The sequence below is a fragment of the Oryzias latipes genome, chromosome 12 (assembly GCF_002234675.1).
Source record: "Oryzias latipes chromosome 12, ASM223467v1".
Taxonomy (NCBI): domain Eukaryota; kingdom Metazoa; phylum Chordata; class Actinopteri; order Beloniformes; family Adrianichthyidae; genus Oryzias; species Oryzias latipes.
In genome coordinates, this window is record NC_019870.2 from 4024036 (window position 1) to 4168214 (window position 144179).

Consider the following 144179-nt stretch of genomic DNA (forward strand, 5'->3'; position numbering starts at 1 on the left):
ATTCACAGTTCCCTCCCACATTTCTGCTGTCAGCCAGAGGATTAGCCTTTTCATCCTTCACATAATACATCTCTATTATCTGCTGCAGCCATTTAGAAAAAAACAAAAACAGATTTAGATCAAATGAAACCCAATGTGCATGGATGCGCTGCGGTAACGTTCTGAAAGTCCTCTGGTCTTGTCTGGTTGGTCTGAGTGAGTTCTGGTGAGGTTTGACAGCTGCCATGATTAATGATGACAGACTGTGGAGCTGCTCATTCATTCCATGACAAGCATTTAACCTCTTAATTAGCCCCAACCAGCGCAGAGGAAAAGGTTGAAAACGTTGTCCTCTTTAGCCTGAGCGTATCCGTTGTTGTTCCGTTTTGTCCCCAAGATTATTAAAATCATTGAGCTCACTCGTAAATTGCGACCATCTGCCCCAATATTTTCTCCGACTTGTATCTAAGTTACAGTTCGCAAGCTGCTTCCCAGAAACTGACTCCTCTGCTTTCATTTTGTCCGCTCTCCAACTTTATCACTTCATCCATCATCCTGCTATGAGTGCTTTTCAAGTACTCCAAAAATAAAGCGGACACAGATGTCAGCCACGCTATGTACTGATGTTTCTAAACCGCCATAAACCCATCACTTACATCCACCCACAGGCAGGGAGAAACCTTCAAAACACGCTTATCTCACCCACAGAAAAGCAGCCCGTTGACTCATTCCCATCCAAGCTTTAAACGATCAACCAGGTATTTTCTAACATTTTTGCACAGAATCGTTTGGACATTTTCTTGTATTGTGTTGTTCTCAAGACAGGACAACAAAGAAATCCTAGTGGCGTAGAAGAGGGCAAAGCAAATTATGGCTTCTCTGTAATGTGCGTGGCCTCAGCTGGTTTTGATCGGACTCACTTGTCAACCCTCATGCATCACACACCCGGTGCTTAACGGGGAAACGTGCTTTGGCGCTGACCAGCGGAGTCCTGGAGGCCAGCAGTGGCTGCCGGTGGGTTAACCACAAACAGGGGAGGTTCAGGGGGGGGGGCGGTTACACCATCCAGTGCTTTTCAGCATCTGGATCCTTGCAGCCACATTCCCCCATTCCTTTTGGTTTTTCACCCTCTTGACGAATCCAGACCGTCGTGACTTGCCGGCGTGACCCAGAGCAGACGCCACGCTGCAGACTTGGGAGGTCAAGGAAAAGCTTCCAAAGTACACACACATATGCTACAGAAATAAAAAAGAGAGGGCGAGCACAAAGCGGGCTGGAGAGGAGAAGCTTGCATGGAAATAAGCAGACATGATTACCAAAATACAGTCATTAAGGAGGAAATGTTGTTTTTGGAGTTGTCAGAATGATTAATGATCCAGAGCAAATCTGCTTAAACGCTGTTGTTTAGTCTAACTAGGAGACCTGATCTGTGCGGCTAACGTACACAGGCATGGTTTGAAAATGTGGCTTGTTGAAATAACGAGAAAATCATTTTAAGAAAGTAAAATGGAACTTTATCATGCTGCAAAATTAGAGCATCTTTTATTAGAATTTATTGTTTCAACATGATTTAAGAGTGGAAATCTATTTTAAATGTAAACATGGTATATCTAAGTACATAGGTTATTTTTGCATTATAATTAGAAAGGTTCAACATTTTCAAAAGATTAAATTTAGACATTAAATCACAAAGATGTGACTAAAGGTATCGCAAAAAAGTCCTTGATCTTTTGCTAATAAACGGTTCCCTTATGTAACGTGTTACGGGTTACATTTTCAAAGTAACCCGCTATAAACAAAATCGCCAAAGTAAACTTAAAGATGTTTTTATGGCTAACTCCTCACTGCACACTTTATATATTTTTCTCTGACAGACATTAGTATTTTTATACTTTTCTCTCTTGTTTAAACTCTCAAAGTTCAAACCTTCATTAAAAAAAACGAGTCCAGTTTTATGGAATGTAAACAAAGATCTGATCCTGATCGAAAATTTGTGTAAATGTGGCAAACTGAACGCATTCTGGACAAGAGACACGGCACAGGATTGATTGACAAGGTCAACAGTCAATCAGGTCGCAGGACCTAGTGCAAAGTTAAAATTAAAAAGTATACAAGATTGCATTGAAAACAAATTGCCAAAACAGTGAGACTGTGGAAGGTGAACCGCGATCCAGCGAGGGACCACTGTACATGACACATGTTAGCATCTTAAGCTAATAGCAAGTGTTTTAGTCGTTATAATGTGCTACTGTTTGTTTTTTCTTGATTCATCACAATTCACTTTACATATGAAAACAATTGTAAATAAAAAAATTCAAAATCTCCATTGGGAATTCTAAGGGGTGTCCAGTTTAAGTCAATGTACAGATGCGATCAGAGGTCCTGCGAAACGTTGGAGCGTTGGGCGCGACGCAGTTCTTTAACCCTGGGGCTATCCTAGGCACTTTAACATTGGGAGTTGGGTCATCTAGACCCACTAGACAGTCCTCTGAACCTTTTTTCTTCAATGATTTGTGATCTTCACTGGTGTCCATGGATTACATGAAATCTTTCCACCTTTATCCACCTTTGTCATGGTGGGGAGAACACCTCAATGGAAGGGGAGGGGGGGGGTCATCTAAGATAGCACAAGGGTTAAGTATGTTCTCCATGCCCACAAGACATACCTGACCCTTACAGACCAAAGTTAAGCCCAACTCCTAACCCTGTGCACCACGAATGGTGATACGTGATACGTGGGGAAAATTTCATCACACGGTGCAGTGTTTCCACTTTAAGTATCTGAACATTGTCAAAGCTTCACGTTGTGTCAACCAATCAGGAGCTCAGATTTGGTAGTGCAGTGTTCAGAGTCCAGAATGGAGGAGAATCCGATCCTAAGTCGTTAGTACTCCTTCCAAACTTTAAGCTTTTCTTATTTGCATCAAAACAATAATAAAAATGTTTCCCAATTTAATTTCTTTTACATTTTTCTTTCGTCTTCGCACTCCGAGTGTGGAACAGCATCTTGTCAAACTGAAGACACTTTTTAGACGACTGTCGAGCAGCGAAAATTGCTGATCATCAAAACAAAGGTGAAGGATTGGAATTTGCTGCGCTAATCGCGATCGGTGTAAGCATAGCATTGATCATGATATAATATTAGCCTTTAGGCTAACATTAGCATCTTCTATAAGCTAAAGAATAACTTGATTTTCAGGATTATAAAGAATTTCTTGGCTGGACAAATACCTTAACCTCCAAAAAATGACTAAATACTATTAGGCCATACAAAGTGACGAAGTGGATCAAAATAATTTGTATTTTCCTGTCTGGAAGCTATTATAATAACATTTACTATTAAGCTAACATTTTTTAAAGTTCTGATGCTTTGAAAGTTAGCCTCAAATTTATATCCTATGAAGGAAAAAAGTTTTTTTTATGTTTCAATGTTTCAAAATAAATGTGATTATTTAAACATTTTTGCATTAATTTTGATCGTCCCTGAATTTGTTTAGCTTCTCATCCCTAAAAACCCACGGGGTCAAATTTGGCCCAATGTTTTTTTTTCTTTTTTCTTTTTTCTTCTTTCTTTCAATTTTTCATTTCATATATTTTTTTGGCTGCTGTTAACTGCTGCCTCCCAAACAAACAAAGCCCAAATGTGTTTGATTAACTTTGTTGGGTTCTCCAGGGTTAAAAACAAAACTTTCAACAAAACTAGTTTAATTTAGTTACTTTTTTTTAGCATTTTAATATTTTTGGAACAACGATATTATTGTTTTTGCTTTTAAACAAATAGTAAACAAATCAAAATGTATTATTTTAAAAACATAAACGCATACAGCCTTTTTATAGAGATATAAAACAGAACTGATTCCCAAAATTGATTTATAAAAAAGGTAAAATACAAGACTACTTTTTATTAGAGAGAAAAAATCATTTTTTTAATCATCAGTGTTTGAAGTAAAGCAAATGTGAAAAATCACCTGCTGGTTTTCTTGATGCACCACATTCATTGAAGCTGCATGTTATTACTGCAATGGATCACCTATAGGATGTGTCAACACATTCAGGAAAATCTTGTGAGTCCGTCAGTCCGCACAGGCATGAAAGCCTTAGAAATTCCAGATGCTCTTGAAGTTTTATGAGGAGGATAAGAAATCCTGTGCCAGGACTTGGCGATTTAGAATCTGTGAATGCGGAGGTCGCGTCAGATTCTCATTTCCGCTGGCTTTTGTCAAATCACAAGCATCTGGAAAGCTGGATGACACCATGTCAGAGGATGGAGACAGAATGAAAGGCCATCTTAGCTCTTCCCTTCTGGGCCTTTTGAGTCTTAGCGGGTTTGACGTGAGGGAATCTTCTTTGCCTTGAGGATGACATACGATCGTGGGAAACTGTAGCTGAATTACCAGCAAAGGTGCTTACAACTGTTGTGAGCATGAATCATCGTCCGTGAAATAGCAGTTTGACAGTCTTCTTAACTCGAGGGCCATTGACATGCTTTTCTAGAGTTTCCAAAGCTTTAGTTCATAGATATCAAAGCTTTAGTTCATCTGCCAAATTTAAAGACCCGCTCCGATCATCTTTTGATCTATTGTCAAATCGTTCCCAGGGGCCTTTTAACTATGATTAAATCCAAAAACGTGTGTCGTTTTCTAGGGCATAGTTTCTGTAGAGCGGCAGTGGTTCATTAGAAATTCATTCGTAATCAGAAACAAACTTTGTAACACTGTAACAAACTTTTCTCAGAATCCTCCCGGTTGTCTCAAACCCGTCTCAAACCATTCTCAAGTATGTTTCGTTGAGTCAGAAAGTGCAGAAATGTGAGACGACTTTGTGAGTGGTTATTGACCTCCACAGAGCAAAATTTTAACTTAGTGCAAATAAAATGACAATCTAGAATTCATCCACACATTTCTTGGACGTAAGTGCAGAATTCACATACATTTTTGCTAAAAAATGTAGAAAAAGGACCAAGCCGGTCTGTAACATTTTTTGCAAAAACCACATCAAGGAAGTTTTAGAATTCCTTAACATACTTACGAATTCCTTCCCAAGCTCTAGGGTCACAAAAGGACAACAGCGCTCACAATGTTTGTTATTGCTGGTGTCTCTAGTCCCTTAAGACGAAGTCGAAGACACAAACAGCAATCATTCATTTCTCCTCTATGAATTAAAAAGCACACTGTCCATACAACACTACCGAATCAGAGTCCTTGACTGATCAAAGTTCAACCTGACTTAATTTTCAACGTGCATTCAATGGACCCGTAGCTTTTTATGTTAGAGCCCAAAAATGGTTTTAGAAATGTACATAGCTACATGTGAACGCAAGAGTTTTAAACGCAGAAGCATGAAACCATGAAACCCGCTCACGCGTGTTTATATAGATTTTTCATTGAAAGTAGTCTTTTGAACGCACGTTGCTGAGGGAGATGTGAATGTAACTTTATGCAAAATGCAAGCAAGGGTAAATAAGAATGAAGTTAGTGAGACGCAGGCGGGTCATACAGAGTTTCCAACTTTTCAGACCCCGGTAGTGCTTCTCGCCTCTGTATGCACTGCACTCTTCCTCACGACTTGACTGTGGCATAAGGCCAACTTAACAGCATCACCCTAATGTCAGTAGTGCTTGGGATCTTAACCTATGTCAACGTGATAATGGTACGTTCCATTTTCATGACGGTGAGGTGGCCGGAAAAGCCTCAAGGGAACTGTCAGGCACACCTTAAGACCCTTAAGAAGAACCTCTACGGGCCCGGACAACCCAACAACCCAAAAGCACCAGTACGCCCCCCCACCCCCCATACATCTTCATGAGACTAAGGCTTCACGCCCCACCAAGGGTGTTTTAGAAACACCAGGCTTTGTTGATAGGACCCAAAGATCTTCCAGAACCGATTTGTCTTGTTGACCAAACGAATGCTGCAGCTTTCAGGAGTTGAAGGCGGGTTCGAGACCGAACTGTTAGCAGACGGTCTCCATGGTTAAAGGAAGCTGTGTAAGGACTGTTGCGGAGGGGGGGTCTGACAAATGAGTGACACAAACAGTGAGGGAGTTGGACAGATGAGAGCCATAGGTGCTGGGAGTGTGGGAGTGGGGGCGTGTGGGGGTCAACACATCGGCCGTGCATTGAGTGTGGCCCAGCAGCTGTATGCATGGGGGAGCCTTGGCCTCCTGCTCTGCATGTCAGGGGCCGTGATTAATGACCTGCAGGCCCTGCTCTTACCCCCCCCCCCCCCCCCCCCCCCCCCCCCCCCCCTTCCGTCTGCCCCGCAGAAGTCACTGCAGCCACAGCTTGTTCAGATAATGGACAAGCCAAGGATGGGCAGGCGCAGAGCACTTATGCAGGCAGACGTGAGACGAGAGCAATTTTCCTCTTACAAAACACGCTTTTGCAGGGCTCTATGTAATTTCAGGACGAGAGCGATGATTTCTTAGATTACTGTGTGCCTGTGCAGTGTCAAGGCGGAGAGGGCGCCGTGCCTGCGTTCTGGTTCCCAGCTTGTCAGGCAGCTGTCGAGAATTGATTTATGACCACTAGACTCCAACCTGTCTTCACTGCCAGTTTGGTATTGTTGCAACTGACAGCTAATGAGGCCAGACATGCTTTCAAGCAGAGCACTTAACAGGACTTCAATCTTCCCCCGTCACAAGGACCATTTTTGCACACACTCCTTTGCACAGCAATCTCCTTTCTCTGTGCTTTCCTTGTTTTCTGTCTTTTTGCGGCAGCATATGTGACAAACTCTGGAAAAGCCTCTGCTGACAGAAGGAGACGTTTCGGAGAGAAAAAGGCAAAAGAAAGGGACGATCTGTCGCCCTAAAACATACAGGAACTTGCTTTATTTTGTTTATTCATCAGCTCTTTCCATTATGTTGTCAGTTCGCAAAATATGCCCCAAATGCTACGTTTATTTCACTAGTTTTCTAAATTTAACCAGTATAAACACGTTTGCCTGATTTAGAAAATGATTCGAGATCAAATTGTTAGCTTTGTGAAGATCTTTCTGCACGTCTCATGCATTTTGCTGTACATGTGTGGTCATCCACCTTTCGGCACATACCCTCAGGGGTCGCCACAGTGGTTTGGCAGAGATTTTTACGCCAGACTGTATTTTCTTTGGGCTGGGGACCGCCACAGGGAGATATAAAATCCAGCCTGTAATGTTTGAGAGAAAAAAGCCGTTTAATGATAAGATCAGCGGTGGTAGTATCATGGTTTGGGCATGTCCGACTTCAGTTTTGGCTCCAAAACGGACAGATGCTTTTTTGAAGGAAGGCATCTCCACACCAAACAGAATAATGTTTCTGCAACCAAAATGAGTTTGGTTCAAGAAACGAGTATATAGGAAGTGTTCTGGGAAAAAAGGTAGATTTTTCAAAGTAAAATACATCATAAAACTCTTCATATTTCAGTCCTAACTTTGCCTATGTGACCAGTTTATTATAGAGAATTTTGGTTAAGATAAAATTGACAAAGTTTATAAGAATTAAACCTGAAGGTGTGTTTAGCAGGCGACGCCTTCAGTAACTTGGATAACTCCACTTCTTCTTTTTGCTGAGTTTGTTGTGAAACGACATGCACAGGGGTAAAATGAAAACATTTAAACATTTGATTGATTGCTATGAGAGAAACTACCCACCGTTTATCACATTATGGTAAAGTTGTAAAACTTGGAACTTTTTTCACCCTAACTAAGGTGAAAAAAGTCACGCTCCAATTCAAACACACAGAACCGCCAATCATCAGGACTTGTGAAACCACCAGGAGTAATGTGGGTCTTGCCCAAGAAGTAGTTCCTGAATGCTGCAAATTTGTAAATATATCTGCACAACGAATGGCCTATGACATGTTGTATATTATAAATCGTACATTGTTTACTCGTTCATCTTTTGCAGTCTCGCTGTTGCTTTTTCTTTTTTTTTGTTTTGTTTTTACAAAGTTCTGCATCCTGATTGGCTGTTGACCTTGTCAACTAATTTCCTCCATGCCGTGTTGCTGGTGCAGAATGCGTTCAGTTTTTCACATTTACATAAATATTTGATCGCGAACTGATCTTCAAAGTAATTTTTCTGCAAAGGTTTGAACTCCGGGAAGTGTTTAAACCATTGACTATATTTAAGATCTGGACTTAGTCAGTGTTACGTCACCCACAGAAAACGACTTACTCATGGCTCCAACGACATGAAGTCAATTCAGTCGTGTTAAAAAAAGGTATCGGAGCAAGAAAGCTTATCTGACCAATAGAATGATGAGTAACAGATGTTTATTTCACTATAGAAGTCTATGGGATTTTGGCTTCTTGGAGCCAATGGGTACTTCCTGTTTGGAACGCCAAGGCGGAGGGAGTTGCTTAGTTCAGTTCTCATTTACAGTCAATGGGACAGAAAACAGGAAAAAAAAATTGTGAAAATGTTCGTGTCTGTCTGCGAAAAGTATATATATGTGTAGTGAGGAGTTTTAAAGCCTCAAAACATCTAGAATTACGAGTTCTTTTTAGAACGTAACACCTGCATCAAATGAACGAACACTGTAAAATCAAAGTATTTTTGTTGGTTAGAAAAAAAATAAAAGATTTTTGGTAGCATTTACTTCAAAAGTACTACAGTATTTTTTATTCTATAAGTCCCTCTGTAGTAAAAGTCGGAGATGCAAAAAAGAAAGTATAATGAAGAGGAAAACATAATAAGTTGCACTGGAGTATAAATAAAGAAATGTATTTATTAAAATACAGGAAACGAGAACAGACATTTTATTTTGGAAGGCAAATAACAACAAACAAGATAACATTATTAGACTGAATATTTGCACCTTTCACGATCATAACCTTATTTTCCTTCATGAAACATAGGAGGCATTGAACAAGTGTCCATTAGTGCAACATGTAAACAATTATTCAGATTACCATAGCATAAAGAACTCTTTATGTCCCGTCAAATCACTAAATCTGTTGAATTCTTCATCCTCTGTACCGCTTTGAAACAATTGTGCCAAGCTGGGGTAAACTGAGTGGCAGTTCTTCTTGTGCCAAGCAGTCAGTAGCAAATACTGATACTCACACCTACAGTGCCCTCTAGTGGTTGTTAGTGGGAAATTAGCAAAAATATAAGAAATTAGCAAAAATATGAACCTACCTACCTGTCTGTCTGTCTGTCTGTCTGTCTGTCTGTCTGTCTGTCTGTCTGTCTGTCTGTCTAGCTAGCTAGTTAGTTAGCCAGTTTGGCCAGCCGTTTTACTTTTTATGTTACAAAAAATAATCCAGAATTTTTATTAGTGTTTCTCTTTTTTAAGAAAAAATAGTTTCAAGCTTTTTTTTTGTTGTATTTAATTGGGATTTGAACTTCAATTCTTACTTGCAACACACTGAGAGTTCAAATAAGTTCCGTTTCATTTTAATTGAAATATTTGTCCTCTTGGGGATGGATGACCTCGGCATGTCATGGTTCCCATCAGACCTGAAAGAGAGAGGCAACACTTTCCCAAATGTCAAAGTTTATGAGGTGAGAAGACCCGTAGGGCTGATCTGAGCCTCACAGTTTCCAGCAGAAGCCAGGTGACAACGTTCCCTCACCGATTTCAGAACTTGCAGCGTGCCGTGCATCACTTTCAGGGCTCATAGTTATTGGAATGCTTGTTTTTGTGCAAAAGTCAATGAAGCTGACCTGATCAAATTAAGTAGACACACTCAATCCTGGCGTCTCCATCTCCTCTGTGGTATCTCATCACTCACAGAGCCTCTGGCAGCTCTCCCACCTTTAGGCCTCACTTCCCTGTCAGCCATGATTAATAGCGGCCATCCTTTTGTGTCCTTAATAACAGGGCTTGTGCTTTAGTTTAAATGACGCAGCAGCGCCTCCTGCAGGCAGAGGAGTATGGAGTGATATTTATGTCACCCATTGCACACAAAACTTTCCAAGTTGCAAATAAAACTACTAATTATTTGCTTTCAAATAATTTTTCTTTGCTTTCAATTTTTTATTTCATTTTTTTTTGCTTTCAATGTTTTTTGTTTTCATAAAATATTTTTTCTTTTGCAACACAAATTTTTTTCGCATGCCTTGTATCTCATCTTGCTTTTTTTTCTATCTTTGATTTTGCTCTCATAAGTCTCAGTTTAGCGTGATATAGCTGCCATCAAACAGCCTGCTGATTGGTCTAAACAATCAGCCGTCTCGTATTGTGGTTGGAGGCAGACATGGGTTGTGTCCGAATTCCTTCCCTACTCACTATATAGTGCATTTCCCATTTTGTAGTGCTGTCCAAAACTACAATTCCAAGATCAAATGCCCTGGAAATTTTCTTGTAGTCTCTGCGAAAAACCAGTGTGTATAGATGCCCACTAGATTGGCGAATGTAGACCACAATGCCTTGCATAGGAACAATTTTTACCACAAAATGTATTCAAATGTATTTTTTAAATAAATCATCAACGTTTTTATCTAAATAATCATCGCGAAACGCTTTTACTTTGGGAAATCAATGACATCATATCCACCGTTTAACCCTTGTGCTATCCTATGGGGTCAAGATGACCATTTATGTGTTATCCCTACCATGATAAAGGTGGAGAGGATTTCGTGTAATCAATGGATACCAGTGAAGATCACAAATCATTGAAGAAAAAAAGGTTCAGCGCACTGTCTAGTGGGGTCTAGATGACCCCACTACCAATATCAAAGTGCTTAGGATAGCACAAGGGTTAAAAAAAGAAATAAAAAGTAGTGAGCATGGTGTCTGAATTGCTTTTAACATTCAGGGCACTACATTGTGCCGTTCTATATAGTTTTTTTTACAGTTAGGGATTAGGGTGGAACACTGCCATGGACTTTGGATCAGTTCTGTTCAAACGGGATTCTGCCAGTTTCAACCATTCTGGCCCATTTCTCTAAGAATAAATCCCAGAAGGAGCAGCAAAGCCACTAAAATAAAACAGAGTTTTGCATTTACTTTGATAGTGTAGTGAACAGTGTGTTTAAAATGTCTGAAGCAGAATAAAAACATCTGAGCTCCGACTCCATCCAGCCGGAAGTTGTATTTAATTATGATTAAGATTTGTATCTGAACTGTTGTATTTTCATCAATAAATGTTGAAATATGAAGCTTTTTTTTTAGTTTGGGCAAAAGCATGTGCGTTCTTAAAAAAAAAAAAACTACTGTGAAAATTAAAATAAAAGTAAAAAATGCTTCCTCTGTTAAATACATTAAGTCCACTTTGGTGAGCCATAATTGTTTTTCTTATTACTGCTGTTATTCTATTCCAAAACATTTGTGCAGCATAAAATAATTCTCTCTCTCTCTTTTTTTTAAACAGATCTCAAAGAAAATCAAACTTTTTACCAATATTTTGCTCCGGAGGATTCACAGATTACACAGGGGCCTGTTGATTTAATGTCAGAAGATAAACTTTCGGTTTTAATTTACAGTTTCAGGAGATCCTCAGCCATAAATTCCCAAATCTGACTACGGTAAATAAAAAATAATCAATGCTGGTATGAATTATTTTTAAAATGATTAAATAGGAAATTTTCTTCAGCCAGAGAGACAAAATCGTGGGTAAAAAGAGTTGGTTTGGCCTCTGAGCCTCGGTAGCAGAAACCATGTTAGATAAATGTGGCGATTTGATTGGTTAGAATCTGGACCAATCTGCAGGCTGTTTGATGGCAGATATGTCACGCTAAACTGAAAGTTATGAGAGCAAAACCAAAGATAGAAAAAAAGCGAGATGAGACGCAAGGCATGCTAAACATTTGTGCTGCAAATGCACAAATATTATTAAAAGCAAAAAAAATTGAAGAAAACGTCTTTGAAAGCAAAAAAAAAAAAAGAAAGCAAAGAAAAAGTATATGAAAACAAATATTTTATTTGCAACATAAATATCACTCCATAAACTTTGACACAAAATCTGAGGTTTGCACTGAATGGTGGAGAAAGTGAAGTGTTGCGTCCCTTATATTTTAAATTAATAGTATTATAAATGAATAGTATAATTTTGCAGTTGCATATTTCATCGTTTTATCATTGAATATCCCTAACGAGGAAAAAATGCATAACCAAACTGCCACAGGGGCCCCCCATTGCCAGAGAGCAGGGGGTTACAGGAGCATGGAGAATGCAAGCTTCCCCACCACACCATTAAACATAAATCTGTAAAGTTATTGCTCAGAGTTTAGTGAATTCAGTTTAGAATCCTTCTATTGAATTGTGTGTGTTCATGATCCTTTTGATTTTATGTTTTACCCTATGTCTATCTGCACAAAGCCCATCGAGATGACTGTTGTTGTGATTTTGGGCTATACAAATAAAATTGAATTGAATAAAATTAAAATTATGCAAACACAAAAAATGCGCCTCAAGGGAAGAGGTTTTTGGGATGAGCAGCTTTAAAGAGATGCTTTCACACAAAAATATATAGATTACTGAATAATAACACTGTGAAAACATGTTTAAATAAGGAAATATAAGGTTACAAAAGTGAAAACTTTCGTTATTTGTGTTGAAATGGAAATGATTAAGTGGAAGCCCATTAGTTGGACTTTGTCGCCCCCTGTTGGACGTGTTCCGCAGGTGCATATGAGAAGTTTCTTCGTGTTGCAGAATTTCTCTCTCCTTAAAAAAGTTCGCGCCTTCACTCTTCCCTCTTCTGCGAGCGCGTGAGGGAACTTTCGGGATTCTCGTCGGCTCTGACCCGGCTGAAGACCAGCGGGAGGCCGCTCCTCTCTTCCCGGTTCCTCCTGACGTCGCTCCCGGCTGCTCCCTCCCCCCCATCCCGGCTCCTCCTCCGTCTGTCTCCTCGGTTCCCGGAGAAGAAGAAAAAAACTTTTCTAGACTTCCTGGAGGTTTTCCGTCCTGTCCAGGCTGGGAGACGGGTGGAGGGGGGGGCGGTGGTCTCCGTGGAAGCCCAGAGATGAACCGGTGACTGATGAGCGAGCAGGCGGACTCACCGGTGACCCCGTTACCCGGCCCGGAGCCGAGTGCCTGTCCGGACTCCTGGGGGAAGAGCGCGACGTGAGTTCGCTGGGGAAGGCCGCCCCGCGGGCCGGCGGGCGGGCGGCGTACATTTGCATCCGCATTTGATTGGGAGGGGGGGGGGGGGGGGGGGGCAGCGGGCGGACGTGGCTCCATCAGAAGCTGCTGGTTTGCGTGGAGAACCTCCACGTGACCTCCTCACGAGACGTGGAGGGGGCTCACCTACCCTGGGAGGGTCTACCCCATGACCCCATCAGTCATTCTTTGTCTTTGACCCACATGCTGAGCCCAAACCGCCGCTGATGGATTCACCTGGGTGTATAGACTCCATGCAAAGCGTAACCCAACACCTGGTTCCACCTCACCTGTCACCCTATGTCCAGGTCTGAAGTGGAGCATGGAGGTGAGAGGAGGCAGAGGAGGCGTGGACGGGCCCCTGCGGAGCTGCGGCTCCTGCTGGACCCAGAGCCAGAGCCTACAGAGGTCAGGAAGAAGCCGGCCAGCATGATGAGGTAACCCCAGCAGCCTTTTCCTCATCAGATGGGTACTAAAGGACTACCAAGGGGTTAGAAGGTCACGGTTGATCCTATATGCAGCTCCAGCTTCCCCAATGTTTACTGTAAACTTTACCTTTAGTTTTAGATTCTTGCAGTTTGTAGACAAAACTGTGTAGTTCGGCCATTTTTACCCACTTTTTGTGATATTTTTGTATTTTTTAAAGTGTCTTTTTTGTATATTAATAGAATGATCTCTCTATTTTCTACGTCTACCTGCTGCGTTTAACCTACTGTTCACCTGCATGACCGAAGTGCTGTTTACAGATTTCAATGTTGCTGTGTAAGCAACCTTTATCTGAGCTCAGGTGAGCTCCAATGAAGGACTGATGGCAGATGTCTTGACTCGTCTTATAGACCACCTCTGATGAAAAATCCTTTTTTTGGGGGTGTTTTTCACATGTTTTTGTGGTATTTTCCTGAGGATGGAGGGCAGAGATTAGAAAAATATTCAGCTTAAAATCGCGTTTCTGGGTATTTCTTTTTATAAAATCGACGTGAATCAGGAATGCTGTATGCTAGCAGGAGAGCATGTAAACAAATGGATGACGGGAAGTAGAGGTGGGCTTACTCTGCGCCAACAGTCTCGCCCACAACTCTGATGTGAATATCTAATGAGCTACTGCTGCTCTGCAGAAACTATGTTCTAGAAGTTTTTTTTGCTAAAAACAACACAATAATAATTAAACATAATTTAACATCTCCGTTTTCTTGAACAGGCCCAAACCCACAGAGCAGCTTTCGCCGATGTTAACTTTAAGCGACTTTGAAGCAAAGTTTGACAGAAAGAAACCACAACCCAACCAGGTAGAGAAACTCGATAGAGTGAAGATTTTTTTATCTCCATGCTCATCAATAAAGATGCACCTTTCTTTCAGTTATCAAAGGCAAACTCCCAATACCACAAGATCTTCAAGGAAGTCGGCAGGGAAGAGCCGCTCAAACAGAGTAAGTGTGAAGCGACGTTCACTCCGCCATCAGCAACGCGCGTTCAAGCGACCGCTTCTAAGACAGGGTCCATGGAAACGTGTGTTTCGGGCTTCTGCGTTCAAGACTCGCACTTTTTTAAGACTGTTTTCAGGCTCTAGATACAAAACCAAGTTAAACCAGGTCGAACTTTGACCGGTCAGGAACTCGGATTTGGTAGCGACGTATGGATGGCGTGGTACCTATGAAGGGATGTTTGTGCCACCACTTTGTCAACAAAAATCACAGCTTTGACATCAAAATGTCCTAAATTGCAAACACAATGTTCAGTTTTAAAAGCAAAACTTTTAAAGTTTGCATATGTGGCACCAAACAGCCAATCACAGACGAGAGGGTTCATGCTGATTGGTCTAGGTTCTGGAGGGATTTTTGTGCCTGTAATCTGATTGAACATTCTCTGTTTTGGGCGTAAAACGTAAAAAAAAATCTGTGTGCTCAAAAAAAAACAAAGATTTTCGCACTTGAGACAGAAAAACGCACCTGAAACTCAAAAATACCAAAACAATTTTCACTCGAAAGAAATTCTGTCTCCGGCGCTCGAAACAGAACAGGGCACAGTGTTACAAATGTGCCACGAAAGCCAGCCAATCGGAGACGTGGATATAACGGTTGATGCCGATTGGTCAGAAATTCTTCCAATCGCGCACAAACCTGACTCATCGGAAACATTTTTGACCAATCAGCATCAACCGTCATGTCCACGGCTGACCAAACGTCTCCCAGCTGTAGGTGGGGGGCATGCGCTAGTAAATAGTAGAAAAAGAAGAAGCCCCTCCCTGCATGTCCACCATTGGGATAAATGTGCTTTCAAAAACCCGCGTTTAGAGTGTTCTTTGAACGCACCACACACGTCCGGGGTGAATGTAGCTTTGCCGACGAATGCCGATGTCAGAGGTGGTGGTTCTGTCTGCAGGTTACACCTGCGCCCTGCAGAGAGACATCCTATACCAGGGGAAGATGTTCGTCTCTGATAACTGGATCTGCTTCCACTCCAAAGTTTTCGGCAGAGATACGAAGGTTTGCCGTTTCCCCAAAGCTGCTTTTTCGTTTGGGGGTGGATCTGTTCACCTGAGCGTTCTCATTTATAGATCTCCATCCCGGTGACGTCGGTGATGTTCATCAGGAAGACCAAAACGGCATTATTGGTGCCAAACGCTCTCGTGATCGGAACCGGCGGTACTCAAGTGAGGAAGCCGTGTGTATTTTTGCCAAAGACGAGAAGATCAAAGTGACCTTTGTGTCTTTTTTCAGCACGTCTTTGTGTCCTTCCTTTCCCGAAACACCACGTTCAAACTTCTAAAGTCCATCTGCCTGCACTTAGAGGTAACCAGAAACATTTTATTTGTATAGATATTTAATAACTGACTTCAACACTACTTATTTCTTTAAAAATAGTGGATCTAATGTAGATGATACCCTGTCCCAACTTTCTTTTTGCTGCCTCAAACTAAACTGAACTGTAGCTTTTTTTCTGACAGCTGCCAATTTTCTTGCCTTTGGCACATCGGTATCAGGATGACACATCCCTGCTGGTCTGTTGGATTCATGTCTTTGGACAATGCTGAACTTTTCCACTTTCCAAGAAAAAAGTTCATTGTTGTTTTGGCAATCTTCAGTGATAGACAGTTGGTTTGAGGGCCCCATTAACCTTTAACATGATTCCATTAACTACCAAAACACTTTTCCAATTCCCATTCAAAACTGAGAAAAAAAACACAAAAAAAAGAAAGACAAAACTGTCAAAAGAATGAAAAGGAGCCAAGCTTTTGTTTGCCATTTTTTGTTTCTCTTGGACTCGCCCCCGGCTACGCAGAATTACCTACTGTGGTAATATAACCTAAAATGCAATGTTCATGCGTGTGGATGGCAGGTCTTAAGAGGTTCAAGAAGAATCCAACCCTGGATTCAATAAATCAATTATCAGTCACTTTATATGGAAAACCCAACTCAATATTTTTGCTTAATTTGGAAAACTCAAGATATTTTTAAACAAAATATTGAAGTTCCTTTAATCTATTTGTTGTCAAAAGAAAAAAAATTCTTGGTAGTCCGCAAGGAAATGTCAAAGTTGTAGACGGCTCTGTTAGCCCGCAGAGTGAAAACGTTTTCTCTACGGTCATGCTGCAGGCGTAGAAGTAGCTGACATACAGGTGTGTTGTACAGATCTTTTCCTTTTTTTCAACCCTGCGGACTGCGTTCGTGAGTGCTGTTCACGCGATAAGTGCGTGCCCCTTACAGGTTTGCCCTTTTCTTTTTTTTTGCCCTGAAACAGCCCACATCTAGCCGTAAGGGCAGTTATGACTAAAGCTTTACTAACGGCTAAAGTGCGATGAAAGGCCACCCTATGGTAGCATCACTCGCACGTCATGCTTCAGCGATACCAATACTTCACAACACACTTACATCGTGGACGACAACGGTACGCTCCAATTTTTTTTAACAAACCTCCGTCCCTTAGGATTCGTCTGCTCCTCAGTTCTACCCTACGCGGGCCGAACCACTCAAGATCCGGGGGCATCCAGAAGCATGTTACCATACTATTTCGGCCCATGTGTTGGGGGTATTTTGGTTATTTAAAATCCAACAAAAAAACAGAGTAAAGTGCACTGCACACCTTTTTTATCATCTGAAGCAGAGCCAGCAAGCATGTTCAATCTCAGGCTGAAACAAAGGATGATTCTCCGGCAAAAACAACAACGTTCAGACCTGCACAGCAGCAAGAGTCCAAGAAATTCTGAGAATCTGCTTTTAGTAGCTAGCTTGTTCACAGGATGTTGACTAAGATCTCTGTCAGTTTTATGTTTGTTCTGTGAAACTTGAAAAGGTTTAGGATTTATTTGTAGAATTCAGGTTTTGTTTTTTAAATGAAATTGATCAGAAGGTTTAGCATTGTGTTTTTCTATTTATGTTGTCTTTTGAAACTCAATCATGTTCCTTCAGTGCAGCTGTTATTTAAAGTATGATAGGAAATAAATATTGAAATCTTAACAACCTGTTGATGATTCCACATTTGTCTAATGAGTAGAGTGTTCAAATTTGACATATAGTTAATTGGTTTATATCGTTATCGTCTGCTAGGATCAAAACTATATCATGATATCGAAAATTCTACATTTGACCCAGAAAGAAAGCGGATACCTTCAGTGCTTAAAGATGTCCTTTGTTGCTGCAGATGGATAAGACAGGCAGCAGCCCTGTGACTTCCTCCTGTGAAAACAGCTTCAGAGGCAGCTGCGTGTCGCCGCTTCCTCTGGTCAGTCGGGGGTTTGTCCGTGTATTTTCTGGGCTGTTTAGTTCAGGATGGGATCATTGTGGGTTTTTCCATTGTGAGCAAAGATCTGTAGAAGGAGCTGGCTCTCACGTCATGTGACGCGGGGTCCACTGAATGCCTTTTGGCGCTGCAGGACTTCTCGGACGACTTCCCTGACCTTGATGGAGTTCTGCAAAAACGACGGCAGAACCTGACGGAGAGCAGCAGCTCCGGATCCCAGACTCCAGATTATGAGAAAATGAGAGGTGTGTGACTTTTAGACGAATGGACAAATGACATCAAAAACCAGTCATGATCATTTTGAGCAGTGAAAGTCCCACTCCGATCATCTTTTGACCTACGTCTTTGTTTTCCTCGTCTGAGCTGGAATCTGGCTCAAAGCTGTACGGCTGGATAGATCTGGCTGGTTTTTTTTTTGGGGGGGGGGCTTGTGAGGGCCTATAAGCTAGCAGGAAAGAGTGTAAACAAAGGGTTGATGGGGAAATTAGCCTGTGCTAACTTCAGTGCCGACAGTTCCATTCACAATTTCTAATGACCTCCTGCAGAATATTCCTTCAGAATATTTCCTAAAAAACGATACAGGCTTTTTGATTTTGGCTAAAAGCTGTATAATCATAAGCAAAACAGCACTGGGAACAATTTTACAATAGATAAAATATAGTTAGAGTGGGACATTAAAGATAAATTCAAATGGTGGTGATGTTTTTTCTTTTTTTCTGAGTCTTACATGCAAATAACTTTCTTTTCATTTGCAAAGTTTCTTGTGATTGTGTTCATATTTGCTCAGGCTCTCTGGAAATTGGTTTCAGTTTGTCGCCTTGTGTTCGGCCAGACTTTACAGGCCTCCCGGAGCCGTTTCTGAACACAGAAGTTTCAGTTCACGCTGACATTCACCTCCAGACACCGAGCCAAAAGCACAGAGCCGCCCTCAAAAACGGTACTTCCGTGCTGAACCTCAACGCCTTTGCGGGTCGGTGAACTCGCAGAAAACAGTGTGGCGGGGCTCACTCCTCTTCGTTTTTCCCCCCAGGCTCTTCACATGGATCCACTCTGAAAGGAAAAGCCTCCCAGACAAAGTCCTTTCACATCCTCCTTGTCATCTACCTGTTTTTGTGAGTCCCGTGTTTGCGGACAAAGATGCCCTCAAACAGTCCGAACATTTGAAGAGGTTATTGATTGTAATCTGTGCCGAGGATTTGCATGTTTATGTGCTTCTGCATTTGTGCAACAGAGTCAGCGTCCTGTTCCTGTCCTCCTGCTATATGGGATTCAAAATTGTGGCTCTCGAGCAACGTCTGAACTCCCTGCTGTCGATGGACCACCACATTCACAGCGAGTAAAAAGGAGTTTCATTCAGTCTGTCAGTAGACATCCCAATGCCAAGATAGAGTTCACATGTCAAGATCACTGCTGTTGCAGAAATCCTGAGAGTCGAAAGTCCCAAGATGAAGTGAACGCTGAGATCTATGGGGAGCTCTCAACCAACCTTTTCAAGCTAGACAAGGTTTGTTGGTCGATTTACTGAAAACTCAATCATTTGACCCAACTTACACATGTGTTACACTGTAAAAAATGAATGCAAAACATGCTGAAGCCCTTCTGCTTTCACACTTCAGTGACAAAAAACAAGCTTCTGGGCCAGTTTTTATGGTCCAGGAGTTCTAAAAATGCGCGTGAACCTTGAGCGATACATTTTTATCGTATTGTCACAGAAGTGTCTTAAATTTGTGTCCTTTTAGTTTCCCGAAAAAAAACCCCCACTACACTTTAATAAATGTCAGAGTTTCAAGGCAGACTTAACATTAAAACGGATGCAAATTTGTTTTTAATTAATTAGTTTAACACCTTTTTACTGTTTCCTTGCTAAATGACAAGACTTATCATTTGTATTGTAATCTGAAGCAGTGTAGTACTTTGTCAATAAGTATTTGATATTGAGATCTGCATGTTGGAATTATATGACATTATAAATAAATGAATAGCTAAATTGTGTTCATGAAATACTTAATTTGTTGCTACAAATTAACAAAAATTCTGAAATCGGCTATCGTTTGTGATCTGTTGGGTAAGAACATTGATATTCTGTAAAGCCACATGTTGAGAGACGATATGATTACATTCTATATTAGGGAATGAGCTGCAATTTGATACTGAAAAGTCTTGCATTTCAACAAATCAACCGTTCATAAACATTTTAACAGGATATTGAGAGATGTGTTGCTTCACTGGTAAAGGTGAACGTGATTAATATACCTAGCTTTCTATAGGCAATATTATCACCATTACAGAGTTTTGTAGCCAAGAATTAGTATTTGGTTCATATAATTTAACTATTTTGTGGCTACAAATTAGTGTTTGATTCGTACGATCAACCTATATTGTAGCCTCAAATCATTATTTGCTTTGGAGGATTAAAGGATTTCGTGGCCACAAGTTACTTTGTGTGTACGATGTAAATATTTCATTTGAACGAGTAACCTATTTCGTAGCCACAAGTTGTTATTTATTTGTACAGTGTAACTGCTCTGGTCACGAGTATTTTATTATATCTTATTCGCACAATTTAACAATTTCATGGCCAGAATTTGTTTTGTTTTTTTAAATGTAACTTTTGTACGATTGAATTATTTCGTAGCCTAAAATTAGTATTTGGTTTGTGGGTTTTAACTATTTTGCGGCCACATATTGATATTTCATTTGTACGATAAAACCTTTTTGTAGTATTTTGTTTGTACAGTTTAACTATTTTATTTGCTCAATTCAACAATTTCATGGCAATTTAACTACTTTTTATGGTCCCAAATTGTTATTTGGTTTGTAGAACTTAACCATTTTGTGGTTACAAATAACTATTTCATTTGTACGATTAAACTATTTCGGGGCCACAAGTATTTTAATTGAATCAATCATTTATTTTTTTCGATCAATTGAACAAATTTGTGGCTATGTTGTTATTAATTTTGTAAGATCTAACAGTTTTATTCCTATTAGTGAACTATTTTGTGGCCACAAATGAATAATTTATTAATTAACTGAGTCATACAACCAAGTTTTACGGAAAAATCTCCTCCAAGTCTGTGTGATGTTTCCGCCTGAAGAGGCCCAGTTTTCGACATATTCTTTTCAATGTCCTCACGCTAATATTCATTTGGTTTTGAGTCGTCAAAAGGTTAAGAATTTCTTTGTTTTTTGAAACCTATACGTAAATAAAGCTTCACAAAACGCCCCATGTCTTTCATCTTAAACCACGGCTCCGATATACGACATGGTAGTCGGTCTGCTCTGCTGCTGCCCGGCGTTCACTTGCGGTGTAGGTACCGGATGTTCTCGGGTTGCCGGATGTTCTCGGGGTCCTTCAGGGTCCTTCCAATGAGTTATATCACTAGAGGAGACATCACGTGGTTCCTCATGGGAGGAGAGCACCGCCATCTTGGTGAGGTCAAGTTTTGAAGACCAAACCACTTTTATAACATTTAATAAAGAGCTCTGTTTTTGCTTTCAATCACTTCATTATATGAAAAAGAAGAATGGCTTGAAATTGCTTAGTTTTGTTCAGAAATACAAACTTCACCAGTACCCCTAACTTAACTAGTATTAGACTACTTAGATTTTTTCTATGTTCCTTTATTTTATTTTACTTATGTTTTTATTTATTTGTGTGTTATGTTCATTGTTTCTTTTTTTCCCCTCTATTCTTTATTTTCTATGTCAATATTTTATATTTGGCAATGGTGACTGATCTTCGAGGCAATATTGATTACATCGTTATTGTTCGTTGTTAACGTTAATGTCATTGTTAATGTATGATACCGCAATTGTCAATAAAGTTTTTTAAAAAACTTAGCGACGTTAACTCATTGGTCGTGGCAACTTACAGCCAATCAAATAGTGTGACGTCATCATTGGTCGAAGGACCCCGAAGGACCCCGAGAACATCCGGCAACCCGAGAACATCCGGTACCCACAGCGGCACTATATGCGTACTTCAACTTTAAATCTCGTAAATGTACGAGAAAAAAGTAGTAAAATTACGAGATTTAAAATCGTAAATTTACGACTTTAAATCTCGTAATTTTATCAAATTTTTTGGGGGGGGGTGAATAAAACAATAAAAAAATTTTTTTTTGGGGACGATGCTGTCAGACATATTCGTACATGAAGAAATTTACTTTAATCGCAAGAAAAGCCAAGATATGGAACATGTTTGTTTTATGCTTTTAAGCCTGCAGCAGATTTATTTATGGTTATGTTGGATGGAAAAAAGTTTCAAATATCTGTCATGTTTTACAATGGAAGAATTCATGTGGAAAAGAGGTGTCCGTGTTATGTGCGTCATAATGGAAACGTAGCTTAATCTTCTGTTATGACGTTTGATGTGGACTTTTTACAGTCCTTTATCTTTTTTATTTGTTTGAATTTTCCAGTCTCACCTCACGTTGGGTCCAGAAATCTTAGGAGGTTTTGTTTTTTTGAAACTTATGAAAATTATGAACATTTTCCAGTTGTTGCTAGTGTTTCCCAATAAAACGATGCCTCTAACTTGATTGCATAACTTTATAGAATTTGCTAACCATCAGTTACCTCTGTTTTTTTCCCCCCCATCACAGATTCAAAGAAACCTCCGGAAGCTCCTCGACGAGACTTAAAAAAAAACGGATATACCGGAGCAGCGAACTTGGTTGCCAAAAGTCTTTTTGCATAAATGCTTTGTAAATGCTTTTTTTAAAATCTGATTTCAAAACAAAACTAGATTAGACTACTAACTTGATTTTCGTCATCATCCAAAGCTTTAGAGTTTATTTTAAATGTTTTATTTTTAAAGAAGTGAAATAGATGTGTAGATCCCTCCTTTGGCCTTGTTTGCACAGCAGGCGAGGTTTTGCTTTTGTTGTGCAATCTGCTAATTTAAAATAATGTGCCTTTAGTAAATAAAGGTGCTCTAGTCCGAAAAGAAAGAAAGTTTTATATTTCTATATATGCTGTAAACATGTGTGCTAGAAAAGCATAGTAACCGTAAAAACACATTTCTGAAAATATTCATGGATTGACTATTATATATGTATTTAAATATGCCGTGTGTGAGACTGCTGTAGATTTGGATCGGGGCTGTTCGTACCTTCTGCTGTGATTGTTTTAGAGTTTATTAAGTAAATTACTCTTGTAATATCTGCTGAACTTTGCTTCCTCTGCATTCTTCTTTATCGAGGCAGCAGGTTATATAAGACCGAGCACTCAGTCTTGTGACACGGCAGCAGGCCACAAACAAATGAATGCAAAGAGAAGTGGTGTAAGACGATAGGAGGATTATTTGGATGAACACCTGCAGGTGGTTTGCTACCATTGACTGTGTGTAAGAAAAACCTATAATGATCACAAGGCTCAAAAAGATACAAAGACAACGTATTCAAACTCCAGTTCATACCCAATAAAACAACTTTAAAAATGTACTTTACATTATAAAACTCTAAAATTGATTTTAAAAACAGAATTTTTTTGTAAGTAAGTTAGAACTTTATTTTTAATGGTGTTTTCAGACAACGGACAATTATAAATTCAAATGAATTTGACCTTTTAGTTGAACAATTTGCATGTTTTTGTCAGTGTGCATCAGTTTTTCCTGCATACTCTTCCAAAACATGTTGGTTGATGTTTGTGGACATGTTCAGACTCAATTTCAGAACATGTTTTACATAAATACAAAACCTTTTTTTTTAAATGAAATATAACCTTAAATACAGTTAAGTACAAATGCAGTACAGTTTGGAGGTCTTGAGATGTTTCTTTGAGCAACAGGAAAGCAGTACCACAACTTCCCTTTGAACCATGACTTTAAACTTCTATTCCCTCTAGCCAGTCAACTGTCATGTTCTTTTGATGTTTTTTTTAGTATCATTTAAGTTTTTTGTTGTTTGTTGTCACTGGGAGAAAATGGAACTTGATTAATTTTAAGAACTTTTTTTTTCAAAAGCAGAAATAAAAGAGCAGTAAAATATAGAAGATAAACACAGATGACCCAAAAGTACACAAGGCTGATGTTAAATTTGACCCAAAAAAATCAATAAAAATATTAAATTTTATAAAATAAAATGTTTATACAAATATGGATTTATTAAAAAAACAACAATAGAAGAATTTTATTCTTTAAAAACACAACAGTTAAACATGGTGGTGGTAGTGTGATGATGTTAATCAATTGGCTAGAAGACATTCATAAGATAGAATCTAACTTTAAGCTAATGAACTCAAAAGTACTTTAAAACTGTTCTGTAAGGACAAATTAAAAAATATCTGTAAAACCTGATGGTATGTTTAATGTTACAGTTAAAATAAATACATTCTTATCATAATTTACTAGTTTTTCCAAGTTGTGACTTTTTGTATTTTTATGGTAAGCGCTTACCATTTTTTAAAATAGAGGTTTAGGTATCCTTATATTATAAATAATCAAGACTTAATTAAATCACAGAGGACTAAACTGAAATCAGATGCCAGATCATATAGTTTTCTTTGGTTAGTCTAATATATTTATTAAATATCTTCACACCAAAAGTTACTTTTAAAGATGCGCTCTGATGAAAATCATGTTGTTGTTGCATTGTTATGATGGTAAATTAAACAAATTTAAGCTCAAATTTGCACTTCTGGGTATTTCTTTATTCAAATCGTTGTATAAAAGATTGTATGTGTGACGAAGAAAATATCCTGGGTGGACCACAAGCTCCCAGGTGTGCTCCATTCTGATGCATCCAGTTGTAGACAAATACGTAGATCCATAAATGCCTTTGTTTTCCTCATCTAAGCTGGAATGCAACTGTATGGCTGGATAGCTCTGATGTTGGATGCCATTTTTGTTTCACATGTCATGGTAGTTTGTGAGTGGCTGTAAGCTAGTGGGAGAGCATGTAAACAAATGTAAATGGTGTATAAATGTCAAATTTGCAACAGTAAAAAAAAAAAAAACGTTTTTTTAAGCAACGCTCTAAAACAAATGTTTAGGGACCAACTTCACGCAGATCAGTGCAGCTCAGTACGGTTGATCCAATGACTCCTGTTGGGACTTCTAAACATCACAACAGACACTTCCTCTTTCGGCTTCTCCCATCAGGGGTCGCCACAGCGAACAAGTCGCATGGTATATTTGGCAATGTTTTACGCTGGATGCCCTTCCTGACGCAACCTTCTCAAACCGGGCTTGGAACCGGCACAAAGGTAGAGAAGGGAACAGGGAGCAGCCCGGAGTCGAACCCTGGTTTCACGGATGGAAGGCGCCGCAAACCAGCACGAGCTAAACCAGCTCCCCTAAACATCACAACAGACACAATTATCTTAAAATTTCCATACTGAACCAACCAGTTGTGTTGTATGTTGGTGTACTGCCCTCATGTGGCTCGCTTGATCTATCGCAGTCTGAGGTTTCCTGATAATTGTGGTTTAAAACATCGTGTGTAACCCTTGTGCTATCTTAGATGACCCCACCCTTACATTGACGTGTTCTCCCTACCATGACAAAGGTGGATAAAGGTGGAAAGATTTCATGTAATCCATGGACACCAGTGAGGATCATAAATCTTTGAAGAAAAAAGGTTCAGCGCACTGTCTAGTGGGTCTAGATGACCCAACTCCCAGTGTTAGAGTGCCTAGGATAGCACAAGGGTTAATCATGTTCAGAGCAGTGGAGAAACAGCAACAGTTTCCCATAGGGATGATTCATTTTAACAACAATTGAGTCATATATTTTGTGGTTGACAGTCTGATTCATAGTAACTATTGGTACATTTTGAACGATCCTATTCACTTTGACCTAAATTCGATCTTTAGCCAAAACTTCTACCAGTGTGACTTAGAGATAAATACTAAACAGCGCAGGTGAAGTTGTCCAGATTCCTCGTATTTCTTGAAAGCATGTGTACAGAAAAGATGGAAGGAGTATTTTGAGGAGCTGATGAACGAGGAAAATGACAGGGAAAGAAGGGAGGAAGATGTGGTTGTTGTGGAGCAGGAAGTAGCAGAGATTGGAAAGGATGAGGTTAGGAAGGCTCTGAAAAGGATGAAGAGCGGAAAGGCCGTTGGTCCTGATGACGTACCTGTGGAGGTATGGAAGTGCCTAGGAGAGACAGCAGTGGAATTTCTAACAAGGTTGTTCAATAGGATTTTAGAGAGTGAGAAGATGCCTGAGGAATGGAGGAGAAGCGTTCTGGTCCCAATCTTTAAGAACAAGGGTGACACGCAGAACTGCAGCAACTATAGAGGAATAAAGTTGATGAGCCACACAATGAAGCTGTGGGAAAGAGTAGTGGAAGCCAGGCTTAGGAAGAAGGTGGAGATTTGTGAGCAGCAGTATGGTTTCATGCCCCGTAAGAGCACCACTGATGCCATTTTTGCTTTGAGAATGTTGATGGAAAAGTACAGAGAAGGTCAGAAGGAGCTGCATTGTGTGTTCGTAGATTTAGAGAAGGCGTATGACAGGGTGCCGAGGGAGGAGCTGTGGTACTGTATGAGGTCGTCTGGAGTGGCAGAGAAGTATGTCAGAGTAGTTCAGGACATGTATGAGAGAAGTATGACGGTGGTGAGATGTGCTGTAGGTCAGACAGAGGAGTTCAAGGTGGAGGTGGGACTACACCAAGGATCAGCTTTGAGTCCTTTTTTGTTTGCTATGCTGATGGACAGGCTGACAGACGAGGTAAGACAGGAATCTCCCTGGACAATGATGTTTGCTGATGACATTGTAATTTGCAGTGAGAGTAGAGAGCAGGTGGAGGAACAGCTAGAGAGGTGGTTTGCTCTGGAAAGAAGAGGTATGAAGGTCAGTCGTAGTAAGACAGAATACATGTGTCTGAACGAGAGGGATCAAGGTAGAAGCGTTAGGTTACAGGGGACTGAGGTGAAGAAGGTGCAGGAGTTTAAGTACTTGGGGTCAACAGTTCAGTGTGATGGGGAGTGTGGAAAAGAGGTGAAGAGGCGAGTGCAGGCAGGTTGGAGCGGGTGGAGGAAAGTGTCAGGAGTGTTGTGTGACAGAAGAGTGTCAGCAAGACTCAAAGGAAAGGTGTACAAGACAGTGGTGAGACCAGCTCTGCTCTATGGGTTAGAGACGGTAGCAGTGAGACAGAGACAAGAGGCTGAGATGGAGGTAGCGGAGATGAAGATGTTGAGGTTCTCCTTAGGAGTGACCAGGTTAGACAGGATAAGGAACGAGTACATCAGAGGGACGGCTCATGTTGCCTGTGTTAGCGACAAAGTCAGAGAAGCCAGACTGAGATGGTTTGGACATGTTCAGAGGAGGGATAGTGGATATATTGGTAGAAGGATGTTGGAGATGGAGCTGCCTGGCAGGAGGGCAAGAGGACGGCCAAAGAGGAGATATATGGATGTCTTAACAGAGGACATGAAGTTGGCTAACGTTAGGGTAGAAGATGTTCATGATAGAGTGAGGTGGAAAAGGATGATTCGCTGTGGCGACCCCTGATGGGAAAAGCCGAAAGAGAAAGAAGATGTGTAACCCTTCTGCTATCCTAGACACTTTACCATTGGCAGTTGGGTCATCTAGACCCACTAGACAGTGCGCTGAACCTTTTTTCTTCAATGATTTGCGATCTTCACTGGTGGTAGTGCCCTGAATTTCAAAAGCAATCTGGACACCATGCTCAATACTTTTTTTTTTAAATGGCAGATATGTCGTCATCGATTTCACGAATTTAAAATTTAATTGATATGAGCGTTTTGCTAATTATTATTTATGAATCTGCTGTCTTCTGAAGATAAAAATATTTATGATTTATTAATCAAAAAAAACATTTAAATAAAAAAAAATTTGCAAAAATTGTTCAGACGCAATGCATTGTGGTCTATATTCACCGCTCTTGTGACCATCGATGCACACTGGTTTTTCGCAGAGACTTCTGGGACATTTCTAGGGCACTCGATTTTGGGATTGTGGATTCAAACAGCACTACAACATGGCCAAAGCTCTATGCACTATATAGAGGTTAGGGTGGGAATTCGGGCAAAGCATAAATGTGTGGGGCATTCAGGGGCCCAGAGCCCCCAAAAATCCTCAGACACCCCTGCAGCACTAAAACGTGGCAAGATCTTTTGGCAAGTTGCTGTGGGTCACCGATGCTACAGTCATTTAAATAGGTGTTGTTCATTGGATTCAATAAATAAATAAACAATTTAAATGTCTAAAAAATAAACTCCCTCAGCAGACTGAATTTTTAAATTCTTCTTCCTTCATTAAAAAGTTTTTCGGTTTTCTTTTGAGTAAGATTTTTTTTTCCCATTTAATTATTTTTTTAAATAAATAAAACGGATTAAAAAAATATACAAATTCGTGACATCAGTGACGTCGACGGTTACAGGCGCCTCGGGATTAAAGCCACGCCCATTCCCAGTTCTGGACCAATGGTTCGCGCGCTTCCACAGCTCGTCTGCCTGTCAACCCAAGTCCCTCCCACCGGATGACGTAAGGGCCAGTCTGCGAGTGAAATGGCGATGTTGGACAATAACAGCCGTCGCGTTTGCAGACCACATCTGTATTATGTGGCTAGCGCCGAAAAAGACGCCTCCAGCCGGCTGCGCCAACACATATAGTCACGGCTCCGGGCACGAGCGTCGACCTGCGACGAGGAGACGGGATTCCACGGCGTCCGCGCGCGATGACAGTTTAGCCTGAACCGCTGGTGAGTTCAAACCACCGGAGCGTCTGAAAAAGCCTTTTCCAGTAAATGTGTCTGACAGGCTTCAGCTTTGAAGGGGCGTGGCGGCGCGCGCGCGCCGGCCACCGGCGCCCACGCGGAGGGATGCTGATGGCGAGAGGAAGGTGGAGAGAGGAGACAATGGAGGGGTTCCGTTACCGGGTAGACTCTGAGAGCGGAGCCGCGAGAAGAGAGAAGAGGAAGAATGTAAACAAAGGGTGTGGGCCCCCCCCCCCCTCACCCACAGCTGGCCTCCGCCGCCCACACCAGTACCCCCCCCCCCCCCCCCCGCCCATTCCAGCAGGAGGAGGATCCACACTCATCATCTGGAGGCCCCTCATTACCTGACAGCAGAACTGCCGTCTTTGTTTAAGTGCTAAATGAACCCCCCCCCCCTTCCCCTGAGATCAACATGGCACATTCCAGACTCACCTGAAGAATATGTTTACCTGTTCTGCAATAATCCGATCCAGAAGTCTGATCATCAGAAACCCGGTTTACATGTGTTCATCTTTAATCCGGGACACGTTCAAACACTGAGACTATCATTTACTGTACTGTCATTTTATTTGACTGTTTTTTTGTTTTGTTTTGTTGCACATTCTGGAATAAACAAGCAATAAATCAATAATAAAATATGCATCATATTAAGATTCACTCAAGTCTGACAAACACCATCAGATTATACCGTTTACATGCAATCAATAATCAGATTACTGTAATTTTTGGAGTCTAAATCACACTTGTTTAGGGTTCAAATGCTAGTTTAACATGAGTTTGAGTTGGATTATCACATTTTAAATTTAAGAGTTTATATTGGGGGGTCATTCAGGGGCCCAGAGCCCCCCAAAATCCTTGGAGACACCCCTGCAGACATCAGTAAGACGTGCCAAGGTGTTTCAGCAAGTTGCTGTGGAGCTACAAAGAGGAGTTATGAAGAGGTGCTGTGCTTTGGCGTGTTTTTGTTGCCAGGTGTGACGTGCGAACAGACACCATGGCTGCGCTGGAACCGTCCCCGCCCTCATCCATGGAGAGCAACAAGCCCGGCTTCCCCAAGAAGATCCTGGGCAACAAGCTGGAGGACAAGCACCTGTGCAACTGCTGCCACAACATCCTCCGACGACCCATTCAGGCCCAGTGCGGACACCGCTTCTGTTCCTACTGCTTCAACAGGACTGTGAGGTGAGCGCCACCTTCTGGCCACTGAAGGATCAATAACACAGCAATGCCCCAAAACAAAAGATTGGGTTTCCAGAGAGCTTTAGGGCAAATTCATATAACTTTAGGGTTTTTCTCAAGCCTGAAAACTACTACTCATCACTCAATATTTGAATTTACCTTCATAATCATTTGATCGATTAGAAAAGCGTTCCCAGTGGTCTTTTGATTAGGATGATGCTGTTTTTAGCCAAAATCTTGGTTTTGTCTTGGACATAGTTTCTGCAGAGCGGCAGGAGTTCATTAGAAATTCATCTCTGAGGGAGGGGCGAGACTAAGCCCACCCTCTGCTCTCCTGCTGGCTTACAGCCCCTCACACCCCCAACCTAACATTAGCGGTACAACAAAAAAATGGCGAGCAATATTGGAGCTATCCAGCCGTACAGTTTTGATCAAGATACCAGCTCAGATAATTTAAATGAAGACGTACATCTATATTTTCTACGTCCCAAAATACGACCGCATTTTTTTTGTCTTCTCCTGATTAACAGCGACGTCCATAAAGAAATACCCAGAAATGCAATTTTGAGCTTAATATGTGTCCTCCATCATCAGAAAACGGGTTAAAAACAGAAACTGGACTAAACAATCATTTTGAAATGCGTTTGATTGACAGATCTCCCGAGCCCCCGCTTTCAGTGATAGGGGCGTGGCCTTCTAATGTGCTTACTGCTGATTGGAGAATAGAAATGTAGAAACGTAAATGGGCGAATCACTGCTTACTGAGGTCGTCTGGTTCCAATGTGGCGAAGGACATATCGTGGAAAAATGGCGACTGAATTAACTTCACTTGGTTGGAACCGGAAGCGAGGCGTTTTCTATGGAGGACGCGATTCGTCCAGTTATATGATACAGACAAGGATAAAAACACCATTTTCATCAGACTGGGTCTTTGCCTGCAGTCAAAGCTGTACTTGAGAAAAAAATTGGCGGTTGAAAAGTTATAAATGATTAAGTTAAATTAATTTGATTGAGAAAAAAAACCCACAAAATTAAATAGCTTCAACTATCTATAGGTAAAGGTGCATTCTGGGTAATAAATGTATCAAACAAATCTAAGTTTTGTTTACAACCTTTTTCTACTGCCATCAATTGGCAAAATCCAAAGACTTATGTTGAAAAAAACACTTTTAGTCATTTTATTTTTGTTTTGCTGCTGACTTTTTTAAAAATTCTATCAGTTTATTCATAAACTAAAGTTGTCTTTGGACAATAACGGTAAAAACAATGTGAGCTCAACTGATTATTATTCTCATAATCCCAACATTCCAGATTATTGTAATCCAACTCAATCCAGATGATCCCAACACGGTCTAAATTGTATTATAATAAGTGACCAACAGATGACATCAAAGGGTTTTAGGTCTAATCTCTTATTTTCTATTCTAAGCTATTTTGAGCTGCAGTGATGGATATCATGAGATTCAGGTTTTTCTGGTGAACAAAATAGTTACATAAAACTCAAATTTCCACTAAAACTGAAAAAAGCAGCAACAGAAAGAAAAAGTCAGGGGAAGCACTCTGTGTTGAAACAAAAAGCAGGAGTTTCTTAACGTGTTGCCTTGGCAACCACTAAGAACATACCAAGTCTGAGCTCCACGTTTCTTCAGGAATCTGTCGCCTTTTTCCCAACGCTTCCCAAACGCTCGCTCCTGTTTCGTTGCAGTAATGGACCTCAGAAATGCAACGCTTGCATTAAAGAGGAGATTTTTGAGGAACCTACATCCATTTTAAAGCAAGGATGCGTGAGTATAAAAGTATCAATACTTTGATTTCTCCTGTAAAGTGTTTTTTATTAACAGTTTTGGCTGTTTTTAACCATTTCTTTAGGCTTTTCCTGACAATGCGGTTCGCAGGGAAGTGGAAGGTTTGTCTGCCGACTGCATCAACGAAAACTGTCCCTGGAAAGGCACCATCAAAGAGTATGAGGTGATCCGCTTCTCCTTTTTCACGGGATCGGGTTTGACTGCTGGGAAAAAGTACTTTCCAGACTATAAGTCGCCCTTTTTTTCATACTTTGGCAAGGGGTGCAACTTATACTCCGCAGCGACTTATGTTAGAACTAAATTGAAATAAATACATTGTTAACCCTCCTGTTATGTTCATTTGTGAGGAACAGAGATGATGTTCCTGGGTCAATTTGATGTATGAGGCATGTTAAGTGTTAAGAGTATGTTAAGTGACTCAGAGAATCAGCAAACTTTTTTTTACAGTAAGATCTTGAAGGCTAACAACATAATATTCTATTTTCCAATGATTTCATAGATTCAGAAATGCAATAAAAATGACAACTGTTTCTACAAATACAGGATGAAAACTGAGTATTAGTTGGCCAATGATGCTTCATGAAAAGAATAAATAAATATGAGAAAGAATTACTGTGAAATTATGAGATAAACAGTCTGCTATGATTGTGTTATAGGAGGTTGTGAAAGTTATTAGTTCTTGATCTTAGATTTTGTCAAATAAATTTCCCGTCAAAATGCGACTTATAGTCCAGTGCGACTTATCTGTGTTTTTTTTCTACTTTATAATGCATTTTTGGGCTGGTGCGACTTATACTCCGCAGCGACTTATAGTCCGGAAAATACGGTACTCGTCCCCCAATAAAGGAAATATGACGAAAAGATTAAAAGAGGGAAAATAATCGGTTTCTTTCCGATTCTGTCATTTAGAAACGTATTTCATTTTGGAGCCGGTTTAGCTCGTGCTGGTTTGCGGCGCCTTCCGTTCGTAAAACCAGGGTTCGAATCCGGGCTGCTCCCTGTTCCCTTCTCTACTTCTGTGCCGGTCCCAAGCCCAGTTGCTTTGAGAGGGTTGCGTCAGGAAGGGCATCCGGCGTAAAACATTGCCAAGTTTACCATGCGACTGATTCGCTGTGGCGACCCCTGATGGGAAAAGCCGAAAGAGAAAGAAGAAGAGAAATGTATTTCATTTTGGAAGCGTAAAAAAGGAAAGGTCCAAAAAATAAAAAGAATGGTTAAGACCTTACAAAGCACAAAGAACTCAAAAATTTGTCACACATTTCTCAAAAACATCTGGACTTGATAAGACAAAAGAGGAACCCGAACGCGGTCAAACACGGTGGTGGGAGTATGATGGTTATGCTTAAAATACAAGTTTGCCTTAAACCAGCGGGGCCCAGACTTTTTCAGCATGCAAGCTACTTTAGAAATGACCAACTTGAAAAGATCTGCCTATAAATAACATTTCTAAATATACAAAATACGAAATATAACATTTAAATATTTGTCATATTTATATTAGACACAGAAACTCAGTTGTTTGAAATTAAACTGATAAATTTAGAAGATTATGTGGGATTACATGATAAAAACTTTCTCTGTCATTTTTCCTTCAACAGTTGTCACGTCAACGGCGTTCTAGCGGACAGGGTGTCGACAACAGAAGCGTTCCGTTTGCATTTATTCAAGGTTATTTTTGAGTCTCCGGCCAGTTGAGGAAAAACAAAACGCGTTAGCAGCTGCGTGACCCCGAACGCTAACACCTGCCTCAAGTTCAGGAGGAAGAGAAACGTATGTAACTGACGGCCAGAGTTCCCGGTCCCTCTGGTTCCTCACAGGGAGAGTGTGGGACCACGCCCCCCAGTGACCCACGTGACCTCGTAGCCTCACGTGGGTCACTGGGAGCTCACAGGTGACTTTGCTGTCAGTACATTCTCAGCTGACAGCACCATTTTTTAAAATAGCTATCTTCTTAACCGTTTTGTCCCTTTCGGAGTCACGGGGCTGCTGGAGCCTATCCCGGCCACTCATGTAAGTGGATTTTTTTTAACCTTTACCTACAAAGATGAGGCTTTTGAGGAGAAACTCTTTAAGTTTAATTATGTTTCTCGTTTTGTGAACTGGCTGTCGTCACTGACAGCTGAATGTAGAAATGTCTGAGCGCATTCGGCGTGTTTATGACTCACGCATTTGTCTCCCATGACTCTTTGAGGCTGCGTCTTCTGCGTCGGGACTCGTTCTTCCAGCTCTCTGTCTGCTTCTCTACCGAAACCAACCGAATCCCGCCCTTTCCCCAGCTGGACCACGAGGGGAAGTGCGAGTTCATGATCATCCCCTGCCCCTCCTGCAAAGAGAGAATCCGCTTCAGCGAGCAGGAGCGCCACAGCGAGCGAGAATGCCCGGAGAGGACGCTCAACTGCAAGTACTGCAAGGAGCCGTTTCACTTCAAAAACATCAAGGTCAGACGCGGTTCATGTTAACGGCGCCGGGCCGGCCTCAGATCCCAGTTGTGGGGCGATAGAGAGAAATAAATAAACTGTTGCTTCCTTTAGGCACATGATGAGATCTGCCCCAAGTACCCCATGATCTGTGAAGGCTGCGCCAAGAAGAAAATACCCAGAGAGAAGGTAAACGAGCTGCAGAGGACGCCGCCTTCCTGCCAGTACCAACGCAGTTCTGGCTCGCAAGCTGCGTTCACATCGGACGTGATTTGCTGCTCCACTCCAGTCCAAAAGTGAGTTCACGAAGCTGACGCTCCATGTTGGATTTCCACACGCTGATGACGTCATCAAAACGCCACGGGCCAAAGACGAGCTCCTTGGGACAGTCCAAAAATTGAAACTCTGGAAACTTTACTCCACATGAAACGGACTGCCGCTAGAGAATCACACCCCACCAGCTCTGATCATATCGCCTGAAAGTCCCACTTCAATGAAAATCCTGTTTTTGGTGTTTTTAACAAGTTCTTGTAGCATTTTTCTCATGATGGAGGACACGTATGAAAGAGTAAAACTGTGTTTCTGAGTATATCCTTATTCAAAGCGTGTTGGATGAGGAGCAGATGAAAAAACGGATGTTTTGAAAAAGCTCAGACTTATGCAGCTATTGACACGTCAAATCCTCGCTTTCTTAGCTACAATCCTAAATCCTTCACTCGCAGAGAAATAGATAAATTAACGTCTTCATTTTCCTCACCTGGGCTGCCATCTGGTCTAAAACTGTGAAGCTGGACAACTCTGATATTGTTGGCTGTTTTTTTGCTACGCTAACGTTAGCTTGGGCTTGTGTGGCGCATGTCTCTAGCAGGAGAAAGAGCGTAAACAAAGGCATGCTGGGAAATTAGCTAGGCTAACCTCCCGCCCACAACCAAAAAGCCAATTTCTAATTCTGCTCCACAGAAAACATGTCTTCAAATGAATCAGGCTTTTGGATTTTAGCTAAAAAACTGTAAAATCCTCTTTATAAGACCACTGGGAACGCTTTTACAAAGAAAAAAAAAAAGAGTTGGAGTGGGAGTTTCACATTAAAACTGGACACCCTCGCTGTGCAAATCGCGTTTGGTGTGAACGCAGCTGCAGATCTGTTTCTGTACTCCAAGAATCTTGTTTGTCCCACATTGATTGTTTTTTTCTTCTTCTTTCCTTTCAGTATGTGGACCACATTAAATTCTGCAGCAAATTCAGAACTCCGTGTAGATTTCACGTCGTCGGATGTGACATGTCTGTGAGTAAACGCCTTCTCTTCTTTCTTCATGTGTAAATATTGTTGTTGTTTCCACATTTCTCAGACCAAAACTGTTTTATACAATGGATTTTAGGGCTACCAAAAGAAAAATATAATGAGTATTTTATCCAGGCTGGGAACCAGCACAGGGAGCGCCAGACGTGAGCCAATGGAGCTAAAAGGTTTTGTCTCAGTAATGTTTCTTAAAAAAGGTCGTGATGTTCTGCCCTTTAACACAAAATGAAGTCTTGAAATATAAACATTTATATGTAGATAAATAACTCTGCTAATTGGAAAGGGTTTCCAATATCTACACCCCCTCCCAAATATATCCTATTTTAAGAACTTTTGTTATTTCTTACTTTAAGACTAGAATGACACGTTTGAAGTTCAATATGTCTTAAATGTAAATAAGTTAAAAAAAACTTCCTGAAAACAAGCAAATTGTTTCATGAAACGAAACCATCACAAATAAGCCTCAAAAATAGGATGCAAAGTAGATTAAAAACTTGTTTCATTAAAGATATTTGCTAAAATAATAAGATGTTTTTGAGATTAAATGACTCAACGGGATAATCAAGATTTATCCTCTTAAAAAAGGGTTGTTATATTTTTATTTTTATTTTAAACCAAGTTTCTTTTTATTTGAGTATTCAGCAACATATACAGTGTAAAAGACATTCAAACTTCTTCTTTTTTTTTTTAAACCTCAAAAAACCCATAAAAAAAAGAATTAAATACAATAAACAAGAATTTTACTGATTGGAGTAACAGTGTTACCCCTCAGAAAGAAGCGATGGATCAGAATCTTTGATCTTGCTCAGAACTGGCTGCCAGACAACAGGTTGTTACATTTGACTGAAAAATTACTATTTAAAATTTTAAACTACTCTTAAGATCGTTTTGTCTCCTATCGAGTGTAAATGAGAAGCTTAAACTAGAGAGGAATCACAGATACTTGGTGATGTTCAGCTGGTGTTTAACTGTTTAACTGTTTGCTAGTTTTTATCTCCTGTTGCTTGTTGAACTTCTCAAAAAGAAAGAAAAAAGAGATGAAGAAAATGCTTGTGTCAGCTGTAAATGTTGATGCACTGGTTGCAGGGATGCTTGCTCTGCGTTTGCATGTCTATCCTGCTTTCGTCACACGGGTCCCGTCTCTGTTTCCCTGCAGGTGGAGAAGGAGAAGATCCACGACCACGAGCGCGCCTTTGCATACGAGCATCTCAACCTGCTGCTGCATTACATCATGGGCATGAAAGTGAGCATGGAGGGCCTGCAGCCCCAGGGCCTGGAAACAGCTGGACACAAACTGGTGGAACTCCAAAAATCCCTCAGGGACCTCGAGGCCAGAGTCTCCCAGCTCAGCACCACCTCCTCTGGGCCTCCCGTGCAGGGAGCCGCCGCCTCCTCTTCATCTTCTAGCTCCGGTCCCCCTGGTCCGCCCGCCTCCGTCCCGCTCCCTCCCCCGCCCACCCTCCCTCCAACTCTGTCAGTGTCTACCTCCTTCACGCCCCTGCCCAGCTCGGTGGGCGCGGCGCTGGAGCTCCAGCTCCACAGCGAGAAGACCAAGGTGGCCGAACTGGGCCGCCGGTGCACGGAGCTGGAGGTTAAATCTGGCACGTTTGAAAATGTGGTGTGCGTCCTGAACAGAGAGGTGGAGCGGTTCACCACCACCATGGAGGCAAGCAACCGGCAGCATAAACTGGACCAGGATAAGATCGAGGCTCTGAGCAACAAGGTAGCCGACCAGACGCCTAAACTCATCAGCATAGAGTGCAGCTTCAGACGGCTTATTTAGACTCTTTCATGTCTTCAAACCTCCGCTTTCTATCAGAAAATTCCTATTTGTTCAGAATTCGGAGGTAAAAAAGTCAGAATTCTGAATCTGGGATTACCGGCAGAGTTCCCGGTCCCTCTGGTTCCTTGCTGTCTCACAGGGAGAGTGTGGGACCACGCCCTCAGTGCCACGTGACCCTGTAGCCTCACGTGGGTCACTGGGAGCTCACAGGTGACTTTGCTGTCAGTACATTCTCAGACATCCACAAGACGGATCATTCAGTGCTTGAAGCAGCGCCTCTGGTGGTCAGGAGAGATGAAGTAGGGTCACTAATCAGACACCCATGCACACTCACATCTATGGACAATTTAGAGTAACCAATGAAGCCATGAAGCTTGTTTTTGGACAGTTGGAGGAAGCCAGGAAACCCACGCAGGCACAGGGAGAACATGCAAACTCCACCCAGAAAGGTCCCCCACTGATGTTCTGTTTCAGGTCCCCCAGCCGGGACTTGAACCGGGGGCCTTCTCGATGTGAGGCAAGAGCGCTAACTTACCAAAAAGCCTCAGTTATCTCAAATACTTAAGTGTCCTTACATTTGGAGAAGTTCACTGGTTTAGACACATTTCTTAAAGTTAACTTCCTTCAATAAGTAAGGGTTAATGGCCGACGAAGTGTGCATTATCTCTTTTTATACCATGGTCCGGGGGAATACTCAATTCTGATTGGCTGATGGGTGTACATTAAAAAGTGATAAATCACATTGATAACTGCACGGTGAAAAAATAAGTTCCGGTCACCTAGCTTAAATGTTTTGTATCACTGCACCGGCTTCTTTAAAACAACCTTTAGCTTCGTCATCTGGACAAAAACAAGCGGTAAGAGGAGAACTTTCTCTCTGAACTGATGCTTCATTCAACCCATCGGATAGATCAGCATATATAAATCGCTGAGTCTTGACTGCAGCGGTGGTGAGGCGTGACGCGGACTATTTGTTACGTGGTGCGGGGCGAAATTGGAAAAAAAACAAGAATTAAGGACTAAAAACTGGTTAACATTTATTAATTTTGTAAGTGACCATGGTATAAGCGGGTTAATGGCAGACGAAGTACGCATTATCACTTTTTAACGCTTCACGTCAGACGGTTCAGGCTTCCACGGCGTGCGTTAAAAAGTGATAATGCACACTTCTTCGGCCATTAACCCGCTTATACCATGGTCACTTACAAAATAAATAAATATTAACCAATTTTAGTCCGTAAATCTTGTTTTTTTTTTTTTTATTTGGATGGCTTTTTTCACAAAAAGCGGACTATTTGATACGTGGTGCGGTCAAGATTCGGCGATATAAAGCGATATATATATATGCTGATCGTCCCGATGGGTTGAATAAAGCATCAGTTCAGAGAGAAAGTTCTCCTCCTACCGCTTGTTTTTGTCCACATGATGAAGCTGTTTTAAAAAAGCCGGTGAAGTGATACAAAACATTTAAGCTAGGTGACTGGAACTACTTTTTTCACCGTGCAGTTATCCTATGGTATATCACTTTTTAATGCACACCCAGCAGCCAATCAGAATCGAGTTTTCACCTGGACTTTGATGTAATCTGGATTATTCTTCATTACCAAAAGACCAAAGCACCAGGACTTTTTCTGCATTTTAACTTCCTCAACTCTACTGGTTTGACTGGAAATTTCAAAAATATAGATATTTTTTTAATCTGTGTGAATTCTTTTTAAAGCTCTTTTTACAAAGATGCAGTCCTTTGAGAAGAAAATCTCTAAGTTTAATGATGCTCCAAGAAATTCTGAGAAAAAAAGTCAGTCTTTTTGGCCCTTTTTTTCCCTCTATAGCTCTAATCCTCTTCTGTAAGAACGCATAAAAAAAAATTTTTGATTGGACTTTTACACAAGTTAAAACTCTGATGACATATTTTTGGTAAACCCAGCTCAGTTTAATGAGATTATTTCATTTTTAGGATTAGATAAAACATTGTTTATCCTATATAGTCTCAAAATAGATCATTTCTAATCATTCAGGTGTTAAAAATATTAAAAAAATAAGTAATTGTGTAATTATTTTACACATTTGTCTTGTTTTAAAAAGGAAAAAAGCTGACTCGGGAACCGTCAGAAATTATTTCCTACAAGTCATTTGAATGAGATTATTGCATAAACTGATTTATTCTAATCAGAAGATACACTATAACCCTTGAGCTATCAGATGACGGGTGGACCTCACAAGATAGCACAAGGGTTTAGGAAAGAGGTGTTCTGGACTTTCAGACTTGATTAAAATGGTCTATTTTTGCCTCTATGCAATGTATTTAATGCCTTATCGTTATATTTGACTGACAGATGCATAGAAATCTGGAGCTCTTTGTCCTGCAGGTGCGGCAGCTGGAGAGGACGGTGGGGCTGAAGGACCTCACGGTGGCAGAGATGGAGGGTCGACTGAGGGAAATGGCCGCCACCACCTTCGATGGCGTCTTCATCTGGAGGATCTCCGACTTCGCCAAGAAGCGTCAGGATGCCGTCGCGGGGCGGGCTCCTGCTATGTTCTCGCCAGGTAACGCCGCCGCCGCTGCGGATGTCGGCAGACCGAGCTGAGGGCTCGGCTGAAACAAACACGTCCAACCTTCAGGTTTTTCTCTCCTCTCCAGCCTTTTACACCAGCAAATACGGCTACAAGATGTGTTTACGGATCTACCTGAATGGAGATGGGACGGGGCGGGGCACCCACCTGTCCCTGTTCTTTGTGGTAATGAGGGGACTGAGTGACGCTCTGCTCAAATGGCCTTTTAACCAGAAGGTAAACCATGGAAACAAAGGTTTCTACGTTCTTTTTTTCAATCTAAAGCAGTGTTTTTCAACCAGTGTACCGTGGGTGATTGCCCTCATTAACTGATCTAAAAACATTTTCCATCTCCAGGATATCAGCTCTGTGTTCATCCAAACAGGCCCTGATGAAACACTGAGTAGTTAGGAATATGAAAGATCGTAAAATCCTTTTTTCTTTGTGTTTATTTGATTCTATTAAAGACACTTTGATAAGAATGACGGTACCACGATTTAGACGTAGATTCAGCTGTTTTTGGAAAAGTCCCTTTAACTGTCTCCACCAATCATTCTTGGAGGCTTAATCATACGTCATCAGTCTGACCAATCAGAAGTGGTTAAAGTCTTCACTTCCTTGTTCTGATTCTGCTCATAAAGTCTCTCAGTTAACAAAAATACCAGCTAAAGCTCGTCTTTAGCGGTGTTGCTTACCACAGAATCTGGTGTCAGACCGTGGAACAAGGAAACAAAACAATGAAGCTCAGAGACGAGAGTCTGTCTGGCGTTTGGCGGCTGTTTGCACTACATCTCCCATGAGGCATTGGGTTAAAGTGACAGCGTCTCAGCACACAATGAGTCTTCCTTTGACGTCTTGAAACCACAACGAACACACATCAAACAGTTTTTAAATCTTTTAACTTAACTTTTATTACATCTTCTAGAAAAAACAGATTCAGCCTCCAGCTTTTTCTGACACAATTAACACAAAAATCCATGTGAGATTGTGGAGGGACTGTAGATCAATACAGACAATGACTTTCTCCTTTTTTTCTTTAATTTTTAGATTTTTTGACAAGGTTAAAGGCTGCTGTGGCTCAAAAAAAAAATTGAAAAACACTGCTCTACAGCACGGGTGCCCAAGGTAGGGCCCGCGGGCCAAATTTGGCCCACCAAAGGTTGTCTTTTGGCCCACCAAGTCATGCCTGTAGAGGCCGCGGAGTGTTTAGTTAAAACCCCCTTATTATTTCCCATTCATTCATGGAGCGACAACGCCAGTACCAAACGGATAAGAGGCATTTTAAACAAATATGGGAGGATTATTTTTCTCTAGAAATCTCTTCTTAGGCTGTTTGTCTGATTTGTCAGCAGTCCGTGGCTGTACTTAAAGAGTACAATATACGCCGCCACTACAAGACTAAACACGCAGTTTTGTCCAAACACAAATGTAAGGCACAAAAGACACATTCTAGGGAGTTCCAATCTAAATTTCTGTCACAGCAAGCCACCCTCATGATGCCCCTCAGCAGCACAGGACAGCACCTCATTAGCTAGCTACGAAGGTTCAGCGTTAATTGCAGAGAGTGGGAGATCCAGAGAGATTCAAAGAAAAAGGTTACGGACATTTTGGTCTCACTAATGTGTACCTTGAAAAGTACCAAATACAAAGAAGCAAAGTAAACTATATGATTTATTCTCTGCTTTATTTCATGACATGCAAACAATTATTGTATTTGGCCCACGGACCGGGATCACATTTAGATTTTGGCCCACTTGATTGAAAAAGTTTGGTAACCCTTGCTGTAAAGGCTTAGTCTCAACTAGCCTTATGGGTGGACATGGGTTGCCTGTGGGAGAAAATGCACAAAATATCAAGGTTGTCGGTCCGCAGAGCCAAAATCTTAATGGTCATTTCTTCACGTACACTTTTTTCTGTTTTTTGGACCTTCTCCAAATCCTGTGCATGGCTCAAGGAGCCCGTTAGTGCTGTGTTGTTAGTGCTTGCTTCAGGAGATAAAACAGAGTGTAGTCTGTGTGAACGTCCCACACAGTCGGCGCTAATATTTCATGTGGGGTCAGTAAAAGTGGGGTCTTGCACCTAACTAAAAACTAGAGCATCACCTGTTCGTCATAAATACATGGAACAACCATTAGCCTTACGAAAACTCCATGATACACTTACCACACATGATAAATGCACGTTCATGGCGTCCTTTTTGGTGTCCGTATGAGCCTCGAGGGAACTGTGGGACGCACCCAAGCTCCATTTAAATGTGAATTAAAAAATACTCCGAAATGCAATTTTTAGTTCAATGTTTTTATATGTTTCCCTCCATCCAGAAAAATGCCACAAGAACATGTTAACAACACCAATTACAATGCAGCCGCTCCTCTCTACAATCCTACATGCACAGGAAACCCTAAAAACCCACAGGACCCGTACGGGTCAACCCCTTCGTATAGGTGGATATGACCAAGGCTTTACTGAAGGTCCTCAAAGAAGTTCATTAAAATGAATTTTGTGGCTGAACAGTTGGGTCTCCACTGCAGTACAGGATGAACACTTCAAAATTCCATGGATGACTTCTGTTAAGAAACCATGGATGTTAACAAAACAAAAAACGATTTCCGTTGATTGTGACTTTTATTTTTGCACCTTAAAAGGCTTAAAACTGTCTGCCACGAGGCCAACGTTGGTTCACTCGTTTCAAAACAGTTAATCGAGCTTCCAAAAGCCAGCATGACCAGTTTGAGCTTCAGTCGATGGTTTTGTTGACGGCCTTTATCTCTGATCGACCCGTACGAAGGGATGTTCCGATCCAACCATGAGATTGGAAATTAAAGGGATGGGATTCATATTTTATTCTCATTATCAAGATCCGCACTGTATATTTCAAGCTTATTTATATAGGTAAATACTTTACCTGTAATCTGTCACCTGCCTATCATTTAATTGGCAAAAGCGCAGAAGAATACGGCACCAGTTTGACCAGGAGGTGCTCAAAAACACGTCTGCTTTACGGTCAATGAGAAGAACATTGCAATAGTAAACTGCAATACATGCAAGTTTAGTATTTTAGAATAAAATGTAAGAGTAAAACTGTGTTCAACGCAACAAAACCTCTTAGGCATCTCAAAAACAAACACGACAATACACAGAGTTTACTAAATCAACACAGTCCTGGATGACTCCACCCACGCTACACAAAACATCCCTTAAGATTCACTTTGTAAACTTCTTTCTGCAGGAAATCGGCATCAAGTTTCAGATTTGGCTGTTTTCTGGTCAGACATTCTCTCCGTTGTTGCAGAAACGGTCTTGCGGTTTTTGCAGGTGACCCTGATGCTGCTGGACCAGAGCAACAGGGAGCACATCATCGACGCCTTTCGACCTGATGTCACTTCCTCCTCCTTCCAGAGACCCGTGAGCGAGATGAACATCGCCAGCGGCTGTCCGCTCTTCTGCCCGCTCTCTAAGCTGGACGCCAAAAACTCTTACATTCGCGACGACACCATCTTCATCAAAGCCATTGTGGACCTCACAGGCCTTTAGATGGCCCCGCGGGGGCGCAACTGCGCGGCAACCAAGCAGCTCTTTGACCATTCGTTTGGCTCAGACGCGGTCCCATCGCGAGCTCTCTGCTGGGGCGTGTTTCCGTGTCTGCTCAGTCCAGTCGCTAGCGACAGCGTCGTCTCGCGTCCCGTCACCGCTGTACATTTTGGGCGCGAAACGTGCTTTCCTTTGACATCTCCCTCTGTGGGATGAAATGAGTTGTCCGGTGGAGTACACGGAGGTAGACCGCAGGGCAGCGAAGAGGACCTCACCTCCCGCCCATGGCGTTAGATCAGGATTGTAGATTACAGATAGTTCGTGTGGTCGTTTCGGGTTAAGCCGGCTTGTTCTAGAGGTAGAGCTTGACGCCGTGTTTGCTTCTTCTTGGACATCGTGGATATTGTGAGCTTCCAGTGTCGAGTGACTTTGCATAGACAAACGTGGAGTTGCGTTATGAGTAAAGATAACAGGCTCGTTTTCTGTTCGCTTTCGTAGCAAACTGCATGCCGCCGGCGCTTTTTTCGGCGCTCCTTCTTTCCAGCGAGCTTCTGCAGAGGTTTGTTGTTGAACTCATTAGTGACTAAGCCATCCGTGATGGTGGACATTGCCTGCATGTGTTTGGAGTGTTGCGTGTTCGATGCCGTTCCGGGGGGGTTGGCGGTTCCGGTTGGTGGTTTGGTACATCTGTGGAAGATACAGCGGAGTTACCAAGGAGTCAGGGCAGCTTGCCGGTCAATCCTGAGGCAGAAAACCTGCATGTGTTTTTGTCTCAGACAAAACATACATCGCTGGAGTTTTACCCGCTTTTTCTCACATCTCAACTCATACTACTGTGCCCCACCACAGGCGGAGGTCAACACAGAGTCCACGGTTCGGGGGAGGGGGAGGGGGGGGGGGGGGGGGGGGGCGTCTGTCCTTACAGTTTCCAGTGCGTTTGTGTTTCCGCTGCTCTCAGATAGAAAACTAATGTGAATCTAAATGTTGGTGCAAGTATACTCAACCTTGATGTGCGTGGAGGCTGCTGGCCGCAGTTCGGAGGGGATGGGGACAGAAACTCTGTGCCGAGTTGGTATCGTTACCGACATGTGCGATATTACCAGGTATCGTAAAAAAACGCGATTTTAGGTGCTCAATTTCGCTGCTAGCCTTCAGACATGTAAGTCACTTGTATTCTGTTTGGTTTTGATGTAAAATTCAAGCTAATCATTTTACCTTTCCAGCAATCGTGGGTGGGCTCATATAACAATGGGTGGGGCCATTGGGGTGGGCGGAGCTTCAGTCTTTCACACTGGAGTGCCGCTACCGCGCATGAACGTTGGAAAATGCTTGGTGCGAAAAGTCAAAGCAGTACAAATCTTTTTCCTTCACAGCTCTATTCTGATACATGAAAGACTTGGTGACGTATAATTCCATCCAGACAAAAATATTAATTTCTCCTTCACGATCAATTTTTCAAATGGTTTGTCTCTCCGTGAATTGAAAAAGACGTCACCCATATGTCCCTACAGAATCCGAGTCCCTGATTGGTCAAGGTCGAACTGGTTTAACTTTTGACGCGCTTTCAATAGCCAGGCGTTTTTATACGTAGCACCAAAAAAACAGACATAAAAACTTGTGTAGCGACCCGTGAGCGCGCATCGACACCAGTTTGAAAGTGGTCGCTTGAACCCTTATTTCAGAGACCGGTGTCAACATAGCATCAGCCCCATTCAAGCGTTCTCCTTCAACCTGCGTCGCTGCTTCGTCACACGTTTTCGGAAATAAATTAGTGTATTTGTTTTTTTTTTCTCATTTTTGAAACACCAGTTTGAGCACTGTTTAGGCACGGGAACTGTTTCAAAAGTCTCAGTTCAGCACCGGATCAATCCGAGCGGTACCCATCCCTGGAGTTCGGGGTGCATTTCTCAGTCCTCACTCGCTCCACATTGACACTGCTTCAGCTGTCCTTCTCTCTTTTGTCCACTAGGGACTGCTGTTGCGGTTTTTAGGTTCCCGATGGCCTGTTTGGAAACCAGTCTGGACCTGTATTGGAACCTCTCTGTGCATGGGAGGCTTCAATTCATTCTAACTATGGAGTTTCGCGCCAGTTTGCTCCGAGCGCGGAAGCATTTATTCTTATTTGTTTGTATGAGAATATATAGACTAGATATTATTATGTCATACCGGCGCTGCCCCCTACAGGCAGCCGCCTATATGCATAGCAATTTATAAAGATGTATCTTTCATATTATAATGTTGATATAATATATATACTGATGTTAATACACACAAGGAGTTATAATAAACATAGTATTACTAAATACCTTATTGATTCTATACCTTTAGAGCGACGTTTTGTTCGATGGTTTGCACAGGCCAGGACGACCCTTTTGTGCCGTTTAAGAGTGCAATAAGTGCTGAAATCCCTCGGGCTTAGAGGCTTTTCTGAAGTCAGGCGACTTCTTACCGTTTACACGACTCGCCTCGGAGCCAACCGCACGCTTCTCCACGGAAGTCTGCCGCTTTCCTCGCCGCTCAGCGCGCTCCAGGACCCGGTCAGACGCCGCCCGGCTCGCTCGGCTTTTACGAAGGACCGCATTGTGGGACTGAGGGAAGGGTTTCTCTGTTCTTTCAAAGCTTTCCACGCTGCACGCGTCGTAGTAGGACCTCTGAGTGTTCTTGTGAACGTGCCAAAACCCAATCTTACCTCCATTCGCTATAACAACGTGGAACTGCAAGCTGTATTTTCTGTTCTATGCTGAAACATGGTGCCAAATATGTTGGTGTTTGTGTGTGGGAGCGTGAAGGCGTGCCATCGTGACATTATGCATGGGCTCATGGCGTCCCATGTGACTCAGACGACAGAGGTTCCTGAATGTAAGCTTTAAACTCTGTTGAGTTTTCCTTTTCTAAAATCACAGCCGCTCTTCTCTCATGTAATACAGTCGACTTGAACTTAGTTTGTGCACTTTGTATTGTGTTGGGGTTTTCTTGTCCAAACAGGGTATTTTGTTTAGTGATTTATGTACCTTAAAAATCAGAGCCATATATATTCTGATGTTGATTATTATGCTAAAAAGGGACATGCAGTCTGTAATAAAGGTTTGTTGGTTTCTGCCTGTTTGATTTCGGAGTCACTGACCAGCAGCTAACGTTCATTAAAGGTCTGACCATGTGGAAAATCCCTTCCATGTCTTCTGGACTTCTTGTCTCTGCAGGAGCTGCGAGGAAACGGAGAAGATCAGAAAGTCCTCAAAGACCCACTCTGATCATCTTTTGATCTATTTTCAAACTGTTCCCAGTAGTCTTTTAATTAGGAGTATGTCGTTTTTAGCTAAAAAAACAACAACAAAAAAACTTGCCTTTTTCTAGGACATAGTTTCTCCAGAGCAGCAGGAGTTCTTTAGAAATTCACCTCTGAGTTGTGGGCGGGACTCTTGGCATGGATCAACCCCGCCCCCCTTTACCTACCCATTGCTGAGAGTAGACAGAAGTAAGTATTAAGTATTTTGTATTACATTCCAAAAAATGAAAAAGTTTAAATAAATACAGATTTTTTTTTTGAATTTTTGATTATTTTTTAAACAGTGACTCACAGCAGTCCAGCCACACTTTACACGACTCAGCTTATTTTACTTTTCTAAGTACATTTTAAGAACCACTTTGAAATAATACAAGTTTTAAAAAAATATTTTAAATATTTCTTCAAAAAGCCACTTAAATGAAGATGTTTAGAAAGGAAAGAAAGCCTAAAATAAATCAAAATTGGTAATTAGTGTACTGTTCTGTTGTTTTCTTTTTCACATTTAGCAGCTTTTCTTTCATTTATTATCAATTTTGTTTCATCATTTTTTTCTATGTTGATAAAATTTTTAAGCTTCATCCTCAGTCAGAGTATTTTATTTATCCTTGGGGCACATTGCATTTAAAGCAGAGCTCCTGTCACCAAGTTTCTACACAGTCAGATAAAGAATAGATGGAGAAGCAGTTTACAATGTTCAGTTTGCAGAGTTCAAAATATCAATGTGTATCAAGAAGTATATGTTTATGAGGTACTCCTGTTTTCTTATGAGGAGTTAAAGGTTGTGTCAGAATTCCTTCCCTACTCACTACATAGTGCGGCCGCCATTTTCTAGACCTGTCCAAATCTACAATTCTAAGATCCAGTGCCCTGGAAATGTCTCAGAAGTCTCTGAGAAAAATAAGTGTGCATCGATGCTCACTACATCGGCGAATATAGACCACAATGCATTGTGTCGGAACATGTTTGCCAAAAAAATGTGTTCAAACGTAATTTTGTTAAATAAACCATCAACGTTTTTATCTTCAGACGACAGTGGACTCATAATTAGTCATCGCAAAACGCTCATATTAGTTAGATGGAGCCTCCTCCTGGACTTAGACTCCTGTTGCTTGGTACCACCAAAGGATTGTTCATAGATAACCTCGTTCTCTGGGGTTTAGACTAGATCCAGTGGATCTTTTAGAACAGATTGGATTAAAAAAAAAATACTGATTTCTGCCTCCTTTACAGAAGGTATAAAAAGAAGAGTCTGGGTCATAATCTGAGCCGTTTTTCAGATGTCTCAAAAGTAAAACAAGTCCAGTGTTTTGGTGTAAACTCATCAAGTTTATTTAATGTACATTCATAAGCATCTATTCAGAGTGGCATAGATGTAAATATACCAGATGTTCATGCACTGCACTTTTCCTTTGTTTTATTTTGGCACACATTACATTTTTTAACATTACTCCTATTTTTCCTTTACTGATATGGATGTTATGTTTGCGCTTCAACTTAAAGTCATTGACTTGATATTTAAATCCGCTGTCATTTTCAACAATTGCAGACTAAAATTTTCGCCACTTTTCAGAGTTAGAAATAAAATGTCAATCCAAACAGTAGAGAAAGAAAAGGAAAGTAAAAAAAAGAGCAGTAACTTTTGTTAACAAACAACAACATTTAAAATATATTACATTTTATTTTCATGTTGTTGTTTTTGTTTTTTTTACATAAAAACATCAAATCTTTTCAATCAGAAGTATGTAACTGTGTAATTTGGACATGCTGAGAAAAATCTCCGTTGATCAGAAATGTTTTCATAGTGTTGGTCAATAGGGGGCGCTGCTTACACTCTAAACTTCCTTTCATGTGGATTTTCAAAATAAGACTCGAGCTAAACCTCAATTGACACCTGATTTGAATTTTTAAAACCTGAAATTAGTTAATTTTATGCCAAAATCCTACGCCAACGATAATTAACAGAAAAGGTTAACAATAATGAAAAATTCACGATTAAATCCTTTCATTACGGATACTCTAAAAATGTGAGCTGACAAAGCAGAGGCTAACGTCGCAGAGTGTTTAGTAGTAAAATAGTCTTCCTTTCAATTAACCAAGTACAAATACTACAATGTTTTAAACTAAAGACTTATCAAAAATATCAAAATAAAAGCGGAAGTTTTGCGCGCACAGGAAGCAGCTGAAGGCCGTCTTTACGCACACCTGCGCGCGGTTCAAAATCGCATTTCCTGCACAGCAGCTTCATGTTTAAACAATGAAATAAAACAGTTGTGGAATTCAGTCCAATAGCCGTTAGAAAACATCTAGAAAAATAATCTTTGTTTGCTAAAAGTGGAACGTTTTTCTCCTTTTGTCTCTTGATGGAGGTTATGGATCTGCTTCACCTCAAACAGATAAGTAACTTTACTTTTGTTTTTTATTAAAAAAAAAGTGTCACTTCAGTATTACTACAGTCTCTCTTCATTGACGATTTTCTAGTAAACTAAAAATTTTTTTTCTATCCGTCACTGAAAGAGAAACCTCATTTGCAGAAAAACAAAACTACTTTTTCAGCAGTAAATTTAAGTTCACATTTAACCGTTTAGCAATAACAACAAAGTTTAAAAGCATTTAAAGACATGACTCTTAATGAAGTAAGTTAAGTGAATTCAAAGCTTTTGATATATTCAACTTATTTTTATTTTTAATTTAAACATAACAAAAGTTAGACAAATATCAAATCAGATTATTTTTGGATTAAAAGTTATTTACCGCAAGAAGAACAACTTGTTGCAACAGGAGTGTGTTTGTTTATCTATGGCGTTCCACAGGGTTTAATGTTGGGCCCAATATTTTACCCCCCGCTCTTTCTGTAATTTTTTGTTTGCTTTGTCATAGTTTTTAAAGATAGCGCTGTTTGTTTATGATAAAAACATCTTTTTTTAAAAAGAAAAAACTTTTTTTTTTAATTTGAAGAATGAGAAATTAGAAAGGAATAAAATCTCATAAGACTGGCGATCAAAGAAGGCATTTACAGACCAAACTAATCCTTTTTATTCTCAACATATCTGGGATGATAAATCACTGCACATGTTGCATCGATGTCCTAACATTTTTTTTTTTTTTTTTTTTTTTTTTTTTTTTTTTTAACATTTTTCAACTGTTGGACAGAAATTTGGTTTAATATTCATGCAAAATGGATAAAAGTTTCCTGAATCATGACAGTTTGTATTTTTCACAGATTTGTTTTTCTAGAACCCTTCTCACTTATTTATCTTGTGGTTAATTATAAACTATTATCATATTAGCAACTTTGAGGTTTTTTTTATAAATAATAATTTTTTCACAATAAATTTAGTTTTTAATCAAACAGCAAACTATTTGGTTGCATTTTTTGCCGATTGTGGAACAGCACGAGTGAGAACATTAAGAAAACCTTCTACTGGATTAGTTTATAAAATCTTTACCAGAAACTTCTTTTTTGGTGGAAAATTATTGAAAACTTGCTTTCTGTTCAGTTAGTTCTTTGTGGTTGTTTGTATCTCCACACATTTCTTATTGCCATTTACTATAAGTGTGTTTAAAAAAAAACCTTCCAAAATCAAATCAGCTTTAATCTTTAAAGCTGGAGGACAGATTGGATTTATCTGCCCTTGATTCTGAAAACACTAAAGCAGTTTGGCCCACAGAGAAAATGATGGACATTTGACCAACGTTGACATGTTTGAGCGTAAAGATCCGGCGTGAACAAACTTTTGGTTGAATGTGGTCACAAATACTAGATGATTTTGTTTTTCATTCTCTATAGATTTTAGAAGAGGTTTAGAGTTCTGTTTGTGTCAAAACTGCAACAGAAATGTAGTCGTAGTTCTATAAGCTGAAGAGACACCTGGGTGGACAAAACCTCAAATCTCGAAAGAGCAGCAGTTTAAACGCGTTGACTCAGCTTTCTTCTGATGCTGTGACATCATCTGGTTAGATACCTGTTGGACACAAAGATTTGTCTCCTGAACCTGAAACAAAGCAGCGTTATGCCTTTGACAGTGTCCGCTTGACGGCAACATTTGCATCCAGACTGTTGAGTCCTCGTTGGTCTGAAATAATCCCCTGATCATTAAGCGTGACATTCCAGGTTCGGGAGCAAAGCATGATGGTTAAGATGGAGTAACTCGTGTTAAAGGCTGAAACGACGACAAAGCTGCAAATGGTTCTTGGTGATTGCTCTGGAGAGAGCTGCAGGCTTCTTTAACGAGCACAATGAAGGCGGGAGAGCGTTCCGGTCTGAAAGAATCCTCCACCACCTGCTGATGAGCATCCAGAGACGGATGCTATGATCGTTTCGCTCTCATGAAACACTCAACAAATAAACAATGAAAATATGTCTGCAGGTTGTGTGTTTACTAGAGTAAGAGGGGTTTTCAGGCTGCAACTTAAGTTCAAATCGATGCGAAATGCACAGAGGACATTTTTAGTATTTGATTTGCTATAATCTTGTACATTGGACTAAAAGCTGTGTGTTTTCTAGAGCCCAACTCTAGTTTCATTTAAAAAAGGAGAGAATATAGGAATACAAGTAAAGACTGAAGTGTTTTATAGAAAATTTAACATGAAAATAAGTATTATCTTTGCCGGTTAGGCCATTGACTGTATATGAGAACTGGAATGAGTGACTCCTCCCCCCCCTGGCATTCCAAACAGGAAGTACCCGCTGGCTTCAAGAAGCCAAAGACTCCTGGAGAGAAATAAACAGCTGGTAGTCATTCTGTTTATCAGAATAAGCATTCTTGCTCCGATATCTTATTAGTAACTCGTCCTCACTAATTCTCTTTTCTTTTTTCTGTTGTTCAGGTTATTCAAGTAAAACACTGACCATTCAGATGTCTCAAAAGGATGTGGTGCCTGATGGGCCCCACATCCAGACTAGAACCGTTTGACAGATTTCCATCAAGCCGATTGGTGAGCGTGGTTGTCATAGTAACGTTGACTCGGAACGGCTTGGATGTATCGCTGCTTAACGATGTTGTCTGGTTCCAGTCCCGCTCGATTGGTCCAGTTCTCATTTACAGTCAATGATGACGTCTGGTGAGGTTGGGATGAACTCGGACCGTAGACGGATGAACCTGAAAGACGCTGATGGCGGTTGGAGGCAAGACGACGGAAGGGCGTCGGTCCAGGTGGAGAACGTGGTGGAGGAGGGCTACGGTGGCCGTTTTGGTTCCGCTTCCAGGACGGACTGTATTCAGTTCCAATCGGAAATGAACCGACACCAGCTCAAAAGATGGGTCCCAGAGCGGTTCCTGGTACTTGACCAAGGTCCGCTTTAAGCGAACCAAATGTATCCAGTCTGAATACAGCCTGAATCCGTTTTTCTTTTCAACAAACCTGCTCATTGAGGACTGGAAGGATCAGAGCCGTCTGGCGGCGCCACGGCCTTTTCAAGCGCTCTGCTCCAAACTCTGCATAGTTTCATATCATGACCCACATGAGCCGGTTTAACGGGGCTGAAATCAGGTCTGTCCTCAGGGTCTTGTCAATACATAATTAAAACAGGAAGCAGACACACTTCCTTTGTGTTGCAGCTGCTGTTGTTGGAGGGTTGTGGGTTAGAAGCTGTGAATGTTTATAGTTGCTCCTGATGTGAGTTTGTGTTTCCAGAGATCTACTCGGGAACAAACGGTTGAGTCATTTCCAAAACCCGCAGCTGCTTTCTGTGTTCTGCAGAATTTGACCAACATTTGGTGCCGTTTACGGTTTAGTGCTGTTGCTGTGGGATGTTTGGAAGGCCAGGATTGAGAAACCTCCACTCAAACAATCAAAGCAGCCCTCTATCTTGATGTAGAGAAACGCTTTCCAAACAGCTTTTCAGAATAAAAGCAGATGACTTAGAAATTAATTGTAACCATTAAAAGAAAGAAAGGGGTGGGGCTATGGGGGGGGGGCAAGGGGGGCAGCTGCCCCCAACAGCAAAAACCTCTGCCCCACACTCGCCCCCCCCAACTTTTATGTCATCATTATTAACAAAGATAAAGTAATCTTAAATCCCTTAGAGAAATTAAGGGATTTAAAAATAACCAAAGTAATATTATTAAATTATAGTAAAACAATAATATTAAAACGGTTAAAAATACACATTTTTAATCCTTTTAGTCGTGATGACCTTTCATCTGTTGTTTTGAAGTTTAAGCAAAAATAACAACCATTAAGTATGATTGTATAAAAACCACACGGGACTTTTTTTTTCTTAAAGTGATCAATTTCATAATAAAAGTGTTGAATTATTGTTTAAAATATTACAACAAACATTGAGATTCAAAATTTAAAATGCTCCAAAACCGAAAAATGTTCAAACGAATTTGGTAACAAAGAAAGAACTTAAAGACCAACTCTGAAAATTGTGTATTTAACATGTTCTTGTAGCATTATTCTGTTGATGCTACATCAGAAAATGGAGCTTTATTTTTTTATTGCAGCTAGCAGGACAGCATGTAAACAAGGCGCTCTCGGCAATGGGGAGGGAAAGGGGGGGGCAGGTTTTTCTGCACCAATAGTCCCCCGACACCTCAGAGGTAAATTTCTAATGAATTCCTGCCGCTCTGCAGAAACTATGTCCTACAAAATGACTTTTTAAAATGTTTTGGCTAAAAACGGCATCATCCAAAGACTAATGGGAACACTTTAAAACAGATCAGAAGATGATCAGAGCTGGACTTTATCAGTTTCAGGTTAGCAACAGTGTCATTTTCCATCATTTTTGTATGGTTTTTGTTCAAATGTAATAAAGCTTTTTGATATATTTGTTGACATTTGGGAGATGAGATGTCATTATTTTTCATAAAATCTAATTTGATTTGGCTTTACAAAGTTAAAGTAATGAAATTAGCTCAGATTTTGGAATAGAACAACATAAATCATAAAGAAATCACCTAAAAATGTAAATTTCAGCCTTCTGTGTCTTTTTTATGAAGGTTTTGCACCAACGGGCATCTAAAATTATTCATTTCTCAGTAATAGCCCTTTAGTTTATTTCTTTATACGCTGGCTTCCTTGGGTTTGTTTGCTTTTAGACAAACTGCTGGGTCCAGGAGACGATCTGCAAATGATGAGCCGAGTTTTCCATCCAGGCCCGGTTCCAGTCCACGGCAGCATCTGTGTGTCTGGACCTGCTCTTGTGATTGAGAAAAAGCAGGTCTGGAACCACGAGACTTGATGTTTCCTCAGAGTTTGGGATTCTGAGCGTCTCTGTGACATTAAACAACCCCGGCTGACTGGATCCAAACCAAACCTGCTGCTCGCTTTTGGATCTTCTCTTTCGTCACTTTTCACTGCATCAAACATGCGAGTCATCGTGTAGGGCTTTCCGCCTTCATGCAGCATTTATCATTTTGTTAGTTTGGCAGGAAAAAGGCTTTAAAATTGGTTTCCATATATGAATTTCAAAATAAACTTCACAGAATTGCGTTCTAACGCTGACACCAACCAGCGGATGCTCGTGCACAAATCCTCATTTCACTGTTATGCAATCAAAACTAGGAAATGCTCTGAATATTTTCATGTTTGGGATTATAACTACTTTTAATGCTTTCCTCATGTTTACCTCTGATGCCCTCAACATTCATTTTGAACCTGTTCCTTAGCGTTTTGGATCTGGATTCTGGATAGAATCTCTTTTTTTTCTGAGGTTAGACTCCGACCGATCATCCGGAGTCAAAGAAGAGGGGCTCAATAGAGAACCAGGAGATCCTGCAGATCCTCACCTGCCCTACAGCTTTGTTCAGACAGGTGGGTGCAGCAGTCCCCATGCAGCAGCATCAAACAAAGAAAATATACATTTATGTTTTCTTTTTACATAAAAAAACAGTCAAAGCTGCATGTGACAAATTCTTGAAAAAAAACCCAAGTTTTCCAAAATGGAGGCTTTTCTATAGATCTGGACTGTGTCCACATTTGAAGACTGCATCCTTTAATGGCCGCGGCCTTCCTGGGCGACGTTGGCCGGGTCCTTCGTCGAGCGGGTTGGCCGGATGTTAACGGCTGTGAATTTGGACTAGGGTTGTGCCGATGGACGATACCATCGTGATGGGTGACTGACATCCCGATGGAGAGACACCATCGTGATGCCACGCCCCCGCCACGCTGCGAGTCGACACCATAAGACGCGGTTACATGTGCAAAATATCTTGATAAGGAGTATTGGTCGGATTAGAATCCAACCGTGTAGATGGGCCCAGAAAAACTTTTTTAGATTATAAAAAACATTCACATGGGTCATACTTTCGGTCAGAATAAATAATTCGCACATGCGCAGTAGTGTTTTTAAAAGACGGAAGAGAAATTTAGTTCCGAGAAGCTACATACATCAGCTCGGTATTATACAAGATGATCTCCTAAACGTGCTTTTATTAATGTTACGGTTATTATGAAGCGCCTGATCGCTCATCATTTTAATTTTAATCCGTGTAGTCAGAGCTTTTTCTGTTGAAAAACGGAGCCGGAAGCCAGGATTAGCAGTATGCTAACACGTGCTAACAACATTAGCATGAGCATAAAATCCATGCGTGAAACGCTGCAATCTGCATGTTTGCTGCACATAAATATGTGGGAATAACATCAGCCTTTATTTTGTCGGGACACGACTGGAAACACAAATCCACGTGATTGTTTGAACGGTTTCTAAGGACTGAGCGGCCTTTCTGCTTCGAAGCTTACACACTGCGTTAGCTAGCGCTCCGAGCTCTGCCACGACACACACTTTTACCGGGAGACCCGCTTCTCCTAAATTCTGGTTGCTCGTTCACGTAGAGCTGCGGGACAGATCACAGTCCTAAGTCTCCCACACGTAACAAAGCATCCTTACTTCCCCTAAAACACAAAACTGTAAGTCCGTCTGCTCTGCTAGAGACACGGTCGCTCGCTGGACCGGACCACTTCTTTTCTATTTTGTTTATTTATTTATTTTTAAAGTCACTTCCCTCAGTTTAGACTGGATCATCGCAGATGAGTCATTTTTTGGGTAATAAAATAAATAAAGTAAAATAATGAATAATATTTATATAATAACAAAAAATACCCCCCCCCCCCCCCCCCCCCGGCGATATCATCGTCCATCCCGATGGTTGACTGCAAACATCGTCAACTGCCAATTTAGGGGACATCGCCCAACCCTAATTTGGACGAGTCTAGCCTTTAGATAATTCCAGCCATTACGTTGGAGAATGTCCTGTCGCCTAGCAACCACGAAACAGAGAGGTGTAGTAAACCAGGCATGAAGTTCAAAAGTTTCCCGGCTTATTTGATCCAACTTTTAAGCTTGGAGGTGTAATTATAAAAAGGTGTAATGATTTCCAACTCCGGGTCCTGCTAAACAGTCCGGCATTGTTGTCAGAAAATCTCAGGGTTCGGCCACAATGCATCTTGGGATATGGACAGCATAGGATACACCAGACCGATCCTTCGGGAAAAAGAAGGTCGTATTCAGCCTAGTTGGCCGCCTATTCATGGAGTCTTATAATTTGGACAGCACTTGTCGCGGCGCTATGACATAAGTGGCATACAAATGCGTCCGCGGGAAGAGCGCACCGCTCTAATTCGGTCACAACCTTTATCTGCATAGCAACAATTTTATTTTTGATCGCCTGGGTTTAACGAACAAGTCTGTCATTTTTAGATGAATTGGCAAAATAAATATTTTGGATTTCTTTCCATTGAGAAAAGAATTATTTTACGCCGGGTAGGTGTCGCAAGAACAAGATGGCTGGTTCCAATTGTAGCAGGTTTTATTAGCTCAGCTAAAAGTCCTCAAAGGTGACTGAGGGTCAGGCAGGCGGGGGTCAATAACGGGCGTGAGAGCATCAGAGGAGAGACGGGCTGGCCAGGATCCAGGCGAGGGTCGCGGCAGGCGGTCAGGACACAGAAGATCAGGTCCATTTATAACGCTCGCTAAAGAAGGCAGAGTGACATAAACTGCACAAAAGCACAGCTTCAGTATGCTGTGGTTGATTGAATGAATGAGAGTCAGGTGTGCGGCTTCCAGGAAGGGTGCACTGGGGTTGCTGGGAGTTGTAGTGTGGTTGGAACACTGGAGATGGTTCCCGCTGGTGACCAGAGGGGGAGACAGAGTTCTGACTTCTGACAGGTATAAGTTTTTTTTTAAATGTGCCGAGGATGAAATTTGGAAAGAAGAATTGTGAACAATCTGGTCCTTGAGTTCAGAACTGCAGCAGCTGCAGGACAAAATCATCAGCTTGTCTTGAAATGCAGGCGAAGGATTCTTGGGTTTTCAGTGGCATTCATTGAGTTTTCTGTAGTTTTTAGATTTGATTCTGTGGAGTTCTGGATGATGTTTCCTGTGAAAACCAAGAAGTTGTTTAAAAAACAAAAACCTTATCAGAGGTTTTTGCAGAATGCTTATGAAACATTGAAGCCGGTGAGACGCAGAAGAGCCTCACCTCTGAATGGACCTAAGAGGTTTTTCCAAGCAGAACTAAAAGAAGGTCCTGCTTCAGGTCATGAATAATGTATCCGTGGAATGGATTTCCTTCTTATTTTGCCAGCAGTCCCTTTTTTAGAACCATGAAGTCGGCCAACTGTGAGGTTCCACCCAACATCCTCGGCGTCTATCCGAGATTCTGATTGGAGGAGGAATGAAGACGAGGGTTGGTCCTGTAGAGGAACCCCCAAAGACTTCTTTTTGTTCGTCTGATCAAATTATCAATCATGTGGGACCCAAAACTCTTAAAACTGAAAACTGGGGTGAGAAAACCTCAAATATTAAGCGTATTCTTTTCCTTAAATGATGGGAAAAACCATGTTTGCAAATGTATGTAAAGCTCCACTCTGATCATCTTTTAGTCGGTTTGCAAAGGCGACACTAAATAACACACTTTCTACGAGATAGAGTAACTCTTCGTCTGTTTATGTGATCCATGTGAAGCGGCTGATTCGGATACAAAGACAGACGGCTTATCCTATCTGCTTTGACCTGATAAGCGGCACATAATTAATAAGAAGTGTTGCACATGGGCACAAAGCTGCTTTTCTCTGCTTCAGAATCTGCTGGAATCACATCATTGCCGAAGTTTCAGTGTTGAAATGGAACGTGGCACATCAAACAACCAAAAAGGGTCCTTCAAATGATAAGAAAATACAGAAACGGGACCCTAGAATAATTTTTAACACATTTTATTCTATTAAATATGCATGAAAAGGTTTCCTTGTTTCCTTCTTCCGCATGTTGTGGCTGAATTCATATTTAATAGACTACTTCCAAACACAGAGCGCCTTTGTGTTTCCTTCTGATCACTGCGGTTGCATAAAGCTTCAGTCCCGACTGTCCCTACGGGTGGATCCGGGCAATAAACGGTCAAACCTGTACAGAGCACGCTGTTGACCCACACATATCAAGGTTTTCGACTGCTCAGGGAATCCATAGAGAGACAATGTTCATGCGTGTTATTTATTTTTTTATTATTAGCATGCTGCAGGCGACAGGTCATAGAGAAAACTTTTACAGCACATAAAGGGTAGATGCAGGCGTGTCGTGTGGATTTTTCTTTTTGACTTCTGCAAAACCTGAGCACAGTGCAAGGAGCCCATAAGCACTGTTCACGTGATAAATTTGTACTCCATGCATTCAACCCGTTAGAAATGAGGACATTTGACAATTGGAGCACAGTAGTTTTTGTGGACATCTGAGGGGAACTAGCGTGTCATGTGCCCACCCTGTGCGTGCGGCGTTTACTTAACAATGACTGGTCTGCCGTTGGGACTCCATGCGACAGTATCACCCATACCTCATAAGTGCGTGCAACTCGCATTAGCCTTACAAATACTTAATGGTCGTACCACACGCATGACAATGGTATTCTCCATTTTTCTTCCTTTGAGGTGGCCGTATGAGTCTCAAGGGAACTGCAAGACACACCTCGTCCCCTTTAAGATGCAGCCGCTAACATCTAGCTTGGTACGGTACAGTTTAGAAGTGTTTCCACCCAAAGTGCGACTGCAGCAAAAGCGACGCTATCAACAACAACAATGGAGGTCGTCCAGCAGCTCACCTTTTGGTGCTTTTTATATGCTGTGGGCGGCGTATAGGAATACGCTGGCGTTGGTCTGGAGCTTTTCTTTTGTTGTAATGACCTTCCACCAATGAACAGGTTTCAACAGTAGCTCCGCCCTAACCACCGATTAAAGGTCCCTCTATGGCCCCTTTAGTCAGTGGGGGTCCAAAGGATAGTATGGTTTGGTCCGGCTTAATGGGTCCTTCTATAATGCTCAAATACCGGACCAGGCTTCTACGACCCTCCATGGGCTCGGTCAACCCCCCGGGACTGAGGCTTAAAACACACAGCTACACACTGCTGTGTGTTTCTGCTACAGACTCATGCGCTGCAGGCAGCAGACATCCCAGCAGCGTCCGTCCAAATGCCGAGCTTTCACGGAGACTCCTATCAGGGATGACACAGACGTTGTCCTGAACGAGTGTAGAAATGATTAGAACGTTTGTATCTCAGTGAAAATTCCGTTTTTATCCTGAGTGGCGGGTCACCGTGACATTTCCCTGCGACCTGCAGCCTCCTCCACCACACCTACAACCGCCTTAGAAGGTGGTTGAGGATTCAAACCTCTGCTTTAATTTGCTTGGTAAAGAGGCTGCTGGGTTTTGGGGAAGCTGTTGGAGAGCTGCATGCAGACGAGCGCCGGCTCTAATCTGTCTGGAAACGCTGACCTCCTTTTGTCCACTTGATGGCTTATTACCACTATTGATTTTGGCTTCTTTATTTTACAGACTTCCTGCGGGGCGGCAGATGACCCGCCACATATCTGCTGCTGAAGAGCACCAACCTATATCAGTCCAGTTTTTTCAAGATAACCCCACTATTTTGATATATATCTATATTTTTTAAAACTTTCCTCAGCAGGAGAGCTGGAGCCGAATTGGAACTTAAATTTTTTTCCTGGACGACGTGGTTTCATCCAGCGCTGTTGGATCGCGTGTTGTAAGTCTTAAAGCTCCACTTCTTGACTTGAGTTGGTTAAATCAGGAACATTTTTAATGAAACGTTGAAGGTTTATGACATTTGAAGTTAACTTAATTTTTCCACTTTTTCTTTGAGTTTTTGAAGTTTATTCATAAATGATGTGAAAAGAGGTCATGATGTTTTTGTGACTTTTTTTTTAACGTAATGGAAAATTTAGAAATAAATAAATAGAGACGGAAAAGATTTTCCTGAACGTTCATCAGCAGAAAAGGAAACTGATGCTTCCATCTATAGATTCCTTTCCGCCCAGAATGTTGCTCTATAGGTTAATTCAATGCTCTGTCAGCTCGGCGTGAGGATTAAGGATTAAGTTTACGTGCCGTTGTCCAGTTTTTCTAAAGCTGAACTGTTTCGTCTCTTTTCACAACTGTTACTCGGTATTTCCAGTTTGTATTTGAATGTCAATTTTTGTTTAAATTACAGCATAAACATGTTTGATGTTGTAGAAAAGCATGAGATTCCTTCAGCTAAGACAGGTTTTCTTTTAGCTCAGTAAAATGGATACTAGGTAAAGTCGTGAGTTGGGAAAGTGGTTCAAAAATCCAATGTAAATGCAGTTTTTGTTATTTTTCCACATGTTTGATCATCATCAGCTTCTTGAATCATTTTTTGTACCTTTAATCTGGGATTCGGATGGATGGATAGACCTTTATTGTTACAAGTACAATAAAATCCATAAAGTGCTTCCTGGTTTGTGCAACACTCATACATCAAAACAACCAATAGATGGAAAAAAGAGTATGACTAAAAATAATAAAGAATGCATAAAAAAAGTTTTATTCGGTACAAACTTGAAATTCAAATTAATCTGCTGTCAAATAAAAGTGCATTTGGCATTAAAGATACAATCAGTGTTAAACTTGTTAAAACCAGAAAACAAAAATAAATAAATGTGAAGAAAGCGTCCACTGCTATTCAGGTTTAATGTTTCCATAGCCGTGTTGAAATTAATTACTGCAGTGGGTTAAAAAGAGCCGGAGGAGCTCTGTTACTCTGTCGCCTTTCTGTGCAGTTAGCCGGGAGTCCTTTGAGTAGCTATTGGAGGAGGGGGGCAACTGGAACTCCCCCCAAGGCAAAAGAGTAAAACTACTGGAGTAGGAGTAGGCCGTCGTGGTACTAGTAGTTGTAGTAGTAGTACTGGAATAGGTCGTCTTTTTTCTCTGTCTGATATTAAATTCAGTGTAAAACGATAATATATGTTAATACTTGCGTGGACCTTATCTGCTCAAAGCCTCATTTCTTTTTTTTTTTCTCTGAAATTTGTGAAAATATTCAATAAGTTGTAAAAGTAATTGATTCAAAGTCCGAATAAGCGGACGGCCACATTGTGCCTTCAGCTGTTGAAGTTGTTGAGAGCAGCCGCTGGCCGACGTGCCGCCACATCTGCTCTGGACCGCTGGCGGTGGGGGTGGGGGTTGTGTGTCCCCCCCCCGCATCCCTCAAACGCCGGTCTGGGTGGTGTTTGTGTTTTCCTCACCATGGTTTTGCTGACAGCTGGAGTCCGCTGGAGATGGAAGGCAGGCGGAGGGGAAAACACATGCCGAACAGAATCCATGAAGGGTGTCGGGGAGCCACATCGCCGTATCCAAGGAAACGGAAACAGTCCCTTTTTAGAAAGAGCAGTTTGTTAAAAGGCAAAGATTCTGCTTTTTTTTTTAAATGTTTTTGCACCATAGTGAGAATGTGAAAACCATCAAGGCTTTAGAAAAGTAATTTCAGAAAAATGCCCAAATGCCTGAATGCAGCATCTTTTCTGAACTACAGAATTATCAGTTTTTTGACTCCAGTTTTGCAGAAAAATTGTTTGTCTTAACCTCCTGACCACCAACAATGCAAATGTGTCCGCTGTAGAGCGCATCCTAAACCAGAGTACCTCCCAACCACTTCATACAAATGAATGAACCCCTTTTTGTCTCTGCAGAGGACATTTGGGGCTTTCCAATGATACCAATTGTGAGGGAGCCAAACTCAAGGAATTGTAGTTTTTGGTGGAGCAATTAGATAATTGCACTGACTATGGAGATGCAGTTATCAGACAGTTCTGGTCTACAGAGGAGTCCGTTTCTGATTTAAATCGGAGGACTTTGTACATACTGATAAACTCGAAAGCTTTTTTGTTAACATGAAAAACCTTCACATGACTGTTTGTGGACATGCAGATGGGCGTAGCGTTAGCTGCCCTCATGTTGGAGTCTGCAGACATAACAGCGAAGAGAAATTCTAAACCCCGTTAAAACCAGAAGGACGGCTGTCAATCAGCAGAAGATGGAATATCAACCTCGGACAATGCTCAGAAGATGGATCCTTTTATTTCACAGCATTACCATTATATTAATAAAATTGCTTAATTAATTCTTAAAGATGGTTACAATGATTGATCTCTCATTATATTCCTTCACTTCCAAAAATGGATTCATGATTTTTTTCTAATGAAAGTAATCTGCACATATTTTACATAACTGATCTTGTGTTGATTTGTAAAACAGAGTTATGTCTATTTTTACATAATAATTAAGTCAACTTTGTCATGGGATTTATTAATACTTACGGATTTTTTTATTCTGTCTGATAGAAGTTAGGAAGCGGATTATGATAAATCATGTAATAAAAATGGTTACGGTAGAACAGGGGTGGGATTATATAAGTTTGCTTCCTTCCACTCCCTTTCAAGCAATATTTAATTGAACGTCCTCGTGTGACTTCCACCTCCTGCGTGTCGGTTACACAAACATGGATGTAAAACCACCAACCTTAAAGGCGTATACGCGCCGTGGAGAAATTTGTGCTTATATTAAGTCATGAAATTGGACAATCCTTGGAGTATCTGACTCTGGTAAACTGGTTCAGTCTGAAATGAACAGGAAAAGTTTGGGTAGCTGATGGTTCTGATCATTGAGGACTAACATTAATAAATGTCCCTCATCTTTAAACTGTGTTTTCTGATTCACAATGCTCAGAAATATAATTTTAGGCTGAATTTTCTCTCTCCAGTATCAGAGATATTGAACAAGAACATGTTAAAAACACCATTTTTATCAAAGTGGGTGCGTTTCCTTTCAGCTGTACCTGTTCAGGAATCCTCAGTCAAGGAAGAAAAAAAGGGGTCTAAAAGTAGAGCGAGACAAAGATGAAACGGAAAGAAACCCGAGCAAGTATTGACGGAACAGTCACTGAGCAACGCACAGCATTCGCCATTGAAGTGCAGCTCAAAGTGAAGCCAAAGCGCCTGAGAGGAAACGCTCAGATCTGAGCGTTCCTCCATCCCTCTGCGCCTCTGAAGGGAAGTCGGAGGGAAAGCGGCGCTGGGCACATCGATTTCTGCATGTGCAAATGTTCTTCACGGCCGCTTTGGATACATTTGAATGCAGCTTATCTTCTGAAGCTTATGGTCGGCTGATCCTAAGGAGCAAAGAGGGGTTCTGTGGTGGAGCGGAAGCCTCTGCTGGTGGGATTTCTGTCAGAACCTGGATATTCTGATAACATAATCTTAAATATAAATGCCATTGGAGCAAAGCCGTGGAGAAGTCAGAAAGAAGTCACTCTTGGGTTTTTACAGGGGTCGGACTGTCCCAAGTCAACCTTACATAAGAGTAGGGGCTAAATGACTGAAAATGAAAGTGTCATTTATAATTTAAATACTGACCGCTCTATTCTAATGTATAGTTTATTTAAGTGTAGGTCTTGGACCAGCACATCTATGGATTTCAATTCTGTCTGGTGTATTTACAGACACGTTCTTTTGGAATTATTGTAGAGATTTTCCGTGTTCTTGTTGTTTCTTTGTAATTAACTTGCCTTACTCTCATGGTAAATGTAGCATATCAAAGATTTGGGTGAAGATACATGTCCAGGTTTCTTTCTCTGCATCGTATGCCTTTACAAAACGAGGAGTGTTTTTGTGGAACTGGTTTTCATTTCATTTTTTTTCTCCCTTTTTTTCTCCCTTTTTTCTCCCCCTGGTTTTCATTTCAGGTTTCCTAAAGGTAACATGATGGTACAGTCCCCCCCCCCCCCCCCCCCTTGTCACCTAAATATGGTTCAGTCCTAAAGCCAGAACTTTTGGCTTTTATTACACTCAGCTAAGTATAGGATGATGTCTGACGATGTGTTTTCTGTCTGTCTTATTCAAACATTAGACTTATCCCTACTGTAACCCTAGACAGGATTTCTGCTTTAACCCTTGTGCTATCTTGTGGGGTCCATATGACCCCCCCCCCTTCCATTGACGTGTTCTCCCTACCATGACAAAGGTGGATAAAGGTGGAAAGATTTCATGTAATCCATGGACACCAGTGAAGATCACAAATCATTGAAGAAAAAAGGTTCAGAGCACTGTCTGGTGGGGTCCGAATGACCCCATTCCCAATGTTAACATGCCTCCAAGGACCCCACAAGTTGGCACAAGGGTTAGCTCTATCTAAAACCTTGATAGTTGCTCAGTGGTGTAGTGGTCAGCACTCCTATCTTACAGTGAAAACAGGCCAGGTTCAAATCCCGTCTGTGTGGAGTTTGCATGTTGTCCTTGTGCATATATGGTTTTCCTCTGGGGCTCCACAGTCCAGAAACAGGCTTCATAAGTTTATTAGTGACTACAAATTGTTTCTGAGGTGTGAATGTCGGTGTGTGGCCGACAGAATTGGCGACCTGTTCAGACTGTATCCCGCCTTTCCCCGCCAGTAGCTGGGATAGGCTCCAGCAGCCATAGAATTGGGCAGATTTAGAAAATGGAGGGAAGAAAAGTTTATCTCCAGAAGAAAATGTATATGTGCTTTTTCAGTTATACATTCAAAAAATCTACAATAATATAAACCAATGAGTATCTTTTTATTTGATTGGTCGGTTAGTTGGCAAATGTGCTACAGTTATTAATACATTGGTAAACAATAATTTCTCTTAGTTAATTATATTAGAAAAATAAAAGAACTGATTTGTTTTGTCTGTCTTGCTGTGATTTCAGCTTCAGAACACAAATTGTCAGAAAAACATTTATAAACCTTTACCAACAGATTCATGAAACATCTGCACAAAAAAGGCAGAATCTTTGCAGTTACAGTAGGGACGGACCGATGTATTTTTTTTTGGCCAATATCTATAACCAATATTTCCCCGACAACTGTGGCCGATATTTGGCGAAAGTGTCTACAGCAACACAACGTTTAGATTTCCTTTTTGTTTCTTTATTAGAAAAGAACAACTTTTTTTATTCTTTTTCCTATACTTGAGATTTTTAACATACAGCAAAGAATCTCCTGGAAACAAGTATCACTTGAAAACTTTGATATAAATATATCTGTAAGCATTCAGAGCATTTATTGAATGATGGACATCAGTGTAAACCATAAGGAACAACATGGCATTGACCTGAAATGACTATGACTGTAGACAGAAGCCTCCCAATCTATTAGGAACAATTACACATTCAAAAAATAGTGTTTCTGAAAACAGTCACAAAAATATCGGTAGATTTTTTAAATATCGGACCGATACGATAAACTCAATTTATGCAAATATCGGCCAATACCGATACTGGCACTGAAACATCGCCCATCCCTAGTTTACAATATTTTAATGTAAATTCTTCTTTTTTTTTCAACAGATTTTCTTTTCTTTGTGAACTGACCGTTTTGGTGCGTCATGGACTGACGACGTTCATTTCATCCCTTTGTGACTGTCTGTCTGTGGCTTATCTGTTTGCTTAAATGTGTTGGGAAGGAACCGTCATGGGTTTTTCAGCCAAACATAAATACCAAAAATATTGTTCAACAAGATTTAGACTGATGGTTCAAACGCATTTGTTTAAAGCAAAAGGATAGGACTCCCCCCGCCCCCATCATCCGTCTTAACTCTGATTACATACCACATGCTTTCCAGTACCTAATCTGGTAAATGGATGTTTGGTACAGAGACGTTTACTTTAACTCGAGCTGTTTATCCAGTAGCTCTGAGCCGAGGCCACTTTTCCAGCTTCCTTTGAGCATGATTTCACCGACTGTTTTCTGTGCTGCTGCACGCACACACGCACACACATACGTGTGCACGCTCACACAGCTGCTGCTTCATTTGTGCTTTCACAGGATGACTTGTCATAGTCTCACTGAAACCAGAGGCTTCATCTTTCAGAGGATTATTCTCAGTCTGGGAATATTTTTGTTGGCCTTCCGGATTGTTTTCTTGAAGTTTGACATAAATTTGTTAGTGTCTTTTGTACAAAGACACATATCAATAATAATATGAAAATGTAAAAATAGAATATATTTATGTACACTACGGCAAAACGGTGGGTGACATTTATACAGGAGGGGAGGATAGAAAAGCTAATGAAAGCCCCACTGCTATCATCTTTTGATCTAGCATTCCCGGTGGTCTTTTGATAATGATTAAGCCGTTTATAGCCAAAATATTTTTAAAAACCTGTTGTTTTCTAGGACATAGTTTCTGCAGAGCGGGAGGAGTTCATTAAAAAAATTGGCGCCTCCTGAGTTGTGGGACTGTTGGTGTGGAGTGAGCCTGACCCCACTTCCTGTCATCCATCTGTTTCACACACTCTCCCGCTAGCTCGGCTAGCTACACTCAATGCAATTTTAAGCTTAATTCTTTTTTACAAATTTCCTCTATCATCAGAAAAATGCCTCATAAACATGTTAAAATGCGATTTTCCTCAGAGTGGGTCTTTGAAGAAGATCACACCGCAGGCTGAAACGACCCAATTCCGATTTTTTTGCCCCTATGCGACCTGTATCTGATCTTTTCATGACAGTCTGGACGACACTGATCCGATCTTCTCAAATGTGACCCAGGCCACTTGGGTATGTGGTCCTGAATCCGATACGTATCCGATCTTTTCAAATGCGACCTCCGTCTGAACGGCCAGGCCACATGAATCCGACCCGTACGTCATCGATACGCTACAAACGTCATTCTGCATTGAAGTAGAACATAAACATCAACCATGGCGGACGATACTGCTGAGACCAGTCAGTGGACGGGAAGCGAGGTCACCGATTGGATTCATAATTGGCGTGACGGCTCCATTCAGGCCAAACTCAAGGGCTTTTATCGCAACCGGCCGGTTTTTGAAAAATATTTTCAGCGAAATGGCCGAGCGTGGTGTTGAACCTTTCCCACGATGACTTTTTTCTTCTTCTCCCTTTCCGACCGTGGTCAGAAGCGCGGGGGACCGAAGGCGGATCCTCCTTCAGGGTTCACTTCCCCCTTCGGACCCTTAGATTCTCCAGAGCGGGTTAATAAAGAGTCAATGGCATTTATTCTGGGGGAAACCTTCTTTTGTTACCGTTCTCCTTCCTCCGGAACACACAACATGAATGCACGCCCCCACTGCACCCCTCATTCTGTACCTCGCTGCACGCGCTCTCTCCTCTCTCTTACACAAACGTGCGCTCCTTTGTGAAAATGAATGTAATAATGCAAAAAGAGCTCCGCTGTTGACAACACTGTTGTTAATATCCATGTTAACGTTAGCTACTTCAACAAACAAGTGACGTTGTTCACCGTTGAGTACTCTTCTGCGCATGCGTGTCACTTCTGGGTCATTTCACGGTCACACGGGAGATCACAAAAATTCGCATTTAATTGCAAATGTGAACTGCCTTGCAAAAAAATCGGAATGAGCATTAGGCCCTGCAGTGTGAACGTAGCCGAAGTAACAGGTCTGTGAGAGACTGAATTCATGTTTGCTTTTGGTGCTAAGTACTTAACTTCTGCACAGCTTGTTTTTATATCCTCCAACAGAATGTCTGGCATAACTTCACCGTGTTCTAAATCGACTTCAAAAAAGTGTCTGAACCATGACCGACTTCTGAAAGTTCTGCTGGAAGTCACGTCTCAGCAGGTAATCCTCTGGAACTGATTCTCTAAAGTTAATGGGAAACTGTCGCTCAATTCCTCTGCATAACCTACTTTCATGACATCACTGTTGGAGCCTAATGTCCCAAAAAAAAATAAAAAATCTCCAACTCTGAGTCATCCAACCCCTGTGAGACTTGGCAACATTCTTGACGGTCGGCATCTTGGAAATTTACTTTACCCATAATGCCATCCGACAGCGTGCAGAAGCTCCTGCATGAGATGCAAATGAGGCCCCTCCCTCCTGTAATGCAGAGGAGCTCCACGGGTTCCATAGGAACCTAAAGAACCTCCTGATTATAGCACCGCAGTCTGAATGCCAATGAGAAGCTCAAACATGCAAATGCTCTGTAGTTGGTGTGAAATACATTAGTATGTAAATACAGTCAGCTCAGTGAAATGACAGAATGTTCACAGTGGGAAACCTCTGAAGCAGTCACTCCTGGAATGCTAATATTTCCGTCCCAGACGGCCTCCTCAGTCCTGACATTTAGTGGATTCTCTGTGCAGAGCACTAACGGATGCCCAGTCACAGCTGGAGTTTTACATTTATCCAAAATGTTATGTATTAATCTGGTTTTTAATTCAAATTAGAGCCTTGGGGTCTGTTGTTTTTAATTATTTTTAGCTTACAGGACATTTACTTTAAGGTTGTACAGACATAAGTCATTGAAACTGTTTTGGTTTCTGTCCATCCGACCTTATAAAACCTCGAAAGGCGATAACATTATCTTTCAACGGCCACAAATTACTGTTATAATTTGAAAAAGGTTAGTAAAACATTGCCACTGTCTGGGATATTATGGTTTATTCTAAGCAAAATACTTTGTAAACCACAAACATACCTATATGCTTTTTTAAAGAAATGTACATATAAACATATTTTTTCTATATATGTGAATATATATTGTTATCTTTTCTAGTCTAAAATGTATCCAAATAATGTAAAAGGGTCAGATAAACAAGTTTTCTTCTTTCTGTTCCCCTTCATTTCCCTTCTGTTTTAGAACTTTCACAACATCTTTTCTTTTTGTTGATTTGTGGAAATAAAATAAAAGAATTTAAAGAAAAAAAAGGAAATTATTCAACCAACAATGTGGCTTTTTCCCCCCCAAGGTTTTTCATTAGACCAATCCCACATCTTAAAAGATAAAACCACATGTGGAACCGGGATGGCGTTAGAGGGCGGGCCGTACCCGCCCATCCACGCATCAAACCTCGCTCAGGACAGGTCGCCATATTAACCCCTTAGTTAGCTCACGGTATTGTTGTATCCTAAAATAGCTGAAAATGGACATTACAACTTGAGCACAGAATGCAGAGACGGCAATAAAACTACTGAAACTACTTCAGCATCAGTGAGGCAAGTGCAGCATATCAACTCCACCGACATCCATGCTGTTTCAGGTTGTCATTTGTCAGGTCAAGATGACCTTGGAGTTAATAAACCCAATGAAACAATATTTCTCTGGAAAGAAATGCAATTTTTGAAGTCCACTGAACCAAAGCAGACCCTGGTTCTAGTGTTCAGTACAAAATACTCCTGCAGACTGTTTCAGTGCAGAGAGTTCAGCACAATTTAATTAGATCTCAGTTTTGTTTGGTGTATTCTGCTTTAAGTTTGTATTTACATTCAAGGTTTCTTGTGTGGGAGATTAAATAAGTTCAAAAATATCAAAATACCTGAAGCAGTTGACGCAGTTCCTCAAAAGACCACTAGGGGCAAAAGAGAGCAGCGCTCCAGTCAAAAACACAACTATATAAACCTGTCTATACATTCTGGCTTCATAATAATTGTTTGTGTTTTAGTTTAGTGCTGATGACAACTTTGTGTGTAATATATTTCTTCTTCATAAAAGCTCAAAGCTTTGATAAACCAAAGCAGTGAGATCCATTTAGACGAGCAGGGAAAGACGTTTGTCTGCAGGTCTACCTTTGAGTTTTACTGTGCTTTAAACCTTAACTGAACCCTAACTTACTTTTTTTTCTACAAATAAATGTACAGTTTTAAAAAAAAGGCGAGGATCATTTTCGTTAGTAAATGTTCTCCAATTTTAAACTGAAGTGATTTTCCTGATTGATCCCAGCGGCTGGAACGTCGTGTGGGATTTCCCAAACATCTGCAAAACCAGTCTGAAAGGTTAAACACTTACAATAGGGGGGGGGGAATGGAGGCTTTTTTTTTTTTTTCCAATCCATGAATTTGAACTCTGGCTGCTTTGAAACTCATAAAGAAATGAAACCTCTTTCAGCTCAGATGAAATCTGAGGTAAACGAGGTCAGGCGTGGAAATCGCTCTGCTTTAGGATTCTGGGTGCCAAAACCTAAAACTGTATGTTGTTGAAATGTTGAATGATAATGTAGAAATGCTGCAGCTGGAAACAGAAGGAGGATTACTGTGATACTTTTTTTTTTTTTTGCACCAATGCAGAGAAGGGACACGCTCACAGCTTCACTCTGCTTGATCTTCAGCTACTCCCGTTTGAGCGTCCCTGTTCTGAAATCCTAACATCTGCACTTTTGGACGGATAAACGAGATTTACCATATATAATGAAAGCATTTAACCGATCACTGCTAGCTTCCAGGAGACAGTGGGTGTGTGGGTGTTAGCCTGGGGGCGGAGCTGGAATCGCAAACTCTTCCTGGAAGGGGCGGGTCCTCACTCTGTGATGTCACAATGTGAGGACCCGCTTGTTTTCGCGGATTGTGTGGGGCTGGTTTTTAGAGGAATACTCGGAAATGTGTGAACGCTTTGGAGTTGTTTTGTGAATGTACACTGTAATCCACTAAATGGCTCAGTTGATTTGTGCTTCGCATAGGCCCTTGAAGTGTTGAAAGGTTTTGGTAGTTGAAGGAACGTAAACACTGGAGCGGAAGCTCCGGGGACCTTCGTGAGTTTTTAGGTGCTCAGCTTCTTCTTCTGGCTAATGTCTGGGCGCCACCTCGTCTGCAGCCGGGTCGCCTCGCTGAAGGCGTTCTGTGACAATGTGCTGAACTTTGTTAGCAGGGCGGTTAATATACAGAGCAGCCATTTTGAACATTTTGATTGGATTTATGTTGGCAGAATTTGAATGTTTCCACATGGATTTAACAAATTCGTCCCAATATCTGCATTTTGTTTTTATTTTGCCAGAGTTGCTCCATACATTTAACTCTGTCTGGAATAATCTGTTTTATCTTCAGATAGAGTTTGGATTGATGTTACATGCTCGGCATGGTAAAGTCACCAACCATAGATTCATGGTCAAAGGATCATTGTGGGGAAGCAGGAGCCAAACCTTCAATCACAACTTGACTTTTGCACCACAGTCGGCATAATTATGGGACGTTCCAGCCCTAAAAACTGATTGGAGAGCTTGACGGACGTATGTTGTAGTCATTTTGTTTTTTCAGACTCAGAATCCTTTATTGTCATTGTACATAATAATCCAATGAAGTTGTAGCAGCCCTGGACTGGTAAAAAAGACTGTAAAATACTTTAAATAATCACTTCTTTTTTTTAAAGTACAGTATTTTCAGACTTTTTTTATCACTCTCAAGCTGCCTTCACACCAAACTTGTCAAAGGCGTTCAGTTTCTATGTTAAGTCAGTCTAAGGTCCTGCGGCGTGATTTGAGCATCTGGTACGGCGTGTTGGTCCGGCAGCAGTGCAAGCTCAGGACAACATGAGGCCCGAAGCACTTGGTCCGGGGCATCTACCGCTAGTTTATAAACACATTTTTATTTGGTAAGCGTTGTGCAGCGAATTCGCCATGTGTCCAAATGGAGGCGGTCTCTATTTCACCCAGGTGTTTGCAGGAGTTGCAGTCGTTCAAACCAGGATTTCTTTAACCCGTTGTAAAACGTATTATTGTCAAGTTCATTGTTTTTGTTTAAAAATTGACGTATCCTAAGCGAGTTCATGGAAAAGCTGTCAATCATACGTCATGGTTGCTGTGGGAAAATGACAGAAGCTTCATGGGTAATTTAGGCTCCTAAGGACCAGCTGCTGGAGATCACATCAATGTAATGAAAGAGGACAGGCTCATTGGATGTGGACTGTAGAAACACAGAAACACAGCCAGTAAATGTATAAAGTCCTTTTTTGTTACTTCTCTGTTAAAGTTTCTGGTGAAACGTGGACTCAAAAGCTCAGTGATGGATTGTTCTGACGTTGGGCCGAGTGCCAAACGTCTGTGCAGATCATCCGGTGTGTCCTCCCAAGACGTGAGCTCATTAGAGCCGCCACACTGGAGGTCTTCTGCGGGTTCGTTCAGAGATGCTGTGGCTTTCAGGAAGCCTCTCCGGAAAGGAGGTTGCGATGCCCTCAGAGCCTTATTAGTTCATGTTTGTGGGAGCTGTGACATCCCCGGCCTGGTTAGTGTCAGCCGTCTGATGCAGCGTAGACGTGATGTCACATGGTCTCATTGTCTGCGCCTCACCTGTCACTCACAGGGAGGGATTTCCCAGTTTTCCTGGACAGTCTCAGACACAGAGGAGCCATTGTTGTTGCAGAATTGTGTTTATTTTACAACCAAACCCTCGTTCGGACCCACAAACTCTGTCATTATTTTCGTTTCTCCGCCGGCCAACAGCAGGGCAGTTGTGACCTTTAAACAAACTAACAACAAGGCGTCAATTTGAAACTAATGAGACCATTAAACAAGACGCTTCTGTGTGCCTGTATTTACTAAATACTGACAACTTGTTGAAAATAAATCTTCTGATCCCACTGAAAATACGCTCAAGGTAACCATTCCATTTAAGTTTCCCGGCAATACCAGGCGGTAACTTTTACCTTTCAGCCTGTTTAGATATTCAAGCAAGAGGTTTTTTGTATTAAATTCCCACTCCAATAGCCCTTTGATCTATTCTTAAAGCATTCCCAGGGGTCTTTTCGTTCTAATTATCTTGTCAAAAAACCTGTGTCGTTCTCTAGGACATAGTTCCTGCAGAGTGGCAGGAGTTCATTAGAAACTGAGGGCGGGACTGTTGGTGCAGAGTAAGCCCGCCCCCATTTGTTTTCATGCTCTCCCGCTAGCTTACAGCCCTTTTACACCCTATACCTAACATTAGCGGTAGAGCTATCCAGCCGTACAGTTTGGATCCAGATTCCAGCTCCGACGAGGAAAAGAAAAGACGTTCATGGATCTATTTGTCTGCAGGTGGACGCATCAGAAAACAGCAGAGCAGCATATTTCTACCCTTTTCCAAACGGCCTTTTTCGTCTGCTCCTCATTTGCAGTTATTTGAATAAATATTCTGAAATGCCACTTAATTTTCTTTTTAAAAAAAAGAAAAGGCCATTAGAAAACAATAATTTAAAAACACACCAAAAAACAGAATTCCAGTTAGAAGTTTATCCATAAACTCCTAAATCCTAAAGTAGGGGTGTCTGAATCCAGACTTGGAGGACCGGTGTCCAACATGTTGTCAAGCCAACCTTCCATTGAAGCTCCTTGTTGGCTAAACACACCTGTTCCAGGTAATCAGCAGGATTTCTGGACCTCAATGTCTGTAGTTCTACTGGATTCATAATGAGGAGACTTTTCCTGTCACGAGGGAACCGTTCCCCATCTACTCCAGCGAGGTCCTCTGTAAAGAACAGCAGAAACTTCAATGGCGATCATGTTGGCACCTCAGGTTCAGGAGGAATGGTGTGGGTTCCTCCCAGGCTGTAGAAAACTGGACCAGTTCTGTACTTTTAGAGTCTCTCAAAGAGCCAATCCAATGAAAGTCGGGTTTTTAACATGTTCTTGTGGCATTTTTCTCATATGTAGAAAAGGAAACGTAAAATCGTTGTAAATCAGGAGCCGACGGGAAAAAAATGCCATTTTAAAAATATCGTATTTGTGAGGTAGAAATACACCGGGTGGGTCACGAGCTCATAGCAGGTTGCCACAACTCAGAGGGGAATTTCTAATGAACTCCTGCCGCTCTGCAGAAACTATGTCCTAGAAAACAGCAGGTGTTTTGAATTTGGGTAAAAACGGCACAATTGAAAGACCACTGCGAAGACTTTGAAAGTAGATCATGGACCATCGGAGTGGGACTTTGAGGATGTTCAACAACCACACATCTGGTCCAGCTGTGCTGTGGAAACAAACTCCCAGATGAACTCATTCATGCTGAAAGCTGGATCTCTGCTGGATCTCTTTATTGTTTGACTTCAGGAGAATCCTAGTTTTTGGCTTTCTAAGATAATTTGGTGTCTTTGGCTTCCGTAAGCATCAGCTTCTTGTTGAAGGAAGGACCACAAATGAGAATCAGCTCCTTGGAGGATGCCGTTTTTGGCGGGGAAACCCCATCGGTACTTCTGTCCACAGGAGAGTGAACGATGACGGTTGCATCTTCATCCGTTGCTCCTTCAAATCAAACAGAAGTGTCTGAAGTTGCGGAACTTTTGTGCAGTTATCTCACTTGGATGCCTTTCTCCCGCTGCTGTGAGGACCCCAAACATGCTGATGGTCCTCGCCAAAGAGGAAGGTCTGACCATCTGTGCCGGATCTGAATAAGCAACGGAAAACTTGACTACATTCAAACACTTGTCCCTTTGAAAACTACAGAAACTAAAGGCATATAATTCCTCCTACTTTCTATCAGTTTTGGTCCAAACTCCCAAACTGAAGGTGTTGTCAGGTCGGATGTGAAACTGTAGATGGGGAGCTCAGTGGCTGATTTAATGACTTTCCTAAACCCCTGACCTCTTGTCTTCGGCTCCACCGTGACGCTGACGTTTGCGGGTCTCCGTTAAAATCTGAAATCCAGTCCAGATGTCCGTGTCTCTGAGCTGGAGGACGGCAGCGATTTCCTCAGCGTTTATGGGATCGTGTCCAGACCAGAAGACTGTGCCGGTCATTTTCTGTCGGCTACTTTTTTTTTTACGATCGGCGGGTTAAAACAGATGTTGGCGTGCAAAGTCTGTGGCATGCTGAAGGATTAGGAGCTCCACGGTTCTCCTGAAGGAACCAACGTCACCTGAGAAAAATGTGATTTTCTGAAATGAATCAAAAAGCTCAAAAAATATTACAACAGGCGTTTTTTCGTGCTTTTTAAGGGTTTCATCAAAACCTGTTCAGGAATAGAAGGTGGTGTTGGCTTTAAGGAGAGGTTTCAGATTGTTTGGTTGGAATCTTCCTCATCACTTGAAGCTCATGTAATTCACCAAAAAATTTACAGCTAAAGAGCGGCGGGACGCTTTCTGTCTCTGACAACATCCTGGGGATTCCTGCAACCCCGCCCCTCTTCCCCTCCCTGTTGCCGAGAGCTCAGGCCAAGGAGCTCGTGGCCCATCCAGAGTATTTTCTACCTCACAAATAAACTCTTTTTTTTTTCTGTCTCCTCCAGATTCAAAACTATTCGAATAACAAAACAGTCAGAAATGCAAATTTGGGCTTAATATCTTTCTCTATGTTGTCTATCGTCAAAAAAGCGCCACAAGAACATGTACAAAACACAAAACACGTGATTTCCATCAGAGTGGCTCTTTAAGGATTTTAGGTTTTGATGTACCGGTTAAAAAGTGGCGTCACGTCAATGCTCATTAGTCTGACAAGTTTCAAAGTAGTTGTACATTTTATTTTATTTTTAGGCATAAGTCTGAATTCTTTGTCTCTTGCAGCTACTAGCTTTTATGTTCAAATGGAAAGATGGCTGTAGAAGGAGCTTCAAATTTCCACATTTTTACTTTAAATGATTGCCTTTGAACGTGAGTTAACATATACAAGAATAAAAACAAGAGGAAGAATTCAAAGAGATACAAACGCAAAAATAAAATCTTGCTTTGATCAAGAAGAGCAAAAAGCAAGTAATAGGAATCAGAAAAGCATTTGTATGCGGAATATAAAGAATTAATACATTTTTGTGCAGCATTGAGCTGAAATTCAGATGAGAAGCTCCGATTAATATGAGGGTTTGTGGAAATTAGCCTCATTTTTGCAGCTTGATTAAAACTGCAGATGCATGGCAGCGTCTGCTCAACTTTCCTCTCATGAATTTTCCTGCACCGCTGCTCCTCCTGTCATGACCGCTGCCTCAGTGGCATCTCATTTTAAGGCGGCAGCATCCATTAGTTACAGCGGAGGGCAGGCAGACAGCCGAGGAGGGAGGGGGGGGGGTTTAAAGAAACGGATGTCTGACCTGAACACTCCTCGCACTTCGCGAGACATTTCCTCCCACTCCCTCTGTTTCTGCCTCGCAGAGCCAGTGGAAAAGCAGAGGAGGAGCCGAGCTCCAGCCTGAGCGGCGAGGAGGACAAGGAGCCGCCTGAAGGAGGACCGACAGCGCTGGGGGGGGGAGGCTGAAACTGAAGCATCGCTTTGGCGCATCACTTGGATCTGGAGGAGCGGCATGCATCACCTGCAGTAGAACAAGCATCCTTTCGGGTGAGTGATGTCGTGAATTTCTGGACTTTTGCGACCATGCGGCGTGTCTGCAGGATGCTGCAGCGCTGGAAGGGGGTTGCGTCTTTCGATGCTTGAACTTGTTCCTGTAGAGGGACCTCAGGTGGTGACTCACTACAGAGCCAGGCAACATGTGGAAGCGTTAACGCCAGGAGGGGCTTCCACATCCTGTCGGGCTGTAGATCCAAATCTGAAGGTGAGAAGCTCTCCGTCTGGGGAGGGTCGGTCTCCCCGGCTCCACGATTCACTGCAACTTTGATTCAATGGCGTGTTTTTTCCCCACGGTGAAGAGTAAATGGAGGGGAAAGTGGCAGATGAGGGGAGCGCTCTTTGTTCTTTCGGCGTTTTTTCTGCTGAAAGTCTGCGCCGCGGAGCTCAGCTGGGGTTCTGTGGAGACTTTGAGTCACCAGCTTCACGCAGATCCAGCAGAGCTTTGGGGCTGAAGGAGGTCCAGCTTCTTTTTTTTCTTCTTCCACGTGTTCCAATACTTCACGTTGGGTCATTTATAGCTCAAGTTCTTCCTTCTGTGTGAACAATGCACAGCTGCCGTTAGCCTCCCCCCCAAGAGTGGACTCAAAGGGGGATATTTGTCTCACACACCTCCACTTGAATCTGAACTTTTACTCCCATTTTCCAAAGGACATTGTATTTATCATCTGGCTAAAGAGCAGTGGGGCGCCCACCATCGGGACGTCTGCAAACGTGACTTAAAGTCTTTGAACATCAACCCAGCATCTTGGGATGACACCGTAGGTGACGGTCTCCAATGACGGGTTGCTATCCGCTCTGGTTCCTAGGCCCATGAAAGCTCATCTCCCATCAAAAGGCGACGCCAAAAAGAGCTTGAGGAGGCACCGGAACCTCCCTCGACCTCGTCCTACACCTGTGACATGAGCGGCCGTGCCCGCCACTCCAGAATAAGGCTTCACAGTCACAGACGACGCTGCAGCAAGCCTTAACCTCTAGACACAAGAACTGCATGGTGTCTCGAGAGGAGGGGCATGAAGGAAAAGCAGGACAGTGACTCTCACGCTACGTTCGTCGCGCCATCAAGGTTCTGGAACGCGCTTTTAATGGTGTTCACCCAAGTCTGCCGCACGGACTCACAGTTGGAAGAGGTTTAGTGCGAATTGTGAAAGCGGTGCAAATCTCACAAATCTTACTGCAGGTTGTTTCTTTCACAGCTCTATTCCGATGAAAGAAAGACTTAGGCCGGATCCGAATTGCTTCCCCACCCCTCTCCTGCTCGTTATTGCTCCAGTTGTAGTGGTGTCCGTAGCTGTAGTGCCTTTTTTAAGGGGCAGATGTAGCGATTTAGGGCTTGCTATCCCTCTGCCGGTAGGGTGATCCGCTTTGCGCTGTGGCGTGGAGCAGTGGTCCCCAACCTTTTTGTCACCGCGGACCGGTACAAAGCAAGACAGGTTTACCGCGGACCGGTGTGTGTGTGTGTGTGGGGGGGGGGGTGCAACGCAAGACACGTTTACCGTGGACCGGGGGTGGTATTTTCTCTTTAGTAATAATAATGTCAAAGCAACTTTCTAAAGAAGTTAGTTTTTTGCTCATTTTTGTTGTTTGGGTTTCATTTTAGCGGGGTGTATCACGTGATGTTTGGTGTCGCAACTTTGACGTGCGTTAAGTGTGACCGATGTAACAGAGAGAATCCGGTCACTTTTCAAAATAAAGATGGAAGATAAGATAAGATGGAAATTATTATTTCTTTCTGTGCGTCCCGGTGCCAAAATTTCCCGCGGCCCGGTGGTTGGGGACCACTGGCGTGGAGGACAAACACATTTCTTCATGTGGGTGTTTCTGAAGCACAGACGTTTACATTTAAATGTTATTATTATTTTTTTTGCATTAGCACTTTTTAAGTTATAAAACCAGCGATATGAATTTTCTGAGCGCTGGCAGCTACGCGCTAAGACAGATGACCGGCGACTATTGATGACATCATCAAGTGGTAGTAACGTCTGAATTTAAAGACACTCTTTTTCTCCATATCTCTGCACTTGGAGGAATAAATGTAGTGACGGGAAGAAGCCGTAGCGGTAGAGAAGAAATTGGATTGGCCTTGGTGTCGTATCATTCCGTCTGGCCACAAACCACATTGATTTATTTCTCCCCCATCATCAATTTGTTATTCCATGAAATATAAATGACCAAATGTCACTACCAAATCTGAGTCGCTGATTGCTTAAAGTTCAACTGGTTTAACTGCCAGCAAGATTTCGATGGCCGCGCGTTTTGTAAGTCGAGTCCAGAAACGGTCGTAAAAACCTGGGTAGGGATGCGTGAACGTGACAGTTCTCAATGTGGAGGCTCAAAACGTGCATTTGCATAGACTTTTCATTGGAAGTGGTGGCTTCAACATGCGTTTCTGAGGCCGGTGTAAACTTAGTATCAAAGGTCCATCTGGTTTAAAGTCAAGTTCAGGTTGTGTTTGCTCTGCAAGTGGGTCAGAAAAAACACAAACACAAGAGCAGTAGTGGTTGAAGGCCTAGAATGAGAGGTCTGACGTTTGCTTTCCTGTCCTAATCTCAGACTTGACTGCATCTAGTGACATTCATGCCATGAATCTCCACGTCTAAACGTGTGCAACCATGGCAACGGTTGGAAAAGGATCAAAAACCCAAATGGATGGAGCCACTTCTTTTGACGCAAACGGCATCTGAGGTCTGGACTCGAACCGGAGGCGCTGATGACGACCGCCATGCAACAGTGGGAGAATTTATAATCTGTTAATGAGGCTGCAATTTGTATCTCTGCTACATTAACTGCTCCCGCAATGATTTCCAGCTGCTCCAGATGTTTATCAGAGATTTCTGCTGCAGAATTCATGGAAAATAAAAACGATTTAATAAAAAAAAAATCCCCAGCATGTGCGCTCGTTTAGCGGCGGAGCAAATTCCCGATGTGCAGCGATCCACTTCACAAGGAGGTGGTGGTGGTGGGGCGGGTTGTCCCGCACGCGGACGCTTCCCCACAAGACCGGCTGCCATCTCACACACAGTCACACTTTCAGTTTCGGCCAGGCTGCAGCTTTAACGGCGTCTGAAGGCCGAGGAGGTTTCTCGCCGCCTCTCCTTGACTAAGTAAAACAGATGTCCTGAATCAGAGGCCAACATTCCCATTTTGTCCTTTCCACGTGGGAAAGTTCCCTTTTTGCTGCCAGTGTGTGGGATTCGAACTCTAACCCAACAAAAAGGATTCTAATTCAGTGAACAGACTTCCCCCCCCCTTTTTCTTTCAAATGCTCACTGTGGTGGATGGAAACGTCTTCTCCATGTTTAAAAAGGACCTCCACCTCACGAGGAGGAGGAGGTCTGCGTGTTTTTAAAAGTCTGCAGGAGCTTAATGCCCCGAAGGCGTGAAAGTCTTAAATCTCCCTACGTAAACATTTTAATCACAGAACATGCAGAGCGTGCAGCCCACACAGCAGCAGCTGACCTGAAGATCAACCATTCTGTGTGGAGGGGGGGTATAACATCTTTAGGTTTAATGTGCAGGAAATGATGCCTGGAGATAAAATATTACCAGAAAATAGGGGGGAAAATATAGTCAAAAGACCTTTCCTGGGGATAAAATCAGATTTAGAATTTTGTTTTTCTTCATCAGAATTTGCTCAAATCCATGTTGCATTAAATCATAAAAGATTTGCTGATTTAAATGTGCCCTATGTTGTGTTAGCTGCCAAAAATGGTTAAGTGTAGTTCCCAAACATAAGGGTCTGCAGAATGTGCAAAATGCTAGAGATGCCTGTCTGACCCAGGAATGGAGACACAGACCGGCTCCCCGACCTGTAACTCCTACCCTACATGTAACGGCTACCCGGTCTGTAACGGCTACCCGACATGTAACGCCTACCTTACATGTAACTCCTACCCTATATGTAACGGCTACCTGGTCTGTAACGCCTACCCGACATGTAAAAGTTACTCAACATATAACGGCTACCCGACATGTAAGTCCTACCCTACATGTAACGCCTACCCGCTCTGTAACGCCTACCCGACATGTAACGCCTACCTTACATGTAACTCCTACCCTATATGTAACGCCTACCCGCTCTGTAACGCCTACCCGACATGTAAAAGTTACTCAACATGTAACGGCTACCCGACATGTAAGTCCTACCCTACATGTAACGCCTACCCGCTCTGTAACGCCTACCCGCTCTGTAACGCCTACCTGACATGTAACACCTCCTCTTACAGCTTTTAGTTAAAGTAGTGTTAAAAATATTGTAACTTTTTAAAAAACCCATCCAGTTTCAGACGTGTTGTGCTGCAACAATCCTAAAAAAAACAAAAGATCCTGGATGCTGCTGCTTTTGCATGTATCTAAATAGTCAGAGTACTTTTACACAAGTAGATATTCGTCATATTTTCTCCAGGTCTTCTTGAGCGGTGTTTTGAGACCCTTTCTAACAGAAACCTCGACAGTCTTACAACCTAAGGTCCTCCCAACCTGAACCAACCAGCAGATTTCATGGTTAGCAATGATATTTTTTGAAGCTCTAGAAATAAGTTTGAACAAAATTGGTGTCAAAAAGTACTAAAAAGCTGGATTTTGGTTTGATAAATCGATGCTGGTGTTTGGATGTTATTGCTTTATTTTTGGTTTATGTCAAATATTTCTTTTTATTCATTTGCATTCAGTCAGAAAAGTGTTGCAATGAATTTGGTTTAAATATAGAAAACCATAAAGCTGTAAATCCTGTTTTTAGCATTTAACACAGCAGCAGTCTCCAGGAAGGTGGCGCATTTTTTCAAGTTTACTAATCAAATGTCTTTAAATGCTGTTTCCATATTTTGAAATCTGTTTAGTTTCTAGTTTTTAATTGTAAGATCTTTAAAACAAGACTTTTAATCAGCAAGGGAGACTGTTTCGGTCTAGAAACATGGAAGGATCGGATAAAATCAAACCCTGATATCAGTAGAAAAGTGTTGGCAGTAACACCAGACCTGAAGGAGCTGTTAGTGGAGCAAAGAAGTCTAAACAAGATGCATGAGGACCTCAGTTTTTATGAGCAGTGATGCTGCTGATGTTTGGAGGCCTTTTATTCTGCAGCCACTGAGGAATTCATCTAATCTGATTGAAGATTATTTCAATCCTGGAAAGGAAATAAAAGACCAACACTGCCCTCTGATGCTATTCGTTTACATTTTTGCAATTTTTTATCCTCTGAGACAATTCATGTTTATTTTGGGTTAGAATCTTTTAAAATTATTATAAAATTAGAATCCCCTTATTTAAATTAGTTTATTGATCAAAAGTCCAGAATTTTTTAAGTTTTTTTATACATTTTAATGATTTAAGAGTGTAACCATGGCAACTAAAACCAAGCAGGTATTTACAGTCCAGGTTGGAGAAAACATCTCGTCTACATTTTCATGTCTTCCTGGAAGTGAAGTTCCTGGTTTTCTGTAAAAATGAAGCTGAACATCTGGGAGGAGTAAAAGTCAAGAATTGTTTTTGTGCAAAACACAGATACGGCTGGTTGAAACATCAGTGAGTATCCTCGGTTTTCCATCGTTCTTTGGGAGGTTTGAGTGGAAAAAGGTATGTGGAGATGACGGCCAACCAGATGTTGATCTGCTCTCAATCCTCCTCACCTGAACACCTGCAGAGCGAAGTCCTGAAGGATTCCTCCTTTGAAAACCAGGAGCACAATTTATGTGCGTCATGATGTGCTTCCCAGAGGCAGATGAAATGGAATATTCCAGTTTGTGTTTACTGCTCACCAGATGTGCAAGAACTCATGAAACCTGATCGGGGGGGGGGGGGGGGGGGGGGGGGTATTTCTGCGACTAACCAGGTACGACGAAGAGCAGGAGGGTTAAAGAGGGGTCGGGTCAGAGCACCTTCAGGTGTTCATCAGCCCCCCCCCCCTTACCCCCAAGCTTTATTGGTTTCCCCCGACGTAAATCTCTGGCGTCCTTCAGAGGAAAATCCAGCAAAGCTGTACAGACTCTTAATTTTTTTTTTTTGTGCGACGGCTCATCAATTCTGAGTCAGGCAGCCATGTTTGGGATTAAGTTTGTCCCTTTACTGTCTGCAGCTTGTCAGCTACAAGACTCCTGAGAGCCCCCTATGCTTTCTTGGTCAAATCGTAGTCTTAATGATTGGACCAGAACAGCATATCAGCGTTTGAGATTCAGAATGTCTGTAAACTATTTTGAATTCCTCTCTGTGGTCGAACGCCTCCAGCTGCTCCTTTTTTTAAGAGTTGAAGCTTTGATTTATGTGCCGGTGATTGATTTCTGCGTCTCTGGACTTTATCATCTCCTGGATCTGGAGAGCAGAGGGAGAAGTGAGAGCGTATCCATGGTTACGTGGAGATACAGCAGACGCTCGCATGCAATGTTTGTGAGATCGGCAGCAGATAGCCGAGCAGCAGCTCGATGCTTTCCAGAAGCTCTCTGAGGTCAAAGTGGGATTCACCGCAGGTCCTTCTATTCCTGGAGCTGCAGAGGCTGCTGCGAGTCGATTGCATGTTCAGGTGGCCGCCAATCAGAAATGATTGTGGGTGGAGCTTTCTGACGCCTCTAAAGGTCAAATGATCGTTTTAGAAAACCCTCCCAAACGAAGGATTTCCCTCTGGTTTTTTTAACATTTGTCTTATGATGGAAGACACAACATAAAGAAAATTAAGCTTAAAATGGCATTTCTGAGTATTTCTTTTATTCAAATCTTTTCAAAGGGAGCTTTTTGTGGCTTAAGCATAACTAGAAGGAGCTGCATTTCCAGAAGAAAATGCAGGGTTGAATGCTGTATTGCTGAATGAAAATGAAATTTAAAATGTAATAATTGGCCAAAAAAAAAGAAAGAAAAAAATGATCAAAGTTGACAGTAAATAAAGTGAAAACAGCACAATAACCAAAAGGTATTTTTGTGAAAAATACAAGAGCCGGGTATCGAACTGGAGAGCTTCTGCACCAAGGGTTCCCCGTGTATTTCAATGGAGGCAGGAATCCTGGAATATCTTGAAAAGTTCAAGGATTTGAAGGACCAAAAGTCATAGCTGGAAAAAGCTGAAAGAGCTGAACATTTGAATAGTTGAATGGTTAAAATAGCTTAAAAATTGTAGGAGTTAAGCGGCAAAAAATGGCGGAATATACTATAAAAAAAAAGGCTGAATGCACGTTTGTCTGTGAAAGAGGAAATGTTCTCCAGTAATCTTATTTTTCTGTTTTTTCCTATAGTTGAGCATTAGAAAATGTCATTTAAAAAAACAGCTGAATTTTACTTTCCTGTAAAATTAATCTGAAACATTATATTATATTTATATTATATTATATGATATTTAGGAAAATGATATTTCAGCTTATGTTTTTGCCCCAAATCAGACTATTTTCAGAGTTTTTAAATCCCTTGCTTCATATATCTGGTATAGATTCTACTTCTCCTCTATTCCTCAGACGTCCTCTCACTCTCTGCTCCTCTGACGAGGTGAAACAGAACTTTTTAGGGACATAGTGAAAGCCGAGAGCCATTCGAGACCTCCTTCCGATTCGTCTGTACATTTTTCAGCACCTCTGGCATTAAACATTCAGGAGATTCCAGTTTATGCATTAGGTGTTCTTCCAATTTGTTTTTTGAAATGCCGAAATGTTTGGTGCTCATTAAATATGGAAAGGAAACTCATTTAAACGCCAAAAACTCCTTGAAACAATTCAGCCGAGATGTTTTGCATGGATTTTGGCTTCAAGCAGTTTTTCCTGAAAGATTTTATTTTGAAAACATGTTGAAGCTGATTTATCTCTAGCAGTGACAGTTGTTAGTGGTTCTTATCATCTATTTCTTTTTCGTTTTCTGCAGGTATTTCAGATATAATTCTTTTTTTTTTTTTTGCACGTTCCCTCTTTCCAAAGAGTGTTAACCAGCTTTTTGGGGTTTATTGTACTTCCAGAACCTCCAGCAGAACCAGGATTGACCTCCAGCTTCACACTTCCTGTCCAACATGGGTGCACAAAGTCTTCTGGGCTGCTTTCTCCTCTTTGCTCTGTTCACCCTTCCCGATGCCGGACTTATCAAGAAGATCCTGCGGCATCGGCGGCAGACTCTTTCCCCGCATAAGGAGCATAACGCGACGCTCCCCGGCGCGGGCCACCCGCTGGTTTTCAGCCACGTCTACAACATCAACGTCCCTGCCAGCGCGCTGTGCTCCGTGGACTTGGATGCGCCTGAGGGCCAGGGCCTCCAACCGAACGACGCCTCAGACGGACACCAGGTCACCGAGCACACGGTCGACGGGGAGAGCCAGATCGTCTTCACGCACCGCATCAGCATACCCCAGCAGGCCTGCGGCTGCGGCGACCGCCCGCCCGGCCTCAAGGAGCTCATGAGCCGGCTGGAGATGCTGGAGGGAGAGGTTTCGGCCCTGAGAGAGCAGTGCGGCGGGGAGGCGGCCTGCTGTGGAGCACCCGTCACAGGTAGAATCCTGGATTTAGAAGTACTTCACATCTGGATGTCTTTGGAGTTTAATGTTTGAGTAAGAAGTTCTGGGTTCAGGGGTTCAGTTTCGTTTGCTCCTAATCTTGGTTGGTTTGGTTTTAAACCCCTGTATTTGTATTTGTATTTGTATTTATCTATTTAAGGGACAATGCAAACAACAAACAGTGCAGAGTACTCTAAAAGTAATGAGACACCTGCAGGATTGTAGCCTGGGCTAATTTCCATCCTCTGTCCCGTTCTGAACATGGCCAGCCACCTAGAGACTAAAAATAAAATGAGTAAAATAAAGTAAAAAAGTACATATATAGCGAGTAAAATTGCATTAAATAAATGACATAAAATTAACATTTAAAACAGTTTCAAATGCATAGTTTCCCAAAATATACACCAATAGAACAATACTATGACACCTGTGGCCACTTTTTCACCCCCCAATGACTTATTTTTACTTTTGTTAGCAAACAGTTTTCTGGCATTGTGCCTAAAGTTAGCTTTGAGTGCAGGTTTGGTTTTCCAGCAGCCATGATCTCAATTGTTTTGAGAAAGTGTGGAGAGCCCTGAAATGCTTTCTGGGATTGTGTTCCAGGTTTGAGAGGCTCGAAAGGAGAAAACAGTCTGTCTGGAAGGAATAATGCAGTCGCCTCTTGAACTTGCTCTGTTGCTTCTGTTTTGTCCTGAAGTGGGGGAGGAGCCAAAATGCAATCTGCATGTTGAATCATATTGTTGAAGCTCAGTAGATTGTGTTTCTGAAGTATGTTCAATTATGGTGGCTTTTAGGCTTTTTGTCCAAAGTTTTCAGAGCTTGTTTGTGAACAGTTTGTAGAGGTTTCAGAATGGTTCTGCATGCTGATGCCCAGCTGGTCATACAGTAGGTCATTTGTGAAACAATCATTGCAGTATAGTACAGCTTAGCAGCTTCCAGAGTTAAGTTGTTTCTTATGTGTCTGGTTTGTGTTTTTGTTTTTAAAGGTGAGCTGCGAACCAAACCTTTCTGCAGCGGTCGTGGGAACTACAGCTCTGAAACCTGCGGCTGCGTCTGCGAGCCCGGCTGGAGAGGGCCCAACTGCTCCGAGCCCGAGTGTCCCGGCGGCTGCCAGGACCGCGGCCGCTGCGTGGACGGGAGGTGCGAGTGTTGGCGCGGGTTCGCCGGAGACGACTGCTCGCTCCAGGTCTGCCCGGTGAGCTGCGGCACACACGGCCGCTGCGTCGGCACCGTCTGCGTCTGTGAGGACGGTTTCCACGGCGACGACTGCTCCCAGAGCCGGTGCCTGAACGACTGCTTGGGCCGCGGTCACTGCGACGATGGCGACTGCGTGTGTGACGAACCGTGGACAGGCTACGACTGCTCTGAGCTCATCTGCCCCAAAGACTGCTACGACCGCGGCCGCTGCGTGAACGGCACCTGCTTCTGCGACGAGGGCTTCAGCGGGGAGGACTGCGGGCAGCACAGCTGCCCCAACAACTGCCGCGGCAACGGCGTCTGCGTGGACGGAAAATGCATCTGCACGGCGGGCTACAGTGGCGAGGACTGCTCCCAGCCCACCTGTCTGAGCGACTGCAGCGGCAGGGGAACCTGCATCAAGGGGATGTGCATGTGCGACCCCGGCTACCAGGGCGATGACTGCAGTCAGGTGGCGTGCCTGAAAAACTGCCGCGGCAGGGGGCAGTGCATCAACGGCCGGTGCTCCTGCGACGCCGGCTTCCAGGGAGACGACTGCGCAGAGCTTTCCTGCCCCAACAGCTGCCGGCAGAGGGGGCAGTGCGTGAACGGCCAGTGCGTCTGCGACCAAGGCTTCGCCGGCGAGGATTGCAGCATCCACACCTGCCCCTCCGACTGCTACGGCCGCGGCACCTGCGTGCACGGCCGCTGCGTGTGCCACGCAGGCTTCAGTGGCAACGACTGCAGCGAGCTGAGCTGCCCGAACGATTGCAAGGGGCGGGGCCTCTGCGTGGACGGCCAGTGCATCTGTGACGAGGGCTTCAGCGGCGAGGACTGCAGCCGGAGAGCCTGCCCCAACGACTGCCTGGGCCGCGGTGACTGCCTGGAGGGCAGGTGCGTCTGCCGGGAGGGCTTCTCCGGAGACGACTGCTCCGCCGTCTCCTGCCCGGAGAACTGCAGCGGCAGGGGCAGCTGCGTCGACGGCAGGTGCTCGTGTGAGAGCGGCTACGAGGGAGACAGCTGCGCAGAGCGGAGCTGCAGCAACAGCTGTCATCAGAGAGGCAGCTGCGTGAACGCGCAGTGCGTCTGCGACGAGGGCTACATCGGAGAGGACTGCTCAGAGGGTGAGAAGTTTGGCCTTAGTCACATACATTCGTACAGGAGGTTGACCAGGGGGGGTTTTGGGTTGTCCAGGCCCGTGAAGCTGCATCTTAAACCTTGTGCTATCCTGTGGGGTCCAGATGACCCCACTCCCAACGTTAACACGCCTCCAAGGCACGGTAACGTTGGGGTCCAAGGGTTAAAGGGAGCACAGGTGTGTCTTGCAGTTCCCTTGAGGCTCACATATAGAAACCTTTAAAATCCACTTTGACGAAGAAGCGTCACAGGTTGCAGGACAGCGCCTGAACACCGGCCTCAAATGTTGGTTTTGCCTCTTTTCTCCCAGCCCAGTAGCAGTTTGTAGTTTCACATGCACACACCCAGGCAGACGAATCCCTCACATTTCATGTTTTGTTGCCACCAGCAGTACAGGTACAGGTTTGACAATTTTTTTGCCTGCAGACAGCCGGTATTATCTACCTGCAACTGTGGCTAAGGTTTTATCGGCTAACAACCCTGAACGTTTCAGCTCCAAACTAAATGTGGAGTTCCTGTTCTCCAGCTGAAGGTTTTGCTCTGTGTTCTTGGCTTCTCTTCTTCCCGTTACTCTGCTGCCCTGGAGTTTGCATTACTTCTTCATAGCAGACGAGAAAACATGTCCTTCTTGTTCCCCTTTCCAGTCTCTCCTCCAAAAGACTTGACGGTCGGCGAGGTCACCGAGGACACGGTGGACCTGTCCTGGGACAACGAGATGCTGGTCACGGAGTACCTGGTCACGTATGCTCCCACGATTCCCGGAGGTCTTCTCATGGAGTTCACTGTGGCTGGAGACCAAAGTGCTGCCACGGTTACAGAGTTGGAACCTGGGATGGAGTATCTGATCAGCGTCTACGCCGTCCTGAGCAACAAGAGAAGCATCCCTGTCAGCGCCAGGGTGGTCACAGGTACGCCTCCCGTCTGGGTAGTTCATGAGAAAATGGAACAAGAGTCGAATGTTTTGGTTACATCCTTGCAGATCTGCCCCAGCCGCAGGGTTTGAGGTTCAAATCCGTGAGGGAGACCTCTGTGGAGGTGGTGTGGGACCAGCTGGACATCTCCTTTGACGGGTGGGAGATCTATTTCCGTAACACGGTGAGCGCCACCTCCTCTTTTTGAGCTTTTTTTCATTTCTGTGGTCGGGATGATGAGGGTTTATCGAGCTCTTTATCAAAACCTGCACTGATTTTGTTGCTGAGCTTTTTCTTTTTCATGTGGTAAACCTGAATCCTGTCCTTTTCTCACCTTAAGTCAGGGGTCGGGAACCTTTTTGGTCAATCAAGCCATGAACGCCACATATTTTCAAATGTAATTTCGTGAGAGCCATACAATATGTTTAAAACTAAAAATTCAAGTGAATGTGTGCATTTTATGTCATTTCAACACTTTTAAAGTACAATAAGTCTGTGGATTCTTTTTAATAATATTGTTATTGTAACGGACTGAGTTGGATTGGTGGCTGTTCTAATTTCTGGAGTTCATTGAACGCATCAAGCAGAGATGCTGATTGGCCTCAGTCCTGTCGCTCAGTCATTGGTGGGTTTGGACCAATGGGGTTTAGCTATGGGCCGAATAAGGAAATAGGAGGACTGGTGCCTCAGCGTGGGAAAGGGGCGCTACATTATGCTGTTGCTAATAACTGATGACTTCTTAACATTAATGCGACTCCTGGTGCTGCATGGTGATGGTCTTGTCTGGTTGATACGTGGTGAGTTTCAGCTTCATGCAGGCGTTGAGACTTCCGTCCGTTAAACGTTGGTCTGAATGTTCTTTAGATGTGAGAAATGCAGAGGTGGAGCCAAACATTGTCAGTAATACTCACACCCTGCAGTGTGTGGGATGTGACGGGCAGCGCGTTCTACTCAGAGCGCCGTTTCACCTCGCTGCCTGCGCACACTACCCCTCCCCTTTTCCTGCTCAAAGACGGGAGCGCGCATCTGCCGGGACGGCCAAGCGCGGGTTTCAGGACGTTACAAACTGGCATCGCATCGCGCCTGAGAAGGACTGGTCTAATGAAACTGTATTTTTTTATTTTTTTATAATTAAAGGTTTGGCTGTGAGCCAGATGTGGCCATCAGAAGAGCCAGATGTGGCCATGAGTATAAATGTTTTAGCCACAGTTTCCTGAGGTTTGTATAAAATCTGTTTGCTTTTGAGCAGATCACCAACGGAAAACGATTTTCCTCACAAATTCCTCCGGTTTGCTTCGGTCGACACTTTTGAATCCTTCAAAAAGCTCTCAAATGTCTGATGGAGAACTGAAAATGAAATTGATCCACATGGTTCCCCCGTTTATTGCAGAGGTTGCATCTTTTAAAATGACCGGCGCTTGGTGAAATCTGCAAAGGATGACAGATGTTTGGAGGCTGTAAAAACGCCTCACTACACACTTTATAGACTTTTCTCAGACTAACATGAAGACTTTCACACTTTATTCTCCTTATTTGGACTCTAGAGCAAAAAGGAGATTGATCGACAGGGTTAACAGCCAATCACAATTCCAATGTGCTCTTAAAAAAAGCCCCCAAAACTTCAGTAAAACAGTTGGACTGCTAAAGGTGAACTGCAATATACAAGAGAACGCTTTTTCTTTTGACTCATTTTGGAAATGTTCCTTTTCTGGCTTCTTCTGCTTTTTTATGTTAAATCTTTTTTGCTGTCTTTCCTATTTTTTGACTTTTCTTTCTTTCTTTAAATGTTCTTTTTTTCCACCTTTTTGGCTCTTTTTTTAGAATTTGGATTCCTTTTTTTTTATTTTTTGCTTCTGTCTGACTTTTAGTGATCTGTTTAAAATCTACAACATGTTAAGATGCAAGTTATTTGATTTTATCGGTGTCCCACGTTTAACAAGATTGCACCTATGATAATTCTAAGACAATTAATATTTTCCTCCAAATGAAAAGAGCAACTTATCTCTTATGAACAAACTTTTCTTGCATCATCTGTAGGTGAATTAATGCAGATTTTTAAAATTATTAATAAGCTGAGTACAGCTGAGTAAACAAATTGTTTTTAATCCAGAAAATATTTCTAAAGTGATTAAAAAGGAACCATCTCTAAATGTCTGGTTTGTTTTTTAACGATTCTTGGCTTAACAAATGTGTTCCTTTCAAAATAAAAGTCAATTTCTTTCCTTGCAGATGCCCAAACACAATCAAGTTTCAGCTATAAAGACATAAAGATTAAAGGACCAACCAGAAGTCTAAAAAACACCAAAGATCATGTTAAAATATTTTTAAAGGGAAATAATGTTTATATAGATATATATATTTTATTACATTCATATACAAAAAGTATCAAACTTCAATTTTTTAAATTGTGAAAACCAACCTGCTCTGTTGATTTTGACCCACGTGGAGAATTCAGTGTTTCTCACCGGCATCTTCTGATGATTGATGCCATGTTTTGCACCTGCAGAAAGAAGAAAACGGAAAAGTCAAGAGCATCCTCCCCCCCTCCCAAAACCAGTTGGTCCAGTCCGGGCTTGGACCGGGCCAGGAGTACGAGGTCTCCGTCAGCGTCATCAAGAACAACACCAGAGGACCCCAGACGTCCAAAAGAGTCACCACCAGTGAGTCCAGACTTCTACAGGGAAAAAAGTCTGTTTCCAGTTTATAATATGAAGTCAGGCAGCAAGAATGTCAGAGCAGCAGGAAAACGTCAGCTTGAATTTGCATCCTCACTAAATCTCGCTCGTTGCTCCCGTCGTCGGCTCGTTGGACTTTTCATCGGAACACAAATCACCTTGGAAGGCGACTCCGCCATCAGGGTTCGGTTGTCGCTCACTAAACCAGACGTTTCTGTTGTTTTTGGAGGAGCCGGTCGTTTGACGGGACAGAAGACGCCAGCGGTTCACCTTGAACGCCAGTTTTCCACACCTTCTTCACAAAAATACATTTTTTTTCCTTTTGGTGACAGCGGTCGACAGGAAACGCTTTTATTTCTTTACATAATAATAAATCTGTGTTTGCTGTGTCGTGTCCTGTGGACAAAAATAACCCTGGAGAGACGAGACTCTTCACAGATAAATCTGTGCTTTGCTTCATCTTTTTGACATTTCTCCTGACTCCATCAGGGACTCTGGTGTTGCTTTCTTTGACTCCTGAAAGAATTCTTAAGTCCAGTTATTCTTTAAATGTTAATTTTATGATGTTCAAGCAAATTGCTAAACAAACACGCAAAAAATATGTTTGACATATCTCAAAACTGACAATAATTATCCATAATTTTATTTAAAGAAATGAATCAGAATCACTTATATAGTTATCCCTCCATATTTTTCTACATGAATTCCTTATAAAAAGCATAGAAATGGAGGTGACCCGGGCTAAAATGCTGGGTGACTCTACGATGGATTGAACTAAGACTTTCCTTCATCCATTTGCCCTTTTTTGAAAGGTTGTTAAAGAAAAGCAAACTGAACTCCAGACAGCCTGGCCGACCCCTTCAGGCTTCATTTTTCGCTCTCAGAATCCTCCGGAACTTGAATCCAGAGGATTCTGCATCACTTCAAAACATTTGGTCATGACGCCTTTGAACTCAAGATACTCCGACATAAAAAAAAAACACTTAGAATATCTATTCATAAGAAATAAAATGAATTATATTGGAAAAACAAGCAAAAGTATAAATATAAAAAAGGTAAAGCACGGGCCACACGGGCAATTGGCCGGGGCGCAAATTTAAATGGGAGCGGCAGCTCAGTGCGTGTAAAAAAAAAAAAAAAAAAAAAATCTGCACCACTATTGGTTTACAATTATGTATTCAATCACAGAGTTTGTAACAACCTGAAACCTGCAAAGTGGCGCCCCCGCAGCTGCACGGGCTCCTGGATAATGGCGTGCCTTTAGATTACTCATGCTAATAATGTCATTCTTGATTAACTATCGTAGACATATTTATTATGTGTCTTTATTTTCCATATAAATGAATTTTATGAATTCTGCCTGTGGTTTAGTTGGTGTCAGTATTTGATGCAGGAAAACAGCTGCACTTTATGAGATCATGACTAAACAATAGATGATTTTTCTATGAATGGATTGAGGTTTTTGGAGGGATTCTACTGCTGGTGTTGCACAAAATTAGGAAAATGTTTTTGGAGTCATCCCCCCCGATGATTTAATTTTTCATGTTTTCTAAGACCTAAAAATGATTTTCACAATAGCAGGTTTTTAAACAAATAAACACCTGTGATTACATTGATTAAGGTTTTAACTTACTCACCTGGGCACATCTGATCCCTACGGATCAGCCACGATCTGCTGCCCCCCTGCTCAGAACTGCATGGGCCTTTAAAGAAGTGAACCCACAACCTCCTCACCCTCCAGATTTGATTTCTTGGACTAAATATTTATGCAAATGAAAGAAAAGTTCTGGAGTCTCTGTTTGGATTTCAGCATAAAATCGGATTTGTTTTTTTTACTTTTTTCTTGTAGACGCAAGAAAATGTTCTGCGTTCAAAAAAAGAAAAGTGCAGCACATCACAAAAAAGCAACTGAGTGACCGCCTCACTGGCCTTGTCGGGGTTGGGGGTTAAAGCACCAAATGGTTCCCAAGCGCCGCTGTTTCTTAGGCCCCCTCTTCCTCCAGCGGATTCATGTGTGTGACGGCCAAAACTCAGGGATGCTGTTTTCCCTCCTCAGAGATCGACGGGCCGCAGCAGGTGGAGGTGAAGGACGTGACGGAGTCCTCGGCTCTGGTCAGCTGGTACCTGCCGGTGGCTCCGGTGGACAGAGTCGGCGTGTTTTACGCGCCCGGCTCCGACCCCTCGGCGCAAACCGCCGTGGACGTTCTCCCGTCCGACAAGCAGCTCAGCATGGACGGTCTGAGGCCGGACACGCAGTACACGGTGCTGCTGGTTTCCAGGAGCGGAAACGCCACCAGTGACCCCGTTACCACCACGTTCACAACAGGTAACCAAACGCCAGCTTTGATTTCTTATTATCATGAAATATGTTTATTAAAATTTCCCTGTTCTTTGTGTTTTTGTTAAAAAATTAAAACCTTAGCTTACTTTTAGCCGATTAAACTTTACACTTTTTTTTTCTACCAGTATTTTATCATTTGGTTTATTTTTATGAATTAAAAAAGAGAAAAAAGGGTTTTGTCTATGAAATATAACTGATCAGCTATATTTACAAAAAAGCCTAAATATTTTATAATGACTTTGGCTTTTGTCAATTAACTTATAGGTTAGGCTGTAATTTGGTGAGTTGATATTATTGATGTTATTTGCCAACCGATTTATTAACTTGTCATGTTTAGCATCAAATATTTAGACACATATGTGTATATTCCTTTTAAGAAATGTTTGGAATCTTCCTTTATTGCCCCTTAGGTGTGGCAGATTTGTAACACGTACCCAGAGAAGGATAAAAACTGTTTCCTTTATCTTGTTTAGTATCATTTCACATAACACAGATCCTCACATTTAATGAATTTAATGATTTAAATTTAAATTTATTTTGTTCATTTGGCTTTATGACACTGAACCTAAAAATCTCACAAAAAAACATAATCAAAGCAGGACATGTTTCATTTTTCTAACAGTCATAAAAATGTTTCACAAACCTTTTCTTTACTTGGAATGAAAATGTATATCATGATAGACCATAGGATGCAGCCAGTGTTTCAGGCGTTTTCTGTGCTGTAAAATAAGCAGATCTTGCACTAGAGAAAGGAATTCACCTCTGTGTTAGCGGCTTGGTGGACAAACAGGCCACTTCCTCCTCTGCAGCATGTCGTCCATGTTGAAAATACCAAACCACTAAACGTCAGGCGGACGTTTGTCACATTAATGGCGGACAGTTGCAAGCAAAAGCGGCCACTTCATTATGAACTAGACCGTAGGGATGATTGATGTGATCGCTGTGAAGCATAACCTGGCCTAAGGGTCAAACTGTTGTTTGATTCTGGTTTGTCTCAGGAGATTTCCAGATTCTACGTGAGCAAAATAAAGTCAGACGCTGCTTAATCAAAGAGACGATGCGCCCGTCTTTTAATTAGACAAATTTTGCTTTGGATTTGGAAAGAAATCCAGGACATCTGAGGAGAAAGCTTAAATACAAACGTGTTTGAAGTTTTGGGTACCCAGTTATTTTAGGAAATTAATCCCATTCAAAAAGGCGAAACTCTTTAATTTTAACTTTTTTTTTCTTTTAAATATGCACCTCTTCATTTGGAGCTGCAGGAGTTGAAAGGAAAGAGCTGGAAAATAGAAAAGAAGGGCTTCAGTTGTGTGGAGGCCTTCCGTCTGGGAGGTCCTGTTTTGTCATCTAATGCTGTAAATCTGACAAGAATAATGCACCAAATCTGTAGTTATGTAGTTTTATTCAGTGTGTATTCAGTGAACCAGAGTTCGTTTCCCCCGAAAACAAATTTTCAGTCCAAGCGGACGCTGATCCAGGACCAGAAACTGCTCTGGGACCACCTCCATCTTGAGCTTCAGTTCACTCTGAGGTTCCTCAGTCTGAATACAATCCGTTCCCGGAGCGGAACAACTGAACCAAAACAGCCACCGTAGCCACAGGGTAGCAACAGATGAGCCGCAGACAAATCTAAAGCAACGATTGTCGAGTCAACAAACAGAAGACAAAGAGTCCAACTGTTCATTTGTTAGGTTTATTTTAACACCACCACGGAAAACGCTTCTTACGTGCTTTTCTGAGTCTCGTTTCGCAGCCCGCGCTCGACAGGCGCTGCTGTGATGTCATCCTAAAAGCTACCTTGTTGTTCCTTACTAATTCTCCTAAATGAATGCCATAACAGCACAAAAAGGAGACACAGCAACTCATTGAGATGTGATTGGATGAATTTAGACTCATTAAAACAACTTTTAAAGTGATCCACGTTGCTTCTCACTGTCATCTATATGTCAGAAACACGGATCAGTGTCCCTTCTTCACCGTCCTCCCTGCAGCACGCCTCCACCCGACCAAGAAAAGCGAGTAAAAAGTGTCGAGCCTGACGTTGATACAGACGCTCAAAGTTTGAATGAACTAAAAGTGCAGGACTTCCATGATCAATCAATTCATGGCCAATGAGTTGAGAGATCTTTAGTCACATGGTTTTGTTTACAAGCTTTAGTCTGGAACAGGGAAGTCTTGATGGCAGTCTGAATACAGACCAAACACAAGGTTCAGGACTCGATCTGGACCCTTAAATGCATTTGTTTTCATCCAGTAAAATGTTCTTTTACTTTGAAATCTGCATCCCCCTCAGCGCTGGACGCCCCCACGGGCCTGCAGGCCGTGTCCCAGACCGACAACAGCGTCACTCTGGAGTGGACCAACAGTCAGGCTGACGTTGGCAGCTACCGAGTGAAGTACAGCCCCATCTCCGGAGCTGCTCACGGCGAGGAGGTGGTCCCGCGGGGGTCAGGGCTCACCACACAGGCGACTATCACTGGTGAGCTTTGAGCGAACGCGCACAGACTCTCCCCTCACCGTAAACTCACCAGCCTCTGCCCCGCAGGACTGAATCCGGGCACAGAGTACGGGATGGGTGTGACCGCCGTGAGGAATGAGAGGGAGAGCCTGCCTGCCACCACAAACGCAGCAACCGGTGAGCGAACCGTTTCATCGCCGCTCTGTAGAAACGGTGGCCAGATTCACGGTTTTTGAACGTAAATCCACTGATGGCCAAATGTCCTCGATGTTTTCTGTCAGACCTGGACCCCCCCAGAGAGTTCGAAAGGGTGGAGTCCACGGAGACGTCTCTCACTGTGAGGTGGCAGAAGCCTGACGCCAAAGTCAGCAGATACAGACTGACCCACACCTCACGGGACGGACAGTTCGGGGAGGAGGAGGTCCCGGCCTCGGAGTCCACGCACGTCCTGAGGAGCCTGAGTCCCGGCATGACCTACACCCTCACTCTGACTGCAGAGAGGGGGCACAGGAGGAGCAGACCCGTCTCCCTGTCTGCTTCCACAGGTGAGAGCGGTTCTCAGAAAGAGATGCCACTTTCCTCTTGAAGTGTGGCAGATCAACCATCACGTCTTAAACATGGATTCGTTTGATGTTTCTCCGTTTGTTGACTGCTGTCTAATCCACTGCTCTGCTTTGCAGCTGCGTGATGTTCAAATTGGAAATGTTCTCATAGTTTTCTTCAGAGTTTAAAACCCTGAAGTGGTGGTTTTTACCTGTTGACAAACTCAGAGGCTGCAGCGTCCACAGTGAGGTTTTAGCATTATGATGAGTTGTTTCCTGTCTTTTTCCCCGTCCTCTCAGGATGTGCTCTACACTTTCAAATAACCTCTAAATTCCTCTCTCTGAACAGAGGCAGCAATAGCAGTCTGTCTAATAATCTTTCCAATAATCTGTCCATTAATCTTCTGCATGAATTTTCTGCGTGGACGGTTCCCCAAGGCTCCATGTTTGGAGCCCTTTTGTTTGACAGCAGGAGATAAAATGGATGAATCCAATATCGAATGTGTTGCGTCAAAGTAAGAAATGTAAGTAAGATATAAAGGTAGTTATCCAAATAGTATTTTGGGTAAATAAAAAAAAAAAAAAACAAAAGCAGCCAAGTATTGATTATTAGTTACAGTAAAATGTCTGATTTAGTGCTAAGAACATAATTTAAACGCACTTCAAAATTAAGAAAGCTCTTGTTTTCAATTTCAATCAATTTATTATTTGTATAGCACTTATACAAGCAGAGGCAACCAAAGTGCTTAACATAAAATCAAATAAAATCAGAAACATGATGCAATAAAGAAACAATAAAAGCAATCAAACAACAAAAGAATAAAATTAACCAGCTGACCCACTAAATTTAATGAAAATTGGTCAAAACTGCATTTTAATTTTCCTCTATTAAACCTCAGTTTGATCAATTTTATTCAACTTATTTAAAAAGCACCAAATAACTATCAAAGTTGGCTCAATAGTTTGCAAAAATAGCAACAGAAATGTAAACAAATTCAATAAATGACTATTGATATAACTTAATATATTCCAAAAAACATCCAACAACATAATATTTCAAGTTACGGGTAGTCCAGATTAGTCCAAGTAAATATAATAATGGTCTACAGTCCTGAATAAAAGATGACACATAGAAGTTTTAGGGTTATCCTCATGCTGAGCAAAAGTGATGGACATCGGAATATCTATTAAAGGACAGGAACAGAGAGTAACCTATCTGGAAAGGTACTACAGTGAGACAATCTTTACTTTAAAATACTAAAGTACTTTAAAATTACTAAAGTAGAAGTAAAAACTTGATGAAGGAAAAAATAAGTAACTGGAAAATTAGCTAATGAATCAAAGTTTAAACCTAATTGATTAGATATAAACATATAATAATTGATCAATTATTTTATTGTGAAAAACTAAAGATGAAGTCTATTTTCACTGACCAATTAGGGATGCACAATATTTTAATGCTGATTATTTTTGTTGTGTTGGATGAAGATTAATAACATTTTTGATTGCGTTTCCTTATAAATGAATGAATAATTGTATTTATACAGCACTTAACCACTTTAGGTACCAAAGTGCTTCACAATAAAAGAAAGACAGAAGAAAGTTTAAATTGGGCAAATAGAAAAGAACAAAATGAAAAACGGCATAAAATTACGAAAGGCAATCAGCAATAAAATACATAAAAGATGAATAATAATGAATCAAATGCCACTGACTACTGAGTGTTAAAAGGTAAGTTTTTAGTTGACATTTGAAACTCTTAAGGTTTGAATAAATAGGTAAAATCTTGTCTTTCTTCTGTTTAGAGAGCAGCAAGTTTCCCTGGAAAACTTCCCTGGATTTTATACAGTTTTCTGATGATTCCAACACTGGTAGTAAAAAAAAAACAATCTGCAGCTGCAAAACTCCCAAGAGAACAATTTTTACTAAAAGTTACTTCAGTAAATGTAACCGAGGAAATGTAATTCTCTACTACCGACCTCTTGATAAATGTCTAGAGACCAGTTCCTGTTGTGCGTCTAACCAGCAGGAAATCTGAACTCTTCCAGCCCAGCGTGCAGCACGGCTGCTGGTTCAGATCCTGCACCCGTCTCCCTGCCGTAGTGCTCTTTCCCCTCAGCGTCTGTGCAGGCGGTCAAACGCTCCTCCATGACTCATTAGCCTCCACTGAGCTCCTGCAGCTGCTCTGGGAGCCTTTTAATCACGTATGTTCTCCTCCTGACAAAGAGGAGCTTGTTCAGTTTCTGGGAATTGAACCGCATCCTCCCAGTCTTCCATCTTCTAATAAGCAGCAACTGAAAAGAGTCGCTCCTTTCAAACTTTCAGAACGTTGAACTCTGTTTTTGTCATGATTTAACTTTTACGTTTTCTCTTTTTTGGGGTGGGGGGGGGGTTGGGGTTAAGTGCCCTCATCATTTAGTATGAGTTATGATCTGAGTGTTTTATAGCCTGGAAGCTGCAGCCCCTGAATTTGGACGCAGGTCACATGCTAATGAGAAATCCTTTGAGACGTCGCTATCGCCAGACGGACTGCAGAGATAAATGGAAATAGAGTCGATCATTTCTGCTATGATGTTCAGCTGCTACAGCTGTAGTAGAAAGCAAATATCTTTTGTCTCCTCAGACAAAAACTTTGCTAAATCTGAACTATTTAAAGTTTCTTTTCACTGTTTTTTAAATTAGATATACATATTTTTTTGGTTCTAGCAGTTTGGTAAGTGTGCAGCAGACGCTACAGTGTTGCCTTTCATGCCTTTTTCTTTCTTTTCTTGTAGCCTCTTTCACGTTTTACTTAGCGGTCTCAGACGACCGCGAGTTAACGGCTTCTGCAGCCTCGGAGGACAATCTCATTAGTTTTGTGTATTTAAACCCGCCCGAGTCCCATTTTTCTGGGACAGAGCCCGAGGACACGCTGGGAACGCTGACTGTCTCGGGCGTCGCGTCTGACGGCTTTGACCTCACGTGGAAGGCAAACCACGTCTACGATAACTTTACAGTAGAGTACAGAGAGTCCCTGCCGTTGGGGGACGTGAGAGAGGTCCAGCTCCCCGGAGATGCCGGCGGCTCTCGAATCCGCGGCCTGAAGCCTTCCACAGAATATCAGATAAAACTTTACGGAGTTCAGAATAGCCAGCGGTCCGCTCTACTTGAAGCGGTTGCCTTCACAGGTATCACTTCTTTGTTTTACAGCTGGGCTTTCGTAGCACAGATTACTTCTCCAGCAGAGATGTAATCCTGTCTCTAGTTGCAGCTCTGATTAGCATCTTGGCATGTGTTCACACGTGATTTTTTTACCCCACTTATCGCCTGCCAAGTCTTCTGTCTGGATGGACTGACGGCTTTTCCTCTCCTTCTCATATGATTTCATCTTTTAAGGCTCATCCAACTAATTCTATCCACATCGTTCATCATTAGCTCCCTTTACAGAATGAAATGGTTCTCCTGCCTCCTGCAAACGCCGGTCGCATGTCTTTCTTGTGATTCCAGACTAGAAACCAAATGCATGGGTTCATCTGAAGGCGGCTGTGTACTTCCACTGCAGTGGACTACTCAGAGCCTTCAGCGGGTTAAGGCTCTCACTCGAGGGTCATTAATCCTGTAGTTGTTGCTTGCTGCTGACTGAAGTTTCCTGAAGAAACGAATGAATCTTCAGGCCATCCAGATTTGAACTCTGTTTTTTTTCCTCCATACAGGATCTTTCATGTTTTTTCTGTAGCGATCTTCTAAAGTTCCCGTTTTAACCTGCTTTTATTCACTGTAGCACCTAAACCTACCTCAGATGTTCAGTCACTGACCAAAGAAGCTCCATCCACCTCCCAATCCACTCAGGAGAGTCCAAACTTTGATATTCTAAGCAATGAAGCGCATTTTGATACCGGCCTAACGAGCTCGGGGGGCGAACCCAGACCCCCGGGTACAGAACCGCTGGGGGATCTCACGGTCCGAGTTGAAGCCACCAGGATGATCCTCACGTGGTCGGCGTCTGAGGGGGTTTTTGAGAGCTTTCTGGTGGAGCTCGGTGCTCAGACGCCTGCAGCACCACCCAGAATAATCATTCTACCGGGAAATGTGAGGAGGGCTGAGGTGGAGGGTCTGACCCCCTCCACACTCTATAATATTACATTGCAAGGTCTGGTGGACGGGAGGCCACCCCTGCCTCTCAAAGGTTTTGCCACCACAGGTACATGACTGTCACGTGTTTGCAGCATTCCAATCATCCACAGAAAAGCTGACCTTTATTCTGAAATGTGACAGATTGACTGACTGCATGACAGCAGAGTGTTGGGACCAAAACCGGACCAGAACCGCACATCCGAAAACATTCAACATCTAAACATTGAAACCTTATTTCATCCTAATATTTGTAAAAGTCTTCCATCGTAAACAAGACAGAAACTTGATTCCTTTTGTGTTGGTTCACAATGTTTGTTTACTGATAAAACTGAGCTTTTTTGCTTGACTGTCATCCACTAACCGCCCCCCCCCCCCCCATGTTGAAGCCAGGTCTCTAGGTGTTATGAGCTTCACTGATGAGACTCCAACCCCCTGGCTGCTTTTAAAGCCGCTGTTTTCCTGCTGTAAAGTAGTTCTCCACTGCAGTTTGGCTTCTTTTCACACAGACGCAATCATCATTGTCCTCAAATGAAGATCAAACATTCAAATAAGTATATTTTTTATAATTGCAAATAGGGCTGCATATGAGGAAAACTTGCGATATGCGATATTGGTGATTAATATTGCGATAACGATATAATTTGCGGTATATAAACAAATAGCAAAACAACCAAAAACATAATTACCATTTTACTGCAACAGTTTAAAAATTATACTCCAAATGACCCTTGTCGACGTAGGAGGCAAACATCAAACATAAAGGGGCTCATCTGATTGATCAACAACATAAACGGGTCCTTCCGATTGGTTAAATGCATAAAGGGATTTATTTCATTTGTTCAATATTTCAAGCTGCCATGAGTTTGTTTTAGCACATTTAAGGTAACCATTTATTGCGATTTTTTTTTTTTTTTTTTTTACATCTTTTGGGGTATGCATATTGCACAGCTTGATGTTGCGATAACGATAAATTTGCGGTATATTGTGCAGGCCTAATGGCAAAAGTAATGAGTACTTTTCAAGTATTAATTGACTGTTTCTGTGGACTTTTATTTTTTCGTATTATTTGTTTGGATGCCTTTCAGATTCCTTCAGACATCTCATCTGTTTTTGGCCGATAAAATGTCATATCAGTTCCCTCCCACTTTGGTAAGAATGTATCATAAAGATCAGGACATTTTCTGACCTTTTAGCTCCATTCTGTTGAGCAAAAAATGTTTAGAAACACAGAAACTGATGCCACACGAAACTCAATTTGTTTAAAAAAGTTCATGTTTACACGAAGAAAAATCCTCGTCCAAGTGTAAGGCACGGTGGTGGGTTAATCATGATGTCGGCTTTGTTTTGAACTGGCAGACGAATTAAAATCAAGTTTATTTTAGGGCTTAAAGGCGACTAAGAAAGTTGAGCAATTTCTTTTACAACTGGAAATTAACTAAACAACAAAATTCATGGTCAAGTCATTAACTGCCTAGAAATTGTCGGTCCCCCTATGAAAATATATATTTTTCTAATTTCCCAACTATTTACTAAGTGCTGTTAAACAGAGCCGATCATCTTTAACACGGCTTTTTATGACGTTACTTGGATGCTTACATTATATTGCTTTGCATGTAGAAACAAAATTATTTATCTAAAAAATTACCAGGGTCAAAATTATTAGCCCTCCTGATGCTTATTGTCAATTGAACATTATTTTCCCGGGGGTGGGGGGGCATTAATTTCAGCCTGCAGTTGTTTGTTGTAGTTTTCAACAACTCTCCTGAGAAATCCCAGCCCATCATTCTTCCAGCTCCTCTAGATTTGATGGCCCTATGGAATCGACCTTGGCCTCCAGGTCACCGCACACATTTTCAATGGGATTCAAGCCGGGGCCTTGTGCAGGCCACTCCACAACATCCACTTTGGGCTTCTGAAAGCAGTTCTTCACCAGGAGCTGACTGTTTGGGGTTTTTATTTCAAAATCTTCACATACACTTCTTCTTTAGTGATTCCTTCCACCTTGACGTGATTCCCAGTTCCAGACGCACTGAAGCATGCCCACAGCATGATACTTACACCGCCAAACTGCCTCTCTCTTTGTTCCGCAAACATAACACAGCAAAGAGCTCCAACATATACTGTGTTTAAATTGAAGACAACCCTCAGTTTTAACTTGATTTTACAAGCTAAGTCAAAGCAAATCAGCACAACACACAACAGTTGTTTATTCTATAGGTTGATATAAAGGTCAGTTCTTAAGGGGGAGAGTAATTTTGACCCTGGTAGTTTTTCATTTCTGTGAAATTACTTTGTTTCTACATGCAAAGTAAAATAATGTAAGCATCTGAACTAAAGCTAGGATGTCGTAGTAAAAATTCTTTTCTCCATTTAACTCTCTTAGGAGAGAAACCCAGGACTTGATCAACACATTTTATACTGTGAACATGGAAACGTATAGTAAACTGGTGTGACGATTAAAAAAAAACATCCTTATTCCCTGTAAAAATTATTTTCACACGGGGAAAATCCGCGGTTAAGCATTAAGGAAATGTAAAAAGTCTGTTAAAGAGGAAACTTTTCCAATTTTATTTGTTTCAAAGTTTCTTTTTAGAAAGAATTGAGGAATTAAGTAAAACGTAACTGTGAAGCTCAGGTTTTATGTTCAAGATCGTCCATTTTTATAGTTGCATGTCCAAAATAAACATTAGCTGTTAGAACCAACACCTCTGGATATATAGTTTTTTTTTTTAAAATGACCTTGTAATGACCTTTTCCTTTAGATGTTCATTTTTGGTCCCGACGCTCTGCTGCTGTTTGTGTTTTAATGTGCTTTAAATGAATGTAATAATCCCTGTTGCCATCCAGTTGAACCCAGTCTGATGTCTCTTTTTGCCAGCGGAGCTTGAGCCGGCGGTGGTGAACCTCACCATCTCTGACATTACATGGGACAGCTTCACTGCGTCCTGGAGCCCCCAGGGCGGAGACTTTGACAGCTTTGTTATTGAGGTAACAAACATGGAGAATCTCCTTGAGAGTCAGAACCTCACACTGTCCGGAGACGCTTTGAGCTTGGCCATCTCCGGGCTGTATCCCAACACCACCTACATGGTTGGCCTGTATGGGATGCATCAGGGCTCCTTCCTTGAACCCCTGTACAATGAAGCCACCACAGGTACCTGCGACTTACAGGGTTGTAGCTGCTCTTCTCGTCTTCTATTAATATCTTTCAGATTTTCCCCTCAGAATAAATGTAGTTGCCTCTCTCAGTAGACTGTCCACGTCTTCATGCATGAATCGACTTCAACGTAATGACGAGGTTTCTGTTTTGGCACCACTCTCCATCAACAGGGCCTCAATGCGCTGAGCTGCTGCATCTTAACACCATTACTGTACTATTTTTCACCCTCCAGCCACTGTTTCTGTCTGAGAGAAGACAGGACGATGGGCCTCCACGCCGCATCAACCAAACGCCCCCTCAAAAGTTCCCCTTTGACTGCTCTCCATTATGGTTCTCAACATGCATGACCCCCCTCCGTGATGTGCTGCAAGTGTTGCAAAAGTCAAACCAATAACTTTCCTGCTCCTGTCACTCCTCCACATGTCAATCATTCATCCCATCAGTCCGCGTTCAGCATTAGCTGCCAGCCATCGTTAGCGAGTCAGCGGAGGTCTGTCCGTGTGACACCCACCTCTTTCACTCTGAAATAGACGTTTGCTTGAATATGGCAATTTATGCAATTTGCGCTTTTTTTTTTTATCAGTTAATGTCTAACAGCTTAACCTTAGGGTGATGGTGCGCCTTCTTTTTTTAACCTTGTTGCACGTTGGCATGAAAAGGATGACTTGCTTGGTGGCATGTGTTCATTCAGTGCAGCTAAAAAGCATTAACACCCTCAGAAGTACAAATATGTGTAACCCTTGTGCTATCCTAGGCACTTCAACATTGGGAGTTGGGTCATCTAGACCCACTAGACAGTGCTCTGAACCTTTTTTCTTCAATGATTTGTGATCTTCACTGGTGTCCATGGATTACATGAAATCTTTCCACCTTTATCCACCTTTGTCATGGTAGGGAGAACACGTCAATGTAAGGGTGGGGTCATCTAAGATAGCACAAGGGTTAAGGGTCTGTGACTTTTACATATTCTGATCAAAATACAATGACCAGAATAACAATAAAAAATAGTTTATTTTAACCTGCTTGGTCTTATGAAAAACTAAATGCCACCGCTCGGTTAAAACCCAAATAAAATGTGGTTAGCCACAGTTTGACCTAAAACTCATCCGATTACTTTCACACTTCAAAATACTTAAAGAGTCACTCCAATGGAAATTGTGATTTTAACATGTTCTTGGACCATTTTTGTCATGATGGAGGATATATATAAAGAAAATTCAGATTGAAACTGCATTTATTCGATTTGTTGTTAAAATCAGGAGCAGGCAAAAAAAACCCATTTGAAAAAGCTTGTAGTTGCTGCAAACAATCTATAACTAGCAGGTCCCATGCTCCGCTCCATTCTGATGCTTCCACGCGCAGACGAATAGATCCATTTAAAGTAGCCTTTTTCCTCGTCTGAGCTGTCATCTGCCTCAAAACCGTACAACTGGATGGCTCCAAGACTGCTCGCCATTTTTGTTGCTAATGTTAGCTTGGAGTTGTAAGCTAGCGGGAGAGAGTGTAAACAAATGCATGATGGGAAGGCTTACTCTGTCCCACCCACAAGTCAGACTCCTGCTGCTCTGCAGAAACCATGTCCCAGAATTTTTTTTCTGTAATTTTGGCTAAAAGTGGCATAATTATAATTAAAAAGACCAAAATATGAAAACCAATCAAAACAACATGGTAAGAATTGCTCTATGAAAGAAACAAAGAAACACATAAAAAGAAGTGCAGGTCAGAGTTAACGACTCAACAGTCAGAAAGATTTTTGGATTAAAAACGGATCAATTAAAGAGTTTTAGCAGAAAGACAGCTGAGTTAAAAAAAAAAATAAGAAAGAAACCAAAAAGTAATTTTTGGCTTATGCCCCAAACTTCTTATTGAAACAAAAGAGGAACTTTCTTGGGGGTATCCCGGCGTCCCGTTCATTCTGGAGTTAAGCTGTACTTCAGAAAAAAATATCAGACCAATAGTCAAACATGGTGGTGGTGGTGTAATGATCTGGGAATGCTCTGTCATAAAATAAAGTCTAACGATCAGTTTTTAAGTTCAAAGATGAGAACTGAAGTTCTGCGGCAGGACAGCCGTTTGGAACAACAAGCAAGTCCATCAGTGACATTCTATGTCAGGATCTTTAAAAAGTCTTTATTTAAAAACACGTCAGTCAGAAATGCTTCACTGTTTCTGCTGCCTAAAAAGGACGGATTAAAGGGGCATTTATTTTCACATAAGACCTGGCCAGGGCTCAGCAACCTTTTAGCCTTTACTTTAACATGTTTTGTTACATTGAACCACATTGGATCATTTCAATGGGACAAATATGCAAACAGGAGGGAAAAAAGGGGGGGATAAATATTTTTCACAGCTCCATATCTGTTCATTCATTTTAATATTTTAAAGTGCTTTCAGATTAACTTTACTTTAACAAAAGTTAATCTCATGGTTGGAAAAGGGATCCCTCTCTTCTCATTAACTCATGCTTGTAGTAAGCTAAACCATTAACAAACCATTGCTTTCTAAGGAAAAGTTCTATCTGGAAACACATGATTATTTTGTTCTTTTAAGCCTCTTGCCCTTTCCAGGAAAGTAGAAATGAAACCGTTTTTTTTCTCCTGCAGAATGGCTTTGGTTTCCTAACGATGGTTTCTTTCTTCAGCAATTCCGCCTCTCGTTGGCAAACTGTACATCACAAACGTGACCTCAGGGAGCTTTTCCGTCCTCTGGAACGGAACCCAAGGACACTTTGATGGTTTGATCCTGGAAATAATTGACTCTGATTGGCTGATGGAGCCAAAAGAATTTAACGTATCGGTCGATGCTGTATCCCACGACGTCACAGGGCTCAGGCCCAGCACTGATTACATAGCCTACCTCTATGGGACGTTAAAGGGATCTCGAACAAAGGCTGTCAGTGTTATTGCAACAACAGGTACTTTAGCTTTGTTTTGGTCATTCTTTTAGCTCATTTGTTTGACTTGAACCTCCATGCACTTCGATTTCAGTAAATGTGTATTTTTTTTTCTTTTCTCTGTAGCTGAAGAGCCTGATTTGTCCAAGCTTGTAGTTTCTAACGTTACCTCAGACAGATTCTCGCTGGCGTGGCGCACAGGAAAGAAGGAGTTTGATAGCTTTATAGTAGAAGTCAGAGAGTCTGCTTTGCCCTCACAGGCCGTGGGCCGTGCGCTGCCGGGGGACGTGCGCTCCACGGTTATGGCTGGACTTAAAGCCAGCACGAGCTACGACATAAAGCTGTACGCCAGTGATGCTGGCGGGCAGAGCACTCGGCCTCTGTTTGCTGTAGCTACAACAGGTATCCCATCTGCATGCACTCCACTCCAGCTCACTTCCTGCCACAGGCGCGTGTAACCCACAGGTGGTGTTCTCTTTTTTGTTCAGAGGACGCTCCGCAGTTGGGGGTCTTGACGGCTTCCTCTGTGAGCTCACATAACCTCAGCTTGTCCTGGGAAACCGTGTCGGGCCACTTTGATGGCTTTGTTATCCGGGTCAGTGACCAGCAGTCTGACACGCTGGAGTTCAAACTGCCCGCCGAGGCCCGGAACATTACGATCCCCAACCTGACAGACGATACGGCCTACGATATTGAACTGTACGGTATTTCTTACGGGCGACACAGTTCGTCTGTGTCGGCTCGCGCTGTCACAGGTACTGCGTATTTTACTTGTATCTTTAGTGTGCTTCCAGCTTTAGGGTGATTACCTTTTTGTAGCTGTACCTGGAGAGTCTCCTGGTTTTCCCTGGAATCCCATCCCCAACTCAGTGCTCTACAAACCTAGATAAACAAATCTGAATCAGGTGTTCAGTTAAATCTCTAATTACCTAATCAGGTTGTAGTCCTCGAGGATCAGGATCATTATTGTGTCTGGAATAGAGGCTTAGTGTGTTTATTTATTTTTACAATATGCTTTGCATTTGGTTCAATCATACCAGATGTGAATCCACAAACACATTGAGATTATAACTGACAACGCGGTTTCCAGTTCTTCTATTATATGTAACTGGGTTTTAAATTGACCATAAAATTATGATTTGGACTTCAAACTGGATAATTAGGCAAAAATACTGAAATTGTTTACTTCTGGATCACAGATAAAGTTCATGTGACTTTGGGATCTAAACATCCAGAGTCAAAGAGCGATGTAGAACAGAATTCAGAGGTGGTGCCTCTTCATATCGTACTTCACTTTTTGTGGTCTTGCAGAATTTTCCTCGTGTTTCCTCGTGTTCTGCCTTCTGATTGGCTGTAAACCACAGTCAATCTGTGTCTTGTCTCCTGTGCAGAATTCATGCAGCTTGCCAAATCTATTTCTTTGATCCCGAGTATTTCTTTTTCATTCTATAATTTTGGACTTTGAGAGTGTAATCAATAGAGAACGTGTAAAAATATTCATGTCAATCTAAGAAAAGTGTGTAGTGAGGAATTTTTCAGCCTTAAAACATCTGTATTTTTTTTATAAATCCATGAGGTTTTACTTTATAATGTTTGGATTTTACCTATAGCTGTTTTTATTTTATTTTAATGTAACTCCACCAATTAATGAGGGACCACTGTACACTTAACTGATTGGCCCTTTTAATCAGATTTTATCCTGTTCTCTGATTGCCTTGTCATCTTTATGACTACGTAAACCCTGCTAAAAGATATTTTATGTAATTTAAGTGTAAGTGAAGTTAAAGGCAGTAGCAGAAAACGTTTCTACACATTCCCACCAACCCCCTGTGTAGATGTGAAGAGGGTCAGTCCCTTCTTGAGCTCAGAGTATTTCAATTCATGGGTTTTCTATACAAACTCTGCATCTCTGCTTTCTCACAGATGACTTTGTCTGCTGAACCCTATTTCTGGAAATGAATTTAATTTATCTTATTTTTAAAGACCAACATCCACCCAAGACTGCCTCAAGGCGTCACAGAGAGAAAAAACAATCCAATCCAGATCGCTAAAATAAGACTTATGATTTAAATTATAGCCTTTAAAATTATCAATAGATGACATCAGTATTTTAACCCCCCTGAGGATTTGGTCTGGGATTTTAGCAGCACAAGTACGGATGTGGTTCAGGGTCACCTAGATGAGATCAGTTTCAGCCAACATAACGTTTTATCAACTGCTTGTTTAGGGTTTTGGGCACTAAGACTCTCTTGATAGATAGTATATATACTTCAAGATAAAATATATCAGAATAACAGGCAAAAGTAGGTGTTATATCAAAGCAAAGTAGAAATCTACTTTGAACTGATACAAAAACGTATCTAGTTTAGTCTTTTTTTTTTTTACCCCTTTTCCTATCCTAAGGAACGTTAACGTTGGGTCATCTGGACCCCACTAGACAGTGCCCTGAACCTTTTTTCTTCAATGATTTGTGATCCTCACTGGTGTCCATGGATTACATGAAATCTTTCCACCTTTATCCACCTTTGTCATGGTAGGGAGAACACGTCAATGTAAGAGTGGGGTTTTCTAAGATAGCACAAGGGTTAGAGAAACACAATTTAAAAGTCACAACGCTTTAGCTTGAAGTAAACTCCATTATATTTCCGTACACAGATTTAGCTTAGACTTTAGCTCCATGTTGTGTCTGCAATCAAATTGCCTGGTACTTCTGCATTACCTCAAATGGCGTTAGCATCCTGCCACTTTGCACGTCGGCCAGTTTTTGTGACCCTGCAATTATTTTTTTCTCTACAAAACTTCCTGATAGTTTAAACAGATTCTTTTAGGGGAATGCGCCTTAACCCCGACCCCAGCTCTAACCAATAGCAGTGCGGTGATAGAAACTAACGCGCAGTAAAATGCTAAGGCTATTTTCACTGTGCTAATGCACAGGCACAATTTTTCTTCTTTAATTAGACTAAAACTTGATGGTTCTTTGGAAAATTGTGAAACTCAATGCATGTCATGTTTGAACTTGGTGTTTTAAGCTAGGGGAGTGGAAAATAGTCCATGTTTTTTGGCTTTTACATCACTGGAAGAAAGTTACTTTTGCAACAGTTGCACGCATTTCCTTCTAATCAAATCTTATCCAATCACACCCACCCCCTCCCTCCCAGCTCCTTTGCCTAAAGTAGAAAACTTGACCATTTCCGACGTCACCCCCTATGGTTTCCGGGTCTCTTGGGAGGTGAGACAGCGAGAGAAGTTAGCGCCCCATGGTGGCGGCTTTAGCCACTTCCACATTGTGGTGACAGACTCGGGCTGGCTGCTGGAGCCTCAGGAGTTCACTGTGCCGGGAAACCGAAGCCATCTGGACATTTGGGGCCTCATCACCGGCATAGGCTATGATGTCAGGCTGACGGGGGTGACAGAGTCGGGGCTGCTCTCTCGGCCTCTGACCACAGTGGCTGTGACAGGTATCACCCGCGGTTCACTGCAAGGCCCAGCAGTTCGGTTTCTTATCTGAAGCTGCTGTTTTTGGGATCCTGATGTGAAGTTTCATTGTCAAACATGGAACAAAAAACCTGAAACTCTATTTTTAAAGACATCTCTGATGGTTAGATGCCATGTTTTGAAGATGAAGCTTTGCTCAGTCCTCTTATTTAACCCCAACATTTCTCCAGAATGACCTTACGTTTTCTTCCTTGTAAGCTTTTTTTCCTTGTGATGCAGCTGTTTCCATGTGCAGGAGTCTGGAACACTGATCTTTTTTCCTCCAAAATATGAGCAAGCAAATCGTTTTGTTTCCATATTTTTGGTGTGTTTTCCTTCACTGCCATTGGTCACATGCAGGAGAAACTCCACCGTGTTGCTGCTGGCTCCTGCTGCAACCCGGGTCCCGCGGAAATCAAACGTTCTTGCAGGAAAACACTGAAATCGACAGATCTATTGAGCATGAAACATCTGTTGATTTCTTCTTTTTTTTTTTTGGTGTGTGTTTTGGGCTTTGAATGGTCTCGAGGAACTCGCCCTCAGTGGATCAGTAACTGACATGAATTTTGGAAAGGCTTTTTCTCTTGGTGCTGAGATGCTCCTCTGCTCTGGTCTCAACTGATTCTCACTAATGTGCCTCAAGCATGGCGGATTAGAGATGGTGGACAAAAAGCTTTAGGCAGACTTCTTCTTAACCCACATCCGTTTTGCTGGAAAAGATGCCAAAAGCCCTAATGTCTGCCTGTCTAACCAGAGGCCGAGCCGGAGGTGGACCATCTCTTCGTCTCTGATATCACAGCGGACGGTTTCCGTCTGTCGTGGGCGGCAGATGAAGACATATTTGACAGATTTGTGATCAAATTAAGGGACAGCAAAAGATTAGCGCATCCTCAGGAGTACAGCGCTCGAGGCGACGAGAGAACTAAGGTGATAACGGGCCTCATGAGTGGCACGGAGTATGAAATCGAGCTTTACGGTGTCACTCTGGACCAACGCTCCCAACCTGTCACAGTGGTCGCTCAGACAGGTAGATGAAAGCATAACATGTGACAATACCTACACCACTTTAGGCTCTTTTACGGACCACTAACCACTTTTATTCCCCCTGTTTAGGCTTTTCCCCCCCAAGTCTAATGGAATCCTATCAAATATAATATTCTGTTATAGGTCTGGCATGACATTTGGTTTCTTTCATGTCTTTTTTTTTTCCTGCTAGGTTTGAGCTCTCCAAGAGGCCTCCGGTTCTCTGATGTGACCGACTCCACTGCTGTGGTTCACTGGTCCACACTGGGCTCTCTGGTGGATAACTACCGCATCACCTACACGCCCTTCGGAGGAGGTCAGTTCGGTAAGGGCTGATTCTCATCGACCAATCAGAGGAAAGGCCTCTGTGCTCCACCTCAGCGCAGAGCGTCAACCTTTTTTCAAAAATCCACAACCTTTGGAAATATTTTCTTTAGCCAAATACCTGCTAACCTGCAAAAGACAGCTTTAAACAAACCATAAAATAGGATACAATGACATTGTATCTGACAAGCTATCAGTCTGATTTCTTAAAGCCTTTTGAAATGTGTAAAGTACTGATAAATATACGGGAGAAAAATTGTGTTAAAGACAATTTATTGTGAATAATTTCTAAGCTGTTTAGTTGGAGAGCATGTTAAAATGTTACTTGGTATCCGTTGACGAGTGGTTAAATATTTGAAGGACTTCATTATGAATCGCTGCTCATTTTGATGACTTGTTTCAGTGCCCCACTTCAGGATGCGCCCCTAGAAGTTTTCTCGCATGACACCAGTCTGAACTGATGGGACCGTCTCCACTCAGTTCGGTCCAACTCCAGACTTGTCCTTTCAGACATGTTTTGTTGCAATTAGCTAGCTGAACTGTTCTAGGAGTAAGCTAACCACTGTCGCCCTTTACACATAATGGAGGACATATATAAAAGAATTCAAGAGTAACCCTTGTGCTATCCGACGGCACTTTACCATTGGGAGTTGGGTCATCTAGACCCACTAGATAGTGCGCTGAACCTTTTTTCTTCAATGATTTGTGATCTTCACTGGTGTCCATGAATTACATGAAATCTTTCCACCTTTATCCACCTTTGTCATGGTAGGGAGAACACGTCAATGTAAGGGTGGGGTTATCTAAGATAGCACAAGGAGTTTTGAGTATTTCTTTATTCCAATCGCGTTGCATCAGGAGCAGAACTGGACATTTGAAAAAGCTCAGACTTATGACACAGCAACTGCCACGGGTGGGCCAAAATCTCGCTTCCTTTGCTCCAATTTTAAATGATCCACTTGCAGACATATAGAAGCATAAACGTTTTCATTTAATCATCTGAGCTGCCATCTGGTTCTAAACTATGCGGCTGGATAAATCTGATATTGCTTGTCGTTGTTTGCGACGCTAATTTTAGCTTAGGCTTATGATGTGCTTGTCGCTAGCGGGAGAGAGTGTAAACAAAGGCATGCTGGGAAATAAGCAAGGCTAACTTCCGCGCCAACAGTCAAACCAAAAGGCAATTTCTAATGTCCCACTTCTGATGTGCAGTGACAACGACAAAGGCTTTTTGAACTAGACTTTAGTTGCAAAATGTGTGAATGGATTGCAAAGAAATAACTCTTAAGGTTGTTGTACCTCCTGAATGTGAACGTGGCACAAAAGTCTAAATCACAGTCAGTCAGAATCCTCTGGAAATTGTTTGTTGAACATGTTTTTCTGTCCTTCAAAGGAAGCCCGTTGATCGTGACATCGGATGGCAGCACATCCCAGTCTCTGCTGGTCAATATGATTCCTGGAAAAACGTATGTTGTGACCGTGAGCGCCGTGAAGGGTTTGGAGGAGAGTGAGCCGAGCAGAGACACCGTCACCACAGGTTTGATTCCTTTGCCTTTTGTCCAAAGTGAAAAACCTACAGAGAAAACAAAACTTTCTTTTTGGTTCGTGTCCTGAAGCGCTGGACAGCCCCCAGAGTCTCGCTGCTGTAAACGTCACTGACGTGTCTGCCCTGTTGCTGTGGCAACCGTCTGTAGCCACGGTGGATGGCTACATCATCACATTGAGTGCTGAGTCAGGTGTGTTTCTTGGTGAATAAAACCAGCTGTGTGGACGTGACCCGCCTCTGATTGCACAGTTGGATTCTCGTTGCAGTTCCTCCGGTGGTCGAGCATGTTTCTGGGAACACGGCAGAGTTCCAGATGCGCTCACTGCTTCCAGGAACCACCTACTCGGTTGGAGTTTATGGTGTGAAAGGAGCTCAGAAGAGTGCCTCTGCAGTGACAGAGTTCACCACAGGTGGGTGTGCACGCTGAAGCAGCCGCCACGCCTGACACAGCAACGCTCAGCCGACGGCCGCATTCAAACCCGATTCTGCCTCTGCAGGCGTGGACCCGCCTCGTGACCTGACAGCCACCAATGTTCAAATCGAGAGCGCCACCCTGACCTGGAAACCTCCTCAGGCCGCCATAACTGGTTACATGCTGAGCTTTTCCTCTGCCGACGCCGTAATCAGGGTACAACAGCACAAACACTGCAGGCCTTTCAAACGAGGGATGGTGGCTTCAACTAATGACTCATTACTTCTAATTACATTCAACTTGCAGCCGTTAAATTTGGTGCTAAATAGGTTATTGCTGCTCATTGTCAGAGTAGAAAGACTATTCCAATTGTAGCACCTTTACCAAAGTTTATTATTTTGTAGATTTTCTTTTCTTTCCTGGAAGAAGAAAAAACCCAATAAGATTGAACTAAAATTTAATAATCAAGTTTCTTCAGAGTTTTTTTTTCCATTTCCATCCCAGTTGTCATCTAAACTGATCTAAAGTAACAAAAGTAAAAATAAAACATGTACACAGGACAAAGTAAACTGGGAGTTTTTATGCGTCCATTCCCTAGCCAATAAAAGAAAAGAAAAATGTAAGAAAAAAAAATTAACCCCTTCACGCCTTACTTCATCTCCAATTATATTTAAACAATTCTTCAGATTTTTTTCCTTTCAAAGTGAGGCTAAACTAAATGGAGTCCTGGATTAAATTGTACATTGCTAATTGGCGCTAAGAGGTTAATGCCGTGCCCCTAAAGTTGCACAAATATAAGCTTTAACATCCTTTTTAAATATATAAACATTTATGTATAGCTACCCAACCTCAAAAGATAATCATAGTTGTAAAATGATGCAGGAAAAAAGTGTTCTCGATTTTTCTTTTTTAATTTTTTTAACGTGAACCTCTGCAGGGCATGGTTCTGTTGTGAACATCAGAACAGAACACTTTGAAAGTGCTCTTTTAAAGAATTGCAACATTTGGTACTTCCTGGTTTGGGGCCTTGTTGGTAATACATTTCCAAACCAGGTGTCTTTCTTTCTCAGTCTGAAAATCCCCCCAACCAATGTTTTTATGTAACATTCTAGCTGCTATTTTTTCGCCAACACTGTTGCTGTATTGGACAATTGGATGTCCAATACAATGACAAATAATGATTAAAAACACATCGAACTGATGTTAAAGAGATAGAAACAGCGCCGTGTGTATCTGAATCAAAGTTTCTAGAGCGAGTTCATAAGAGCCTGATTTTAAAACATATACATTTAAGATTGTCAAAGCAATATATATATATATAAGAAACAGCTGTAGATTGGATTTAAAAGTGTGATTCAGCTGAGAATTGATGTCTGCAGGAGGTGATGCTGAGCCCCACAGCCTCCTCCTACAGCATGTCCCAGCTGACCGGCTCCACAGAGTACAACGTCCGCCTGCAGGCCATCGCCGGACCACAGAGGAGTCGGTCCGTCACTGCCGTCTTTTCCACGTGTAAGGACGGAAAAAAGAACACGTTTCCTTTGTTGTCTCATCTTTAGAGGTGGTACATGTTTATCTGCTCTCTAAACTTGGACGTTCTGTTCTGAATCTGGCCCCTTCAGTTGGTCAGCTGTACAGACGGCCGCGAGACTGCGCTCAGATTTTACTGAACGGAGAGACGACCTCTGGTCTTTACACCATCTACATCGGAGGCGAGGAGAGCCTTCCCATCCAGGTTTACTGCGACATGAGCACAGATGGGGGCGGCTGGATGGTGAGACGCTCTCAAGCCAAAAACAATGTGTAAAAGAACTTGCAGCTCCTGTATTTCCTAAGGACGCACCAAACCTTTAGCAACTGACTGTATTTGGACAAATGTTGAAAAAAAAGCCACATTCAGCCTTCAACGGGACAGAGTTGAAGTGAGGCCGAATAGTAGTGTTTGATGCAATCAAAGTTTGGTTCATCAACGTGCATCAATGACCTTGCACCTTCTTGAAAAATGACGGCATTTAACCCTTGTGCTATCCTAGGCACTTTAACATTGGGAGTTGGGTCATCTAGACCCACTAGACAGTGCTCTGAACCTTTTTTCTTCAATGATTTGTGATCTTCACTGGTGTCCATGGATTACATGAAATCTTTCCACCTTTATCCACCTTTGTCATGGTAGGGAGAACACGTCAATGTAAGGATGGGGTCATCTAAGATAACACAAGGGTTAAAAGCCAAAGACTCAGAACCACAAGTATGCGTTGTAATGAAGTACCTGGCTGTAGAGGACCATGCCTTTAATGTTGTGGAAGACATTGGCTTTCAGAGGCCTGTGCAGTACATTGAACCTCTTATACGATACCAAGCCGGCGGTATTTCTTTATAAGAAGTCAATGTTTCTTTTTATTTCAAAGCTTAAGTTCCGTTATTGACGAATCTGTTCTGACCCTGGAATATATGTTGTGTAACTGTTTAAGGTTATATCTGCAGCTGGACAGCCCATTTACTGTTTATATTAATAACATATCTATTGGCCTATCCACTATTTGAATGGATGTTTTGATAGAACCCTAATATACCCTAATATACATGAAAACCACTGGCATTCTTGCTGGAAATGTGACTGGAATAATGAAATTATGAAATAAACATTTAATTTATTTGAAAAACATGTCTAAAATAAATTCTAGGCTATTTATGAAATATGAAAACATTTATCTAAAAAAAACTCAACTGTCACATTTCCCGATATTCCCTAACTGTTGTGTATTTGAACAATCATTTCAATTTTGATTCTGCTTTGGCCACACATTTTTATTTGGGTTTTCTCCACCTCAGCCAGCCGCTCATCCGTCGTTCCTCCTCAGGTTTTCCTCAGACGTCAGAACGGAAGGCTGGATTTCTTTAGGAACTGGAAAAACTACACCGCTGGCTTTGGGAACATGAACGAGGAGTTCTGGCTGGGTAAGGCTGCTCCACTTCTCCACAGCTTTATCTTGATCTCATCTTCCATCACTCACAGCTCTGAACCTGGGTTACAGGTCTCTCCAGTTTACACAAAATCACAGCTTTGGGACACTATGAGCTTCGAGTGGACCTGAAGGACAAGGGGGAGTCGGCCTACGCCCAATACGACAAGTTTACGCTTTCAGAGCCAAGATCGCGCTACAAGATCAACATAGGAGCGTACAGCGGAACTGCAGGTAGGAGTTGTCTCTACCTTTGGGTTTGTTGGGACAATAGAGTCCAGCTTAACCAGAGAAGATATAAACGATCCTAAACTAACTGTAATCAGAAACGGTGGCATTTTCACCCTTTAAAAGCTCCAGTGTTTACGGTCTTTAGACTACTGTAACTCTCCAACCATTTACGTAATTAACACAATTCCAGTGGATGATATGCAACATTTTTTAGTAAAGAAGTGCTTACGCTTATAACGTAAATCAGCTGATTCTGTCGTGGGGAAAAGCTGTATCCTGTTATGCGGCACTTTGTTAGTAATGTGTTGCGTATTGGTGCAAAGCTGGTACACAAAGCTGCTTTATTTTGTATCTGAATCGGCTGATTCATATCGATTGTGTAAATGGTAGAAGAGTCACGCTATGCCAAAGAGCGTGTGGTGTTCAAGGGTTAAAATTTGAAACATTTTGGAGTTGCAGACATGCAGATGTAAGTGGACTTGGTGACTTGGCTGGGAAAATCATGGAAATAATTAGATGTGATCTGCTCTGAGAGCTGACTGGATCACGGAAAGCCCCACCTGCAGTGAGAACAGGTTTAAGCTCTGCAGCAGATGAATCAAAACCACAGAAAGTCTCCAATGACGTCCTTCATTAGAGGACACAGATTTTCCTTCAACTTTACCCATGATTCCCTTGGGAAAAGTGTAGGAAACTGGCTCGTCTTGGTAACAAGGGATTTACAAAGGTAAATTCCCTTTTTATGCCATTAGCGGACATAATCATACAAAGCGGGCTAGGAGTGAGGAATGCAGGAAAGGGGGTCTGAAGATTAGTGGAAGTGGCTAGATGATAAACAGTGAATTTGTTTAAATGTGTTTTACTAAATGCTTTATGAGGAAATCTTACAACAGGAAAGTTTTGATAAATATTTATGAAGCTTGGAGCAAAAAATCAGCTTATTTACACTGACATTCTGAACTAGTAATAATGTTAGTAATTCCCTCTTGAGGTGAACTCAGGTTTGTGATCCCTGAATCTGCTGAAAACCTTCTTGAGAACTTTAAAAAAAAAAACTGTCTCCTGGTGGTTATAAGCTGAACTGAAGCCTCCATGCACTAAAACAAAAACAATTGTAATCTGCATAATCTGTATTTTCTTTTTGAAGAATTGGTTAATCAACAGTATTTCCAATGAGGAAGTGACCTGAGAATTAATAATTTTTTCTAAATACTATTATTTATGAGTTGCAATTGGAAATCAAACAAGCACAAATCATAAAGAATGCAGGAATAATAAGGAATAAAATGGCAACAAACATATAAAGAAATGTCCAAAAAAGTCTTTTCATATCCAGATGTCTATTTTTTTCATTTAGGATAAAATCCATGCATTGAATCAGTTCAGCTTTTTAACCATTTCAAATAATTTCACAGCAGTTTTACTTCTCAAATACCTTAGAACAGAGAAGAACATGCTCATAGAAAACTATAAAATTAAAAAAAAAATTATATTTTTGTAGATGAAAAATATTCGTTGAATCATCATTTACTAGAATGTCATATTGAACTGTAGGTCTGTTTATAAAACTGTTCTATTTTATTTTAAGTTACCAGGGATAAATCTCTTTTCTTTTTCAGTTTCTGTCAGTCTTTTGGAGGGAAAATCCCTCATTTAGAGTGTTTTTAGTAGAAATCAATGCTGACATTTCCTCAGTTCTCATTAAAGAAAGACTCCAAGTTTAATGTCTTTGGTTTTTCCTGGAAGCGTTTTAAAGGTTAAGTATCAAAAAGCATTGAATGAATCTTAGGAAAAACGAGCAATTCTTTTCTCAGATTTTCATCAGCGAGCGTGCAGAACCGTAACTAGATTCTCCATTTAACGCCTCCAACCAGGTGACTCCATGACCTACCACCAGGGCCGGCCCTTCTCCACCTACGATAATGATAATGATATCGCCGTGACCAACTGCGCCCTGTCCTACAAAGGTGCCTTCTGGTATAAAAACTGCCATCGTGTCAACTTGATGGGGAAATACGGGGACAGCAGTCATAGTAAGGTACGTGCAGCTGCCATAAAATAATTTTCTTTCAACTTGAATAAAGTTCTGTCAGTTGAGACTCATTGGGAGTTCTTCTTATCGACTAGATCACCTCTACTTTTATTTATTTTTTAACAAATTCTGCAGGGGATCAACTGGTTCCACTGGAAAGGACACGAACACTCCATCGAGTTTGCAGAGATGAAGATCCGGCCAGCCAACTTCCGAAATTTAGAAAGCAGGAAAAAGCGATCGTAGTCGCGTGAACCTCCCCTCTCCTGTGCGGCACCTCATCAACAAACCCTCATTTCCCCCACATCTAAGCTCTGATTCTTATTCCGTTCAGGTCCAGAACATCACGCCAAAGAACTGGTGCAGAATTTAGCCCTTTTGTTTGTCGCCGTGTGACTGTTTCCCTCAAAGAAAAGAGCTGTTTTCCCCTTTATGGGTTGGACATTTGTGTGTCAATGTGACTGCCCCGCCCAAAGCCAGGAAAACTGGGAACCTGCCCCCTATCCCTGAATCTGTCATGTGTATTTTAGGTGAATCGTGTTTTAAATTAAATGAATCTTTCATGAGAAAAGTTTGGTTCTAGTGATCATAAATTAACTCTTTATTGTACAAACATCCACCGAACGTGCTTGTTGTGAACCTCCACTTCTGAGCTGCTGGTTTCTGGCAGATCAAACATCTGGTGCTCTGTAACCTTTACTACAAATAAAAACCTGTTTGCTAAAAGTGTGCTGCTGTAGTTTCTCTCTGATCCAGCAGGGGGCAGTGTTTGCTTTTTTTTTCTCTTCTGAAACCGAAGGTAACATTTTCAAAGACGATCTTTTATCAGTTTTTAAGCCTTATAAGATTTAAAAGGTCTGAATGTTTTTGTTAAATCATTGCAATTATTAAAGTTAGTCTGAAAGTACAATTCTTTCTAGATTGTTGATCCTGTGTCACTAAATAAGAACAGATTCAAATAGACTACTTCTGTCATTTCTCTGAAGACATTTATTCAATTCTTGCAGGGGGAGCGTCCCTCTTGTGGTTACTGCTTCTTGTTTTTTACAAAGATTCAAGTGAGTTTTGTCTTTTTCAAACTTCAGTTTTTACTAAATCTACACGTTCAGCAGGTTTTATCCAACTGTGAATTGAAGCCAAGACTGTTTGCCAACTTGTTTAAATCAGTGCTAGAGGCCCAATTTGGATAGAAATGATTGTTCTGGGTTCTTTCTCGTTTTGTTTTGTGTCTGTCTTTCGGTAGCAGTCAGAGGGCGCCGTTTGTTTGTTTGGCAGCCTTATTTAACCCTTGTGCTATCCTAGGCACTTTAACATGGGAGTTGGGTGATCTAGACTAGAGGTAAGATCTTAAGCTCGAGTCAGAACCCGACCCGGCCCGAAATTTGGGTCGGGGACTAAAATGACAATCATTACGTTCGGGTCGGGTCGGGCCGGGCTTCTCTCTCACTGACTTTTTTAATAAATATGTTTATAAAAATGTATACTAAAACGATGTGTGGATACCAAACTAAGGAATACTTGTTATAAATAAATAATTTGGGTAAAACAGAGAAGGTGCTGTAAGGTAATTGCTATATAACTACTACTAAACAGGAAGCGCAGACGCTGAGCTGCAGTATTTCTCCGCGTAATGAAGCAAGTGCGCATCAAGATCTCTCTTTCACCCTCTTTGTCTGGCCTCTTGTTCTGTGTTCCCGCGTTATTTCGTTGTGCAAATGCATTTATCATGATCATAAAAATATGTAGATTATTTTAACTTTAAGAAATCTTGCGATTTTTTTCTACCAAATATACTATGGGATAAATTGAAATTTCGGATTTGCTTCGAGCTCGGGCCTGCAAATCAAGTTAATTGGTCGGGCTCGGGCTGGGTTGGGCTTTAATGCCCTCGGGCCTGGGTCGGGTCGGGCTGGATTTTTTTAGGCCCGATTTTACCTCTAATCTAGACCCACTAGACAGTGCTCTGAACCTTTTGTCTTCGAAGATTTGTGATCTTCACCGGTGTCCATGGATAACATGAAATCTTTCCACCTTTATCCACCTTGAACACATCAATGCAAGGGTGGGGTCATCTAAGATGGCACAAGGGTTAAGTACATTTTGCTCTTATCGGTTTCAGCTTATGTGTCGGTTCTAGTTCTGGACGTGATGCGAGGGTGCTGCCAAAGGAACATTGTGTCTAACATTGTGAGACTCTTGGTGGCACAGAGCTGAGTGTTTTCTATATTAAGCTTAAGGTGTGGAAATAACTTCTGACCTGGATTTCCATCAATGCGTGCGGCCCAGGTCCAATTTCCTTCCGAGACATTTCTAAACGAGAACTCGACTCTAGTGGAATTTTTCTCCCTTTTTTTCTAAACAAACATCTTCTTTGAAGAGGTGACCTGCAGAACTTTTTATTCATGCCTGAAAGAGGCCAGAATATCTGGAATATTAAACACAGAATTTGTTTTTCCCGCTCTTGGCTGTAGCGGGATCAAACCTCTCAACATGTTAGACTTTTCACAGAGCCAACAAGACAAATGGCTGTTGAGATGGTTTGAAGGGATCAGCCTGCGGTTAAGGACCTCCAGTTATTTGCATTCTAACAGTGGTTAGCGTTCCAACCATTGCAATGGCTGGCATGAAAGGGGTTTATATTTGTACATGTTTTTGTGTATTGTGTGGCCCTGCCATGTGCGAGCTGGTCCCTAGAAATTACCGGACCCCACAGTGCCCTGATGCACGCTGGGAAAAGCACCAGTGTGATTGTGTGTGAACGTCCTGGTTTAAACGGAGAACATGGACTCAGCAGAGGGAACTTCAAACTGTAGCACCTTTGGCCACTTGAAGCTAAGCTAACCTCGATTAGCTAAGATCCATCAAAAAATATTTCGTATTAGTACATGAAGGCGGAAACTAGTTGTCTGCAGCCTAAAATGTTGTCATTACAGATTTAGTCTTGTTTGTTTTTCCATCACACCTGAGAGGAAAATGAATCGTTTTTGGAATGCATAACTATTGGAATCGTAAAGCTTTTTTGGCAGGTGTGATAAAAATGTGGGCGGGGTTTAAACTCCAACCCTGCTCAGTCCTGCTGTTTCTGACAAGGGGGATTTCAAGAAATATGGAAATGCAATGACGCCAGCTTAGTGGGCATTGAAAAAAATAAAAGATTAAATAATCACAAGACTTGCATTTTAAACCACAAATTACAATAATTAAAATTCATATGTCTTTCACTTTTCTCTTTTCTTTTTTACACTTTTATTTTTACCATGTCAGTTTTCTCTTGATTCTTTTACTTTTAATGCTAAATAGCAATATTACCAATCTGAAGCCCCAACCCTCAGACTACTTCTATTTGTGCATGGTAACAGTGCCAGGTAACCATTCGAAACATTCGAAACATTTTCTTTGTAAAAAATAATTGAGAAGCACTGCAGTACGCCTTCGCCGTACCAAAATAACAGAGTGTTGTTCCTGAAATTGATAAAGACGTTCAAAATTGTTCAGCTAGTTTGAATAAGTGAATTATCCCTACGTTGGATCGTGGGGATTATTTCTCTAGTTGCTTTGCCCCATCCTTGTAATTCCTGGCCAACGACCGAAGAGATCTTTAGTCGTGGTTTTGTTTACAAGCTTTAGTTTTGAAACGGAAATGTCCGGTAGTCAGCAGTCTGAATCCAGACCAAACACCAGATTCAGAACTCGATCTGAACCACATGAAGCGGACTCTGTCCATACCAACGTTAATTTCCAGTCAAATTACGCCCGTAGAAAATATGAGTTTTAAATAAATAACAGTTTTAGAACTTAAGGATAGTAGGTTTGGATTTTTGTGCTGCTAAAACTTTATTACTCATGATGCACTCCAGCAGATTTGCTTTCAGGGGTCTTGTTTTGCCATGAAAAAGAGTAAAAGAAAAAAAGTTGTGATGTACACAGAAAAAGTTTTCAGTGCAGTCAGAATCTCCAGCATCTTGTCTCTTCTTTTTCTGTTGTAGTTGAAAAAGCACTTCTTGCCTTAAAATCTGGGGTCTATTTTTGTTTGTATCTGAGACGCAGAGGCTGTCGGTTGGGAGGGTTTATTATGGGACAGCAGAGCTTCTCACTGCTGACCTACTGCTTCATGCTTGGCCTCCAACCTTAACAGTTATGAAATTATTGAGATAAAACAGGAATTCAATTCTGAGAAAGTTTCTCAACCATGAAACCATCTAAGGATCAAATCTGTGTTGAAAGGGAACATTCTTCAGGCGTGGGAAACAAGGTTTTACAATTTAACCTTTTACCCCTTTTTGTGGAAAAAGGTAACTATTATTTTGTCATGTAGAGCATTCATATATTAATTAAACAAATCACAAAGCAACCACGGAAAGTGAACTAAAACAATCCTAATAGAACATTTTTGCAATATTTATTTTAGTTGTGATGGCACTACAACTGCTTTAGCTTACAGCTATTAGCATTACCAGCTCTCATCTTTAAACTGGATATACTTAATGAACCTATTAACCCTTGTGCTATCCCTTCCATGACAAAGGTGTATAAAGGTGGAAAGATTTCGTGTAATCCATAGACACCAGTGAAGATCACAAATCATCGAAGAAAAAGGGTTCAGCGCACTGTCTAGTGGGTCTAGATGACCCAACTCCCAATGTTAAAGTGCCTAGGATAGCACAAGGGTTACATGGTTAAAAATGAAAGAAGAAATGTGACCCAGTTTCATATTAATTAAAAAACAGGGAGGCTGTTATTTTCACACCCACCTTAGTATTTTTCTTCTGCTTTTATGTAGTCTGCAGCATTCAGATCTTATAAAGTCTTCATAGCATTGACTTACATTTTCCTTTCTCTTGTTGTTAAATTCTGTAGTTTTTCAGTCATTTGAAAAATGAAGGTTCTGTTAAAAAAAAAAAACTTTTTTTATAGAGTTTGGGACCTTTTTAACCCTTGTGCTATCCTATGCACTTGTAAGGGTGGGGTCATCTAAGATAGCACAAGGGTTACGTCCATAAATCGTCCATCGCAAAAAATATTATTTAATGAAATGTCAATATTTGTTTAGTACAGACAATTGCTGCCCTAAATTTTGTATCAAGACTTAACCCTTGTGCTATCTTAGATGACCCCACCCTCACATTGATGTGTTTTTCCTACCATGACAAAGGTGGATAAAGGTGGAAAGATTTCATGTAATCCATGGACACCAGTGAAGATCACAAATCATTGAAGAAAAAAGGTTCAGTGCACTGTCTAGTGGGTCTAGATCAGTGGTCCCCAACCACCGGGCCGCGGACCGGAACCGGGCCGCAGGACACTTGGCACCGGGACGAACAGAAAGAAAAAATAATTTCCATTTTATTGTTTTTCTCGAAAAAAACGTTTTATTTTGAAAAGTGACCGGATTCTCTGTTACATCCGTCACACTTAATGCACGTCAAAGTCGCGACACACCAAACATCATGTGATACACCCCGGTAAAATTAAACCCAAACAACCAAAATGAGCAAAAAACAAGGGGAAACGGTCCAATGAAGGGACAGAAGAGGAACCTGCACCCGCTAAAAAATCCGGAAATCTGCCTTTAACAGGCAGCGGTAAACGTACCTTGCGCTGCACCTCAAACCCCCCACCCCCACCGGTCCACGGTAAACGTGTCTTGCGTTGTACCGGTCCGCGGTGACAAAAAGGTTGGGGACCACTGGTCTAGATGACCCAACTCCCAATGTTAAAGTTTTTAGGATAGCACAAGGGTTAAAATTGTTCAGTAATTTTGCTGGAATTACGTTTTTATTTCACCAGGAAGTCCCTTCAGATTAAATTTCAGTTTTGACATTTTCAAGATTTGTTCTTTTTTTTACGTTAATTGCATGAACAGAATCGCAGTAGGCTTAAAGCTTCAACATCAAGTGTTGAGCTTTTTAGGTCGGCTCAAAGCGCTCAGCTTCGCGAGTCTTGAGTTAAACGTGGCGTCTGCACCCCCCTTGACGAAATCGGACACAGAGCATAAGTGTTCGGCGGGCTGTTATACTTCAAGCATTGTGTACACCACCTTTGCGGCTGTGGGTCAAAAGGTTCATGCCTGCATACATGTGAACCAAAATTAGCAAACAGTTCTCTGAACTGTCATTGAGTTGCTGCACATTGTGATACGTTGAATGTTTGCACAGAGTTATATCACTATTTGCTCAAAGCTCTGCCTCAAATTTACTCAGCCAACTCTCTCCTGCTGATGCAATCACCCAAACTCCAGTTTCTATTTAGTTAAATTAACTTTGCATGTTTAAACGTTCTGTCTGCAGTGGTTCAAACTCAATAATGTGGTTCTGGTTTTCTTCTAGGAATCAGCATGGACGTAGGATGTTTTCTAGGAGCTGCATGAAGATAAAGCCTGTGTTTAAATGGGACAAAGCGAAAGCCAAAAGCATCATCTGATTTCTGCATTTGCCAGCTGGGCAAAGGTTACCGTGTTGCCTAAGAAAACCTGTTTGCATTGGTCACGCCATGCAGGCTGACTAAAACGCACTGGACGGCCATTAATCATGTTTTTCAAGGAAACTTTTTCCCAAGAGTCTGTGCTATATTTGAATTGGCTGTGCTCTCAGTGCCGGGTCCCTGGCAGTGTGTGAATATGGATCTAAATCATCTGCCTCGGCCTTGTCAGTGCGCCACATAATTTCCACTCCTTCATTGGACATACGCTTCTGAAAAACAGCTATTTTCATTTCTCTGTATTCCCTTTCAGTGTGAATGAACTGCTAATGTGTGTAGGGTAAATAAAATACCTGCACTAGAGCCTGCAATGATTTTGTAACCTTGTTTAAGGTATTTTTGATGGTCAATAACAGGAAATACGGGTGTGTTGGTTAGAGATTTTCACCTAAAAAAAAAGATATGAAACAAACTCGGGAACAATGCACAAAGCCCTCCCTAAAATTTACATTGTAAATTTGTAAAAATTTACATTGTAAATTTACATTGTAAATGTGTAGTATAAATTGTAAAATTTACAATTTAGGCCTCAGTGCAATTGGGCACAATTAACTTTTTAACATTATTCTCATTCACAGTATTTCTTTCTGAACTATTCTGATAAAAATCCCTAAGTCTAATTCTCCAGCCTCTTCTCTTGGTTCCAGTTCCTCCTCCAGCCTTTTTAAATGGTGAATAATGAGTACTCACAGCTTGGGTAGCTCTAATATGTTTTGCTGTTTGTTTGCTGCATGATGAAAACATTGTTGGAAATGCTTTCAAGAGTGAAGCATGAGGATTGGTTTCTTTTTCTGTGTTTAGTATTGTCTACCTTCTTGAGACTTCGGTCACACTGTGTGGCAACCGCAACGTTTTTCAGTAGATTCAGCAGGTTTCCGGATTGCTGCTTTTGGAATTGGGAGGCGGCAGTCGCAGTCAACACACCACACAGTGGCCGTTTTAAGAAAACGTTTAAAATTTTATGGTGATAGAAAGATTTTTTTTCTACATCGGCCACTGGTGGCCGATGCAGCAGTGCCATAATTGATCAATAGGAGGGTCTCCAAGGAGCCCAGAACTGTCTGAAGATCAGCCAATTCAGTGTGGGTGTTGCCTGAAGAAACTATTTTTTAGCTCATTAAACATCCTGGGAAATGAACCTGAATACTAGTCCTACACCCAACCAACTGAGCCATCAAGCCATGTTGTCCCTTCAATCAAACTAAACAGGCTTTCATAGTAGTAGGTTGTCATCTGGAATTGGTTTTTAAAGTTGAAAACGTTTCACCTCTTATCCAAAAAGCTTTGTTGATACTGTGGTCCTTCTTCAGAGCTGTTAAGGCATTTCTTTAATCTGGGGAAAGATTGGAAGGTGGTCGTTTAGCACTGGACAGTGCAGCCAAAATTTTAAGCCTCATTTCTTCAGCTTGAGATCCAGTCAAATTGTTCCTCTTTATGGCAGTTTCTGTGGCTGTGATGAGGTCTACCATGGGGATCTGATCAGGTGTAACCGAGAAATTCAGCCCCCTTGGATAGTACCTCATTCTCCGTTTGAGTCAGCTCGCAGTCGGCAATATTCGTAATCCACCTCTCTCTGTCGATCAATGCTTTGGCATGGTTTTCTCTATTCCTCCTTTCTAGACTGTCCTTGAGGATCTGTTGTTGACTGGTGAAAATCTGAAATTTCTTGATTTGCCTTTGCTTGCTTTTATTGTGTTGGGCCAGTTGTGCCGTCTGGGTGAGGCCGACAATCTCCTGGAAAACTTCGTCCGTAACAGTTGTGGCCAAATTGTCCTGTAGATTATTCATTTTACTCTTTAGGTTGTTGATGATAAAATTCGTCTGTCCGATCCTGTCCTGTAACCCTTGTGCTATCCTAGGCACTTTAACATTGTGCTATCCTAGGCACTTTAACGTTGGGAGTTGGGTCATCTAGACCCACTAGACAGTGCGCTGAATCTTTTTTTTTTTTTTCAATGATTTGTGATCTTTACTGGTGTTCTTGGATTACATGAAATCCTCTCCACCTTTATCCACCTTTGTCATGCTGGGGATAACATGTCAATGTAAGGGTGGGGCCATAAGATAGCACAAGGGTTAACCCCTAATACTATGATGGAATCTACCTGGATGAATGAGTGTCGTCATAGACATGAACAGGCTTTATTCTAACTTTAATGGACTTAACCGACAAAAGCTGAGGAGTAATCCTTCAGTTATGCTTCCTTAGCTTTGCATTTATTACAAAATTTTGCTTTTCAAATCACTAAAATACTTTGTGGTCACTTTGTTATAATTTCCTTCTCCAAGTTTTACAAAGACAGTACTGTTAAAGTCCAGTAATGCATCACAATTGTCATTCTAAGAGTAATGTTAAACATTATTTTGAAGTACTTTGGAAGTAACATACAATCCTGTTCATACCTGATGAGTGACAGGAAAAAAAAAAGCATTTTTGTTGTTTTTGATTATGTCAGTTTTAGAATAAATTCAAGCTCAACCGTTCTGAAATCGAGTTAAGAAAAATTGTTTTTCTCAGTGCGCTTCTATCTTTGTCGACTGCTGTTTTGGCTCAGTCAAGTAAGCCTTTAAAGATTTGCATGTTATAGATCAATTAATCGGCATTTTGGTCGAACGCTGAATGAAATGATCTGACCTTTTAGCCTCGGAGGTATGTCGGCGTTTGATTTTCAGCACTGCTTCGCTCTTTGTTTCATACCATCAGAACAAACTGTGCGCTCTGCGCCTGATCTAATTTCTGCAATGTTCAGACAGATATCATTACATTATCCTGAAGCACTCACCGCCTTGAACAAAGTGGGCGTTTAACCCCGACGCGTCCCGAAGGAGATGGAATGCGAGAGACAAATTTCGTTAGGCATGTCAGCGGGTCAATAAAATTCACTGTGTGGGAACAAGAATGTTCTAATACTCGTCAATCATTCTGATAATCTTCTAATGTCTGCAGTGGAGGCACCGTGGCCATGTCTCATCAAAATGAAAGCATTTAAAACGACAGGGACAGGCTAGCTTAATGTCAGCGACCTCTGACATCCACAGAAGTGATGGGGGGGGGTCTAACTAACAGCAGGGTGAGTGATCCCCTCTAATGGTTCCCTGTTTCCAAGATTAACAGTGGAGTTTATTTAGTTAATCAGAGGATTTGATAAAGTCCTAGATTTTATTCTATTGTTTTGTTTCTAAAAGCAATGACATAAAATCCTAAAGGCCAGATGTCTCACCTCTGATTAAATAGTTCAGTTTAATATTGCTGCCAGCTTCTTGACTTTTAATCAGAGGTCAAACTGGTGTCAATCTATTTTCTGTACGCGGTGGCAACGCCCTCTTCTGTGGTTGTGGACATCAGGCTCTTACAGAGACAGAATCATTGAGACTTACTTTGCTCGTAACCTTCTAGTCAATCTTTTTTTCCTGCAGCCTGGCCTAAATGAAGCGTCTTGTAATCCCAACCGGTGCATGGTCGCAGTACTTTTCTTTACATGTAACGCATTAAAAGCAAAACACATTTCATCAGATCCCTGCAGACCCCCATCATGTTGGACCTTAGCCTAAGAGGATTGTGTTAAGGCTGTGTATGATGAACCCTGCGTATGACAGGCTCAAGCTGTTTCACTACATGGGTCGTAACCTCATCTACATGTGTTTAGCCTAAAGATCCCCAACACAAAAACACATTTAGCCTCATTAACCCTTGTGCTATCTTAGATGACCCCACCCTTCCATTGACGTGTTCTCCCCACCATGACAAAGGTGGAAAGACTTCATGTAATCCATGGACACCAGTGAAGATCACAAATCATTGAAGAAAAAAGGTTCAGCGCACTGTCTAGTGGGTCTAGATGACCCAACTCCCAATGTTAAAGTGCCTAGGATAGCACAAGGGTTAATTTTTGAAGGTAATTTTGATTTTAAACTCTGTTAGCAAAGAACTTTTTGTATACTACTATACTACTTAAACTCCTTATTTTGATTGAAAAAAATATATTTATTGCGTTCTCTACATTTCCAAGCACCATTTAAATGCACAAAACGTGTGAGATTTGATTCAAATCAAAGATATTTTCAGGAGGTTTCATTGAACAATTTCACGTTTTAAGATACAAGATGACAAAAAGGCTAAAAGTTATGAATGCGCGTTTCCAGACTTTTTCTATCCTGTCCCTATTTTAAGCTAAACGATTATGTCTGCTCAAAGGCTGGTTAAAGTTCGATATTTGTGGCAAAAGACGGCATTAAAATAAAAAATAAAAATGAAGTATTTGAAGTGGTTTAGCAGAATTAAACTGCTTCAGGTCTGACCTAGAAGTTTATGGACTCTTGTGTTTATGGTTGGTTACTTTAATTCGCCAAGCGAATTAAAGTAACCAACCATCTCTAAATCTAAATCATCTCTAAATCTAGCCACAGGGGTTGCAAGCCAGTAACTTCTGTGCCGGTCCCAAGCCCGGATAAATAGAGAGGGTTGCGTCAGGAAGGGCATCCGGCGTAAAAAAATTGCCAAAATAACCATGCGAATCATCCACAACACTTTAGACATACCGGATCGGTCGAGGCCCGGGTTAACAACGACCGCCACCGATGCTGTTAACCTACAGGGTGTCGGTGGAAATTTGACTACTGTTGGTGGAAGAAAGAGGGGAGGCAGAAGGGTCCGTGGCCAGAGAGAGAAGGGAAAAGGCAGGAACATAGGTTTGAGAATAGGGACTCTTAACGTTGGCACAATGACAGGGAAAGGCAGAGAGCTGGCAGACATGATGGAGAGAAGGAAGGTAGATGTACTGTGTGTGCAGGAGACAAGGTGGAAGGGCAGCAAGGCACGTAGTATTGGAGAAGGATACAAACTGTTCTATCATGGTGTTGATAGGAAGAGAAACGGGGTAGGAGTGATTCTGAAGGGGGAGTTTGTAAACAGTGTTCTAGAGGTGAAAAGAGTCTCAGACAGGATGATGAGCCTAAAGTTAGAAATTGAAGGGGTGATGGTGAATGTAGTCAGTGGGTATGCGCCACAGGTTGGCTGTGAGTTAGAAGTGAAGGAGAGATTCTGGAGTGAGTTGGATGAGGTCATAGAGAGTTTCCCCAGAGGAGAGAGAGTTGTTATTGGAGCAGACTTTAATGGGCATGTTGGTGAGGGCAACAGAGGTGATGAGGAGGTGATGGGCAGGTTTGGTGTGAAGGAAAGGAATCTGGAGGGACAGATGGTGGTGGACTTTGCGAAGAGGATGGAAATGGCTGTAGTCAACACTTACTTCCAGAAGAGAGAGGAACATAGAGTGACATACAGAAGTGGAGGTAGGAGTACTCAGGTGGACTACATCCTATGTAGACGAGGTCATTTTAGAGAGGTTAATGACTGCAAAGTGGTGGTAGGAGAGAGTGTAGCCAGACAGCACCGCATGGTGGTGTGTAAGATGACTCTGGAGGTCAGGAAGAAGAAGAGAGGGAAAACAGAAAAGAAGACCAAGTGGTGGAAGCTACAGAATGAAGAAACTTGTGAGGAATTTAGGCAGAAGTTGAGGCAGGTCCTGGGTGGTCAGGATGAGCTTCCAGAGGACTGGGAAACTACAGCAGAGATTATCAGGGAAACAGGTAGGAAGGTGCTAGGTGTGTCATCTGGAAAGAGGAAAGACGGTAAAGAGACTTGGTGGTGGAATGAGGAAGTACAGGAATGCGTCCAGAGGAAGAGGTTGGCTAAAAGGAAGTGGGATGTAGAAAGGACTGAGGAAGGTAGACAGGAGTACAAGGAAGCGCAGCGTAAAGTGAAGAGAGAGGTGGCAAAGGCCAAACAGAAAGCTTACGATGAGCTATATGACAGGTTAGACACAAAGGAAGGAGAGAAGGACTTGTACAGGCTAGCCAGACAGAGAGACAGAGATGGGAAGGACGTGCAACAGATAAGGGTGATTAAGGACAGAGATGGAAAGGTGCTAACAACCCAGGAGAGTGTACAGAAAAGATGGAAGGAGTATTTTGAGGAGCTGATGAACGAGGAAAATGACAGGGAAAGAAGGGAGGAAGATGTGGTTGTTGTGGAGCAGGAAGTAGCAGAGATTGGAAAGGATGAGGTTAGGAAGGCTCTGAAAAGGATGAAGAGCGGAAAGGCCGTTGGTCCTGATGACGTACCTGTGGAGGTATGGAAGTGCCTAGGAGAGACAGCAGTGGAATTTCTAACAAGGTTGTTCAATAGGATTTTAGAGAGTGAGAAGATGCCTGAGGAATGGAGGAGAAGCGTTCTGGTCCCAATCTTTAAGAACAAGGGTGACACGCAGAACTGCAGCAACTATAGAGGAATAAAGTTGATGAGCCACACAATGAAGCTGTGGGAAAGAGTAGTGGAAGCCAGGCTTAGGAAGAAGGTGGAGATTTGTGAGCAGCAGTATGGTTTCATGCCCCGTAAGAGCACCACTGATGCCATTTTTGCTTTGAGAATGTTGATGGAAAAGTACAGAGAAGGTCAGAAGGAGCTGCATTGTGTGTTCGTAGATTTAGAGAAGGCGTATGACAGGGTGCCGAGGGAGGAGCTGTGGTACTGTATGAGGTCGTCTGGAGTGGCAGAGAAGTATGTCAGAGTAGTTCAGGACATGTATGAGAGAAGTATGACGGTGGTGAGATGTGCTGTAGGTCAGACAGAGGAGTTCAAGGTGGAGGTGGGACTACACCAAGGATCAGCTTTGAGTCCTTTTTTGTTTGCTATGCTGATGGACAGGCTGACAGACGAGGTAAGACAGGAATCTCCCTGGACAATGATGTTTGCGGATGACATTGTAATTTGCAGTGAGAGTAGAGAGCAGGTGGAGGAACAGCTAGAGAGGTGGAGGTTTGCTCTGGAAAGAAGAGGTATGAAGGTCAGTCGTAGTAAGACAGAATACATGTGTCTGAACGAGAGGGATCAAGGTAGAAGCGTTAGGTTACAGGGGACTGAGGTGAAGAAGGTGCAGGAGTTTAAGTACTTGGGGTCAACAGTTCAGTGTGATGGGGAGTGTGGAAAAGAGGTGAAGAGGCGAGTGCAGGCAGGTTGGAGCGGTTGGAGGAAAGTGTCAGGAGTGTTGTGTGACAGAAGAGTGCCAGCAAGACTCAAAGGAAAGGTGTACAAGACAGTGGTGAGACCAGCTCTGCTCTATGGGTTAGAGACGGTAGCAGTGAGACAGAGACAAGAGGCTGAGATGGAGGTAGCGGAGATGAAGATGTTGAGGTTCTCCTTAGGAGTGACCAGGTTAGACAGGATAAGGAACGAGTACATCAGAGGGACGGCTCATGTTGCCTGTGTCAGCGACAAAGTCAGAGAAGCCAGACTGAGATGGTTTGGACATGTTCAGAGGAGGGATAGTGGATATATTGGTAGAAGGATGTTGGAGATGGAGCTGCCTGGCAGGAGGGCAAGAGGACGGCCAAAGAGGAGATACATGGATGTCTTAACAGAGGACATGAAGTTGGCTAATGTTAGGGTAGAAGATGTCCATGATAGAGTGAGGTGGAAAAGGATGATTCGCTGTGGCGACCCCTGATGGGAAAAGCCGAAAGAGAAAGAAGAAAGAAGACTTTAATTCGCCAAGCGCCCTGATCCTCTGCATCATCCTTTGTTTGCACTGGACATTGACTTTAATTCCTGTGATTGTTCCTACACACGACTTATTGTTTGCAATAACACTCTTCTATTTTTATTTTTTTTTACAGGATTTTCATAAACATTTCAAATCATTTCTGAAAATCCCTTTATGAGATCTGCAGCACCTGCTCTAGCTCCCCGTCTATGTGATGTGCTGATGGTTTTACGGCTGCAGCTTTGACCGCAGTGACATAACACCCCAGCTCAGAACGGGAGCGCACAGGCTTGGTGATGGGGATTACGGCTCATTCTTCAGAGCGCTGGGTTTATTTTAAGGTCCAACTGGATAAAACAGGATTAGCATCACAATGAATCTGCTTGCATTCAAACCCAGAGGTCAGCTCCTCTGTGACCTTTGACTTTTGAGATGTTTGATAATCCCCATCTGTGTTGTGATGGCTAAACATGAATCTAATGAGCTGTCATTCCAGTGAGGTGCCCATTTTTGATCAGCTCAGGTTTTCCTTCGGCTTTTATTTCTTAGCGCATTTCCTCCACTGCTGCAGCTACTGGAGATCACATACAGACAGGCTTGCTGGATGAGGAGGTGCTGAAAGTCTCTGGCCTCAGCCCCAGTGTTTGCAGGTCCTTTATAGGCAGCGTTACTTCCATTTCTTGGGTGCTACTGAAAGTCCAGGTTAATCACTGATGGGCCTCGCTTGTGTGAAAGCATTGAGGACAACACAGAAGGCCAGGTTCAATGTCTGTGCAACCCTTGTGCTATCCTAGGCATTTTAACATTGGGAGTTGGGTCATCTAGACCCACTAGACAGTGCGCTGAACCTTTTTTCTTCATTGATTTGTGATCTTTACTGGTGTCCATGGATTACATGAAATCTTTCCACCTTTTTCCACCTTTGTCATGGTAGGGAGAACACGGCAATGTAAGGGTGGGGTCATAGGATAGCACAAGGGTTAATGGCCCGTTTTGTGCCCGGACTTGTTCTTACAGCAGCTCCTAGTAGTCTTTTAGATTGACGTTAGTTGGGTTTTGTACTACGTAGAAGGTTAGTTTTGGTTTGACTTTCAAGTTTAAAATACGCCTTTTATTGTCCCCCTTAAAAAAATCATCCAGTCTGTGTGCTTTTGACAAATCCTAAGATCAAAATATGCGGATGCATACTCGTAAAAATTATGAATAAGAAAATAAATGTATTTTAATTAGCTGTTTTGATTTTTCCAGAGCTGAAAACTATTTGGTGGTTTGACTCTCCAATCCAACCCCTAAGAGCTGAGTGTCAAACAGGAAGGCATTGGGTCTTTGATATGACTTGGCCTGGATTTAAGCTCACAACCTACCAGGTAAAGAGTGGATACGGTATTTACCACAAGGCCACTGAGCTGGAAACTTCTTTTTATCATTTTATTTTGAAAAGCTAAAGTGGGCGGAGCAAACTTCAGTCTATGTGGCCATCCTGTTTATGGCTTCAAGGGTGAGGGTTTGTACGACGTAGTTGATGTCTTTGTATTGAAGCTCAAGTCAAATAGTTGGTGACAATTCCAAGTTACTTGACAAGTCTTTAGTTATAATTTTCAGGATATTTTTTGTAGTAAGATTTGTTTGTCATTGGTACAATGATATTTTAAAAAGTTATCTTTGGTCAGTGCATCATTCATACATTAAAACCCTTGTGCTATCCTACGGGGTCCAAATGACCCCACCCTTGCATTGACGTGTTCTCCCTACCATGACAAAGGTGGATAAAGGTGGAAAGACTTCATGTAATCCATGGACACCAGTGAAGATCACAAATCATTGTGTGTAATAAATTTACAACTGAAAAATAAATAAAAAAGTACATCATTCAGTCATTTAAAACAAATTATAATCAATTAGCAGCTAACTAAAAAGCCCTTCAGTCATTAAAATAAGGATATATTTAAGGATTGTTAAAATCACAACAAATTGGTTGAGTCCGAATTCCCTCCCTCTAGTGCAGGGAGGGCAATTAGACCAGTGCCCTGTAAATTTCCCAGAAGTCTCTGTGGAAAACTAGTGTGCATCGATGCTCACCAGATTGACAAATATAGACCACAATGCATTGTGTTGGAATGATTTGTTCATCTGTACACAATGTATGCAATGTTTTTTAAATAACTAATCCAAGTTTTCATTTTCTGAACACAGTGGATTCATAAAAAGTGATATTTATTAGGTTTATTTATTTGGCATGTCAAAAAAAATTATTGAGCTCCCAGTGCTCTTTAATAATGATTATGCCCTTTTTAGCCCAAAATTTAAAAAAACAACAGTTTTCTAGAACATAGTTTCTGCAGAGCGGCAGTATTTAATCAGAAATTCGCCTCCACGTTGGCCTAAATGAAGCCTTCCCTTTGTTTACTAAACTAAACTTTATTTATTTATATAGCGCCTTTCATTTCAGTTAAAAATACAAAGCGCTTAACATAAAAGCAGATAAAATAATTATAAAAATGAAAATTATTAAAAACACAGGAAAATCACACACAGATGGGACCCCTCCCTCACCAGATTCCTCCCTCCACCCACCCAGTTCCCCCAGTAGAACCCTGAACAAACAAAGAACTGCAGTTAAAAGAAGGTCTGGCTTGGTACTTCTGGGAGGAAACAATATCATGGGGATCCATTTATTCCAAGGCCCAGCCCGACCAGGGGGGTCATTACCACAGTTCCCACCCAACACAGAGTAGCCTAGGGCCCACTCCATGGCTATTAGACCATAGAGCGGGACCCCAGCCAGCCCAATGAGAATGGGCACCACAGTAACAGCACCCCCTACAGGCAGAGCCGGTAGTGCCCCAGAACAATGGATCCCCAAGAGGAAAAAACTGGAGTAAAAATCATCAGAATAAAAATTATATTAAAATAACAATAAAAAATAAAATAAGATATAACAATATCAGTAATTAAAAAATAAAATACGTAAAATGAATAAAACATAACCTTAAATATCATAATTTGATGTCAATAAAAATAGTAGAATATTAAAAACATAAAGATAATAATAATAATAGTCCTAAAAAAAGATTAATTAATAAATAGATAAATAATAAAAAACATAAGCAATTACTAAAGTCAAGTAAAAGCCCTACTAAAAAGGTGGGTCTTCAGCCTCTTCTTAAAAACCGCCACAGTCTCTGAGGTTCTCTGGGAGGCTGTTCCACAGGTGAGGACCGTAATGGAGGAATGAGGCATCAACTTGTGTTTTGGTCCTCACCTTAGGAACAACTAGGAGGCCAGTGCCAGAAGACCTCAGGGTCCGCGAGGGCTCTTATTTTAAAATAATATAATTTAAATAAGATACCATTAAAACATTTATAAACCATTAAAAGAATTTTAAAATCAATCCTGAAACGCACAGGGAGCCAATGCAGCGATTTTAAAACCGGTGTAATGTGTTCCCATCCCCTGGCCTTGTCAGAACTCGTGTCGCCGAGTTCTGCAATAGTTGTAGATTTGAGATCGACTTTTTTGGTAAACCAGAGAGCCGGGCATTACAATAATCTAAACGACTAAAAATAAAAGCATGCATCAGCACCCCTATGCTGGCAAGAGAGAGGAACGGGCGGACTCTGGCAATGTTTTTAATATGATAAAATCCTGTTTTCACAACATTTCTGATGTGAGGAATAAAACTCCGCTCAGAGTCAAAAAGAACGCTGAGGTTTCTCACACACTGAGAGGGTTTAAAATTCCTAAGTTTGGGTAAAACCATCTCTCTCTTGTCTTCAGGACCAATGATTAAAACTTCAGTTTTGTCCTGGTTGAGCTGTAAGAAGTTTTCTGCCATCCATGACTTTATATCTAAAATACAGTGTAACCCTTGTGCTTTCCTGGGCACTTTAACATTGGGAGTTGGGTCATCTAGACCCACTAGACAGTGCTCTGAACCATTTTTCTTCAATGATTTATGATCCTCACTGGTGTCCATGGATTACATGGAATCTTTCCACCTTTATCCACCTTTGTCATGGTAGGGAGAACATGTCAATGTAAGGGTGGGGTCATCTAAGATAGCACAAGGGTGAAAAGAGTTAACAGGTTCAAGGTCATCAGGAGACACGGTGATGTAAAGCTGTGTATCATCAGCAAAGCTGTGAAAGTCAATGCCATGTCTCCTGATGACATCCCCAAGAGGCAACGTATATAAATAAAAAAGTATTGGACCCAAAATTGAACCCTGGGGAACCCCACAACTGGACTCCTGAGGACCGAGTATCCATCAGTATCAGTATCCATCCACTGAAACCAGTTAAGAGCAGTTCCTGAGAGGCCAACCCGACTCCTAAGTCTGTCCAATAGAATCTGCCGTATCTAAGGCGGCACTAAGATCCAGCAGTACCAGAACAGAAAATTTCTGCGAGTCATAATTATGTTTGAGATCATTTAACATTTTTAAAAGCGGCCGACTCAGTACTGTTATCTGTTCTAAAACCAGATTGACATTTTTCAAGAACATTATGTTCATTTAAAAAAATCATGTAATTGAATAAAAACAAGAATTTCAATAATTTTGCCTAAAAATGGTAAGTTGGTCTGTAATTGTCCATAATATTTGGATCCAAGTTACCGCCGTTTTAAAGGCATAGGGAAAGACCCCCGTCTGAAGAGAGCAGTTTACTATGTTTAAAAGCTCTGACTCAAAAAATCCATAAAATGTTTTAAAAAGAGAAGTGGGAATGGGATCTAAAAGGAAGGTTGTACTGTTTGCTTGGAAAAAAACTCAACCAAGCACCTCTGCATCAACCAGGACAAAACTCTCCAGTGTTTCCTTGGGTAAAGACAATGCCACTGACCTGCTAGGATTACTGTTATGTACCGGTTGAAGGTTAGATCTAATCGCATTGACTTTACTCCTGAAGTGGTCAGCAAAGTCCTTACATGCAGTTTGTGAGTGAGGCATGATAGGTTGTGTTTATTGTCTGTAATGAGATTTGAAAAATAAAGTCTCCTTGCCTGTTTGACAGCATGGTTGTAAATTTTTAGCTGATCCTTAAAAAGTTTAATTAGTTAAATTAGTTTTCCTAAATTTCCTCTCTGCTCTCCTACAAATTCTCTTCAATTTTAAAATAGCACCGTTTCTTCAAGGCGTCTTTGGATTCTGTTTCAGGATTTTTGTTTTCGGCGGAGCTGCAGAATCAATGGCAAACTTAAGTCTGTCATTAAAATCATCAGTCAGAGAATCACAAGACAAAGGTAAAATCTGAGCAGGTGTTTGTTTTAAAATGTCAATAAAATGTTCTGCCACTTCAGGAGTTCTATATCGCTTCGTCACAGTTCTCATTGAGTCCTCTTGCCTAATAAAACCAGTCATATTAAAAAACACACAATAATGGTCAGAAACAGCCAAGTCAACAACAGAGGACACACCAGCAGACAGGCCGTAGGTGATGACCAAGTCCAGGGTGTGTCCTCTGTTGTGAGTCGGCTGTGCCACATGCTGGGTAAAATCCATACTATGTAACCCTTGTGCTATCCTAGGCACTTTAACATTGGGAGTTGGGTCATCTAGACCCACTAGACAGTGCTCTGAACCTTTTTTCTTCAAAGATTTCTGATTTTCACTGGTGTCCATGGATTACATGAAATCTTTCCACCTTTATCCACCTTTGTCATGGTTGGAAAAACACATCAATGCAAGGGTGGGGTCATCTAAGTTAGCACAAGGGTTAAAATATTCAAAAACTCAGAGGCAAAAGGATCATTCATGTTATCAACATGAATTTTAAAATCTCCAGTTATTAAAATCCTATTGTGCCTAAGAAGAATAACATAAAAACTCAGAAAAATCTTGTGAAAAAACCGGAGGGAGGACTTTGTGGTCTGTAAACAGACACTGCTAGTATAGGTGAGTTGCTGAACAGGAAGGAATGATGGTCAAATGAAGGATGATCAGTTAATGTAATGTTTTCAGTTTTGTATGCCTTGTTGAGCAATTGATGCTGTTCCACCACCTCTGATTCTGGTAATTGGCTACTGTTTGGTAGTTTTTGACTAAAGCCTAATTAAACAGAACAAGGTATAAACAGGAGTGTCAGAATGGAAGAACACTCACAACAGGTACTTCCCTCCTGCTTCTTACCTGCCAGGTTCAGGTTCCAACTGAGATTCGGATGAGGAACGCAAAATCTGGAGCCACTAAAACACCCGATTTCTGAGCACCTGAGGGTGACAGAAAATCATTATGAGCGTCAGATTTTATCATCCAACATCCTTTCAAGCTCATTTTAGGATTTTAGCTGGATTTACACTAATCTGAGTATTGAAACGAAAAGAAAATCCACACACACTTGTTTTAACTTTTAAGGGTCAATTCAAAGTTTTAAAAAAATCTATAAATATTCTTGAAGCAGGAGAATGTGTCACATTAACGGGAAAAAAAAGTAAAACATTGTCTGGATGCGAGAAATGATTTGAGCCTTTTTCTTTATTGCATCTACAGAAGATTTCAGTTGATTAGCAAAACCAATAATGTTACTGAATCCTACATCTTTGTTACTACTGGCACCATAAAGTTGATTTCCATTTCACAGAAACATTACATTGATGGAAACTGGAGGAGGGTAACTGCCGCCGTTAGAACTCATCTTCTGGGAAACATGAATATCTGTGATTTTAATCTTGCAGCACCAAAGAAAAGGTCGGGTTTGCAGAAGTTAAAGAGATTTACCTTTATGTAACCCCAGATCTCTGCATAAATCACTTTGATTTGCACGTTTGTTCAAATGTTTTAGTCCGGAGGAAGGTAAAACTTTCCACTGCTGCATGTAATCGCTGATGTGTGTCTGTGATAGCCAGCAGCCTGGCCTTGTGTGTCACGCACGCTGCTTTGTGAGCCGTATAAATTGCATTCTTTTGTCTTTTAACAAACACTTTTTTGGGGGGAGTGACGAGAAGAGGTTGAAAATCTGAGCCTCAGCGGCTCATGAGCCGGGTATCTTTGTGCACAGACGAAGGTACTCAAACACTTCTCCTCATCGCTGAAAGCAAATCTGTTTTCTCCTCCGCTGTCAGCTGAGAGTTTCAAATTTCCAACCTTTCTTTGGGTTTTTCCAGGGGGAGATGGGTGGAGCGAGTCTTCCAGCAATGACGGAGGCTGCAGACTGATTTCACGATAAAGTCAGTATCAGTAAATACAGTAGACCATAGTCTTTTATCAGCCTTTAGAAATCAGCTACAATCTCTTTTGTTCATCCCCATCAGATTATATTGGTCCTCTAACAGTCTACAGTTAATTATATTTTACAGATGGTTTTTACAAAGATTTCACCTTTTTCTAAATTACGTTTTTAATCTATTTTCTCCTCAAATTCAAGACAATTAATATTTAGGATAAATATTTGTTTCCACATCTGTGGTTCTATCTGGGTATAACTCGCCTTTAAAAGTCTTTGCTTCTGCAGAAATTATGGATTTCATAATGTATCAAAATACTATCAGGTATTAAAGTTATTTTAAAGAAAGTGGTCAAAGTTGATCTCATAGAAGCACAACAGTAATAATATTTTATGGGATTTGGCTAACAGTAAATCAATGAGCAGATTTTACAACAGAGTACTTTAAGTAAATTTTTGTTCCTTTGTTTTAACGTCTTTTTAAAGATCGCTGCTATTTTTGTCCTTAAATAACAGCAAATTTTTTCTGTTAATAATCTATAGTGAATGTAAGATTCTTTATTCTTGGAATTTTTGAAATCCTCTTTTTATCTGTTTAACTGATCATTTTGCATTGTGATTACATGTACATCTATTTTAGGTATTTTTTCATACTTTACATTCAGGTTTATAGCATCCATATATTTCATATCATTTTTTGGGACTTTAGTCTATAATAAATGTGACAGCAGAAAAAAAATTCAAAATTAACGATAATCTAAATCTACATTTGGAATGAAAGAAATGTGAAGATTCAAAATCAAAAAGCCACATTTACCTGAACCCAATATATAGTTTTCAGATAGAAAGAAGATATACATTGAAAATTAAATATAAGGCTTTACACAGAGAGAAACTCTGATTTTGATTCACAATGAGGCTTGAGAGTGAAATTCCTGCATGCTGCTTAAAAGAGGCTAATCAAATGTAGTTACTATAGGTGTACTCTTTATTCCCCATATCTATGTAACCACCTATAATAGGTGCCCATGGACTCGATGACCTGGCGCCAAACAGTAGAAGCAGAGCTGAAAGAATTTGGACACACCTGGGGAACCATGTACACCTTGGCCCGCGACCGTCAGAAATTTCGTTGCTGCCTTAAGTGTCTCAAGGCAGTAAGGGCCAGCATTGACTTAATCTCAATGTGTTACGACTTCTGCATTTCTTCTGAGTTGCTTTTAATAAAATAAGCAAAGATAACATCATGACCAACGATTCAAAGTCTGTTTAAATGCATTTAGATGTGCCTGTACACAGAAAAAGTCAGATAATCTGTTCGTAACCCATGTGCTATCCTATGACCCCACCCTTACATTGACGTGTTCTCCCTACCATGACAAAGGTGGATAAAGGTGGAAAGATTTCATGTAATCCACGGACACCAGTGAAGATCACAAATCATTGAAAGGTGGGGTCATCTAAGATAGCACAAGGGTTAATGTTACTGTTTTTATTCCTTGGATATTTTAAAATGGTCATAAAGGCTCATCTTCACTCCTTTAGCCTCAAAATAAACATTTAGGCCTCATTGAGCCTAAATAGATCAAATGATGCATTTAAAATACTTTTAAAAATACTAAGAGGAGATTAAAATGGATTCACTTAGGCTACAACAGGATGTTACTACTAACTACAAGAAGCCACAGACCTGTGCACATTTATCCAAAAAACCCAACAAGCATGAGGCTTAGACGATGAAGTCAACCTTAACAGAAGCATAACATTTTTCTTTTTAAAGTCCTGATGTTGTTTTGAGTTGATTCATGGGATATAAAATCGTCTTTCTCGAAACATTTCACTTGAAGGCAAGTTATACCCAGATGGAAACCACAGATCTGTGAAACTTTTCAAGAAAGATTTTATGCCTTTTAGCCATGACTCAACTTCAAGACGTCACCTGGATAAATGAGAACCCTTTTTCACATTCTGGCTGTGGAAATGTAGGAAGTATTGAACAGAGTGAGCAAAATGTTAGCAGAAACTGATCAGTACTGCCCAGAGTGACTGTGTTATAGAAAAACATATACCGTATGTTACAGTTACCTGTTAGGATCTTGGAGAAACATCTCCTGCTGTTGACTCATGTCAAATGCTGCCAGTCTTTAATGAGAAAGATGCTCCACACATGGGATAGTTTAACACAAAGAACACAGTTTTCTCTGCGAATTTCTACGTTAGCTGCTAATTTGCAATAGAACAGAACTATCAAGACACGCAGTCAAGGAAGGCAGGGCCTCAACTGTCATCATCTTCATCTTCATCTTCATTTACTTCTGATAAAATGCATATTTGTCCACTAACCTGTGCTATCATTGTAAAAATTTCAATAATTCTTACATTAAAAATCTCTGCATTTAGAATAATTTCAGTAACAGCGTAAACAGCGAGGTGGGGCAGACGACGCAAAACCTAGCAAACTGGGTTGAGAGTGTGCCTATAGCTAACTTACTGTATGTTAGCAATGTAATGCTTTATTCAAATGTTTTTATCCATTCTGGAAATTTTTATTTCTATTTCTCCTGACTGCAATGAGTGTTAATCTATATCACGTCTGTCTACTGTTTATTTAGTGTTTGGATCTGACACAAAGCTGCACTGAAAAGACGTGGGGTGAGGCAGACAATGTGGAGGACGCTCTTGATCTAACATTTGTTCTTCCGCTGATTGCAAATAAAGTGTCATATCTCAAAAAAATGTCTTAAAGTTGGACTTTGAATGGTTACCAGGAAATCTATTACGCTTTCCTGTCTTGAAAAGTTTGTAATGGCAGAAATAAAACTGTTGTTTTTTTAACAAATTTCTTCCAGTTTGTAGGCGACATCAAAGCTGATGATCAGAATTCATCAGTCATGAGAAAAAATGTGAAATTACAAGTAAAGCACCTGATAGTTATTTTCCATTATCAGACCTGTAGTTGCTTCTGACTAAACCATCAAAAACCTGGACAAAGACAAGCAGTCAAACTGTCCACCACACCTCCACACGCCTGTTGGGCTTCTCTGTCAACAGCTAAACATGACGGTGGAGAAGTCGTGGTTTGGGCTTGTTCTGCAGCAACAGTCACAGAGTTGACTGTGAACTCTGCACCCGGTAGAGTCGAACGCGAGGCCATCTGCCTGGTGGCTTAAGCCCGGCTGGAACTGGGTCATGCAGCAAGACGGCAAATCTCATGCAAAGCAGCAAATCTGCAGCAGAACAGCTGAAAGCGAAAAGAAAAGGGGTTCCAACCCAAATCTAGAGACCTGAAATCTTAGATTGTGAACACCTGAAAGTTGGCCCCGGGAGAAATGGTTAATACCTCGTGGCATCCGTCAGACCTCGGCTCAAGTTTTATGGGCAGCTGTTGGCAGGTGAACGCACATTATTGACACTGAACAATGACTGTTCCAGCAGGCTTCTCTACATGATTGCAGCGCTTGGCGTGTTTTACCTAACAGGTCATCCGGGCTTTTTCACATTTTTTCACCATGGCCTAACTTCTGCCGCAGTGAATCGCAGAAAATCCCTGACAGTAACGAGCAGAGGTCATTACTATGGTGGGACTTCGATAACTTTAAGAAAAAAAAACTTGTTCACTTGTTTTTTAAAGGCAGTAGACACTTTTTTTCCTGTGTACTTGTGGGATGAATAATTCTCTCTGCTCTCAGAACTGTGACTTCCATCTGCATATTTCTTCTTATCAGAGCTGATGTCACGCCGGCTGCGTGGGCCCTGCCTCGTTAATAATGGAGAGACAAGAATTGCACATTAGCAGTTTAGTTCCTCGCCTGGGCCATTAGAGTTAAACACAAGCCGGAAGCAGCTCTTTAAATTTGCATTCTGCTCGGTCTGGAAGCTCTGTGTTTAAACGTCCTCATAAAACCTCAGCGGATGGGATTTTATTTTTTTTAACACCTGACCTGCTTTTTTTCTATGAGAGTTTTGGGGAACCAAATGTGTGAAATGACAAAAAAACGTACTTCAGGCTCCAACCAAATTACCGCAAGTCAAGTCAGTCGCCATTGTGGACGCCACTATGTTGAAACTAGAAATCAGAAACCAGAAAAGCAGTGAGTGGTCCAAGTTGGTCAATGAGTTATATAGGCTAGAGACGCTACGCTAGCCTGCTACCACCGTCCAATGTACGTAAAGAGCGACGCCGTCTGGCCCTATCCAATATGGCGTCCAACTCTGTGTACGCAATAAGCTAGCATAGCGACTCCAGCCTATATCATTCATTGGTCTGGGTCACCATTTCTATAGCAACTATTCTCACCTATTAGAAGTCAGGTTGTTGGCAGTCTAAACCTCTACCGCTTGAAAGCAGATGTGGGAGAATCTGTCGGACATTTCAAACGTCAGACATGGTGGCCAGTAGGCACCGCCTACTTTTACTTAAGTATCTGATTGTTCAGCAATTTTTTTTTACTTTTTCTTGCAATACAAATTGTTTTTAACAACAATTTGAGTTCAAAGTGTTTTGAATATCTGAATCAACACAAGTACATGAAAATCTGTAGGATTTAGTTTAAATAAGCCAAAACTTCTCCACGTGCGTCAGTTTTCAAAATCCTTTACTTTGATTGAGCAGATGTGGTCGTTTAGCCATGACCAGCACCCCCTCGGTCCTTTGTGTGACTCATGTTTCCCGAGGACAGATGTGACGAGGAGCGCTCTGATGATGGTGGCTGTAATTGACCTCAGCTGAAGCTGAGGTCTTTGCGTAAAGGTTAACGCTGTCTGGTTCTGGGAAACCCTGGGTCTGAGTAATCTTTACTGGTAAAACGCAGAATGTGGCAGTCGGGACAGCAGAGCAGGTTCCAGGTTTTTGTTGATTTTCATTGGATGAGGTGCTTGTGATGAGGTTTTATCTGAAAATCTGACAGTGGAGCTCCTTTTGTCCTTTTGTCACATGCCATGTGAATGAAATGTCAAGGCGAAGCTCTGGGGAGTTCAAGCCGGTTTACGTTAATTTATCTGAATGGGAATAAAGCTGCAGCCCGTGTGAAAATGTACGTCGCTGATCAAGACAAGCTTATTCATCTTTCCTGAGGGGGTCGATTGATGGACTCTGGTCTCTAATTACTTCCCTCTTTCTAAGAGCTGCTCATCAATGCTTCAGATATAAGTGTTAATATTTAACAGAGAGCAGGGCAATGCGGCAGCCTCTGCTCCCTCCACCAGGGCTTTACAGATAATCTGTCTGAACCTACTTCCTTATCTCTAAACCTCCTCCTCTTGAGCTCTAACTGGTGTGACTGCATTACAGTGAAACTGACCCAGAGGAGGGACAGTTCTAAAGAACTGCCAGACAAAGAAACTCCTAAAGCTTTTATGGCAGCGTATGCATATTAAATGTTTAAAATGTTCCGATTTTTGTCGTCTAACTTTATTTACTTGCATACAAACAAACAAACAAACAAAAATGCATTCACAGGATATGCTTTGGCAGATGAAGCTGCTTCAAAGGTCTGTATTTTGCAGAATTGCAACGGCAGAACTTCACTTTTCTGAAACGGTGAGGATAAGCTCCTCTGAACTCATTGATGCGATCTGGCTCACTTGCCGCGACGGACTGCA

At 41.8% G+C, this 144179-nt stretch overlaps 3 protein-coding genes and 1 long non-coding RNA gene across 14 annotated transcripts; all 4 read left to right on the forward strand.

Moving 5' to 3' along the window:
* Nucleotides 1-12546: 12546 nt before the first annotated feature.
* Nucleotides 12547-24373, forward strand: LOC101170857 (GRAM domain-containing protein 2B). Its single transcript, XM_023960922.1, has 14 exons — nucleotides 12547-12973; nucleotides 13318-13446; nucleotides 14208-14295; nucleotides 14367-14436; nucleotides 15389-15492; nucleotides 15564-15659; nucleotides 15727-15798; nucleotides 17648-17728; nucleotides 17880-17991; nucleotides 18579-18683; nucleotides 18777-18858; nucleotides 18978-19082; nucleotides 19166-19250; nucleotides 22354-24373. The coding sequence occupies exons 1-14, from the start codon at nucleotides 12888-12890 to the stop codon at nucleotides 22390-22392; spliced, it is 1254 nt and encodes a 417-aa protein (XP_023816690.1). The 5' UTR covers nucleotides 12547-12887; the 3' UTR covers nucleotides 22393-24373.
* Nucleotides 24374-28179: 3806 nt separating this feature from the next.
* On the forward strand, nucleotides 28180-43884 carry LOC101155367 (TNF receptor-associated factor 2). Its single transcript, XM_011481472.3, has 11 exons — nucleotides 28180-28422; nucleotides 29410-29619; nucleotides 31322-31400; nucleotides 31486-31584; nucleotides 33698-33859; nucleotides 33953-34027; nucleotides 35049-35123; nucleotides 36295-36861; nucleotides 39291-39468; nucleotides 39563-39711; nucleotides 42790-43884. The coding sequence occupies exons 2-11, from the start codon at nucleotides 29432-29434 to the stop codon at nucleotides 43006-43008; spliced, it is 1791 nt and encodes a 596-aa protein (XP_011479774.1). The 5' UTR covers nucleotides 28180-28422; nucleotides 29410-29431; the 3' UTR covers nucleotides 43009-43884.
* Nucleotides 43885-48483: 4599 nt separating this feature from the next.
* LOC110016033 lies at nucleotides 48484-53073 on the forward strand. 2 transcript variants are annotated; one of them, XR_002291295.2, is made up of 3 exons: nucleotides 50983-51023; nucleotides 51119-51226; nucleotides 51305-53073. It is a non-coding gene; the product is annotated as an uncharacterized LOC110016033 (long non-coding RNA). The 2 variants fall into 2 exon arrangements; XR_002874357.1 differs by having other exon boundaries at nucleotides 48484-51226.
* Nucleotides 53074-58991: 5918 nt separating this feature from the next.
* On the forward strand, nucleotides 58992-118132 carry LOC101171095 (tenascin). 10 transcript variants are annotated; one of them, XM_023960503.1, is made up of 30 exons: nucleotides 58992-59265; nucleotides 75351-75534; nucleotides 83465-83987; nucleotides 84979-86292; nucleotides 86950-87213; nucleotides 87285-87400; nucleotides 89723-89876; nucleotides 91948-92217; nucleotides 94526-94711; nucleotides 94778-94867; nucleotides 94972-95235; nucleotides 98007-98399; nucleotides 98993-99412; nucleotides 102224-102499; nucleotides 105147-105419; nucleotides 105525-105800; nucleotides 105887-106153; nucleotides 108557-108856; nucleotides 109627-109899; nucleotides 110089-110220; nucleotides 111613-111756; nucleotides 111836-111955; nucleotides 112032-112175; nucleotides 112263-112393; nucleotides 113557-113689; nucleotides 113800-113951; nucleotides 115039-115135; nucleotides 115213-115374; nucleotides 117246-117409; nucleotides 117539-118132. In XM_023960503.1, exons 3-30 carry the CDS (start codon nucleotides 83516-83518, stop codon nucleotides 117647-117649), a joined length of 7098 nt encoding a protein of 2365 aa, XP_023816271.1. In that variant the 5' UTR covers nucleotides 58992-59265; nucleotides 75351-75534; nucleotides 83465-83515; the 3' UTR covers nucleotides 117650-118132. The 10 variants fall into 10 exon arrangements, with proteins under 10 accessions (XP_023816271.1, XP_023816277.1, XP_023816272.1 ...); XM_023960504.1 differs by lacking the exon at nucleotides 58992-59265 and having other exon boundaries at nucleotides 75261-75534; nucleotides 110089-110211; XM_023960505.1 differs by lacking the exons at nucleotides 58992-59265; nucleotides 98007-98399; nucleotides 98993-99412 and having other exon boundaries at nucleotides 75267-75534.
* Nucleotides 118133-144179: the final 26047 nt, after the last annotated feature.

Excerpts from the sequence above, each read along its gene's own strand:
- LOC101170857 (XM_023960922.1), top strand. The coding sequence starts at position 12,888 with ATGAGCGAGCAGGCGGACTCACCGGTGACCCCGTTACCCGGCCCGGAG. Across the intron at positions 13,447-14,207 it reads AAGCCGGCCAGCATGATGAG|GCCCAAACCCACAGAGCAGC; the intron begins GTAACCCCAGCA and ends TTTCTTGAACAG. Across the intron at positions 15,493-15,563 it reads TTTTCGGCAGAGATACGAAG|ATCTCCATCCCGGTGACGTC; the intron begins GTTTGCCGTTTC and ends TCTCATTTATAG.
- LOC101155367 (XM_011481472.3), top strand. The coding sequence starts at position 29,432 with ATGGCTGCGCTGGAACCGTCCCCGCCCTCATCCATGGAGAGCAACAAG. Across the intron at positions 33,860-33,952 it reads TTCACTTCAAAAACATCAAG|GCACATGATGAGATCTGCCC; the intron begins GTCAGACGCGGT and ends TGCTTCCTTTAG. Across the intron at positions 39,469-39,562 it reads TCCTGCTATGTTCTCGCCAG|CCTTTTACACCAGCAAATAC; the intron begins GTAACGCCGCCG and ends TCTCCTCTCCAG.
- LOC101171095 (XM_023960503.1), top strand. The coding sequence starts at position 83,516 with ATGGGTGCACAAAGTCTTCTGGGCTGCTTTCTCCTCTTTGCTCTGTTC. Across the intron at positions 105,801-105,886 it reads GTTTGCTGTAGCTACAACAG|AGGACGCTCCGCAGTTGGGG; the intron begins GTATCCCATCTG and ends TTTTTTGTTCAG. Across the intron at positions 115,375-117,245 it reads AGCGTACAGCGGAACTGCAG|GTGACTCCATGACCTACCAC; the intron begins GTAGGAGTTGTC and ends GCCTCCAACCAG.